This window comes from Cnephaeus nilssonii, assembly GCF_951640355.1.
Source record: "Cnephaeus nilssonii genome assembly, chromosome: 8".
Taxonomy (NCBI): domain Eukaryota; kingdom Metazoa; phylum Chordata; class Mammalia; order Chiroptera; family Vespertilionidae; genus Cnephaeus; species Cnephaeus nilssonii.
In genome coordinates this window covers 29,588,117-29,732,295 of record NC_137079.1, presented here as the reverse complement: position 1 = coordinate 29,732,295, position 144,179 = coordinate 29,588,117, and the positions used below count along the sequence as shown (strand labels likewise).

At 41.4% G+C, this 144,179-nt stretch overlaps 1 protein-coding gene across 1 annotated transcript; it reads right to left on the bottom strand.

Moving 5' to 3' along the window:
* Positions 1 to 48,093: 48,093 nt before the first annotated feature.
* TUBGCP3 (tubulin gamma complex component 3) lies at positions 48,094 to 142,993 on the bottom strand. The gene is made up of 22 exons (XM_079778615.1): positions 142,708 to 142,993; positions 129,813 to 129,920; positions 125,026 to 125,093; positions 121,075 to 121,152; positions 119,945 to 120,159; positions 117,662 to 117,834; positions 115,497 to 115,615; positions 114,295 to 114,420; positions 110,752 to 110,820; positions 110,250 to 110,382; positions 108,595 to 108,761; positions 90,204 to 90,314; positions 89,480 to 89,588; positions 83,941 to 84,130; positions 81,515 to 81,650; positions 80,378 to 80,446; positions 76,194 to 76,329; positions 67,544 to 67,632; positions 67,283 to 67,414; positions 64,010 to 64,150; positions 59,983 to 60,099; positions 48,094 to 53,157 (listed from the first exon to the last, which is right to left on the bottom strand). Exons 1-22 carry the CDS (start codon positions 142,781 to 142,783, stop codon positions 52,999 to 53,001), a joined length of 2,721 nt encoding a protein of 906 aa, XP_079634741.1. The 5' UTR covers positions 142,784 to 142,993; the 3' UTR covers positions 48,094 to 52,998.
* Between the last annotated feature and the right edge of the window lie 1,186 nt (positions 142,994 to 144,179).

Genomic DNA, 144,179 nt, shown 5'->3' with positions numbered 1-144,179 from the left:
GCTGAGGAAGGCAGAAAGAAGAGAGGGAACCAGAGACAGCACAGACTTTGAAGGTGGAGGAGGAGACCAGAGTCTAAGGAATGTGGTAGGCTCTGGAAGCTGATGAGCAAGGAAACAGATTCCATAGAACCCCCTGAAGGCACTCAACACTGTCACACCATGATTTTGGCCCAATGAGACCTAATTTGGACTGGTGGCTTCCAGAACAGGTAAGATAATAAATGTATGCTGTTTTACATGGCTATTTAAGACACATCTGCCCAGGGTCAGTCTCTCTGGCTTTGCTTCCTATACCCTTCCACTTGCACCCCAGCTTTCTGTGGTTAGTCCTAAGTTGAAATTGGAGGTAAAAATTAGAAAAGTTGTCAGTGATTGGACAGGTTTGGACCATTTGGGGCCAATTGTTGCAGGGGTTGTAGTTTAACTACCTGGATGGTTACTGCAGATAGTTGTACTTCTTGGTCTAAATACTATAGATAGAACTTTCACTTCCTGGATGGTTTCTGTATATGCTAGTTTTATTTCCTGGACTGGTTACTGTGGATATGAAAGGGTTCAGAACAGGTTCACCAAGATGTGCTCTTTTAACATGGAGTTTATCAACACAATTTACAATAGCTAAGATTTGGAAACAGCCTAAGTGCCCATCAAGCAGATGAGTGCCCACAGCAGATTCCACTGTGGTACATCTGCACAATGCTGTAAAAAATAAGGAACTCTTATCATTGCAACAGCATGGATGGACCTAGAGAGCATTATGCTAAGTGAAATACGCCAGTCGGTGAAAGATAAATATCACATAATCTCACTCATTTGTGGAATATAATGAATAATACCAGAGGTCTTGATCCAGCATCTAGAAGGGTTTAGAAATCTGGAGAAGGCTGTGTGTAAATTAATTAAAGAGTCCAGAGACAAGACATAATTTTGAAAGGCATTATGGGGAGTCAGAAAAGTCTTAGCTAAAGGAACTAAGTTCTTGCTTGTCTCAGGACCCCTTGCTTTTTATTAACACAAATTGTCCTAAGGCAAGGTAGATATACACTTCAAAGGATAGGGTTGGGTATACAAAATCCATTGTCAGATTGGAAAAATTACCTCCAGCTGTTCAGGTGTTTGGCCAGTAGGAGGCAATAACATGTAGATTAAGATGCCCTTAGCTGTCTGGCAGCAAGCAATCATTTTATGCATCCTTTTCAGGTTTGGGGAAATGCCCTTAGCCACTATCTTGGTACAGTTTTGGTAATATTATTGTATTTAAAATCTTTTTTTCTTGAAATATTAATGTTTATTGCATGTAAATGGTTATTTTGTATCTACAATCTGGTAATAGATTTATTTTGTATATTGTAAATAAATAAATAAATAAATAAATAAATAAATAAAAAACATGGGGCTTATTTTAAGTAAGACATTGCATGTTCAAGGAAACACTTTTATCTCTCCCTTCAAGAATTTAAAAGGGGTCTTGCCCATAATTAGAGTTATTACCAGAAATAGCTTTTTATGACCTAGATAAATGGCAGGGCAAACAGCTAACTATTGAACATCTCTTCTTATCATCCTATGAATTACCCTCCTCCCCTCTGAAGAAGACTCAGGTAACTTACCTCACTCCTTAGTGCTGGAGGCTAATTCCAGCATGTCATAATAAAATGCAAGAAGTCCTCAAAAGGTTGATGGGCTTCTATATTCAGCAGGGCTGAATACATGTTATTGCCTCCTGCTGGAATAGCCAAAAGCATTTCCCCAGACCTAAAGATTTGCATATATTATTGCCTGCCACTGGAACAGCCAATGCCTACTCTATACCAAACCTTAACCTTTGGTAAGTATATCTGTTTTGCTTTAGGGCAATTTGTGTTAATAAAAATCTAGGGGTCTAGAGATTCAGGGAACTTGGTTACTGAAGCTAGGTCTCCTCTGGCTCCCCAAAATGCCTTCCAAATTTATATTTCATGTCTGGTCTCTTTATTAATTTACACGCAGCCCTTCTCCATATTCCTGAACCCTTCTAGATGCTGGAAAACACCCTGGCACTTAGCTTAGAACACCATATATGCCTCACTTTACCTTTCTGTCCCTGAACCTCTATGTATGTGGGGTCTCTGACTCTCTCCTATATGTAGGATTCCTGTACGTACATATGTAATTAAATTTGGTTATTTTTCTCTTGTCAATTTCATGTATATTTAATTATTAGACCAGTTGAAAGACCCTAGAGGAGTAGAGGAAAATTCTTCCTCCCCCACAGATGGTAGTTTCACTTCCTGGACTGGTTATTGTAGATGATAGTTTCATTTCCTGGACTGGTTACCAAGGAATATAAGTTCACTACCTGGACTGCTTACTGTGGATGGTAGTTTCATTTACTGAGTGGTCACTGAAGTGGGATCAGAGTTCTACTTTCATTCATGGTGCCATTGTTCATGTGTATTTTCACTGTCTAGAGCTAAAACTGCTGGTCCAAGCATCACACTTGAATAGTTGGTCTGTATGTCATCACACCATTAACTCAAGTGGGACATGGAACCCATCATGCTTAATATGCCAAGTGGACACTAAAAACATTTGTATTGTGCTACATGATAATCCCCTGAGGTAAATTGGATTCTACTACATCTATTAGGAAGAAACTTAAATAAAAATCTGCAGTAGTTCCCCACATCAGCAATAAAAAAATAAATTAAAAAGCCAAAAGATCCCTGGTGGGTCAGTTGTCTTTAGGGTCCTTACCTGGTTTTGCACTCCCTGTGATCTGATGGCTGTCCACCTGAGACCCCACCCCTGCCCACAGAAGAGCCTTGACCTGGGTGGACCAGCTGCGCCACTGTGAGCCCCAGACATAGAAATTGGTGCTGGGGTTGGGTGTGATCCAGGTGAGCTAACCATAATGCTTTCTTTGGGGCTTTTTCACTGTGCTTTTGAAGAAAACTCTAGAATCATTAGGGAATGGAGCAGTATGATATCGTGAGACATGCAGTCATGTTCATTTCTTGTGATGAAAGTCTACCACCAGGGAGAGATTGGGGCTGATGCTGAGAAAAAGTGGGGAGAGAGTATGGGAAGCCATCGCATGCCAACACTGTCATGAGCATGCACCAAAGAACGCAGGAGGCCGATGGACCTTGAGCGTTAGCAGGGATTATGCTAGGCACCTATTGTTCGTGTTAAGGTAGCGGTAGCTCGAAGTAATCTCCTGACCTAATAGCCTCCAAGTAAATGTTTACTGGACCTTACTGATCTTTATTGACCTTTGAGACTATCTGTCTGCTACTTGTTTGCCGTGCTTTACACAGGGCAAGATGTGTATCTAAAGCTGAATAAAAAGCAGACAAGGCCAGGACTCGATGTGTCTCTTCAAGAAAGAGGCTCCACCTGGCCCCACCCCTTAATAATTCATATTTTTGTCTAGCATTTTCATTTGTGTGTCAGCCCGTCCTTCAGATCCTGAACCTCGCCATGCAGGTCGTGGCAAGAGAGTAGCCTGAGAATGGGAAGGCCTAGGACAGTGGTCGGCAAACTCATTAGTCAACAGAGCCAAATATCAACAGTACAACGATTGAAATTTCTTTTGAAAGCCAAATTTTTTAAACTTAAACTTCTTCTAACGCCACTTCTTCAAATTAGACTCGCCGAGGCCATGGTATTTTGTGGAAGAGCCACACTCAAGGGGCCAAAGAGCCGCATGTGGCTCGCGAGCCGCAGTTTGCCGACCACGGGCCTAGGGTATCAGCCACTGCTCTTCAAGGACACCCTGGAACTAATGCTTCCAGCATTTGTCTTGTAACTCAATTAGCTCTTCACCCTCCTCTGATACATCTCTTTTCACTTCAGCAGACTTGGTTTTGTTGAGCCACTTGCACTTAAGAGTCCTGGTTAATATCCTACCCCTTCAGTCCTCAGGGTCTGCATAACTGAGGAAGGCACCAGACTAGGCAACTGAAACAAGCAGAGGAGATCTTCATTACCCTAGGGCCCCCACCACACTCGCCACTTCTTCCCAAAGACCCTGGGCACAACCCTCCCCACACACAGCACAAGGCCCGGCTCATTTCCTGCTGTGATGTCACAGGTTCCTAAACATTCCACAGTATCCTGGAGACTAAGGCGAGGGGAGCTGAGGGGCCTTCAAGAGGAGGTCCTCCTCCTTCAGCTGAGGGAACATGGCAGCGAATAGAGGAGTGACCCTCTTTGTCCTGCTGCTGTACTGCTGTCACAGAGCTGAGCAGCCGGTTAACACGTCTTCAGGTATAGTCGCAGTGGATCGTGTGGCAGGTAGAAACATGCTCTTTCCTCCCTGGGTTCTGAATCAGGCAGGTGGTGGCTTTCTCCCACAGGTTCCTTCTTCCCCATCTCCCCAAATTTACCACTTATTCCCAGGGGAATGGAGTAAGTTGAAGCCCTTTTTAAAATCTGGAACTCCATGGGGAGAGTAGCATAGCATACGTTATGTATGCTAATTTTTTATTATAAAAATGTGTGTGTGTGTGTGCGTGTGTGTGTGTTTAAAAGATATTTTTATTGATTTCAGAGAGGAAGGAAGAGGGAGAGAGAGACAGGAACATCAATGATGAGAGAGAATCATTGATTGGCTGCCTCCTGCATGCCCCGCACTGGGGATCAAGCTTGTAACCCAGGCATGTGCCCTGACCAGGAATCGAACCGTGGCCTTCTGGTTCATAGGTCAATGCTCAACCACTGAGCCATGCCAGCTGGGCTATTATGGAAATTTTGTAACTTACCCAAAAGTAGAGAAACAGTATAAATAACCTCCATTACCCAGTTTCAAGTTATATACATTTTGCCATCTTATTTTTTTCTACACACACACACACATACACACACACATACATTTGTTGTTACTGGTAATATTTTAGCCTGTCCAAGATGTCTTAAGATTTCATGAAAATGTTTTCTTGCTAAGATAAGGGCCTTTTTCTTTTACATATCTACAATGTCTTTAAACACTGATAAGAGTAACAAAAGATTATATAAAGGACTGAATATGGGCTCATACCTGACCCATACTCAAATCTCTCCCATGGTCTCAGAATGTCTTTTTGCAGGTGGTTGGTTCCAATCACACCCAAGCAGTACCCATATGCCTTTGGCTTTGACCCTTTTGTCCTGATCACTTAACGTATTGAGAAATGGGACAGTGAAACAGTGGATGGGGGATGGCCTCCTGGGAATATGACTCAATGGTAGAGATGTCAGAAGGCAGCAGAAAGGGGGAACTTCCATGACCCCCCTTTCTGCCCAAGAAATTACATGCTCAGACCACCTACTCCCTTTCCCCCCTTCCACCTCCCACAGAGGTCACCAAAGATGGGACCTCAAGAAAAGAGGCCTGAGAGGATCCCCCAGCCCCAGGTCCCAAGGTTGGGTGTGCAACACTGAAGAGTCATCCTGAGCAGCTCTCCTGAAAGCAGGACACGTGTGTCCTGGCCCTGAGCCCAGTGGTGCATGCTCCCTCCCACCCACACCGGCCTGGGGGGCAGTCCAGCCTGGCCTTGGTCTGGGTGAAAAGGCGGGGGGTCACCTGGGCCTGACTATGTCATGAAAGAAGCTAACATTTCCAGCTTTCTTTTCATAAAGACACTTCGTTTTGAGGCACTTACCAAGAACAGTGTCCTTTGAGGTGCTGGGGTGATGAAGGGTCTAACAGGTGAGGGATGTGTGGTCACTCCAAGCTGTTGTCATCCCTCCAGCCAGTTCAGTCCTATTTATGCCTTTCTGGCTCCCAGTTCCACACCCAGGGATTAAATGGACGCTCCTGCTGCAGCCCTAAGCCAGCCTCTCCCCTCCCCAGATCTGGTCTCCTTGTCAGATACGGAAAACCTTAGGTTCCCTCCAAGGTCTGGCCCCGCTTGAAAGACCAATTAGGGGAGGTTTCTAAACATTTTCTCAAAAGAACATTGGTTGTCCTTACTCTGCTGCTGAGATCTTTCTGCCTCGGTGGACACTGTGGCCACTGGCCACGCGGTTGGCCTGACCACGAGGAGAGGAAGGGGAGCAGAAGCCATGGGCCTCGTGATGGAGGAAGTTACAGCCTTGTTTTCTTCAAATTACCTGGACCACGACCACAGAACTCAACAGTGAGCCCTTCCCCGTGGCCAGGATGGGCGTCATGCAAATATGGAGAAAGAATAACCAATTATCATGATAACGTGGGTGCTGGGCCGGTTCAAAACCGAGAGACTGTCAGTAAGAGGTGACAAGCAAAATCCGATACAGCAGCTACCCTTGACAATACACTTTAGAAACCGTGCAGATATTACAAAACATAAATATTTTTCTGCATACGCTTACTGGCTGACTTGCACAATACTTCCATTATAATTACGGGACAGACACAAAATGAAAAGAATATTTTTAACAAAGTGCTTGCGCGATGCAGCTGTACCCATTCTTAATGACGCATTAATGTCTTCTCCAAAGAGAACTGTACTTTTGTTTGCTTCATTTACCGAAGGTCAGCACACTGGGAAGCGATTGTCATCGCAGCACAGACCTTTTTACATCGTTTTCCTGTATTGTTCTAAGCCCTCCGTGCGCAGATGAGTCAATTGGTATGCAGATTGTCCATCATTAAACCCATTTGAAAATCAGCCTTGTCATTGGTTTAGTGTTGGAACTTCAGCGTCTGCAGACGCCACTTAAATGCTCTGAGCTGCAGCAAGGGGAAGGTGGCCCTGCCTCGCCAGTCCTTGGGGGCTGTCTCCTCTCTCATCGGCCTGCCACTGTTGGCGGTGGTAGGAACAGTATCAGGTATGAGACCCATGGGGTCAGACAGGACCTGGGTTCAACCATCTTGGTACTTGAGTTCTGGCTAGGAAATTATTCAGAGCCAAGACTCAAACTATAAGAGAACATCTATAATAATAAAAGTGTAATATGCTCATTAGATCGGGCATCCTCGCGGATGTCCTTCCTTCCAGACAAAGCCACAGTGAGCAGGGGCTGAGGCAGAGGTGGCAGGCGGGGGCCAGGGCCAGGGCCCTTGCATGAATTTCGTGCATCGGGCCTCTAGTTTATTTAGAAAATCACAGAGGTGGAAGTATTAATTTGTAAAAGAAATGAGCTTAGAAAAGAAGTTATAGAGGCAAAGGAAAGGCCCCTGGAGCTTAGAAGTGAGGAAAGTAAAGGGACATGCATGGGAGAATAGGGAGGGGGAAGGGAAAAGGTAGGGGTGCTCCCAGCAGAGAGAACACACTGGGTCCTCCCTTCTAAGGGTTTTAAGGGTAGAGATTTTAGGGGAGATTCTAGGGGAAGATTTCAATAGAATATTCTACAGCTTTCCAGGTATATCCTTTTAGGGTCAGGGTCTCCTCTGATTGATTGGTCATTGCCAGGGCAGGAGGTCATTATTCATGTAGCTAGCTGGTCCTGAGGTCAGCATGGTGTCACTTGTCTGGTTTTGCTGCTTTTCAGGGCCTGGAGCTGAAATACAACTGAGGCCTAGATATTATCTCTAGGAAGGAAAGATCTGGGGTCTAAACCACATCCAGGGATATGGAAGGTTGAGACCAAACCACATGAACAGCTATATGCTAGGGGAGGGAAGGTTACTCTAGGGGTGAGGTCCCAGGCTACAACTGTCCATTGTAGGTACCCAGGGCTTTGTGCCCTGGTGACCTGTATCAGGCCCATCATCCTTGCTCTGCTCATGTCTGTCTACCTGCCTACTACAAAAGGAAGTGCATGTCCCTTTCATCTGCTCTCCTCAGAGCACAAGCACAGTCATCCTTGGAGCAAGGACAGTTTTTACTCTTCTAGAGGGATGGTGCCAGTGGTCACTGCATGTGAGCACAGGTGTCAGCTCAGAGCACACGGGCAAAAGTGTCATTCCATCCTCAAAGCTACCTTGCCCTCCACTTTCCAGAAGAGAACTCAGACCCAGGAACTCTGTTCAGGGCTCTGCAAAGCAGAATCTATTTAGAAAGAAGGCAGTGCAAATTCAATGATCATTGTTAAACTATTAGGGTTTTTTATTACCCCACTAGGTCTAGTTATTGAAATGTCACCCAGATCAAAATCTCAGGAGCATATGCCCGGATTAGTTGGTAAGGAGCCTCCTATTATCAAACATCTGGTCCATATATGGATGGGGTTGGGTGATTGTCAATGTATGTTTAACCTGAGGCAAATTGCACAAGGGAGCGGTGATTTGGTTTGAGGCTAGAATCATATCCCCATGTCCCATAGCTTGAGTACTTACATCAAGAGTCAAACTCCCAAGAAAGATGTAGAATTTTAGGCCATTAGACCTAAGGAAGGTCTTGTAGCCTCACTTTTCAAAGTGAGGTCCATGGACCAGCTGTGCCAGCATACCTAGGGAACTTATTGAAAATCCCTGGTATCCAGCCCTACCTGGAAGCATGGACAGGTTGGGAATCATTGATCTCACCCAGGGCTGTCAAAAAGAAATACAATGCAAGCCACAGATGTCTTTTAAATTTCCTTCTAGACATAGTTTTCCAAAAACTAAAAACAAGTGATATTAATTTAATAACACTTTATTTCATGACATTTCAACATGTAACCAATATAAAATTATTAGAGATATTCTAAGTCTTTATCTCACTGAGTCATCAAAACCCAGGAGTCCTTCACACTTAAAGGACATCTCAGTTGGACTAGCTATATTCCATGTGTGTTTGTGCGGCCAGAGTGACAAGCCCCACAGTTCTGGTCCAACCAACTATTTTATATTTAAAGAAACTGAGGCTAGAGCAGTCTTCGGAGAAGAGAGCTGAGACTCAGAGCATGGAGTCCAGACCTCCAGCTAATGTCAGGAAATGTATGCCCACTGCTGCCTATTCATGGAATCTGGAGTAAGGATTTTGGGTCACCCAAGGTCTGAGAGATAGCCCAGGGGAAGTGTGACACTGACACGGCTCCTGAGGCTTAGAAGTCCCAGGACACACACAACTCACATCATTAGGGTGCAAGAGGGAGAAGAAAGAGAGCAAGGGATTGTGTACCTATTTAAAGAAATAATGACAAAATCCTCCTTAACCTGGTGAAAAAAGAAGGCATACAAGTCTGAGACCTGCAGAGAGTTCCAAACTAGATGAACTCAAAATGGCCCACACCAAGACACATCATAATTAAAATAGTAAAGATTAAAGATCTAAAAGCAGGAAGAGAAAGATAGTTACCTACAAGGGACCTCCCAAAGACTATCAGCTTATTTCTCAACAGAAACTTTTCAGGACAGAAGGGGTTGGCATGAAATATTTAAAGTGATGAAAAGCAAGGACCTACAGCCAAAACGACTTACTCTACCAAGCAAGGCTATCATTTAAAATGAAAGGAGAGATAGTGCTTCCTAGACAAGAAAAAGTTAAAGAAGTTCATTACCATTAAACCAGTATTACAAGAAATGTTAAAGAGACTTCTTTAAGAAGAAGTAGAAAGGTAAAGGAACATAAATATGAATAATAAAATGGCAATAACTATGTACCTATCAGAATCACTTTAAATGTAAGTGAATTAAATGCTCCAATCAAAAGACATGGGGTAGCTGAATGGATATGAAAACAAGACCCATATATATGCTGTCTATAAGAGACCTACCTCAGAGCAAGTGATACACACAGACTGAAAATAAAGGGATGGAAAAAGATATTTCATGCAAATGGAATGAAAAAAAAAAAAGCTGGGTTAGCAATACTTAAACAAAATAAACTTTAAAACAAAGGCTATAATAATAGACAAAGAAAGACATTGCATAATGATAAAGAGATCAATAAACAAAAGAATATAACCCTTGTAAACATTTATGTACTCAACATAGGAGAACCTAAATATATAAAGCAAATATTGATAGACATTAGGGGAGAGAACACCCTCATTGACATCAATGGATAGATCTTCCAGGCAGAAAATCAACAAGGAAACAGCAGCCTTAAATTACAATTAGACCAGATTTAATTTATATTTTTAGGGCATTTCACCCCAAAGCAATAGAATATTCTTTTTCTTTTTTCAAGTGCACATGAAAAATTTTCCAGGATAAGACAAAAGACAAGTCTTAATTAATTTAAGAAGATTGAAATCATAGCAAGAATTCTCTCTATCATAATGGTATGAAACTAGAAATTAATTATAAGAAAAAAATATAAAACACAAACATATAAGGGTGAAATAACATGTTACTAAACAATGGATGTGTTAACAATGAGATCAAGGAAGAAATCAAGATACCTTGAGACAAATGAAAATAAAAACACAACTATGGGACATAGCAAAAGCAGTTTTAAGAGGGGAATTCATAGTAATACAAGCCTATCTGAAGAAACAAGAAAAATCTTAAATAAACAATTTAAGCTTACACCTGAAGGAACTAGAAAAAGAACAATAAACAAAGCTCAAAGTGAGTAGAAGGAAAGAAATAATAAAGATCAGAGTGGAAATAAATGAAATAGAGTCTAAAAAGGAACCACAATATATAAGATCAATTAAACCAAGAGCTGGTTCTTTGAAAAGATAAACTAAATTAATAAACCTTTAACCAAAAAGAAATAAAGAGAGAGGATCCAATTAAATAAAATCAGAAATGAAAGAGAAGTGACAACTCACATTAGAGAAATTCAAAGATTATAAGAAAATACTATGAACCATTTTATGCCAACAAATTGGACAATCTGGAAGAAATTTATAAATTCCTAGAAATATGTGATCTTTCAAGACTAAAACAAGAAGAAACAGAAAATCTCAACTGACAATTTACTACCAATGAAAGAAAATTAATAATAAAAAAAACTTGCAACAAACAAAAGTTCTAGACTGGAATGCCTCACAGGTGAACTTGAGCAAACACCCAATGAAGAATTAACATCTATCCTTCTCAAACTATTCCACAAAACTCAAGAGGAGGGAGGGCTCCCAAGCTCATTTTAAGAGGCCACTACTTTCCTCATTTCAAAACCAGACAAAGACATTACAATAAAATTCTAAGCCAATATCCCTGATGAACATCAATGCAAAAATCCTCAACAAAATATTAGCAAACCAAATTCAGCAATATGTTAAAAAGATCAAGTGGAGCCCAGCTGGTGTGGCTCAATGGTTGAGCATTGACCTACGAACCAGGAGGTCACGGTTTAATTCCTGGTCAGGGCACATGCCTGGGTTGCAGGCTCAATCGCCAGGAGGGGCCATGCAGGAGGCAGCCGATCAATGATTCTCATCATTGACGTTTCTATCTCTCTCTCCCTCTCCCTTCCTCTCTGCAATCAGTAAAAAGATATTTTTTAAAAAGATCAAGTGGCATTTATTCCAGGGATGCAAGGTTAGTTAAATATCCGCAAATCAATTAAAGCGCTACACCACATAAATAAAATGAAGGATAAAAATTATGTGATCATATCAATAGATACAGAAAAAGCATTTGATAAAATCCAGCATTCATTTATGATTTTTAAAAAAAATCTCAGGAAAGTGGGAATAGAGGCAACATACCTCAAGATAATAAAGACCACTATTATGACACCATAACCATTGCTAACATCATACTGAACAGGGTAAAGCTAAATATGTGACCATTTTGTTGCAGAGATTAGGGGGACTCACACCTGCCGTTTATTTATTTAGCCTCCACCACAGTTCAGGAGCATATTTCCTACATTCACTGCTTTATTCGAACCTCATAAAAAGCCCAATGAAATACAGACCCCATTTTACAGAAGAGAAAACTGAAGATGGGAGAGACACATGTCTAAGATCACATTCCTATAAGAGTAGAACCAGAATGTGGTTCAGCTCTGTTTGGCACAAAGCCCTGGACTCTTACGTTATACTAGGAATCTCCTAGGAGGAGTCAGAAGGATGTAAAGGAGAAAACAATGCCGCATGATGTAGAAATCAGGAACGCCGTTCGTGCCTACATGAGGACAACTTGGGGAAAGACTTGGAGGGAACAGAATGACAGCAGGGTCGGAAAGAAGTATGACTACCTGCGGGGCCAGGTTTCCAGCCTCGTATCTTTGGGAGTCAATGTTTATTGTCCAAGGAATCTGGATGGTTTCAGGTTTTCAGAAATTACTTAGACATTGGTCTCCCCACCCCAGACAAGGTTCTTTAGGAAGCCAACTCCCGTGTCCATGGAGTCCCTGGCTTCCTGTTGCCAGTCACTATATTCAGAGACTGCCTTAGGTCTGGTTAGAGCAAAAGGGTGTGGGTTCTGCACCACTGGCTTTAACGTGTCCTGTGTGCTTTTCCCAAGATGAAATTCTAGTCCAAGAGATATTGAATCCAAATAAATCATCCAGGGCAGGAACACCCAGGACAGCAACAACACCACCACCAGCAATGTTCAAGGGAAAAAGCAAGTATACGTTTTTTTAACCCTATAATTACAAGTATTCCTAGGGGCCTTTGGTATGAAATGCACAATCCCATCATTTTCACGTTCTTAAGGCCAGCTTCATCTGGGGCAAAAGCAAATGGAGATGTGAAAGGGGCAGTTGTCCCAAACCATTTCTATAACCTTCCCGAGACTGGGGACGTCAAAGCTAGACAGGCAGAGACAAGTTCCCTTCATTTTGAGGTGGTCTCTGGGGTGCATGAGCACAAGTGGGGTTCAGCCACTGTAGGAACAGGGGGCACAAGAAAATACGAACTTTCCATAAGCCAGCATGTGTGATGCTCACCTAAGCTTCTTAGAGAGCAGGGCAGGGACCATGACCCCATTTGACGGGATCAAACTAAGGTCTAAAACAGGACGTGCCCAAGGCCACACTGCTGGTAGAGAATAAAAGCAAAGAACATACTTTTCCAAAAATACGGCTTCATGTTGTTCAAAATGAACATAAATAATAAAGTAGCACACTGAGGACCAAGACAGAATATTTGGTTGACATCTGCTAAGGAGAAAGCCGGGCACCAGAAATCTATGTGCAGTGCATGAAAATTCATAAAGCAGCAGGGAAGTCCAGCATTTTCTTGAAAGTTTTCAACCAGATAGAAATTCTAAGTCCTTGCATTAGCTCACCCAACATCTGCCCAGACCCAAACTGCTGGATTCAAGGCACTCAGATGATGCCTGACTCTCTGGTTACACATTAACTTTCCAACACACATTTCCAATGGGAACTCTATTAGCATTCCACCCTAATGTTTTAAAATAAATTATGGACCAAAATGTTTATAAGTGTCTAATCAGAAAACATTTCTTCATTTTCTCCATGTTCTTCTTCAAAGATGCCGACACTGATGAGGATGAGCAAGTTGATGCTGAACCGCCAGATAATGCACAATCCTCTCCTAGCAATGAGGACAAAATTCTCAGTAATGGTAAATCCGATAACTCCCGTGCCTGAGTTCAGAGCTTAGTGGGGAGCACAGAGGGGCCCAACAGAGGCAGATGGAGATGGCTCCTTTTTGGAGGGTGAAAAGCGAGGTTGCAGAGCATGGCCATTTCACCAGGTCAGACAGATTTTCCAGTCTCTGTCAAGGCCCAGAGACCACCAGCCTCCCATCCCTGTACAAGGGTCTGACCCTGGAAAACTAGGGCCTAGAGGAGCTGGCAGGAATGTCGTCCCTGCAGGCAGGTGGATGCCAGAGGGCAAGGAAGGCACTGTCACACTGCCCATCCCCTCCCAAAGTTTCAGTTAAGTCACTGCTCCTCCCCTGGGGTAGGGGAATGCAGAGTGCCCTCCCAGGTGCGCCCCCCCCCCCCCGCCCCATTCCCCCCAGAAGTGGAGGAAATGCATCCCTTCAGCAGACAATTTGCTGAAATGAAAACCAGTGTCATTGTTTTCTTGTCCAAATTATCCCAGATTTTCCTTGGGTGTCCCTTGCATTTTGTTCCTCTGTCCTTTTAACATGCCCCATCCTTCCTGAGCACATCCCTACTTTCTGGCACCATGAGGTGTTCTAGGGCCTGTTGTATCGCCCCTGTCTCAGCCCTGGAATCTGGTTTCTTTTATTGAAGAACTGCACTTAAAAACCAAGAACTGGGTGCTGAGTAAATTCAGTAGAAGGACATTGCTTCCAGGCTCTCCCAGCAGACGAAACTGGAAATATATGAACACACAGAGATACACGCACAGACACAGAGGCACACACAGGCACACACAGGCATTCACAGATGCATGCACACACAAACCACACAGATGCACACACAGATACATCATATTGAATTCTATGCCTCTCTCCTTCCTTCCTTCCTTTCTCTGAAACCACTTGATACCTCTGATCTCACCCCAGCAGCGCAGGGTTCTCTCAGGGTTCCTTCTGTTCCTTCTTTGTTAGAAACCTGGCTTCCATTTTCCACAATATATTTAATCATTTGCTTAGTCCTAGAGCTCTAGGATTATTATCCCACCCTCCCAAGAAAATCAGATTTACCAACAGGAGAACAATATTTGTGGGTAGTTTTCCGTCTCTAGTCTCACAGTCTATAGTAACATAATGGTTTCCGAAGTTACCTACAGTAGTTCTTTCCTTCCTTGCCTGTTCATTGTGTGTTACTCACCTCTGATAAAGTCAGGGTCATTTGTTACTGTTTCATCTCTTTTTGGTTCCCACATCCTGTTGATTTTTATTGGAATACATGAAGCATTACCATGGTTTTTAAATCATAATTATAGAAAAAAAAAAGTATCCTATATAATGAAAGGGTAATATGCAAATTGACCCTAACAGTGGAACAACTAGCACAACTGCTCGACCAGTCATTATGAGGCGCACTGACCACCTCTCGGTCTCTTTCCCCGGCCGGCAGGCTCCCATCGCCTGATGGCAAATGGGGAACTGGGGGTAGGTGGCAGGGGACACGGGTGGCACCAGGCCAAGGCCCCCGCCCCATCATTCGCCCCACACACAGAGGGCAACCTGCTGCGGGGGCAGGGCCAGTGAGCAGGTGGGAACAGCTGACCTCACGGTCCCTTCCCCCAGCCATCAGGCTTCGATTGCCCGATGGCGAACAGGGAACAGGGGTGGGTGGCAGTGGAGGGCAGGGGCCGGCTGCAGGCAGCCAGGGAAGATGGCCCTGATCACAGGCCAGGCCTAGGGACCATACCCACGCACAAATTTCGTGCACTGGGCCTCTAGTATATATATAAAATTACCACTCGCCCATCACCCAATCAATTCCATAGGTGACCTATCTCATTCATTCTGTTCTACCCTTCTTGTATTTCCTTTTGCACAGATGAGGAGATACATGCATATTCATATACCCCTACTTTGTTACATGAGGGGTATACACCCTTCACTCTTTTGATTTAACACTGTAAAGTGGAAATCACTCAATATCACCTGATAGAGATCTTCCTCTATTTTTTACAACTGCAAAGTACACCACCGTGTATATGAACCATAGTGTGTGATCTTTTCACATGTTTTAATCTTCTGCAATGACAAACAGTGCTGCAATAACTAGTCTGGCGCAGAGCCCAGAGCTGAGATAGAAGAGCAGTGAGAGATGAAGTTAAATGAGAGCAGGGGCAGGTCTGACCCGTGGACCATACTGAGTACTTTGGACTCTATTCTAAAGGCAACTAGAAGTCTGCATAGGCTTTTAAACAAAGAAAAGATCAGATTAGATCAGATAAGATCAGAATTGAGCAACCTGTACCCTGCCTGTTGCGCAATTGCTGAATGGGGAATAAATGAGACCGAAGATGATCTTCCAAGTAAATTCTATATAATAAAAGCCTAATATGCAAATAGACCGAACAGCGGAATGACCAGTCACTATGATGCACACTGACCACCAGGGTGCAGACGCTCAACGCTGGCGAGCACAGCAGTGGTGGCAGGAGCCTCTCCCGCCTCCACGCAGTGGTAAGGATGTCCGACTGATGGCTTAGGCCAGGCTGAGGTACCACCCCTCCCCCTGAGTGCATGAATTTCGTGCACCGGACCTCTAGCCATAAATAAAGCAAAAAACTAGTGTAACCAATAAGTAAACTCCCAAGAGTCATGAAACAGCATTTGTAAATTCCCTATTCTTAGGCAATAAGGTTTAAGAATGTTCATTCAGGCCATTTCAGAGAGTTGTCCTTTGGAATGCCAAATCTGCTGGTTTTCTCCATGTTGGGTTATGGTGTGCCATCTGCCTGTCACTTAATCATTTCCCAGGAGCATGCAAGCAGCATTCTAATCAATGGCCTATACTGACTCATCTTGGCTCTTCTAAGGATCTCTCAGCAGTGTCTCTGCTCATTCAAGGGAATGTGACTGCATCATCATAATAGTGCTTTGTACTTACCCAGCACATTGCCCAGGAGTGTCTCAAAGCATTTTGCACACAGTTAATTAATTTAGTCTAGTAAGTGCAGGGGAGTCTCCAACCTCTCAGCACCAAGAGGTCTGGATGGGAGGGAGTGATGGGAGTGAAGTGTAAGGCCTACCACCAGCCGGGCTCTGGGACACAGGGGCTCCTGAGGAGATGTGCAGGAGAGTGAGGCCTCTGTGTCAATAGGGGAAAGCATTCACATATGCAAATAAAGAAATAAGAAATATGTATTTTCTTATTGTTGGAGATGACCTCCAGGGTAAATTCTTAGAATTGGAATAGCTCAGTCAAAAAATGAATGACTAATAGTCATAGGGTACCTAACTCCATATTTACATAACTTTACAAAACATATTTTCTAATAAATCGTAAAAAACGATATTAACTTTCCACTTAACCTTTTATTTTATTTTATTTATTTATTTTAAATTATCTTTGTTGTCGAAAGTATTACATATGTCCCCCTTTCTTTCCCCAGTGACGTCCTCCTCCCTGCTCCTGCACCCTTCCCAGGTCTTCACTGCACTATTGTCTGTGTCCATGGGTTATGCATATATGCCTATAAATTATTTGGTTAATCTCTTCCCGCCTCCCCCTTTATTAACCTTTTAAAATGAAGTGTGGGCCAAAATGTTCATAAATGTGTAATCAAGAATATGTCTCTCCTTTCCCCCCCATGTTTTCCTTCAAAGAATCCAGTGCTAATGATAGTTACCAAGTCGGTGGTCCTGAGGATCATGGTGAGTCACATCTCTCTTCCAGCAGAGAGGTCAGAATTTTCAATAGTAGTAAATGCAAACTGGTGATTACTCCTGCCTGCACTCTGTAGGACGTGGGAGAGACAGAGGATAGGAGATTCTTCCCCCCAGCCTTCCCAATGGTGTGTTCTCATACTGCCAAACTTTCAGCAGACTTATGAGTGAAGAGTGATATTTAACTGTTCTTTTAATCTGAAATTCTATAATTATGAGTTTGCCTAACATATATTTAGTGGCTTTTTATACCATGTTTGTTCATTTTTTTATGTTCATTTTTATATAATTTCTGTGAATGATCTGTTTATTATGTTTACTTTTCCCACTAGGTTTTTGGTCTTTTATCCTCAATGTCGAATTCTTTTTATGTTAAGAATGCTACACCTTTGTCTAAGCTATATGTGACAAATATTTTTTGAGTTTGTTAGTTGTCTTTTAACTGTTTCTGAATTTTTCATACAAAAAATATTTCCATTTTTGTGTAGTTAGAATTTTCCATCTTTAATTACCTTTAGCTTTTGAGCAGTAGTAGAGTTAGTGGGCATCACTGCCTTGCTCATGATTTTGGCAGAAATGCCTCTAGTATTTACCCAATAAGCAAAATTCTGGCTACAAGAGAGAGAGATATGTATATTCACATGTAAAGAAAGTATCCTTAAATTCTTTTACATTTTGTCAAAGTCTTTTTCATCATCTTTGGAGATAATCATTTTTTTAGCTCTATTAATATGATGTATCAAGATTTTCTAATATTGAATCAACCTTGCATGTCACCACTGGGTCATGTTGATTATTTTCTTTAAATTGTATTGCATTCTACTTGTTAATACTTTATTTAGTATTACTGCACCCAAATACACAAGTCACATTAGTCTGTAGTTTTATTGTACAATCTTTATCAGGTTGAAGTATCAGTGTTATACCTGCTTTATATTATAGAATTAAATTTTGTTCCTTCCTTTTAGATTCTCTTAGACAATTTCTAGAGCATTGGAACCATATGGTCTTTTCAGATTTGTTAGAAATGCCCTGTGAATCCATCTTATCCTGTTATTTTTCCCCTAGGGTACTTACTTAGAATGTTTTATATTTTTTCCTAGGATAAGTGATTAATTTCAGCTTTCTTAATCAAATGGAATCAATTTTAGCAATCAATATATTAAACTAGAAAATTATCTATTTCTTATATTTTTCAAATGTATTTTTGCATAGAGATCTTCAGATTGTCTTGTGAATTTTAAAATGCCATTTGTTTCCATTGCTATTTCCTTCTTGTTATTTCTTATTTTGTAAATTTATGCTTTTTTCCCCCCATGATAAGTTAAACTAGTAGTTGTTTTAGTTTATAAATTTTTCCAAAATCCAGGGTTTTAATAAATTAACTCCACTACCTTTACCTTCTGTACCTCTTTAATTTCTGTCTTTATCATTAATTTTTCCTTCTTTATGCTCTTACAGATCACTTTGTTGCCCTCTTTCTAGGTTTTAGAGCTGAGTAATTTTTTATTTTACCAATAAGTGTTTGGTGCTCTGCTCCTTTAAACATATTCCATAGATTTTTATACATAGTATTTTAATTAGCATTATTTTTTTTTTTCAGAAATTCTATAGGTTTAGTTTGTACTTCCTTTTTACCCAAAAGTTGTCTAATAAAAATGTTTTCTAATTTCCTAGGGCCTTTTCTCTTGTTTCTATTAATAATTTCTACTTTTATTGTACTGTGATCAGAGAATATTGTTTTTACTAGCTCTACTTTGAAATTGGCTTACATTTTCTTTTGACCTAATATATAATCAATTATGTGAATATTCCATGAGCATCTGAGAAGATGTATTCTCTACTATTGAGAGGTAAAGGGTACTTAGTATACATTTATAATATCTATCTTATTGATTCTGTTAAGTGTCCTCTCTCCTTATACTTATCACCTTAATCTTTTATTGAGAACAGCATATAAAAGTTTCCTATTATAAAGGTGTTTCTGTATATGTATTCTTGCATTTTCTGCAGCTTTTGCTTTATAAGTGTGATTCTTGTGTGATTTTCTGCATAGATTTTCATGATTGTTATATTTTCATTGTGAACTCTAGCTTTTAGTATTAAAAAGAGCACTTCTTTGTCATGTTTAGTGCTTTAGGCTTGATTTTACTGTCTGATAAAAGGAGTACTGCTATTTGCTTTCTTATTGTTTCAATTTACTAACATATCTTTGTCTATTTCTTTACTATTTTTCATTTTTAAAAAAATCTTTATTGTTGAAAGTATTGTGTATGTCCCCTTTTTTTCCTCATTGACCCCTTCTAGCCCACCCCTGCCCCTCCACCCCTGCCCCAGGCCTTCACCACACTATTGTCTGTGTCCAGGGGTTATGCATATATGCATACAAGTTCTTTGGTTGATCTCTTCCCATCCACCCACCGTCCCCGCCTTTAATCATTCAGAATCACTTTAAGTATACAGACTATTCTTGGATCTTGTTCTCTAAAAAGAATTGCCAAAAAAAAATTATGTATAAGTTAAGCCCATTTACATTACTGATGTGACTGACATTTGGTAGAAAATGTGAGAGTTACACATTGATAGGATTTTATTAAAATTTCATCAAGGATTTAATACGGGAGGACTGGAGAAGTAAAATGTAAGAAGCAATAGTGAACCAAAAATGTCCTGTTAACTATGAGGGTAAATCCAAGGATTTCCTGAGTAAAACAATAATAGTGAAGCAATTTCTACCTCATTGCAATTTATTCGACATACCATGAGTGCTGGTTTTCCCATAATTTCAAACAGGTGTTTCTGCATGCTGGCCAAATAGACTGGGCAAGTTTAAGTGTGTCTGCACGGTGAGGAGTTGGTGGAAAGTTCTCCCCTCATATCCACTGCCACCATTTTCATATTAGTATAATGGTATTTTTCATTACACTAATATAATGTTTCCTACTTCCTAGTCAGGCATTGATTCCCTCTCCTTTTGCTCTGCAACAGTCTATTTTGGATTTGTGATGCACTTCGGATGACAGAATACCAGAGCCAGGAGAGCTCTAGATGATCCCCCAGAACAAGTTAGATGTCAGAGGTGAATGGAACACATAGCCCACGGACAGCTAGTGACATTGTGTTACAGGCTCATCCCTTTCAATGAAAAGCAAACTGCAACATGAAGTCCAACCCTCCCAACAGGGGGAAGGTTCACACAAATAGAGTCTGAGCCTTGGCAAAAGGCATCCCTGGGAGCCTTATCTGCAATTAGTGCTTTGCTTCCTCTTATTTCCTCCTACACCCTGAGTCAGACCTTTTAATTTTTAGAAAAAGCTAAATGGATGTGTTAAGACAGCTCCCAATTTAGCTTGGTTCCTAAAAATTAAGGGAAAGATGTAAGGTGTAGCTCGTGGGACCTTGGTTTCCTGAGAGAACAGCACCTTCATGCTTGGTATCACTGCCTACCACATTGGGTTGCAAGAGTCCCTTTGCATGTCCACTGCCACCCCCAGTAGAATGTGGCCTCCTGGGGGAATACTGTGTCCTCCATGCCACCCAGCATTTTATAGAGAGCAGGTGTCTGTTGATTGAATGAATGAATGAATGAATGGGTGAATGAATAAATGAATGAATGAATGAATGAATGAATGAATGGGTGAATGAATAAACGAATGAATGAAGTGTCACAACCTTGGGATTGGCAAAGATGTTTCTATGGAAATGTGTGGCAATAACTTAGATTCAATAACACAGAGAAAAGGCTAAATTCCATAATATTCTACTAACTATAGTATATACAAACAATCCAAACACAATTTGACAGTGTTGCTCTGCTTTGCAAAAAGTGATGAGTTCTGAGGTCCTCACCCCCAGGTGCTTAGAATTTGGTCTGGGAAATGGGCCAGGGAAATATACTAGAAAGAGATGATTATGGAGAAATTGAACTGGAAAAGCAGTTGAAGAAAATATAAGGACATGTTTTCTCCACGTCCACTGAAGGCAAATGACAAAGATAAACTTTGGCAGAAACAGAGAAGAGATCAGACCAAGAAATGGCTACAACTAGAGAGAAATCTATCCTCTTCCTGGGAAATAGGACACCAGCTGGCTTCCCCTCAGCCTGACCTGGTTAGTTAGACCCCTTTTCAAAGAAAGGAGGGGCATCTTCAAGCCAGTGGCTTTCAAACTGGGGTGGTTACCTGTGAGTGGATTATGAAATCAATGTGTTGGGTTGGCACCAACCTTTAAAACAGAAGAAGAGTAAAAATAGAGTGCATGTGTTGATGAAACTTTTGTTGAGAGAGAAAGAAACTTGGTCATGATATAATGCAGCTTCCTTCCCGTGGGTGAAGAGCTAACGGACATGCAGCTGCTGCTTCAGGTGATTCCCTCATCTCTGAAAGTCCTGAGATCTGGAGATTAAGTTTCCTGCACGTTGCTCGGGGGTCTCCTCATTGTGCTGGAACTGGAGCTGGGCCGACTTCTTGGAGGGCACACTCAGCGGTGTTCTACCTACGCAGAGGGCTTTCTTCATTGCCAGATGATCAGGCTCCCAGGGAACTGCTAGCTTTCAGTAAAAATGAGACCCATCACCCGAACTGGAAACCAGATCATCCATCTGTGTTTGTTTCCTGGGGCTGCCATAACAAAGAACCTCAGCCTGGGTGGTTTGAACAATAGGAATCAATTGTTTCTCAGTTCTGGAGGCACAAGTCTGAGATCAAGGGCAGGTTGGTTCCTTCAAGGCTGTGAGGGAGAATCTGTTCCAGGTTGTCCTTGGCTTCTGAGGCTTTCCCACAGTCTTTGATGTTCCGTGGTTTGTACTAGTAGATGCATCATCTGATGTCTGCCCCTGTCATCATGCGGTGTTCTCCCTGTGTATATCTGTCTCTATGTCTAAATTCCCCCTCTAATAAGTACACCAGTCATATTGGATTACGACTACCCTACTCCAGTATGATCTCATCTTAACTAGTCACATCTGCAATTACCTTATTTCCAAATTAGGTGGCATTCTGAGGTAGCGGGAGGCAGGACTTCAACGTGAACTTTAGGGTGACCCATAACACCATTTGCCTGCAAAGATCTTCAAACCAGCAGTACCTGGGAAATAGTTGGGTGCTTCCCTGCTGAATGTTGGCTACATTTTTTAAAATCCTCATCTGAGGATATGTTTAGAGAGAAGAAGGGAGAGAGAGAAAGTGAGTGAGGGAGTGAGAGAAACATCAATCTGTGCCTCCCATACACACCCCCACTTGCGATTGAACCCCAAACCTAGGTATGTGCCCTGACTGGGAATCAAATCAGTAATCTTCATTGTACAGGACAATGATCTAACCAACTAAGCCACCAGGCCAGGGCTTGACTGCCTTAAAAAAATAAAAGTAAGTACTTTGCCATTTTATTTTAATTAAGAAATAGAGTGAGGATACCAACAACAACCAAGGCTTAACTACAACAAGACTGTGCACACAGCCCACAAAGGGGTGCACCAAGAGTGTCCACCTCAGGAAACTGGAGAGGCTGAGCCACTGGGCCCTATAGGACACCTAGCACACAAAGCCACTCTATCAACACAGGAAAGTAGCCAAAATGCGGAGACAAAGAAACAAGTCACAAATGGAAGAAATGGAGGAAAGCAAATGACTGGATATAGAGTTCAAAACCACGGTTATAAGGTTTTTCAAGAATTTTCTAGAAAAGGCTGATAAATTTAGTGAGACCCTCGAGGATATGAAAAAGGACCAACTAGAAATTAAGCATACACTGACTGAAATAAAAAATATTATACAGAGATCTAACAATAGACTAGAGGATTGCAAGAATCAAGTCAAAGATTTGAAATACAAAGAAGCAAAAAACACCCAACAGGAAAAGCAAAAAGCAAAAAGAATCCAAAAATATGAAGATAGTGTAAGGAGCCTCTGGGACAACTTCAAGCGTACCAACACCAGAAGAAGAGAGAGAGCAAGATATTGAAAACCTATTTGAAAAATAATGGCAGAAAACTTCCCCCACCTGGTGAAAGAAATAGACTTACAAGTCCAGGAAGTGCACAGAACCCCATCAAAAGGAATCCAAAGAGGACCACACCAAGACACATCATAATTAAAATGCTAAGAGCAAAAGACAAAGAGAGAATATTAAAAGCAGCAAGAGAAAAACAGTTAGTTACCTACAAGGGAGCACCCATACGATTGTCAGCTGATTTCTCAACAGAAACTATGCAGGCCAGACGGGAATGGCAAGAAATATTCAAAGTGATGAATAGCAAGAACCTACAATCAAGATTACTCTACCCAGCAAAGCTATCATTCAGAATTGAAGGGCAGATAAAGAGCTTCACAGATAAGAAAAAGCTAAACGAGTTCATCACTGCCAAACCAGTATTATATGAAATGCTGAAAGGTATTCTTTAAGAAGAGGAAGAAGAAGAAAAAGGTAAAGAAAAAATTATGAACAACAAATACATATCTATCAACAAGTGAATCTAAAAATCTGATGAACTGAATAAACTGGTGAATATAATGGAATCAGGGGCATAGAAGGGGAGTGGACTGACAATCCTCGGTGGGGAAAGGGGTGTGGGGGTGCAGGAAGAGACTGGACAAAAATCGTACACCTATGGATGAGGACAGTGGGGGGGCGGTAAGGGCAGAGGGTGGGGTGGGAACTGGGTGGAGGGGAGCTATGGCGGGGGGGGGGGGGAGGAACAACTGTAGTAATTTGAACAATAAAGATTTATTTTAAAAAAAAAGAAAGAAAAAGAAATAGAGTGAGGCTCAGGACAGCCTTATTTTTCCTGTGTTGTTTCTTCTTGTGGTCAGATGTGGCCCCTGAACCCCAGGCCCTGGATAGTGAGGGTGGTACCCATGTTTTTGAGGAGACTAAAAACATGGTTCTCATGGTGGTGGTGGAGGCAGCTGCTGCCACAGGAAGGACCCACCTTATTGGTCAAAAGGTTGTTTTTGAGTGATCAGTATCCAGAACCCATTAGAATATCAAATCCATCATTTGAGCCTATCTCTGAAGAGGCTGTGGTCTGGGAGATAAAATGACATTTCAGACTCTTCTCACTTGTGGCCAAGATTGATGCCTGTTCAATTTTGTCAGGTTGCCTCTATGCTGTAACACCGGAGCACTCCGTTTTCTCATTCGTGGGCTGAAAGTGGGGTTTTTTGCCTTGAATCTAACTGTTCTAGACAGAAAAATGTATATAGGAATTCAAGTAGCACATAGTTGCAAGTAATAGTAGTAATAATAATAATGATAATAATGCTGTCTCAATGCACCTTTCAGTGCTTTGTATTAAGAGAAGCAAATCCATGGATCTGTGACTACCCTTGGGCGACATGTGGCTGTATACCGTGATGACAATGATAATAATGAACTTATTTAATATACATTAGTCAGCAACTACTGTGTGCCAGATAAAAGCTTCTAGGTCCTAGGGGGGAACATTAAGTTAATTCTTCCTGGTTCCTGTCCTGGAGAGGCTTGTGGTCCAGTGATTACGTCACAGATTTTAAGTGTTGCTATTTGTTTTATGTCCACTTCTACTTGGACATAAGGAGGATTAGGGGCAAATATAGAGTGGAAAATAATGGACAACCTAAGCACGAGGATGCTCTGATGGCCAAAACAGCCAACTTCCCCTGTGTGATTCCCAGCATATCTGAGAAGTCCTCATGGTCCATAACACCATTCCTGAAATCCTGACTGTACCTAAACTTTAGTTTAAGACTTTGGGCTTGCCCTATCTGATTTGGCTCAGTGGATAGAGTGTCGGGCTGTGAACCAAAGGTTCCCGGGTTTGATTTGGGTCAAGGGCAGGTACCTCGGTTGCAGGCTCCTCCCCGGCCCAAGACCTGGTCAGGGCGCATGCAGGAGGCAACCAATCGATGTGTTTCTCTCACATTGATGTTTCTCTCTGTCTTTCTCTCTCTCTTCCACTCTCTTTAAAAATCAATGGACAAATATCCTCAAGTGAGGATTAAAAAAAAAGACTTTGGGCTCTGTTAAAATTTAAGTGTCCCATGAAGCATATGCAATTTTATGCCATAATCATTAATTTCCTATTAACATTAGCTTTAACAAAAGATTCACTCACTCAATAGTGAGTGAGCATCTCAGTGCTGATAGATAAACAAGGGATTGTTCTATTCCAAGAACCCACAGGCCAATGGAAGACCCAACTAGTTGTTATTCATGTGTCCAACAAATATAAATGTGCTAAACTTAGAAGTTTTTCTTAAATGTTCCAAGTTGTACTCACACGGATTTTTGGGGAAAACTAAAGGGAGGTGGATCTTCTTGATACGCTTTGAGAGTAGAAGGGTAGGGAAGGAGAAGTATGAGCATGCGCTGCAGGGCACAGTGAAGGTTGTGCCCAGAAAGGGAGTGACTCTGACTCTAAAGTGAGCCTACCTCCACCCTGACTCTGTCAGGCTGGAGTCAGCCCTGGGACCAGGCACATGCAGAGTCCCTCCCAGCCCTGTGCAACCCCACACTGTTCCTCTTCCCTAGCAACAGGACCAGTCCCACACAATTATTGGTAGAAAGGGCTTGACAGAAGGAAGGACGGGAAATTACCCATTTGTGAACTGTGTCCAGGTCCAAGGCAGGTCCAATCACTCAGGAGCATTAGCTCCATAGGAGGAACTGGTCCTCACCACTGGGAACGAGGGCCCTTCCTACACCCGAGTGACAACGTAGTTTTGTGCTACTGAGTGTAGAGAGAAAATATGAAGGTGTACATTTCCACCCAGGCTTGAGCACAAGCCACACATTCTTGGTTCTGGGCTCATGGAAGGAAAGGCTGTTTTGAGGGCCTCACCTGAGGCTATGCAACCATCACGACTCTGTGAACAGGATGCTGCTTGCTCAGAAGTTTTAAAGAAAAGACTTTTGGAATTATGCCTTACTTATTTACCAAAGCTTAATCATTGTATTTTATTTTTTTCCCCACAGACAAAAAGAACTCAAAAAATGATCCCTATGAAAGTTTATCAGTTCTGGACAAAATCCTCAAAAAAATTGGAAAATTTTCAGGTAAACTGGAATAATAGATAAGTGGATCCCAGTTCTGGGATTATTATCTTAGTATGAAGAGAAGTAAAACATCTACTCAACAGATGCACATGCCTTGTGAACAGCTCTCTGAAAGAGCAGGTGACGCAGTTCCTGGGTAGACCAGCTGTGAGCCCCACAGGAGTTTCCTGGTGGCTGTCAATGCAGGGACACCTGGTCCATCAAGTCCAGATTTGAGGAGTCATGGGCCACATATGGGTATTTCCTCTCCTTCTCAACCTAACTGAGCAAGAGGCTGTCCCTCTTTCTCAGGAATAACTGGGGCAGGTGAAGCTGCTATCAAACATATACATTGCAGCTGTTGCTGTCCCTTGTGACCAGACCCAAGAAGGTCCAAACCACCGGTCACATCATCCCCTCACTGCAGGCAGCCTCCCGCTTGGGGCTGAGTCTCATATTTCTGAGGGTCCCTTATCTCCTCCTCTTCCCACTGCCTTTTCTGATATGACTTCCTAACTGCTAAGTTGGTCCACACATATTCCCCATGGCTTTTCTTGGCCCCATGCTCTCCCTGGAACTTTCCAGATCATCTCTAAGCCTTTTATCCAGGCCAGTCCTCCTCCTGTCCTCCCAGCATCTCTGAGTTAGACTTTGTAGTCACATCGATGATTCATTATCTCCAGCATTCTACATCCACACATCTGTCCACACACCCTAAGACTGCCCCCAACTGGCCTCATTCCCCCACCCAGGACTCCTCCTTCTCACCATCTCCTTCCAGTTCACACTGCACCAGGGATGCTTGAAGCTGGTTTCAGGCTTCCTTAGTGTCTGCAGCTGGGGGACCTCCATGAGAGGCTCTGAACTGCATGCTCATGGAAATGAGTGGAACACCTCAAATTTCTCAAGGAAAACTCATTTCTCCAAACAGGAAATCTTTCCAGTAAATTGAAGAGGACAAGTAAAGCTCAAAGAGCAGAGAGTGGTCAGCGTGGCCATCAGCTCCGAGAGATCTCCGTGAAGAATGAAATCCTGACTGAATGAGAACACATCCATCCACCCCATTCTTAGGAATAAAGAACATATGTGTACACATATGTATGTATGGTTAACCATTTGGTAGAAGGAAAGTTCTTTTATTCATGTACTAGAGGCCCAGTGCCTTCTTTGCAGGTGTCAGGATGTAGCTCGCAGCTCTGTCTCTCAGATTGGTGGCTCTCAAAATAAGGTTCCTGGATGAGTAGCATCCACAACTCCAGAGAAATTGTTAGGAGCAAAATTACCAGGGCCCTGCTCTGCGACATTACTCCAAGCAATTCTGGCGCCTGCATAACTTGAGAGCTACTGTCTCTGGCTGTTATATTCTAAACCAAGCATGTCAAACTCAAAGGCTAACACGGGCCCAATAAACGAGGCACGCGGCCTGCAGGCTGCCAGTTTGACATGCTTGTTCTAAATCGTAAAACAAGCTGAAATGTTGATGGACAGTCATACATTCGAACTTTCCCCCAACATCTCCCCTACTTTTCACTTTAATTCCAAATGAAGTTACCTCCATCAATAAGTCAGCATCACAGGCCAATGGTGGTGCTTAAAAGAACTGATTTCAATCCTGCATCTTCTGAGGCCAAGGGACCCAAAGCATCTTCTCACCTGTAGTGATACTACCGAGAAACTTTAAACGCCAGATGAAAAATAAGATAAAATTAAAAACTAGAAAAGGTAAGTAGTTCAAGTAGTCATTTAAAGAATCTAGATAATATGCTTACATGTAGTTGACTCCAGAGCCTCTGTCTTCACTGGTATTTTAACTGAATACCCATCAGCACACCCCTTTAATGTAGTCACCAGAGCATATGCTCTGCAGCTAAACCCGCTGCAGGAATTTCACTCATCTTTCCAAAAGATGCTGCTTTTGTGTAATTCCCACACCAGAGCCTTGCAGGACCCAGTTGCTGCTTGTGAACTCCTCGGCATACCCCTCATGAAGGCTTTCCTGCAGGGAGAAGGATTGCATGCGATGGTCCACCGAGTCTCTCAATGGCCTGGCAGCTTCTCTCTTCAGTCCAGCCTCCAAGTGACTAACACAAGCCCTTCACAGCCCCGTGTTGGCCCGAAACCCAGCATGTCGCCGCGTGTGTCCATTGGTCTGGAGGACTTTGCTATCAGTGTTGGGCACCATCATCATCACTTTGATTCTAAGGGTCAGCTTTCTCTTCTTCAGAGAACATGCTGCTACAAGGAACTGCATTTTCTAGAAACGGCCCTGCAGAGAGAAATATGTCTCCTGGTGTGATCAGGAATAAAGCGCTTCTTTCCCCGGGGGAGCGGGAAGGAGAGTGAGCCAGCAGACCTATTATTCCCACAGTCTCTCTGAAAAATAATCTGGTGGCCTTTTCCTTATTTTAAAAAAACGGGGGGGGGGGGGGGGGGAGTAGTTGCTGCTCTGTGTGGTCCTATCTCTCGTTCTGCCTTGGATATGGAAACAGTGTCAGGCAGCCCCAGGGCCATCACCCACAGAAGCTTACAATCTGGCTGGATGCATCCCCCATAACACGCACACACGTGCACTCATGCAAACACATTCACCTGCACATCACATGTGTGCACATATGTGAACACACCATACATGTGAACATGCATGCATGCACATGTTCATGCACACATGAGGCATGTGTCCTCACACCTACCACTCAGCACATTCTGTGTCATGTGCTAGAGCTGCCGTGCACAGAAACCATCATGTTCCTGCCTGGCACGTCTTGGATGTGTCCACTCAGTTGTACCACAGGCGAGGCCAGTGCTCATGAGCTCCACGTGGCCAGCGTAAGGCAGGCCAGCACGCCACCCTCACAGCTGTGCCCCGCTGGACCTCAAATCTGTGGTCTAGAGCAGAGTCAGCAATCACTTTCTATAAAGGGCCAGAGAGAAAATACTTCAGGCTTTGCAGGTCATATGGTCTCTGCTGCAACTCAACTCAGAAAAAGTAGTGCAAAAGCAGCCAGACGGTCCATACAAATGGGTGTGGCTGTGTCCCAATAAAACTTTATTCACAAAAACAGACAGGGAGCAGGATTTGGCCCCCAGGCACAGCTGGCCTGCTCAGAGCAGCACCGTCCAGTAGAATTTCTCAGTGAAGAAAATACTCTCTGTGGGCACTACCCAGTGCAGGAACCACCAGCTGCTTGGGGCCCAGGAGCACTCAAAATGTAGCCAGTGTGACGGAAGAGCTGCATTTTAAAGTGTATTTAATGTGAAGTAATTTAAATGTAAATGGCCAATGTGGCTGCTGGCTCCCCGCTTGCACAGCCCAGCTCCGAGTGAGGCTCTGAGATTCCCGGGACTGAAATCTGCTGTGGGAGTTCAGAGCTCTTCTGCGACTTCCATTAGAACCCTTTCTGTGTGTGCACGGGGACTCTTTTGCCAGCATTACCCCTTCTATCCTTAATCATTCCTTTAAGACCCAAAAATGTTTGCTTCTTGTGGAAGACTAAATTGCTGCATAGTTTTATGTGAAAAAGAAAAAATTTCATTTGAACCTTTAAGAGGCTAAAAGTGTCAAGCCCAAACACTCTTGAAGAAATACATTACTTTCTAAGTGGCCAAATCGACTTTAGAAATATTTGTTAGAAAATGTTTTTCAGCTAAAGATCCCACATGATGTTTTTCAACTGAGAACGCACTTTACCTGCTTGATGCTAAATCGCTGATAATAGAGCTTCATAAAGGCAGTCTGACAGCCCTGCACAGCAGAGGCCTGGCAGGCAGCACCCGGCAGGGAAGCCTGTCACCGCGTCGGGCCAGTGGACAGACCGTGCCCAGGGGGACGAACAGCTGGATGAACCTAACTCCGCCTGGACCACCCCATGTCCTTAGCAACACCACATCCCCAGGGTTGATATCAAGTGGGTTTTTTTAAAAAATATGTTTTTATTGATTTTTGGAGAGAGTAGGGAGAGGGATAGAGAAATAGAAATACTGATGAGCGAGGAACATCAACGATCAGCTGCCTCTTGCATGCCCCCGACTGGGGATCAAGCCCACAATCAGGGTATGTGCCTTAGCTCAGAATCGAACCATGACCTCTTGGTTTCTGGGTCTATGCTCAACCATTGAACCACACCAGCTGGGCTGATTCCAGGTTTTTTTTTAACTAAAAATAGGAAATAATGGCACGCAGCTCATGGGTGGTTCTAAGAATTAATTTAGGCACTATGAAAAATTAAAAAAAAACAAGTTTGAGAAAATATCGGTAACAGTCTTCATTAACAAGACAAGTGACCCTCCCCTGGTCACCATCAAGAACTAGCTACGTGCCAGGCCCTGTCCAAAGGGTTTTTATTTAGATTAGCACATTCCATCCAACAGACTTCCCAGCACACACTCCAATCAGCTACTATCATCACCTTCTGCCATCACCCACTGTCATTGCCCCCCTGCCATCACCCATTCTTCTCTGTAGCCCTGAAAGGGACACACACTATCACACTCTCATTAACTGATTTAGTCGGGATTCGCCAGAGAAAAAGAGCCAATAGGATATGTGTGTGTTTGAGAGAGGAAGATTTATTTTAAGAAATTGTCTCACCCAATTGAGGGGCTGGTGAGTTTGGTGAAACCCAGGAAGAGTGTGAAACATTCAATTCTGAAACCCATCTGGAGGCAGAATCCTATGCAGGACATTCGGTGTCTTTCTTAAGGGTTCAATGAAAGGCTGCAGCCCACCCACATCATGGAGAGCGACCTGCTTTACTCATATCCTATTGAGCTAAGTGTTACTCTCATGTGAGAAAATCCCTTCACAGTGACATCCCAAGTAGTGTTTGACCAAGCATGTGGGCCCATGGCCTGGCTGAGATGACATGTAAAATCAACTGCCCCACGCCTCACTGGCTCACCCCCATGATCAACGGGGGTCTGGAGGTGCAGAGGCACAGGCTGAGGAAGGATGGGGCCAGAGGCAGAGCCTGGGCTTGGCTCCTGGGTCCAGAGCCTCCAGCACTGTCATACTCTGCCTCTCCATGGCTCATTCAAGAATAACCACCATGCTTGGCCCTTAGAAAAATTCAGGCTAGGTTATTAGGTGTCACCTCTAGCTTCCAACTTGGTCACATAGTGGATAATGGTGGTCAAAGGCTCATCCCAGACATGCATCTTCCACTTGAAAGCCCGCGCCCCCAGCAATCCCTCACCTCCGCTGGAAAATGAGACTGCTCAGACCACTGCGACCTCCCCCCTGAGGGTGGGACCAAGGAGGAGACCTCTTTATACATGGGTGTGTGGGTCCTGGACAATCAGCCCTCCAGGCACCAAGACACTAGGTTGCACCAGAGTGGCAGGTACACCAGGCAGAGCTCACCCTGAGGGGTCTGGGGAGACTGGCAGTGGTTTTATGCAGTGACAAAGCCCCTGGATTTGGAGTCAGATAGACTAGGCCAGTGATCGGCAAACTCATTAGTCAACAGAGCCAAATATCAACAGTACAACGATTGAAATTTCTTTTGAGAGCCAAAAACCGACTTCTGCGCATGGGCCACGAAGTTTCAATCACACTGTACGTGTGTGCCCGCACATGGTATTTTGTGGAAGAGCCACACTCAAGAGGCCAAAGAGCCGCATGTGGCTCGCGAGCCACAGTTTGCCAACCACTGGACGAGGCTGTGAGACCCTGCCCCAACCCTTGGGATCCAAGTGACCATACACAAGGTGATTTTCCCACCGAAGCCTTGTGCTCCTCACCTGCAAAATGGGCAAGCAATAGGATTGTTGGGAAAGTTGAAAGAGTCAATGAATTTAAAGCATGTGCATGTGATTGGAGCACAGAAAACATGCTCAGCAAATGAGAACTATTATTGTTCATGATTCTGGACTCTGCTGCTGTCAGTCAAGATATAACAGTCGTAAGGCAGAGCATTAGGAACTCTGAAAAAGACCCCACATGTGCCCTCACCACTACTTATGCCCTCCCCTCTCTCCAGCCACGCCAGTCCTATCCTTCCAAACCCAGTCTGATCCAGTCTCCCCTGCACCTAGTAAACCTCACTCCTCTGAAGCTCTATTTCATTTTGTGTCACTTGGCTGTTATCATCTACTCCTCCTTATTATAATTATTGCACACGCTTGCCATCTCTTCAATTAGATTGAAGTCCCGCCCATCTGGGACTAGGTCTAAGTCATCCTTGTACCCCCAACAAGCCCAGGATAGAGAACTGGATTTGAATTTTGGATAGTTTTGTGATTTTGGGGCTGTTATTAAATGTCTGCAAGCTTTGGTTTCTTTGTATGCAAAATGAAATTCTGAAAATGAACATTTGTAGTTATAACCATAGGTACTGTCGATGTGTTGGTTAAAGGTGGTGGGCTTTCTCAAATGCAATTCTGTGCTAGTAACTCGGAAAAGGCCACCCATCCCAAAGCCCCTTCAAGCTTCCTATTGTTTCTGATCACTGCCCTTAGTCATGTTTAGCCAATCCCATCTTCACTGACTTCTACCTTGTCTCCAGATATGGAGTAATTCAGCAAGCATGAGCTCATCACAGTGTTTTAGGGAAGCCATCTGGTTTTTTTCTCTCTCCTCAGGTGTCTTAGCTTCCATGGACAGGTACATCATCCTGGCCAAGATGTGTCCAATAGGCTCCATCCTTGAACTCTGCCTGAAGCCTCACTACATAAATAAGTATTTCTGTTTCCTTTCACAGATGTGAAAAAACAACAACACAATAATAGCAAATTTCAGCTTTTCAATAAAGAAAAGGGTAACTATTTTACCATCTTATTTCCTTTGCTATTCTATCCCTCCCAATGCAGACTCCTCCTGTCAGGAGCCTTTCTGTAGGTTTTTATGAGAAATGAATTGAAATACAGGGACATATTAAGGAGGTTAAATTGAGTTCTACCAGCAATGCCAGGCAGTCTGATCTACGTTTTGCTGCCATTTAATACTCGACTAATATACTGACACACTAAGCGTTTGCGATCCTCATTCTATTTTTAAACCCTTGATTTGTGCCTTTCAGTTGGATCTTATTCAACTAAAAATGTACTGTGTGTTCAGCTGAAAGAGAGTAAACATTTTTTCCACGGCGATGGCAATATGTTTGCATAGACCTCAATTACAAAATTAACAGGGCAGATTTTGTTGTCTTTGTTGAGCCGAAGAGAAGACAATAAAAACCTCTAATGAAGGGAGATATGAGTAATAAGACCTAAAGACAATACTAAAAGAGAATGGTTGATTTATTTGCTAAGTTTGATTTACCAACCAGCTGCGTGGCTTCGGGTTTAGCATTCAACAAGCAAGAACATCCCATTTAAATTGCAGCAAACTTCCTAAAACCTGGATGAAAGCAAAGTATGTGCAGGTCGGGGAGGAGGTGAAAATAAAAATAAGAGCAGCAGCCATCAGACCACGCCTGCCCTGGGCCTGTCATAATACGGCAACCCAAACTGAAGGAGGGAGGTGGGGAATAGCCACCTCAGGCAGAAAGGTCCACAAGGCCTGGACTGGGAGGGTGACCACAGGATGCTCAATTATTCCAACAGAGCCCCAGAGTGGCTTGACGCACCCCTTGAAATGGCACAGATGCCCAGAGAGAAGGCAGATGAAGACCAGGCCCCATTTTTCTCCCTATTCCCATATGGGAGCCTCTCGAGAAGACTGGCCAACGGAAGAAGCAATGGGGGGCCCTCCGGTGGAATGGTTGGGTGGGCGTGCTGATGTGGAGACAAGAAAGGGAGAGTACAGCTAAGAGTCAGAGGAGCAGGAGGAATGTGGCCATTGGGGCTGCCTCTATTGTCAGGTCACCACCTCCCTGAGCCTCCCTAGCCTCATAGCCCTAGCCACCCTAGACCACCCTCAGGCCCCAACCTGCTCTGTGAAGAGAACAGAGGTGCTAATGCCTCACATGGCTATTCTCATTGGTCAGTGTGAGGGCTCAGGCGTAGAGCAGCCACCAAATCCAAAAGGCACAGAAGTCATGTGCTGTAATCGCAGCTGGAAACTATGCAGCTCTTCCTGCTCTCCACCCTTGGGCACACGCACCCTTGGGGGCAGGCAGACGGGCAGCTCCCCTCACACCACTCAGAACCTGGAGTCTACTCGACATTGTGCCCAGCTCGTCTACAAATGGACAGACGTGTACAACGAGGGCTGGAGTGCCCACTCCCCACCCACAAACACCTCTGGCTGGGGCACTGCGGGATTTAGATGCCACTAGGGAAGCGGCTTTGCTGTCCCTTCCAGTACAAGGACTGCCCCTCTCTCCTCCGAGGCAGGGAGAGTTCAAAGGGTAGAAAAGACAGAGAGACTTTCAAAGCAAGTTGCTCTGCACCGCTAGCATCTTTACAGGTGCTCGCAGCCTCACGTGGTTCTGAAGAATTGTCTGACCACCCTCATCACCAGAGAGCTCCAACACCACCAAGGAAGCCAGGCAGAGTGAACGGGCAGCCACGGCTCACGCCAGCCTTCCCACAGGATTAGGACAAATCAAAGACTTGCATCAGTCATGCATCAGTTAATGCTGTGCCAGTTTTTATTCACCACCTAAAATCATCCTGTATAATAAAAGCCTAATATGCAAATTGACTGAACGGCAGAACAATCAGTGGAATGACCGGTCACTATGATGATGCGCACTGACCACCAAGGGGCAGACGCTCAATGCAGGAGCTGCCCCCAATTGCCCCACCGGTGGCCTCCAGCAGAGGGAGGTGACCGGCAGTGGCAGTGGGGGGCGGGACCGGTGAGCGGGCGGCACCAGGCTGGTCAGGCGGGTGCCAGCGGGGGCCCCCCGACCACCCCACAGGTCGCCCCACAGATAGGCCCTGATCGCCGGCCAGGCCTAGGGACCCTACCCATGCACAAATTTCATGCATTGGGCCTCTAGTATTAAAATATTTCTTCTAATTATTTTCCTTTCAGTGTGCACGAATCCGTGCACAGGGCCACTAGTGGTTAAAATAAAAGAAAGGAAAAAAAGAAGATGAAACTGAGTCTAGAATTACATTCAGTGTGTCCAAAAGTCTAGGTGCCATTGAATCTTGAGCGGTCAAGATAGTTGAACCTGTCAGGATTGCATCAGGAAATAGAAAGTGGGAATCCAATGTGGGTACCCGAGAGTGAGATTTCAGGGGGCTGCAGAGGCCAGATCGGAAAGCAACAGGGATGGAGAAGCACCCTTCAGTGAGGGACAGGAACCCAGGGCAGGACCCAGATGGCTCCAGATGCCAGTGAAGCCACCTGGGAGAAGGTGTGGTCTTGGTGAAGGAACAACCATCCACAGGGAGACACTCGGTAGGAAGCAGGAGGTACAGGAGTCTGTTAATGTGATAGATTCATCGAGGTTAGTGTTCCTGGGCCAGGACTGGGGGACAAGGATGGACAGCGTGTCTGGAGAGGCAAACAGAAGATATTCAGTAGAGTCCGTTTCTTCTGTCTCTCAGATTCACTCAGTCCTTTAATAGACAAGAACTGTGTGTCTCTATGTCAGGGTTCTGGGACTGCCATAATAAATGATCACAGCGGAGCAATTTACTCTCTCACTGTTCTGGAGACCAGAAGTTTGAAATCCAGGTGTCTCAGGGTATGCTCCCTCTGGAGGCTCTTGGAGATGATCCTTACTGCCCCTTCCGGCTTCTGGTGGCCCCAGGCATTCCTTGGCTTGTGGCTGCATCACCACAATTTCTGCCTCTGTGTTCACATGGCCTCCACCTCCTCCATCTGTGGGTCTGTCAGGAGGACACTACTAGATTCAGGCCGCACCCTGATAATCCAGAATGATCTCCTCATCTCAGGACCTCAACTTAATGACATCTTCAGAGACCTTTTTTCCAAATAAGGTAATACTGGCAGGTTCCAGGGATTTGCTGCAGATATATCTTTTGGGGTGCTACCGTTCAACCCACCACAATCCCCAACATAAAAGACACACAAATTCCCATCAGTTAGGGCACCATTGCCAGGTGATGTCAACTCGATCCTACTCCCACCTGCAACATTGAACTACAAGCAGTAGCCACCTCTGAGCTCAGTGTGCAAGGAGGAGCAGACAAGGAGACCACCATCCTCCCGAAGAACCAGCCTGGACTGCAGAGGAGGCAGGGCTGTGGGAGGAGCATGTGGGACCCAACAGCCCACGGTGGGTGCCCCTAGAGCAGTTGGAATGGACAAGCACAGCAGCTTGAGAAGGATGTGGTTAGCTGGGCCTCAGCCCCTCAGGAATGTGGGTTTGCATCACACCACCAGGTAAGCTGCCAAACCCAGCAAAGGCGATGCTGAGAGGGGGGGGGTTAGGAAGGATGCTGTAGGGCAGAGATGAGGACCAGTGTGGTGCCAGGACTACCTGCTTGGACAGGCCTGGTACCTCCCACTCCCCCTGCTGTGTAGTCCCCCCAGGTGTTCCTTGCACTATATGGGATAGAGCACTCCGAAGCAGCCATGGCTTCAGCTCTCAGTGCCTTCATATCAGCCTTAGCTGTTAGGATGACCTGTCACTGACCAAGCAAGGTCATGGCACAGAGCCTGGCCATTTCTTCCTGATGCCAGATTCACCAATGAGCAGGTTTGGCCAGTGCTCTCCACGAGGCTGCTCCTGATCCAGCCCTGCACCTGCCCAGTTCTCTTCCAGCCTCACCCCTCAATGCAATGTTTGCCCTCCTGAGTCAACATGTTTTCCAGAGAATCCAGCTCATGGCCATCGAAGACAAGCACAGAGGCCTCGAATAATGAGCCCACAGCAGCAAGCAAGAAAGAGTAGGAGCCAGCAACCCCACGGCTTGGTGCTGACCTCCCTTCTTGGCCAGGTGGCTGGTTACAAGCAGGTCACTTAACCAATGTCTCCGATTGTCAACATCTATAAACTGCTGAGTAGTAACAACATCAACAATGAGTTTCCGGGGACATAATGAATGGATATTTCAGAGCTGCCTGGATCCTGGCACAAAAGGCCACAGAGTGACATGAAATATTAAGCAAGGACATGCAGACAAAGCAGGCAAGCTAATGACATGGTTGATAACACATCAGCTTGGGCAAGGCAGGAGCTATATCCTTCCTTGGAAGTGAGGCAAGGTTTCCCTTCCTTCTTCAGAGGAAATTAATAAAAATATTTACAGATTATTATAAAAATATATATTAGCTCCTGGAGTGATGATTTAAAATGTTATTTGTGAGAACTCAGTTGACACAGCACATCCAGATGGAGCTGCCCTGATGCTGATGGGGACCTGGGCTGGGGGGAGGGCAGGGGTCGGGGAGCCCTGAAGAGACAGTCAGCACATGTCACAGTTCTACATTCATCCCAAATGGTGATGCAAAGGGGCAGGCTACGGGGAGCTTAACTTGAGGACTAAACTTGCCTTATCCTGTTAACCTAATCTTTAAATTAAAAAAAAAAAAAAAACTAAAACAAAAATGGGCTCTTGTGGGTGAGTATGTTAGTCTAATGTTATGTGTCTACGCTGTTGGGCCCCAACTTGTGCTCATGACCATCACCAGATCCTGCAGAGCTGGATGGAGCTCTGGGTGCCACTCTGAGAACCCCAAGGAGCAGCTGAGCCTCAGCTGTGACATTCTGTCATCACGTGGCCCCAGACACAGCCCAGGCAGCAGCGCCTGCCGACCCCAGTCCACAATGCAATTTGATACTAGGTTTTAATGACTATCGTGTCTGAAAAAAGATTCCTCACTAGGACACACAGATCCAATGAGAAGTGTGTCACTGGTGACCAAGACACGTTGTTGTTCTGTGGTCTTTCCTCCAGGTCTTGAATCCCAGAAATAAAATTATACAAAAGTTGATAGAGGCACAAAGAAGGATCTGAGAATCTTTTCTCGTACATTGAGGGAAAGAAATCAGTACTATGTGCTAGTCACTCCTGCACCCTATAACAGCCTCTGCACGAACAGAATGGCCCCTCTCCCCTAGAATCTGCAGGGTGCAAAATAAAGCAGCCTGCACTGAACAGGGACCATTAGAAAAATGAAGGCTGTGTGGAGACAACAAAGAAGAACATGTAATGGAGCTGTGGTGGCCTCATGGAAGTGGGTCCATAGCCATGCTACTCGGACTTCTAGCTTTTCTAACAGCAATAGGACGAATGCTGTCCTCCCCCCCCTCCTCCTCTTTCTCTCCACCCAAGGAACTTCTGAGATGCAAGCCAATGAAATTCGGCCATGGGGATAACTTTGAATGTGTTCTTTCTTTATTAAGAAAACTAGGGGCCCAGTGCATGAAATTCATGCATGGGGGAGGGTCCCCCTCAGCCCAGCCTGCACCCTCTCCAATCTGGGACCCCTTGGGGGATGTCCGACTGCCAGATTGGAGAGGGTGCAGGCTGGGCTGAGGGGGACCCCCCCCCCATGCATGAATTTGGACATCCCTCTCACAATCTGGGACTGCTGGCTCCTAACTGCTCATGCCTGCCTGCCTGATTGCCCCTAACTGCCCCCCCCTGCCGGCCTGGTTGCCCCCAACTCCCCTCATCTGTTCAGTCGTTTGGTCGTCCCTCACTAACCCCTGCCAGCCTGGTCACCCCACGCAGCCTGCTGTTCAGTTGTTTGGTCGTCCCTCACTAACCCCCCTGCCAGCATTGTCACCCCACGCAGCCTGCTGTTCGGTCGTTACTGTTACTGTGACGGCATCCCAGACAATTTGCATATTCCTCTATTATTAGTATAGATGAGTCACATGCTACCTTTGGCACTTTGTTACTAAGAAATTATCTGTGCCTGGCCAGTATGGCTCAGAGTTTGAGCGTCGACCTATGAACCAGGAGATCATGGTTTGATTCCCAGTGAGGGCATATGCCTGGGTTGTGGGCATAAATAAAATATTTTTATTGATTCCAGAGAGTAAGGGAGAGGGAGAGAGAGATAGAAACATCAATGATGAGAGAATCATTGATTGGTTGCCTCCTGCACGCCCCCTACTGAGAGTTGAGCCCACAACTCAGGAATCAAACCATGACCTCCTGGTTCATAGGCTGACGCTCAAACTCTGAGCCACTGCAGCTGGACTAAAAGTATACACTGAGTGGCCAGGTTATTATGATCTCTGAACGCATAATAATCTGGCCACTCAGTGTGTGTGTGTGTGTGTGTGTGTGTGTGTGTGTGTGTGTGTGTGTGTGTTAGAGGCCTGGTGCATGACTTTGTGCATGGGTGGGGTCCAGCCAGTCTGGCCAGGGGGAGGGAGAGGACATGGGCAGTTGTTCGGCCTGCCTGCTGGTCGAACTCCTGGTCGAGGGGACAATTTGCATATTAGCCTTTTATTATATAGGATATACACTGAGTGGCCAGATTATTACGCGTTCAGAGATCATAATCTGGCCACTCAGTGTATATTTTTTAAGAAATTATCTGCAACATCTCCCCAAATTCTAACTACACCAGTGCTCTTTGAGAGTACACTAAAATAGTAACCTGACTTTTTAAAATGAGATCTAGGATATAAAAATTCAAGCATGAATTCCCACAAGCCAGTACAGTTATTTACACATTATATATATATATATATATATATATATATATATATATATATACACACACACACAAGAAGTATTAGTACATTATTCATGTAATAAAACAAAAATTTGATATAGACATAGAACTTTTAGAAGTATGATATAAAATGAAATAAAATATTTTTAAATAATTTTAAATTTATCAGTCATCTTCTTTGCTTCTGCTAAAATACGTTATCTATACATATAAAAGGCTAGTATGCGAAGTGTCCCCTCGGGAGTTCGACCGAGAGACCGGGAGTTCGATTGATCACTATGATGTGCGCTGACCATCAGGGAGCGGTGTGGAATGAAGAAAAGCCCTGGCCAGGCTGCCAGGGAAGGAAGGCCCCGGGCAGTAGCCGGAAGGCGCTGATCAACCCTGATCGCTGGCCAGCCCTAGGGACCCTACCCGTGCACGAATTTTGTGCACCGGGCCTCTAGTAAATAATAATGGTTTCAGGGACTCCTATGTTTAAACATACTTCTTGGGTTATAAAATATTGTGCTTAGCACTTTGCTGTACAACCATTTGACATATTATTTCAATTTAGTTTCAATGACTACATGTCTGACAAAAGGATCCTCATGAGGATACACAGATCCCAATGGAGAAGTGCCTCACTGGCTGCACTTCTAATCTGTGTTGCACATTATTCAACCCCATTGACCAAGTCTGCGTTCTGTTTCAATGGAGGCAGCAAATTTCTATACTCATGAGAACAATCAGTTGTTGCTCCAGACTCATTAAAATGTGTTGAATTTGAAGAATTTTAACAAATGGTCTAACCAATTGAAACCCTTTGTGTGGAGTAAATTTTTTTTTACATATTTTTATTAATTTCAGAGAGGAAGGCAGAGGGAGAGAGATAGAATATCAATGATGGGAATCATTGATCGGCTGCCTCCTGCACACCCCACACTGGGGATCGAGCGTACAACTGGGGCATGTGTCCTGACCGGGAATTGAACAGTAACTTCCTGGTTCATAGGTCGACACTCATCCACTGAGCCATGCCAGCTAGGCTGCATGGAGTATTTTAAAACTATGTTTCCAAGTTAAGTTTTAAGTCAAACTTCTTTTTAAAAAAATAAATGACACATCATTCTTAGCAACAAAACTGCATAATAATAGAATAACATTTCTGAACATTCATTTTCGAAATGTTTTTTCTTTAGACACATTCCTTTGGAAAGGTAGCTGCTTCCTCACTCAATGTCAAAATATCATTAGTGAATAAAAAAATAAATTTAAAAATTATTAGTGAGGTTTTACCTTGCAAGGGGCTGCCTTAATATTGTTGAAAAGATCTGCTCAGTAGCATACTATTGAAGGCCATTTTTTCTCACAGAGAAGATCCACACATTTTCTAAAACTGAATGCCTAACTCTTATAAAACCTTGGCATCTCTTTAAGTGCTTGACCCTGAGGTACTGGCAAATCTGTGTGTTAACAAAAAGAGTTTCAGGGTCACTTCCCATCTCCTTACAAAGTGTAAATATTTCACGAGTTACAATACTATATCAACACCTCTGCTTTCACTCAGGCTGCGGAAGGCCACACAGAAATGTTACTACCACCCTGGAAGTGAGAACAACCCAGATCCTCTACACAATCATAGGCAAGGGGTGCCCACGCTGCTGCCCTCGGTGGAGCAGTGGGGTGGAAACCTCCAAGCAAAATAAGGAAGGAGACAACGCGTAAAGGCTGTGCAGGGGTGGGACGAGAGTCCATAGCACCTGTGCGTCCAGGACGCAAGAAGAACCTGCTGCCCCTGCCCCAGCAATCTTTGATGGGAGGAAGATTAGGAAAGCACAGGACAGCAAGCTGAGAGGCTGCCCCCAGACAGGGGAACAATGGCCTGCTGTTGAGAGTGTAGCAGCAGAGGCAATAAAAACGTGAGGACTCCCGTGCCTTCTTTAGGGGCAGGAGAGTTGAGGGATCCTTAGCCCTCAGGTGCAGCCATGTGGGGCCTGCTGTAGTCTGAGGGCAGGGAGCAAACACCCAGCCCTGAGTACAAAGTAGAGGCATTTTCTATGGCGGGGGGGGGGGGGGGGGGGGAGGGGAGACTGGCAGCTCCCCCCGGTGCAGGGGCAGGTGAAGGTGCAGGTACAGGAACAAGACAAAATCTGAGGATAAGGCAGCAGAACTGAGATTAACCCCACAGCCACTTTGATGAAGGGGAAAGCTCTGATCCAGCCCTCAGACAATTGTAAGCCTCTGTGGACTGAATCTAACTAAATTAACCATGAAGCCCAAATCCAGCTCAATCAACTACAGAGTAGGTTGACTCAACCCACTGCAACACAGACTGAGAGAGGAAAAGGCCCTGTACATGGTGCGAATATCATTTACTCTGGTTTCTACAATTATTTTATTGTTTTATTTTTTCAGCTTTATTGAGGTATAATTGACAAATGAAAGTATAAGATATTTAAAGCTTACATTGTGATCGCTTGATACATATAAGCATTGTGAAAGAATTCCCCCATCTAGTTAACTTACACATCCATCACCTCACATATTTATCATTTTGAATTTCTAACCTTCTTTTACACAGAAAAATTGACTGTGGAAGTCAATAAAAGTGTACAAGACAAATCAAAAAGCAAGAATATTACCCCACAAATAGGAGAAAAAATAGTCCATAGAACCAAACATGAAAATGAATGGGATATTGGAATTTCAGAGAGAAACTTTAACTATGACAATTATGTTTGTTTTTTTAAAAAACAAACTAGAAAAACAGGAGGATATTATCCATGAACAGAACAAAATGGAAATGCTAGAAATAAAAAATATTATATCAGATAAGAACCCTCTTTATGGGCTTATTTGCAGACTAGAAGCAACAGAGCAAACAATCAGTGAACTTGAAGACATGTGAATAGAAACTATCCAAGCAGAAACGTAAGGAAAAAATAGAATGGGGAAAAAGGATGGAGATTCTAAGAATTCTGGGTAAATATTAACAGCCCAACATACATGTAATGTAACTGGAATTCCAGTAAGAGGAAAGAGAGAAATTGGAGCATAATAAAAATGTCTGAAGAAATAATGACAAAATAATAGAGAACCCAAATCCAAGAAGCTTGTAAACCCAAAGTAGGAAAAATACAAAAAAAACCCTCCAAGGCACACCAATCAAACTGTTAAAAATGAAAGATAAAGAGTAAATCTGGAAACACCCCTGCCAAAAAAAAAAAACAACCATATATATAGAAGAACAAAGATAAAAATAACCACTGACTTCTTATCTGAAATAAAGGAGGACAGAAGATGAGGAAACACAATGTTCAGTGATGAAAGTGTCAACCTAAATTTCCATACTTAGCAAAAATATTCTTCAAAAAATGAAAGCACATCAAAGAGTGGCCACTGTCCCTCCAAGAGTCATGGAACCCTCCCTTCCCCCCACACCTCTTTTCTCTTGGGACAACTCATGACAGTGTATGAGTTGTGTCCTAACACACAGACTGCGTCCTATCACCAGCATCCCTCTGTATTTTAAATAATAATAAAGTGAGCCTTCCATTTTGTGTTTTTTTTTTTAGTTGAAAAATAATACAAGTTCCAGACTAGGAGGATCAGGGTGTTCTGTTGGGTCCTGCATCACCTGCTGGGGACAAATGCAGGCTTTTGGTCTCTCCAGTGTCCCTCAGGGTGACAGGGTCAGATTAGCAATGGAAAGCTCACATGAGACAAGACAGTCTGAAGCTTTTGTCAGCAATATTAATCTCTGCCCCAGGCAAGTTGCTATGCGATATTCCCTTGCAGCATTTCTATTAAAATCTTAAGCCCATAATAAAGGTAGAGAAATACAAATTTATTTCTCTACTTGAAGAGACACCTGGCAACATGTCTGCAGAACAATATCCATAATCACTGAGCCAAATTTCCATACCATTTGACTCAATTTTCTGGAAAGCAGGTATTTCCGGAGTGCAGAGACATGTGTAATTTATGCTGCTCTTCCTCTCCTTCTAGAGCCTGCACCCTCCTCACTGAGCTTTGAGATGTGCTTCTGAACAGGGCAGAGGCTAGGCTGGGCAGCCCAGGGTGCTGAACCCATACCCCCTTCCCCAGCAAAGAAGGAGGCTGCTGGAGTGGCAGTGCCTTCCTGACACCTCCTCCAGGCAGCCTGCCGGAATGGTGGGAGGAGCTGGGCTGGATCTCGGTCCTGCTTGTCTCCAACTGGGTGCTGGTGCAGGTCACAGCCCCGTTGAGGCTGGCCTCTAATGGCTGGTGTAGGACTAACCAGGCTTTGGTGGCCTGCTCTCGCCGGCCACTTTTCCTCCTGAACCTGGGTCTCCTCAAATTTCACAGGCCCAGAAACACCCTGTTGGGCAGCTGTGCAGGGAAAGGTAAACTGTGGGAGGTGCCTGGTGAGCGTCAGGTGCTGTGACTATTATAAAAACTGTCCCTCCTGCCCAGAGGCCACTACAACCAAACAAGGATGAGGCAAGCAAGCTGGGAAACCATGGGGCAAAGGTTTCAGGTGAGGCTGTGACCCCACGGGACACACCTGCCAGGTGACCCTAGAGGTCTTCAGACCCGCAGTTATCTGGCCATTGATCCAACAGGTTCTTAGACCCCAGACTCAGGGGGCCGGGCTCCCAGTGAAGCTGTCATAGCCCAGATGGGCCACACTCAGGCCTCACTGACTTACTTACAAAGAAGCTCACAGAACAGTCTCCCCAGACTTCAGATATGTCTTCTTAAAAAATATAAATATATACATATTCATATATATATATATATATATATACATATATATATATATATATATATATATACACACACACACACACACACACACACACACATATATCTGACCCTGTCACCCTGAGGGACACTGGAGAGACCAATATATATTGTTGGGGTTCCTCAGCCTGGCCTGCAGGAATGTGGCCAAAACCGCCTTTCCAACATTCCTTGAACGGTCCCAGGTTGTGAGAGGGCAGTTCTCAGGTGACGCACCCCAGAATAGGGCTCCCTCCTCTCTGATTCTGGGTGCATCATCTGAGAACCGCAGCTGCCAAATCACCACAGCTCGGCAGCTCCTGTGTTGAGAGTCTGCCCCCTGGTGATCAGTGCACATCATAGCTACCAGTTGGAGCATCTGCCCCCTGGTGGTCATTGAGCATCATAGCTACTGGCTGGTCAGCCGGTCGGCCAGTCAGCCGGTTGCTTAGGCTTTTATATATATAGGAGCAAAGGTAAACAACTAAACTGCCGCCTCGCACAACAATTGCAAAACTACAACTAAAAAACAAAACATCTACCACCCAGAACCACGGGAAAGCTGGCTGAGTGAATGATTTACAACTAAGAAGGAAAGAGAAAGGAGCACAAACGCTGAAAAGCTGAGGTACGGAGGCGCACGAATCGGGCTGGTGGCGGGCGACTGGGCGCGTGGCTTTTTTTTCAACCCGAAGGGAGACAAGCTCCCAATCACTCTGAAATCCAGTTTCTGGGGACATGCGGGGGACCCAGACGCCTACGGGGAGAAACTGGACTCTTGGCCATCGGGTCGGAAAATGAGAGTGACTTTTTTGCAGAGGTGCGCCCAGCAATCATTGTTTACTGCGCTGGAGCACGGGACGCAGGAACTTGGAAATGCAGAAAGGCAGAGACTGCTGACGGCAGCCATCACCATTTGCCATGCCCTAGCCTAGTGATGCCCTGAGACCCCTCCCCGCCCCGCACATTCTACAAACCCGCCCAGGCTCCACACAGTGGCTTTTGCATATAAATGGCCTGTTATGTGGAAGCTTAACCAAATAAACTGCAACTCCAGTCAGACTGCTCCAAAACCACCAAAGCCCAACCAAAGAGGAGAAAACTGTAGTTCTTGCTATAGCTCCTGCTGGGTGGCCTCAGACAGTAGCTGACCTGCACCCCATTGGAGATCCAGAAGCTAGTGTATCTAATGGTCTGTGTGAGATGACACCAGATTTCAACTACTCTCATAAGGGACACATTCAAGAGGCAGACTCAGTAAGCACCAAAGCCCCACTGGAACAAGTCCTGCCCCATAAACGTGTCTCCAGCACAGCAATTCTTCCGTTATAGACACAGCGGGTCCTCACAGCCAATTGGTCTGGAGGTCAATTCCTCCCAGTGACACCAACAACAATCAAGACTTAACTACAACAAGGCTGTACACACAGTCCACAAAGGGGTGCACCAAGAGTGTCCACCTCAGGTAACTGGGAGGCTGACCCATTGAACCAATAGGACACCTAGTACACAAAGCTACCCTACCAACTCAGGGAAGCAGCAAAAATTAGGAGGCAAGGAAACAGATCACAAACGAGAGAAATGGAGAACAAACAAATGGACATAGAGTTCAAAACCACGGTTATAAGGTTTTTCAAGAATTTCATGGAAAAGGCCGATAAATTTAATGAGACCCTCGAGGATATGAAAAAGGACCAACTAGAAATTAAACATACACTGACTGAAATAAAAAATATTATACAGAGACCCAACAGCAGACTAGAGGAACGCAAGAATCAAGTCAAAGATTTGGAATACAAAGAGGCAAAGGACACTCCTCCAGAGAAGCAAGAAGAGAAGAGAATTCAGAAAGTTGAAGATAGTGTAAGAAGCCTCTGGGACAACTTCAAGCGTACCAACATCAGAATTATGGGGGTGCCAGAAGAGAGAAAGCAAGACGCTGAAAACCTATTTGAAGAAATAATGACTGAAAACTTCCCCCACCTGGTGAAAGAAATAGACTTACAAGTCCAGGAAGCGCACAGAATCCCAAACAAAAGGAATCCAAAGAGGACCACACCAAGACACATCATAATTAAAATGCCAAGGGCAAAAGACAGAGAGAGAATCTTACAAGCAGCAAGAGAAAAACAGTTAGTTACCTACAAGGGAGCACCCATACGATTGTCAGCTGATTTCTTTTTTTTTTTTTAATTTCTTTATTGATTAAGGTGTCACATATTTGTCCTCATCCCCCCATTCCCATCCCACACCCCTCCCCATGGATGCCCCAACCCCCTGTTGAACTTAACCATTGGTTAGGCTCATATGCATGCACACAAGACCTTTGGTTGATCTCTCCCCCGTCCCCCCACCCTCACCTATCCTCCCTCTGAGGCCCGATAGTCCGATCGATGCCTCCTTGTTTCTGGTTCTGTTCTTGTTCATCAGTCTATGTTGTTCATCATTTCCCCTAGATGAGCGAAATCATGTGTCACTAGAGATATACTTATAAGAATTGAATGTGCGACGAGCAATAATAGTTATGCTGACAGGCAAATGAATCAGTCTGTGGTGAGTTTCTTTCTGGACCAACAGTTCTTTTGAGACCCAATATCAATGTCCACCAGTTCCTTATGAGTACATGTCGGCACTGACCCCTCAGCTCTGGATGGTGGACAAATGGTGGTAATGCAGGTCCGACTCCCTCTGGTTTGGTCTCAGCCGGACCCAGGGGCACGGCTTCACCCGGATCCAGGGGCCCACGGCCTCACCCGGACCCAGGACCCAGCCTCACCCGGATCCAGGGGCACACGGCCTCGCCCAGACCAAGGATTCAGCTTCACCCGGACCCAGGGGCGCATGGCCTCACCCGGACCCAGGGGCGCGTGGCCTCTCCTGGGCCCGGGATCCAGCCTCACCCGGATCCAGGGGCACACGGCCTCACCCGGACCCGGGATCTAGCTTCCCCCGGACCCAGGGGCACTTGGCCTCACCCGGACCCAGGGGCGCGTGGCCTCTCCCAGACCCAGGGTCGCGTGGCCTCACCCGGATCCAGGGGCCCACGGCCTCACCCGGACCCGGGGCCCAGGCTCCCCCGGATCCAGGGGCCCACGGCCTCACCCGGACCCGGGACCCAGGCTCACCCGGATCCAGAGGCCCACGGTCTCACCCGGACCCGGGACCCAGCCTCACCCGGATCCAGGGGCACACGGCCTCGCCCAGACCCAGGATTCAGCTTCACCCGGACCCAGGGGCGCATGGCCTCACCCGGACCCAGGGGCGCGTGGCCTCTCCCGGGCCTGGGACCCAGCCTCACCCGGATCCAGGGGCACATGGCCTCGCCCGGACCCGGGATCTAGCTTCCCCCGGACCCAGGGGCACGTGGCCTCACCCGGACCCAGGGGCGCGTGGCCTCTCCCAGACCCAGGGTCGCGTGGCCTCACCCGGATCCAGGGGCCCACGGCCTCACCCAGACCCGGGACCCAGGCTCACCCGGGTCCAGGGGCCCACGGCCTCACCTGGACCCGGGACCCATCAGCTGATTTCTCAACAGAAACTATGCAGGCCAGACGGGAGTGGCAAGAAATATTCAAAGTGATGAATAGCAAGAAACTACAACCAAGACTACTCTACCCAGCAAAGTTATCATTCAGAATTGAAGGGCAGATAAAGAGCTTCACAGATAAGAAAAAGCTAAAGGAGTTCATCACCACCAAACCAGTATTATATGAAATGCTGAAAGGTATTCTTTAAGAAGAAAAAGAAGAAAAAAAAATAAAGATAAAAATTATGAACAACAAATACATATCTATCAACAAGTGAATCTAAAAGTCAAGTGAATTAAAAATCTGAGGAACAGAATAAACTGGTGAATATAATAGAAACAGGGGCATAGAATGGGAATGGATTGATAATTCTCAGGGGGAAAGGGGTGTCTGTGTGGGAGGTATGGGAAGAGACTGGACAAAAATCGTACACCTATGGATGAGGACAGTGGGGGAGAGGTAAGGGCAGAGGGTGGGGTGGGAACTGGGTGGAGGGGAGCTATGGGGGGAAAAAAGGAGAAACAATTGTAATAATCTGAACAATAAAGATTTATTAAATTTAAAAAATATATATTTAACAAATATAAATTAAAGCCACAACATACCATCATATAGCAAACAGATTTGGCAAAACTTTGGCAATGCCAAGTGTTCCAGGATACTGAGCAAGAACTTTCAAACACTAGGGGTAGGAATGAAATTTGGCACATTTTGTGAAGTAGTTTGGCACTATGTAGTAAAGTTGAAGTTATCCTATGACTTAGCAATTCCACTCCTGGCATTTACTCTAAAAAAACTCCTGCATATGAGCCCAAAGAAACATATTCAAGAATGTTCACATCAGCATTGTTTGTAGTAACTAAAAACTGCAAGTAATCCAAACATCCATTAACAATAGAATGGCTGAATAAATTGTGGTATGATCAAAACACTGGGATACAGGCATACCTCAGAGATATTGCAGGTTCATTTCCAGACCACCACAATTAAGCAAACAGTGTAATAAAACAAGTCACATGAATTTTTTTTTATTTCCTACTGCATGTAAAAGTTGTTTATACTGTAGTCTATGAAGTGTGCAATGGCCTTATGTCTAATAAAACAATGTACATACCTTAATTAAAAAATACTTCGCTAAAAACTGCTAACCTGCAACTGAGCCTTCAGCAAGTCATAATCTTTTTTGCCGGTGAAGGCCTTACCTTCAATTTGTGAAAAGCGCAGTATCCGCTGAGTGCAATAAAGCAAAGCACAATAAAGGAGGTGTGCTTGTAGTAACAGCAATGAGTGAACTTCAGTTACAGCTGGAGCTATCAGTTAGTTATTAACACGACACTTAAATTATAAGTATCAATAGGATCCCCATATAAAATGTTGAAATAAATATTTCACTAACAATCTATTGTTAGGAGTGCATACATAGGTGATAATTTTTATTTTTTTTAAAGCAAGGGAGTGACGCCACAAAAGCCAGGTGACTTACCTGCATCGAGGGAGCAGGAAATAGAATCAGGAGAGTCAAAAGGGAGCTACAGGTCACTGGACATGTTGTACATTTCACACTAGCAGGTAGAACATTGGGTGGCTTCTGGCTTTGTAAATAATCTTTAAACTCTACATGTCTTAAATACATTCAAAATTTAATTATGTAGAAAATATCCATGAAACCCAAAGCTGTTTCTTTTTTTAAAAAAACAAACAAAACCCACAATAAAACCAACCAACTAGCACTCCAATGAAATAGCTCTTGTCAAAATCATCTTCTCACCAAATGCAATGATCAGTTCTCTTATCATAATCGAACTCAGGCTTTCAGCAATCTAAAGAGTTGACCATTGATTTCTTGCAACAGTGTTCTCTTGGTCACCTGTGACACCCCAACACTCCTACTCAGCCTCTAAATGTTGGGAGAACTTCAAACCTGGTCCTGAATCCTCGTCTCTGTAGTTTCTTCACGGGCAGTCTCATTGACTCCCATGCCTTCAAATACTGCCTATGCTGATGATTCCCAAACGAGTATCTCTAGCCCTAGCCTCTCCCCTAAATCCTAGACTCATAAATTTGTTCCTCTTGCTCACCTGGGCAGCCAGCCACCCTCAGGTCTACAGCACTCTTCTGGGAAGTCTGGGATAGGAGGCTTGTCACTGCTACGTGTAGCTACAGCCACGACCAGCCCGTGGCCCACAGCCCAGTCCACAGCTTCAGCTGTCCACACGACCCACAGGTGGGACAGTTTCTGGCAACACCTGACCTTTTACATAGACTTTATGCCTCCTGATTCGGTTGGAATGTGACTGTGGCTATTTGATGAAAATACTCTTTTCTTAATAAGTGGCATTTTCAAGTTGGCTGTACCCTTCTGTCTGTATGTTCAAGTCTGGAGGACACATTCTCGTCGGAACAGGGAAATCATAATGCCATAAATTCTCCTGGTGTGGGTACTCAGAAGAAAAGGCAAGCCTACTCCCCTCTTTAGCCACACCTATTAACGCAGCAGGACACGAGGGAGGCAAGTCCCTCCACCCTGAGGATAACTGTGCCTTCAGCCACGGTAACTGAACTTCCTGGGCAAGAGGCATCCTCCATGACAGAAAAGCTAGGCTGAAGCTTACCTGAGCTGCCCAGGACAAGAGCCTTCTCTCTACCAGACCATAAGAGCACCATTTATCCAGTTAACTGCCACGTGTCCAAAACGGAAACCATCCCCAGACGTCACAATATTTTGAATTTAATTAAAAAATCAATTTGCAATGAATATTATAAAAATAAATATATTACTCACAATTCAGGTGTTCTTGAATATTTTCAGCTGAAAATTCTCAACAAAAATTATTTTAAAGTTGATCAGGGCTGCCACTTAGGAAAAACATTTCTTTTTTAATAGACAAGTGTGGCGTGTGGGGAAGGTCCGCCGCTTGTGTCTACATGGTGTACAATGGGTTATTATGAGCCAGACCCTATGCATGCATTAGCTCTAATCTTTACAACCCTAAAAGGTAAGAATGATTACCATTCTTTGGATGAAGTGACCCTCCCAGGGCCATGCCTCCAACCACTCAGTGTCGCGCACTCATTAAACCTTTTGCTGATTCTGGTTGATGGGACCCTGCTCTGTGACAGGCCTGCCTGTCCATTAGTGACTTCTCCAGTGAGTCGGCAATGAATTCTTCCAAAGCCTCATGTAACCATCATCCCTGGACTGCCCTGACCTCTGTGGTCCACATCTCCATTCCCCAGACCCACAGTTCTGTTCTGAGTGAGACCTGCATCCTGACCCTGCCAGGACTATCCTGGTTCCACTCAGGATGTCTCCTTCTCAGAAGCTCCTTCATAACCCACAAATCTGGCCTAATTGCTTGATGGGCCCCTAAGTTCAGATGGAGGTTTAATCCCAAAACAGAATTGTCTAGAATGCTTTCTACTGAGAATTAATCTCTGAAGAAAACTTCAAATACAAGCTCCAAGGTCAAAACACTTTGGGCAATTTCTCTTGGAGATTGCAGTACACATTCATTTCTGAGAAGCTTTGCATAGGGAAAGCTGCTTCAAGTTTCTGCTTTTGTGAATTTTTTAACTAAATAAAATGTATACCCTAAGAAGTTCTGACCTTTACCATGGATGCCTTTCTGCATAGCCAGGACTCCACAGGAATCAGATGTGGATATCAGATAACTAAAAGGGTATATTATAGTCATCCCCAATATCTGTGGGAGATTGGTTCCAGACCCCACACTCATACCCAAATCCAAGGACGCTTAAGTTGCATATATAAATTGCATAATATTTGCATATAACTACGCACATCCCCTGGACACTTTAAATCAGCTCTAGATTACTTAGAATACCTAACATAAATGTTATGTAAATAATTTATACTGTATTGTGTAGGGAATGACAAGAAAAGTCTGTACGTGTTCAGAACAAACACAACCATGGAGGCCTAACTACACATCAGTAACAGCATGACTTTTTTTATTTTCGATGTTTTTGATCTGTGATTTGTTGAACCTGCAGATGCAGAACTCACAGATATGAAAGGTCACCTGTATCATGTGAATACTGGGTGGGTAATATTCCCTTTGGATCTACAATGAAACTAACACACTGTCTAATTTATTAGTTTTGCTGATGAAATAATTCATATACTGAAGCACATTAAATCTAACTCTGTCAATCCCTGCCCCCAAAACTTGGCAAGTGGACTGTCTCTCCACAGACTCCTCAAGAAAGAACCAATACGTGTGAAAGATAATTGCTTTTAATTTTCTAAGTTTTCACTTATGCAACATAATAAAGGCAGATTTATGTGACTTGATATGACATTTTTACAAAAACATTTCCCTCCAACATCTGGTCAGTAGTATATAAATATTTACAATGAAAAAATAGGCAAGGAAAAAGGAAACTTTCATTATTCAAGTCAATTTCTTCCCAATGCTTATCAGAATTTTGAAAATAAAATACTTCATTAACCTTCTAGTCATACATATTTACACTTCAGCCAGTGGTTTCAAAAAATCTAGGTTTAAGGATGTTTTTGTTGCACATCACTCTTACTTTGTTCTACACTATTTTAGCAGTCATCTGAAAGAGTAAATTAAATATAAAAAATGTAAACTTTGAAGAGAAAAGAATAAACATGTGTAAATGCACTAAGATATAAAGGTTCATACATAGGTTAATATTTTACAACACTAAGAAACAAAATAAAATGCTCTATATATTTTCTTAGTAGGGACATTTTGTTTAGATTTAATTTGATTATATTAACAAAAATTGCCTCTAAAGAGGATATTAAAAAAATACCAATGACATTACCATCTTAACTGATTAATATCCATTGCCCTAATTTTCTCTAAAAGAAACTGTGACTTTTTAAAAAAAGTGATAAATATAAATTATATCATGGAGAGCTTAAGAAGCCTCAACAAAGTGTGGTATCTTTGAAATATGAAGACTTTAAAAAATAAATGTGAATAGTGCAAACCAGCCTATTTAATTTAGTGCTATTACAAACATCTTCAACTCCAATGTATAAAAACATGACTTTGATTCTACCAGACGCCATGCCTTTGAAACACTGAAGGATTTGTGGGCAGGAATGGTGGGTGCCCGCAGCATGCCAGTTGCCTTGAGAATTTAAATATGGAAGTTAATGTCAAATAATGCAGTTAATAGCATTTGCAGCTCCCTAAGCCAGTAGGAAAGTCAGGTGTGGGAACTGCGCCGCCCCCTGGTGCCCAGGGACACGCGGAGTCTTGGCTCTCTGGCTTTATAATGCTCATTAAAGTCCAACCTGAAGCTAAGAAACCGCAGACTTTCATCAGAACTGGTCATCAGCAACACCAAAAACTGCTGCACAATCCCCTAAAAAGAAACAAAAAGAGCAAAATATTCATTTCAGAAAGGAACTACACAAAACATGCCCCCTCCAATGTAATCCCACATGGGGTTATTTTTTCCTTCCAAACATAAACACCACTATGGCAAGTGTCCTGAGTGATGGGAACTGCTCCAGAACCTTGCAGTTTAGCCACCTAATGGAACCCACATTAGGAAGAGATGCCATTTTACAAATACAAATTAGCAACCAATAAATTTTATCTAAAAGAACCAATAGATTTTTCCATTTTGCCCCAAGTTCTCCCAGAACAATCAAAAGAGCAAAGCAACTGATGTTAACCCTTTGCACTCGCTTGCTTTTTTCTCGATTCCTTTATTCTAATGCTAACCATGTCGAGTTACACTCGACATCCGAGTGCAAAAGGTTAAAACATCTTATTCTTTTTACGTTAAAAACTTAGCATTATACTTTTCATCTTTCATACTATCTAATAAAGGGGGAATATGCAAATTGACCATCACGCCATGCCAAATCTAGCGGCGCCCATAGCCACAAGATGGCTGTGCCCAGTCCTTTCAGCCCCGCCAGAGTCCCCAGTCCTTTCAGCCCCTCCGGGGGGAGGAGGGGGTGGCAGGCGCGCAGTGCAGGCGGATCCGTCCTCAGGCCCCCAACCGCCCAGGGCCGGCCCAAGGCTCAGGCAAGCCTCAGACGACGGCTGCCCAGCCACCCAGGGCCGCCCGAGGCTCAGGTAACCAGGGCCAGCCGAGGCTTGCGCTGCTGGCAGTGGCAGCAGCAGAGGTGTGATGGGGGCGTCACCTTCCCCTGATCACCGGGTCACCTCCCGCCCCTGAGGGCTCCCGGGCTATGAGAGGGGGCAGGCCTGGCTGAGGGACCCCCCTTCCAGTGCATGAATTTTCATGCACTGGGCCTCTAGTATGAGTTATAAGAGCATTTAATCACAAAGCCCTGCTGAGAAAACAAATTGAGAATATAAAAAATGGATACATGCTCTCAACCATATTTTTAGGGTTCCATCCTAAAAGAGTGGGGCAGAATGTGGCTGTATCACCTCCTTTCCAAGGTGGCTCCGTAAAGACGATGTATGTCAGAGTTTACTCAGACTTCAATACAACAAACTGATCCACTGTTTCTACTAGGGTTGAAGGAGTTACTTAATAAGTACAAACTCTACTCATCAAGTTGCACAACCTGTGGCACAGCTAGCAGACATTTATTTATCTGTTCAAGGTATGTGATGTTTTATCTCCATACTTTCAGAAAGTACTTGTCTGCAGAGAAAAAGTCACTGAAACACCCCCATACTTGTCAATCCTCCCTAAACTCTAACAGCTGCCACTTTCCCTCTCCTTGCTTCTGGAGAGCTGCTATGTCTGTAGACTCATATATATTATGCAAAGTAATTTTGTATTTGAACAAGCATATAATGTGCACATGTGTGAATATCACCTTGTCTTTTTAGATGACTGAAGATTTACAAGAAAGTTCTTAAGGGACTATACTGTTAAAAATATAAACATCTGTCCAGCTGGTGTGGCTTAGTGGTTGAGTGTCAACCTATGAACCAGGAGATCATGGTTTGATTCCCTGTACATGCCCAGGTTGTGGCTCGATTGCCAGTAGGGAGCGTGTAGGAGGCAGCCAATCACTAATTCTCTCTCATCATTGATGTTTCCCTTTCTCCTTCTCCCTTCCTGCCTCCTTTTTTTAAAAAGTATTTTAAAAAATATATAATTATTAAAAAACTAGAGGCCTGGTGCACAAATTCATGCACCGGGGTGGGGGGGGGGTCCCCTTGGCCTGGCCCACAGGATGGGGCCAAAACCGGCTCTCGGACATCCCGAGGCATCCCAGGTTGCAAGAGGGTGCAGGCCAGGCCAAGGGACCCCACCGGTGCACTATCAGGGAGGGATGTGCTAGGTTGGCCAGCTTTTATTATATAGGATAATAATAAATGTCTAATCACTATGTTGTACACCTGAAATTAACATAATATTGTATGTTCACTGTAAGTGAAAAATAAAAATCTTAACAATATACAGTGATTTCTTGTTGAGTGATGAATTATGATGATGTGTGAAGGTCACTAGAGGGATCATGTGGAATATTTCTTTCTACAGGTTTGAGGCTCTGCATGTTTATTCATAAGCAGTTAATGACGAGGGACAGTTAATGCTCTACCATTTCATACCTATACAAAGAGAAAAGGACTTTTTTCTGATAAAGAAAAGGAATCATGTGAATGGTAATGATTTACAGAGATTAAGTCTGTAATAGGGATAAACTAGGGATTATACTGCTTAAGATTACTTTTTTTAAAATGTACCAACTCTATCAGGAAAATGTGCAACCATCACTGTCCATTTTAGAAATGACCACGTGGACACATTTTTAAGTTATATTACTATTCCTTTGCAGCTGTACAACTCTCTTAATTAATAGTATGGAACTAATAATTAGGAATCCATTTTTAAGAACCATGAATACATACTACATGTACAACCGACTGGTCAAGAAAGCATTTAATTATCAAAACACCTATCCCACAAAAATATGTCTGTATGGGCAAGTCTCCCCAAATTCAAGAAGATTGAAATCATATCAAGCATCTTCTCAGACCACAATGGCATAATATTAGAAAGAAACTACAATAAAAACAATCAAAAAAGTTCAAACACATGGAAGCTGACTAGCATGCTATTAAACAATGATTGGATTACCAAAGAGATCAAAGAAGAAATTAAAAATATCCTGGAAACTAATGACAATAAAAACACAACAATCCAAAATCTATGGAACACATGAGAGCAGTCCTGAGAGGGAAGTTTATAGCTCTACAGGCCTACCTCAAAAAACAAGAAAAAATGGTAGTAAATCTTCTAACTCTACAACTTAAAGAATTAGAAAGAGAGCAACCAACAAGAAAAGCCCAGAGTGAGCAGAAGGAAGGAGATAATAAAGATCAGAGCAGAAATAAATGACATAGAACCAAAAAAATAATACAAAAAATCAATGAAACCAAGAGCTGGTTCTTTGAAAGAATAAACAAGATTGATGAACCTCTAGCCAGGCTCACCAAAAAGCAAAGAGCATTTGACAAAATCCAACACCCTTTCTTGATAAAAAATCAGAACTGAAAGAGGCGATATAAAAACAGACCCCACAGATATACAAAGGATAGTTAAAAAATACTATGAACAACTCTATTCCAACAAACTAGACAACATGGAGGAAATAGAAATATTCCTAGAAAAATACAACCTTCCAAAATGCAAACAGGAAGAATCTAAAAATCTCAACAGGCCAATAACTATGGAAGAAATTGAAGCAGTCATCAAAAAGCTTCCAGCAAACAAAAGCCCAGGGCCAGACAGCTTCACAGGGGAGTTTTACTAATCATTCAAGGAAGAACTAAAACCTATCCTCCTCAGACTATTCCAAAATATTCAAGAGGAAGGAACACTTCCAAGCTCATTCTATGAAGCCAGCATTACCCTAATACCAAAACCAGATAAAGACAACACAATGAAAGAGAATAACAGGCCAATATCCCTCATGAACATAGATGCCAAAGTCCTCAACAAAGTTCTAGCAAATCGGCTCCAGCAGTACATCAGAAAGATCATACACCATGACCAAGTAGGATTTACCCCGGGGATGCAAGGATGGTACAATATCCGCAAATCAATAAACATGATACATCACATAAACAAATTGAGAGATAAAAATTACCGTCATATCAATTGATGCAGAAAAAGCATTTGACAAAATCCAACACCCTTTCTTGATAAAAATTCTCAGCAAGGTGGGAATAGAAGGATCATACCTCAACATAATAAAAGCCATATATGACAAACCCACAGCCAACATCATACTCAATGGGCAAAAACTAAAACCATTTCCCCTAAGAACAGGAACAAGACAGGGATGCCCAATCTCACCACTCCTGTTCAACATAGTATTGGAAGTACTAGCCATTGCGATTAGACCAGAAGAAGAAATAAAAGGCATCCAAATTGAAAAAGAAGTAAAATTGTCCTTATTCGCAGATGACATGATACTGTACATAGAACACCCTAAAGACTTCTTCAAAAAATTATTAGACTTAATAAATGAATTCGGCAATGCAGCAGGATACAAAATTAACGCCAAGAAACCTATGGGATTTCTATATACCAATAGTGAACTTACAGAAAGAGAGACTAAAAAAGCAATCCCATTTACCATTGTGCCAAAGAAATTAAGATACCAGTAATAAACTTAACTAAGGAGGTAAAAGACCTATACGCGGAAAACTACAGGACACTGAAAAAAGAGATAGAGGAAGACATAAACAGATGGAAGAACATACCGTGTTCATGGATTGGTAGAATCAACATCATTAAAATGTCTATACTACCCAAAGCAATCTATAGATTCAATGCACTCCCCATTAAAATACCAACGGCATATTTCATAGACCTAGAACGAACTCTCCAAAAATTCATCTGGAATAAAAAAAGACCCCAAATAGCTGCAGAAATCCTGAGAAAGAAGAACAAAGTAGGTGGGATCTCAATACCAGATATCAAACTGTATTACAAAGCCACTGTTCTCAAAACAGTCTGGTACTGGCACAAGAACAGACATATAGATCAATGGAATAGAATAGAGAACCCATAAATGGACCCAAACCACTATGCTCAATTAATATTTGACAAAGGAGGCATGAACATACATGGAGTCAAGACAGTCTCTTCAATAAATGGTGTTGGGAAAATTGGACAGATACATGCAAAAAAATAAAACTAGACCACCAACTTATACCATACACAAAAATAAACTCAAAATGGATGAAGGACTTAAACATAAGACGGGAAACCATAAAAATACTAGAGGAATCCAAAGGCAGCAAAATCTCTGACATATGCTGAAGCAATTTCTTCACCGATATCGCTCCTAGGGCAATGGAAACTAAAGAGAAAATAAACAAATGGGACTACATCAAAATAAAAAGCTTCTGCACAGCAAAAGAAACCATCAACAAAACAACAAGAAAGCCCACTGCATGGGAGAATGTATTTGCCAATGTTATCACCGATAAGGGTTCAATCTCCAACATTTACAGGGAACTCACACAACTTAACAAAAGGAAGATAAACAGCCCAATCAAAAAATGGGCAACGGACCTAAATGGATACTTTTCAAAAGAAGACAGAAGGAAGGCCAAGAGACATATGAAAAAATGCTCAAAGTCACTAATTATCCGAGAGATGCAAATCAAAACGACAATGAGGTACCATCTCACACCTGTCAGAATGGCTATCATCAACAAATCAACAAATGACAAGTGCTGGCGAGGATGCAGAGAAAAAGGAACCCTCGTGCACTGCTGGTGGGAATGCAGACTGGTGCAGCCACAGTGGAGTTACCTCAAAAAACTAAAAATGGAACTCGCATTTGACCCAGTGATCCCACTTCTAGGAATATATCCCAAGAAACTAGAAACACCAATCAGAAAGGATATATGCACCCCTATGTTCATAGCGGCACAATTCACCATAGCTAAGATTTGGAAACAGCCTAAATGCTCATCAGCAGATGAGTGGATTAAAAAACTCTGGCACATCTACACAATTGAATACTACGCTGCAGTAAAAAAGAAGGAATTCTTACCATTTGTAACAGCATGGATGGAACTGGAGAGCATTATACTAAGTAAAATAAGCCAGTCAGAGAAAGATAAATATCACATGATCTCACTAATTTATGGAATATAATGAACAACATAAACTGACGAACAAAAACAAATCCAGAGACAGAGAAGCATCGATCAGACCGTCAAACCTCAGAGGGAAGGTAGGGGAGGATGGGGGTAAGGGGAAGAGACCAACCAAAGGACTTGTATACATGCATATAAGCCTAACCAATGGACACAGACACCAGGGGGGTGAGGGCATGAGTGGGGGGTGGGGGGGGCAATGGGGGGGATTAAGGACACATATGTAATACCTTAATCAATAAAAGAAATTACAAAAATAAAGTAAAAAAATGTCTGTATGAACATAAACCAGTCATTACTACCACTTATGAAACATGTTTCCAACAAAATGCAATAGTAGGTTAAGTTAGAGTAAGAGCACTTGCAAAAGGGACACATTTCCCCCTTAGATATACTCAAGAAAAATATAAAATTCAAAGCTATGAGGATCGCAGGAAGCACACTATAAGCCTATGGTACAATGTGGTGATGCTTCATTTTAAGTTTTGAACCACATGACTATCAAAGCACACAAAAACGTTAATTTTTAAAAGTTTGATTTGCCTTCCTAATTAGTTATTAGCAACCAAATGGAAAAATTCTTCATGGAAATCTTTTCATCTGTATTTTCAACATGAAAATCAAATCACACTGAGAAACAGATGAAATCGGAAACCAAACCCACAAAATAGAAATATGGACTCTGTGGACTAGCTTCCCTCATCAGCAACTTCAGACCTGTTCTCCCTGAGCTCAGCCCCTTGGCTGCCTGACAGCTCCTTGCACTTACCATCCTGATGTACCTCCATGTGCACTTCTCTCCAGGTCTGTGCTGAAGAGATGCACGCTGGTCTTCCCAGAGCAGCCACCCCCTCCCGCCCCCCAACAATGATAACATTAGAACCACCCCAGGCAGGGGTTCTCAGACCTGGCTGCACCACAGGTCACAGCCAAGGTTGGGAACCACTGTAGGTGCTACTCACCACTACACTGATTGAATAATTCCTTTCTAATCATTTTGACAGCCAACAGTCAAGTATAGAAAATGAGCAATGTGATTTGGACAGCATTTTGTTACTCTAATATGTACCTGGTAGAAATGCGTCAATATTCGCAACTGGGAACACATTTTTGGTATAGACTCTTGAAATTCTTGAATCCTCTTGTTCTCCTCCTCTTCCTCTGCTGCTGTCACTCCCCACTGGCCCTGAAGAGTCAGAAGTACCAAATTAAATTGAAATCTGGATGGAAGAAATTGTTAATGTAGGGCTGAGAAGAAATGTCAGGAGTTGGGGGGGAGGGGGTGCTTTCTACGTCCCTCTGTACTACTAAGAACTTCTATGATAATTTTCTAATGCCAAACTATTCTCTAGCTTACTTTATCCCCAATTAATAATGTACCTTGGAAATACATCAATACATATGAGTAAATACAGAATTCCCTCAGTGTTTTAAATAACTACAGTATTATACTTTAGAACATGTAACAATTTTGATAATTTGTCACAAACAAGTCTTTTGCTATTACTAACAATCCTATCTAATAAAGAGGGAATATGCTAATTGACCATCACACCCTCACAAAGATGGCGGCACCCACAGCCACAAGATGGCGGCGCCCAGTCCCCTCAGCCCCACCAGGGCAGCAGGCACGCAGCACGCTGGGCCCGCTCCCAGGCAGGTCCAGCCGCTCTGCGCGCCTGCCTCCAGAGTCCCCCAGTCCCCTCAGCCCCCCAGCCGCCCAGGGCCAGCCCGAGGCACAGGCAAGCCTCAGATGTTGGCTGCCCCGCCACCCAGGGCCGGCCCAAGGGATGACCAAACGACTGAACAAGCAGGCTGTGTAGGGTGACCAGGTCGGCAAGGGGGTTAGTGAGGGACGACCAAACGACTGAACAGCAGACTGCATGGGGCGACCAGGCTGGCGAGGGGGCCAGGAGGGGTGACCAGGCTGGCAGGGGAGCAGCTGGGGGCAACCAGGCCAGCAGGGGGGACTGTTGGGGGCAATCAGGCTGGCAGGGGGGGGCAGTTGAGAGCGACCAGGCTGGCAGGGGGTGGCAGTAAGAGGCGACCAGGCCAGTTGCGGGGGGGGGGGGGGGGTAGTTGAGGGCAACCAGGCCGGCAGGGTGGGCAGTTGGGGGCAATAAGGCTGGTGGTCGGGGGAGGGCAGTTAGGGCGACCAGGCAGGCGGGGAGGGCAATTAGGAGTGACCAGTCTGGCAGGGAGGGGGCAGTTGGGGGCAACCTGGCTGGCAGCGGGGGGCAGTTAAGGGCAACCAGGCCAGTGGGGGAGGGGGGGCAGTTAGGGGCGACCAGGCCGGCAGGGCAGGGGGGGGCAGTTAGGGGCGACCAGGCACGCAAGGCAGGTGAGCGATTAGGAGCCAGTGGTGCAGGATTGTGAGAGGGATGTCCAACTGCCAGTCTAGACCAGCAGTCAGACATACTCTGAGGGGTCCCAGACTGGAGAGGGTGCAGGCTGGGCTGAGGTGACCCCCCCCCACCCCTGTGCACGAATTTCGTGCACTGGGCCTCTAGTACTGTAATAAACAGCCTTGTGTCTTTCCATCACTTTGCATATATTTTTAATGCAGATGGTATACATAAAAGTGGAACCAGATGGGTCAAAGACTGGCACCCCTTAAACCTTGCTGAGAGTGAAGCAGGCAGAACCAGCTTCCATCAGAATCTCAGCAATCTGAGGATTCTGAGATCTCGTTATGAGTCTTCTTGCATAATCTCTTTAAAATGCCAGTGGACCTTAGGTCTAAATGATTGCTTCATAAATTACTTTGCCTGATGAATTTAAATAATTTCTCAGCTTTTAGATCTTCTCCTGTATCCATCCCTAAGCATCCTATCTAATAAAACAGTAATATGCAAATTAACCATCACTCTGCTATACCCACAGGCCACGCCCACCAGTCACGCCCACCAGCCAATCAAGAGCGATATGCAAATTAACACAACCAAGATGGCAGTTAACTTGCATATCCTGGCACAGAGCGAAGACTGAAGACAGTGGAGAAGGAAGCCAAGCACTGCAGAAGGGAGCAAAGCTGCAGAGAAGTAAGCAAGCGGGGCAGTTGGAGAAAAGAGGGAAGCAGGCGGGGCAGGGGAGAAGGGAGTGAGCGAGGCAGCAGAGAAGGGAGGGAGCAAGGCAGCGGAGACGGGTGGGAGCGAGGCAGCGGAGGCGGGAGTGAGGGAGGCAGAAGAGGCGGGAGGGAGCGAGGCAGAGGAGAAGGGAGGGAGCAAGGCAGCAGAGAAGGGAGGGAGCGAGGCAGCGGAGGCGGGAGTGAGGGAGGCAGAGTAGGCGGGAGGGAGCGAGGCAGAGGAGACGGGTGGGAGGGAGCGGAGATGGGAGGGAGTGAGGCAGCGGAGAAGGGAGGGAGCGAGGCAGAGTAGGCGGGAGGGAGCGAGGCAGCAGAGATGGGTGGGAGGGAGCGAGGCAGAGTAGACGGGAGGTAGCGAGGCAGCGGAGACGGATGGGAGCGAGGCAGAGGAGACTGGAGGGAGCGAGGGAGAGAAGAATGGAGGGAGCGAGGCAGCAGAGATGGGTGGGAGGGAGGGAGGCAGCGGAGACGGGAGGAAGCGAGGCAGCGGAGACGGGAGGGAGCGAGGCAGAGGAGACGGGTGGGAGGGAGGGAGCGAGGCAGCGGAGACGGGTGGGAGGGAGGCAGCGGAGACGGGTGGGAGGGAGGCAGCGGAGACAGGTGGGAGGGAGGCAGCGGAGACGGGTGGGAGCAAGGCAGCGGAGACAGGTGGGAGCGAGGCAGCGGAGACGGGTGGGAGGGAGGCAGCGGAGACGGGTGGGAGGGAGAGAGGCAGCGGAGACGGGAGGGAGCGAGGCAGAGGAGACGGGTGGGAGCGAGGCAGCGGAGATGGGTTGGAGCTTTGCTCAGGCTGCAGGAAGCCCTATTCTTGCAGGAGTATTCCTGCAATGGGCGGCTAGTATCTGAATAAAATCCACTGAATAAATCTGACTTATTATGTAGATCTTGTTCTACTCCAGCACTGATGGTTAACAGTCTGGAGAGAGAATCATCGCCCCCCACACAACTGGCAGCCATCCTATTATCAGAGTATGAAAATCCTAAAGACTGATTTTTGTAGATTTTCATAGTTTAGTAATTTTTCAGAAGAGCAAATTCTCTGGAGCATCTGGGCAGTTTTAAACATCACAGAGGTGGCTAGCATTTACTGAATAACTATTAAATACTAAATAATTGACATATTATTACCACATGTAAATAAGTAACTCACTCCTATTTACAAAAAGGAAGCTATGTCTTAGAGAAGTCAGTCAAGTCACCACAAAGCACAAAGCCCGTGAGTTGGGGTTGGGGTTGAACTTCAGTCTGTCTCGTGGCTAGGCGTGCCTCTCTGTGCATACAAACTCTGATATTTCATAATCACAGACAACCACACCTGGCAAAAAACAATGAAATAACTACTCCTGTTTCTAAAATATCCAGAAGAAATAATTTGTGCTCTAAGTTGTAAAATTTTCAAGGTAAACATAATCCTCTATCACTAATTTTAAGGCAAAAAATACTCAAAAATAAAACTTATCAAGACATATTAACCAAAATAATTCTGTCACTAACCCAAAAATAAGCATCTTAAAAAAGTAAAAGATTATACAAATTATATCAAATACAAAAAATCTCATAAACAGCCAAACTTGCTCAATAAATCTTCATAATTCAAGATCACGGAGAACACAAAATACTTTAGTGAGGTTGCTGAAAATAGCCATATTGTGTAGAAATTTGGTTCCCATAAGTATATATGAATCCACAGCTCCAAACAGAAAGCAATGCAGAGTCAGGTACCACTCTGATAACGGCAGCAATACATAGGTATCAGCATCTCGACACTTAATAATGAAAAGTGCAAGAGATTTGTGATTCTTGTGAAACTGTCACCTTTATTTTTGAAAGCATGATGGTAGTGATGGTGACCACTTCCTTTAAAACAGCTCTTCCTCAGGACTCCAAATGTGGATGTGAGCACAGTCTCAGTTTTAGGAACATTTCAGCATGAAAACTATTTGTTGTATTTATTATAATGGCAATTAGTTCATTATTTAAACTGATAAATCCACTAGCATAAAAACCATACCTCAGCTTCACGCTGCTTCTTTTTCTCTTCAAACTGTAACCGTCTCTGCAGCTCTTCCAGGGCAGCTCTGTATATCGCATCCTGAGTATTCTGAAGTTCAATGATTTGATCAAACACGGCTCTAAGCTGGTTTAAAAGTGCCTAAAGAGATGACATTTTTTTTATGAATACAGCCCCAACATACTAAGTTTTCCAAAGAAAATATTGATAATTAGTAATAAGATACTATAAAACAAGATACCAACTCACATTCTCAAAATTCTCATTAGTTGTTCATTCATTCATTTTCAAACATTTACTGAACATCTACAATGCAGCAACACTATACCAGGTCCTGGCAAAATCCCATAGTAATTCTGTATCACCATAGCAACACCAGTATGACATACCCCAAGCTCTCTATGCAAATTACCTCCATTCCTCACAAAAACCTTACAAACTTGAAGCGCTACCCCAAGTGTCAAAACTACTAGTAAGTGGTTGAGTCAGGAGCTGGACTATCCTACAGTTCAGAAAGGAAAGGAAGGGAAAGTACTTCAAGGGGTTTTGTTTTTTTGGTTTGGTGATTCATAGCAAAACCACACACCGAGACTATAAGAAAGGAAATTCTTAATAAAATATATATTTTTAATTCAGCAAGGTTTTTATAAAAAATGGTATCATATTTTATACCAGGAATGAAAAGGTGGTTGCCCACTGGCAAGGGGAGGGGGGACTCTAAATGTGTTGAAACATATCAATGCCACAGTACATTTCTCTAGCTCACTGCCTGTGTTGTAGTGGTCTTCAGTATACAGCTACCATACTTTAGTTATTCTTTCTCCTAGGGCAGCACAGGAAGAAGTAAACAGAATGAGACCTACAGCACAAAATCATTTTTGTAAATAAACACTATATCCATGCAAAATTATATATACACTAGTGGCCCGGTGCATGAAATTCATGCATGGTGGGGGGGAAGAAGGTGTCCCTCAGCCCAGCCTGCACCCTCTCCAATCTGGGACCTCTCAGGGGATGTCCGACTGCCTGGGATATCCCACAGGGATCGGACCTAAACCGACAGTCGGACATCCCTATCACAATCTGGGACCACTGGCTCCAACTTGCTCACCTGCCTGCCTGCCTGCCTGATCGGCCCTAACCACTCTGCCTGATGGCCTGCTCGCCCCCATTGCCCCACCCCATCCCCCCGCCGGCCTGCTCACCCCAACTGCCCCCCCGCCAGCCTGATTGCCCCCAACTGACCCCCCCTGCCAGCATGCTTACCCCCAACTGCCCCCCCTGCTGTCCTACACGCCCCTAACTGCCCACCCCCGCCAGCCTGCTCCCAACTGGCCCCAACTGGCCCCCCCGCCAGCATGCTTACCCCCAACTGCCCACCCCCGCCAGCCTAACCGTCTCTCCTCATCCCTGCCACCATGGCTTTGTCCAGAAGGTCTCCTGATCTAATTAGCATAGTACCCTTTTATTAGTATCCTATATAATAAAAGGGTAATATGCAAACCAATCGAACAGCAGAACGACCGCTATGACATGCACTGACCACCAGGGGGCAGACGCTCAATACAGGAGCTGCCCCCTGGGGTCATTGCACTCCTACAGGGGGAGCACCGCTCAGCCAGAAGCCCTGAGCTGGGCTCATGGCTGGCGAGTGCAGTGATGGTGGCAGGAGCCTCTTCCGCCTCCAAGGCAGTGCTAAGGATATCTGACTGACGGCTTAGGCCCACTGGACTAAGCCGTTAGTCGGACAGAGGGACCCCCCCCCACCACTAAGTGCATAAATTTTCATGCACTGGGCCTCTAGTAGATATGTATGTGCGCAAAGTTATACAGAAAACATACTGACATGGGCGCCAATGGTGCAAAAGGGTCAGGGGGAACCAAACATGAGAGCTCTTTCCTGGACTGACGACACCATGTGCCACAACTAAAGAGAAACAACTTTATCCTTGGCCATCTCAGATTTTTTTAAAAACCATTAGTAATAATTTGAGGAGGAAAAAGATAATTTCAATTGTCAGTGAGAAAAAATTGTGCGTTAAAATTTAACAACCACTTGCCCTAGCTGGTTTGGCTCAGTGGATAGAATGCTGGACTGTGGACTGAAGGGTCCCAGGTTCGATTCCGGTCAAGGGCACATGCTCAGGCTGTGGGCTCAATCCCAAGGAGGGGTCATGCAGGAGGCAGCCAGTTAATGATTCTCTCATCATTGATGTTTCTATCTCTCCTCCCCTCTCCTTTCCTCTCTGAAATCAATAAAAATATATATATTTTTAAATTTAACAACCACTGATTTATATAAAGCATTGAAACAAACTGGGACCTTGATTTGATAAAGGTCCTATCAGATGTCTTGGCAAACTTCACTGTCAATAGTGAATCGATAAAACATCTCTTTAATGTTGGCAATAAGACAAGGAGTCCCACTGGTGCTCCTAGCAACCTAAGCTAATGCCCTAAGGCAAGAAAGAACAGCAGGAGGCACACCCTGTGGAAAGGAACAAAACTTTTTTGTTGAATAAAATAAGACTTAAGAGGATCTAGAAAATAATGGGGAAAAATGGATAAAAGATCAAAGTAAAGAATGGCATTCTGCCTGGCCAGTGTGGCTCAATGGTTGAGCATCAACCCATGAACCAGAAGGTCACACTTCAATTCCCAGTAAGGGTACATGCCCAGGTTGCGGGCTCAAACCCTAGTGTAAGGCATGCAGGAGGCAGCCAATCAATGATTCTCTCTCATCATTGCTATTTCTCTCTCTCTCTCTCTCTCTCTCTCTCTCTCTCCCTCTCCCTTCCTATCTGAAATCAATAAAAATATTTTAAAACAAGAAAATGAGCATGGAGCCTGGAGGGCCCTGCGCTTTCTCACACCATTCTTCTGGACTTTCAGGCAGGTTACTGTTTGTTTTGTTTTCGCATGCATTACTGGGTTTACTTTGTTCAGATAGTAACCCTCCACACATCAAAGCCATCACTCATGATTAGTTTTTCTCTTTTGAACAACTACAAGAGGATATTATTACACCTAGGAAATGAATGGACATTATTACATTCTTTGCCATCTTCACATCCTCTTTAGAGCGCATTCTTGTTTCAGCACTATTGTTCCAATTGTATTTACAAACAGTGCACCATGAACATTTAACTATTAATAAGATTGTCTTAATCACTACTGTGGGCATCAGGCAACTTCTAAGATTCTCCATTAACTCAAGAAAAGGAGACTATGATCTTTTCTGTTTCTTGTTTCTAAACCACACATCAGCCTTACTCTAGAGTCAGTGTCCAGCAGACACCGGGAGATGATGGTATCCAAGAACACCTCATGGGCTGCAATGATGTGGTCCAAATCTTGGGCCTGCTGCACTTTGTTCCAAAGTTCATCCCAAGAACATTCAAGCACCTAGGAAATGATATGAAACTTAGGGTAAGATTGTGTTCTTCCTAGTATAGTATCTTCCATAAATAACACCATGCAAAGTCATAAGATATGACCTATTTAAACTAAAATCAACGAATGACTCAAATGTACCTCAAATGTAATGTAATACTGCATCTGATGAATGAAATGGACCATCTCAGATGCCAGAATGTGACAGTGATGCAGCACGCCAGAGAACTCTGCAAGAGTCAAGAGAACTGATATTAGACACCACAGGGAAAAGCACTGAAAATCAACCCATGCTCTCCCTCCTGTGTATCTACAATATATCTAAAAAAAAAATCACTAGCTTTAACTCCTCACCCATTAAAAAAGAAACAACCCTTTCATAATCAATTTCTGTGCCATTCAAGCTAAAAAAAGGATTTAGCTATCTATTCAAGTAGCACTATATTATTTTACAGAATATAAGTAGCTAATAAAGTATGACATAAAACAAAATAATTGTATTTGAAAATTGAATAAATAATTTTTATCTTATAATAATGCAATATCTTGAATAAATGCAGGCTCAATTTTATGGCTTCTTTACAATTAGTCTCCCTATTGTGCATGAAACATTTACTATTCCCTAGCTATTTGGAGACAAAAGTGACATTTCCTTAAGGACCCGAATGTGACCTTGTCACCTGAGAGAAACATGAACCTTGGAGGGAGCCGACTCTGCTTCTATTCTTTATGAGATTATAAAACCATCAAAAGGCTTGAAGGTCACCATGGAGCAGCCGTTCTCTGCTTGCACTTTTAATTTTTGCTCAAAAACTACCCAAGTATGATGGGACACTATTGTAAATGAGGATTCAATCAGAGATGGGGCCCTCAGAGGACGGACTACATAGAGATTTAAATAGGGTCAGACTTGACATATTCTTGTTACAACTCCAAATGCCTTTAATCAGCTACCTGGATAAATAATTTGTTGCTGTATGCAGTTATTTGAAAAATCATTCTTGTCCCTTCTTCAGACAGTAATGTGGAAGTAAAATATATAAATAGGTGTGAAAAAATAACAGTCACAATATATACTTTTACAAAATACTCCAGAATTAAGTGGCACTGGGGATTTTGCTGGCCTGGTCTAACATGTACTATTTGGCCAATGAAGAAACAGCACAGCAACCTCAGAAGATCATCACGTGCTCCAAATACACCTGATCTCTTCCAAACCATTAGGAATCCGTACTCTTTGAATATGGCAAATATTCTTCTAAAGAACAGAGTATAAGTTTCACATTTCATTTGTAAGCCTAGAATGAAGAATGTACTTTATTTTTCACTGAAACTATCAAGTGGGGCTAAGATTTCTAGTCTAATACTCATAGCCTATTTAACCAAAATTACTTTTCAATATAAAGAGCATAATAAAATGCTGTTTTAAGTGGTATTCATCCGTATTACGGTTTAAATAAGCTTCTCAGGGAAGTAACTACCATTTACTGCCATTTCAATGGTGACTACCATTTCTATTTTGGGTTTTAACCCTGAGCTGGGATGACAGACTGGATCTTCCCCCCTGGAGCCAGGCAGCCTTACCTGGAACACTGTCTGTTATATGTAAACATTCAACATGCGTGCAGGTGTGCATAACACATACTGGTCCGCAAGACCTTTCTAGGGTGATTTCTTTTTAGTGACACAAAGTTATATAAATCTAGGTATCATTTATGGAAGTTTTTTTTTTTTAATGCTCTTCACTTTATCACAGAATTCTGGTGGACTTTTTCAGAGGCAAACAAATTGAGTAATGTCTTCATAAATCAAACATAATGACACTCAGGTCTCACTGTGATAGCCAATGTCTCTGAATCTACCCTCTAGTGCACCCTAAATATTTCCTAAAATGCATTGCTTTGCACATATTCACTGTGAACACCGTCAACTTGTTTTCCAGCCTTCTGAATACTGTAGTTTATGCTTATCCGCCTTGACATTTTTCTCCCAGAGAAAATTTAACATCACCGACAAAGCTGTAATTTCTTCATATACTCTTGTAGATTTCTTATGAAAGTATTAACTAGACTACTCTCATTGCTAGCTCTGGGGACCCTTTATTTACTACAGAAGCATAAAATATTTTTTTCATGGCTACTTTTCACCATCTAGCTCCAAATGAATTTTCTATGCATAATAAAAGGAGCTCAATTCCAGGAATATTCAAGTTTTTATTGTTTCTTTTAGTCTGTATTTCTTGGGGTCTCCTCTGGAGTTTTTTCACTGGAGTCACACCGACAATCAAACCTGCAGTACTTAGATATTTAATGCATTGGTTTTTAGTAGCAGGTTGTACATTTTTGCTAACATTTTTCACATTTCATTTTTGAGCTCCTTTGCAAACCAGAAATATTTTTTTCTGGCATTAAGACAGTTTGATAAGTAGACATGTAGTGATTAACTCATTAATTCTGTTGATAATCTCTGATTTACTTGAGTGTACAATTTCTCCACTACTGATTAATCTTCTAGAATCTTTAAAGTCACCCACATTTGGAAATGAAAATGCAACTGAATGACCATAAAACAAAAATATTTACAAAAACAATCACCATGTAATGTTGGTGTCAACCTAAAATTCATGGCATCTGATCTCAGGTAATCCTCCATGATGTGGAGAAATCCATTATTTTCCCTTACTCTAAAGCAGCTGTTTAGCCCTCAGTATCCTGAACGCTTTGATCCACCTCCTTCTCTCCACTCCCCCTCCTAGTCATGTAGAAAAGCAGCCACCAGGTGGGAACCCCCCTCCCCCACCTCTGGCCATGGAGCCCACACACTCACTTCGGCAGCAGCACAGCTCCAAAGCTAACCCAGACCCACCTGTGCCCTAAATGCCCTCTTCCTTTCACTCTAGGATTCATCAACCTCTATTTCCTTCTTCCCATCAACACTTAAAACTGCCCTTTAAACAAACAAAACTCTTCAGCAACCAGTTTTTGTGTGCCAGTGTCTTTTTGTATTCCTACAGCATCTGGTCTTTCCATGTCAAACAACTTATCACAGTGTATTGTAAGCTCTTGTTTAAGTGTGCATCTTGCCCTAAGGGCAATAAACCTGTTGACCACAGGCACCTTGTGTTTGTCATATCCATCACTGGGTACCAAGGAGAGGGGCACAAAGTAGGCCCTTAATGTTACTTACTGAGTGAGGGACTTAGATCCTCAAAATTAAAGCAGATAGCCTGCATTCTTCTATTTAAATAGATGACTATTTAAATTCATATCCTTTCAAAAGGTTTCCATGACCAAGGCAAATTTAACAACAATGTTAAAATATGTGTTCTTTTCTTTTATAGTCTTAAAATACTACCAAATAATATGTTTTCTTTCTTGAAAAATCATCTTTTCTTGTGTCTAAAATGCATCTTGATGGCACTCTCTTAAAAGAAAACCTCTGAGAATGAGTAGACCTATGGCTGCTGCTCTCAGGATACTGCCTGTTGAAAAGAAATCTGATAAAATAGTCCACATAATAAAAATCTAAAATCCCTGTAGCACTACAATTCTTTCCCTTCCTCATGTGAGTAATCAATCAAACACTATATACGCTGTATTTCAAAATTTCTCACTGACTCTGAACCCTATTCATAAGATTAAATTCACAAAGTATAATTTGGTCCCTTAATTCCTAACAATTACAACTTAACAACTCATACCTGAAACACACCTTGAATCTCTTTGCCCAGCATCTTGAAAATACATTTAAAACAAAGTTAAACTATAAGTACTTGTGTTTTTATAGTTGACTCACAAAGAACTATATAATTCTAAGACTCCCAAAAACAAAGCAACATATGCACTGAGTCCAATAAATACAGTACATAAATACAATATATCTCCCACTAGGCTAACTTAACAGTAGACAGTTGTATATACAAAATCCAGAATGATCATTCTCTAGTTTATTTAAGAGGTATTGGATTCATTTGTAATTCTTTACTGCCCTCTAAAGGTTGTTGAAAGAACTTCAACTTTGATTTAAAAACAAAAATGGCTCTTCAAGGACTTGACCATGTGGTTTTGGCATCTTCAGTGAGAAGCACCTGCTCATGTGGAGATGCACCATAAACAGAGTTGAGTGTTGTTAAAAACTATAAATGTTTCTTGTTTTAAAATACCCTAATCATTTTCTTCACAATTTTATAATCACCTCCTTCAAAATATACTTATAACTGATACTACCATATTTTAAAAAGTGACTTCATCAAATTACCAATCTGATTTATTTCTCAAGGCTAAGGATTCAAAGGACTTGGTAAGACCCAGGATTCTCCACAGCTCTTGTGTTCACTATCTCTAATCCTGGTTAAGGTCCTCCTGCAGACATCATCAGTCCACTGTATCATCAGGCACGTTTCAACGACTGAACACAGGGTGCTCGCCCGAGGCAGCACTGGCCTAAGTACTTTACACAGATTTAATCCTTATAACCCAAATGAGGAAAGTGAGGCAGAAGATGAGAAAATCAGCCTGAGGTCACAGACTGAGATCACAGCCTGATGCTGGTGTTGTGGGGACTGAGCCGGACAATGCAGCCCAGCATCTGTGCTGACAAACCAAGCACTCAGCTTAATGTACAGCAGAGAGAACTTCTTATAAATGTATCATTAGTCAGGACTACTTGCTCATCCACACATACAAAAATAAATTTTTAAAGAGAAAAATGTCTGTTCATCTTTAAGCTATTTCACTAAGTCTGGAACACTGTCAAGTGTAAAATACGTCATTATTATATTAACTACCAAGAAAGGAAAATAGCTGTCAATTAAACTAACAAAATGCCATAACACTCCCATGGCAACACGTCACCTATAAGGGAGTTGACCATCTCTCTTGCCCCTACCATGTGCAATTTTATTTCTAACAAGGACCACAAAAAGAGATTATTTTAATACCACTCTTTTGGAAAAGGGATCCTCCATTTACTCCCTCCCGATATAGAAGATTGAGAAAGAATATAAACTCACTCACCTACATTCGTCTACTTCATTTTGTTGTTATTTGAAATACAAGTTTAGTTGCCATTAATAGAGATACTTTTTAGATTAACTGAATCTAGCCAAAAAGAAAATTCCATACCACTGGAAAAAAATCTTTAAACTATTTTAGTATCAACAATTTTTTTTTGTTCAGTTGAATGGCAAATATATAAAAACTAGAAGCCTAGTTCACGAATTTGTGCATGAGTACCTGCAGTCCAATGCCACCTGCAGCTCCTACCTGCCGCTCCTGCTCATCCCAGCCCCACTGCACCTGCCGTGGGCTCACGCCCAATCAGTCCCAATTGATTGGGAGAAGCTCACACTGCTGCTGCAGCATTCGCCAGCTATGAGCCCTGCATCTGGCACCTTCCCGAGGGGAGTGGCCTGCGGGATCAGGCTGAAACTGGCTCTCTGACATCCCCTGAGGGGTTCTGGATTGTGAAAGGGCGCAGGCCAGGCCGTGGGAACCCACCGATGCACGATCGGGCCAGGGAGGGACCAGGGGAGGACTTCAGGGCGTGTCCAGCCCTGTCTCACCCAGTCCTGATCGGGGCCGGCTGGGGAGGGACGTGGGAGGTTGGCCAGTCGGGGAGGTAGGGCTCCAGGGTGTGTCCAGCCCATCACGCTCAGTCCTGATCACCCGGACCCCAGCAGCAAGCTAACCTACCAGACAGAGCGTCTGTCTCCTGGTGGTCAGTGCACGTCATAGCGACTGGTCAACCAGGCGACTGTCTGCCCCACGGTGGTCAGTGCATGGCATAGTGAGCGGTTGAGCAGCCTTAGCATATCGTTAGCATATTACGCTTTGATTGGTTGAACAGTCACCGGACGACCGGACACTTAGCATATTAGGCTTTTATTATATAGAAGGATGGGTATAAACATCTGGGTAGACTATTATCAAAAACTCCTGTCCTAAGCACATCATTTTCAAGGTTAACTATTTACTCCAACCCATTTATGTTGATGAACATTATTAAAATGATTCCTAGGGTGATGATTACTGATACTGTACATATGATCAAACCACCTACACACACTGTGCATACGTGTAGAATTCCAAAAAATGTTTACAGAAGCACTTTACAGAATCTTTTTATATTTTTGCCTCAGATTTATGGTTGGCGGGACATTCCTAAATTTACTGCATTAACAAGCCTAACTACCTGGCTGATTTCCGTGCATTAACTTGCCTGGCCACTAACAACTTTAAGACACTTCCTTATAAACTAAAGGTAAGAACATTATACCCCAACAGAAACAAGGACAAAAAAACACACAATTTTCCTCAAGAAACACAAATGACAAGAGAAAGAGGAGAAGGGGAACGGGAAAGGGAGGGGAGGGGAGGAGAAAGAGAAGTATTTACACTGATCAATAATTTTAAAGGCATTTTAAAAATTAAAATGAACTTCCATTTTCACCTATCAAAGTGATAATTTGTTTGAATATAATAATCCAATGTTAGTCACAAAAATAGCTATGCAGACAACTTTCAAGCAAGGAGAGCTGTGCTTATGGGGAAGTAAATTCAATTGTTATAACTTTCCTGAATGTAAACAGACAATACGTACCAATAAAGTTAAAATAGAAACACTAAGTATTAGCAGATATAAAGTAAAACTAAAATTCATACTGTTAACCCTGCAATTCCATTTCCAATTTATTTATTCTAAAGAAATATTCAGAGGCTTATATAAATATACACTTACAAAAAAAAAAAGCTAATGGCATTATTTATATTAGTGGGGAAAAAGTTTAAATAAAAGGACTACACATTCAACCCAAAAGAAAATATTATACTATTAAAAACATTTTAGAAGTTGTTTTTTACTGATTTTTAGATAGGAGGAAGGGGAGTTGGGGTGGGGGTTGGGGGAGAGGGAGAGAAACATCACATACGAGAGAAACATGAATCTGTTGCCTTCCGTACACTCCCCGACTGGAGATAAAACCCACAACCCAGGTGTGTGCCCTAACCAGGAATTGAACCAGCAACCTTTTGGTGCACAGGACAATGCTCAAACAAACTGAGTCACCCTGGCCAGTCTAGAAGTTTTATTAAGGAAAAAGGATTAGTGAAAGAAGCTGAAACTAAACTCTATATAATAGTATCAAGTAAAATTAAAGTTATGAATTTTATAAAAGATAAAATATATTTTCCCATACATAGAAAATTGATCAAATGTATTAGTTATCTTTGAAAGAAAACAAAACTCATAGCTGATTACTCAATACAAGAGAAAAGCAAATTTATATAGATGTTGCTAAGCTGATATTCAAATCAGAAAAATGTATCAGAACCAGCTAATATTTAAAATTGTTATAGAGCTTAGATTTCCCAGGGCTAAACATAATACAAATGCTTATTTTGAAGGAGAAGAGTGATGCAATGACAAAGTATTTGCTTCATATGGGATTGATCTAAATCAGACAAGAAGAAAGATGCTGGCACAGAGAAGTGACAGCTAAGAACCGCTCTACTCAACAGTATTAAAAAGAAGGCAGAGAAGGAGCACTGCAGGTAAACTGAGTAACTGGCGTGTGCACACCCAGGGAATACGTGGGTAATCCTGTGACACATCACGAGAGAGGCTCCTGAGATGCAGAGCCAGGAGACAGTGCGAGGTTCTCTCCTCAACTGATTCCTCCTCTGCCTCCTTTCAAGAGGCACCCACGTGCCAGTCACTCCACATTTACTAGAAAGTGGCTGCTGAAGGCAATATTTACTGTGCACAACCATTACAGCATTTAAAAGAAAATGTTCCCCTCACTTCCTTCTCAGCTATTTCAGAGGATCCCTATGATTAATTTTCTATAAAATGAGTCCAGAGGAAGCTAGGCCAAGAGCATGAGTATCATGATCCACTGGAAAAGACCTGCTGGGAACAGAGAAAACACAGACACTCGGTAAAAACTGTCGATTCCATGTGTCAGCACATGGACAGGTGCCCTCTAGACCCCAGGCTTCTGGGGTGCCATTATCCTGGAGCTTTGGAGCTGCTCCAGGACCAGCCTTGACCTAGGAAGCAAGCAGAGGTCACATCTGCCTTCCTTCAAACAACTGCTTCTTTTTAAATAATTACTTTCACCAACTAAAAGATTAAGAATATAACAGTTTGGTTCTTCTTTAAAGACATACTTGTTGAAATATTTTTTTCAACGGCTTTGACCAAATTCAAATTCAATATAAAGATTTCAAAATTATTCATAATTGAAATCATTCAATATTTATAACATTAAAATCAACTTTGACTATCTGAGATGAGAATTTTTACTATAGCTTTTAACTGCAAAATAATATTATAAAATATGTCCATCTTCTGATTTATGAATCAAAACAAAACATTACACAAATAGACTTAATTAAAACACTAAGTGAGTGTTAAATGAGCCAGTAATTTATTAAACAACCTTCTTTCCTTAAAAGTAATTATTCTTAAATCAAAGTACACATATGAATACTACAGTGAAAAACAAATGGGATTCTAAAATAAATTTCATGGTCTAAAAATAATCTAACTTGACTCAATGTTGTTGTTTTTCTGATTTGCACTGAGGTCAAGATAAGCAAAATTACAAATGAACCTTATCACAAAAGCCCAATCCAAAAGCACAATAATAAATCACTTTTCAGTTCAATTACTTTTAAGACAACTTTCATTTTTGCTAAACTGCTGGACACAACACAGAGGGTGAAGTTGCTGGTATGCATGCACCAGGTGGGACACACAGTTCACCTGACTGCCTTCAGATGGGGGTTACCTGGCATATTTCTCAGGAGCTTCGCATTACACATATGCCCCTTCCGTATGTCAGTGAGGATATATTCCATTCGCTTAGCCCGCCAAAGGAAGTTAAACACTCTTAGATAGTGGCTCATGCATTCTCGAGTAAATACCTAAAAATAACAGCAGAAGACAGGCTGATAGTATTCTGTGACATAAGGATTCTCCCAGTACAGGTCTCAATAATTTTTTCTTTTTTAACAAAATAGCCAGAGCAGAGAACACATAATCAACTCTAACAGATGCTAAGTAGTATGTAAGCAACTAATATGGTACATTTTAAGAAAGTATCATTATATAACAACAACATTGATTATTTACATGCTAAGCAGCATGCCAAGTAAACTCACAATAATAGACAGTACATTATTTTATGCCAATTTTACAGATGGGGAAACAGAGACCTAAGCAAGGTCACATAGCTAGTAAATGGTCTAGTGAGATTTTTAAGCCTAGCCTAACCCTCGTCTAAAATGTGGAATCTTCATAGCAAGTCCAAATGCACAGCAGTGTTTTCTACACCCACCCACCTGAAGGATAGGTGAGGGTGGTGAATCTCATGGAAAGAGGACCAAGAAGAATCTTCTCATCTGAAAAGAGGCCTCCAGGTTATTTGAACACATGTACTTATTGCTTTTGAAGACAGTAGTTTCACAACCAGGGAGAATAAGCTCTGTGGGTAGGGATAGGGACAGGTCTGCTTTCTATGCTGACCTCCCTCCTATAGTGGCCAGATTTAGCAAATAAAAACACAGAACACCCTATTAATTTTGAATGTCAGATAAACCATAATTAATTTTCTAGTGTATGTATGTCTCATGCATAAAGGCAACAGGGTTTTCTGCAGATTTCAGTCAAACACTTTTCTGACACAAATATGTGTGCAGCACCGACATGGGGACATTTTCATCCCTTTCTAATACCTCCAGCACATTTAACATGACCTGATTTACAGAGAACCCATTTACATGTGTTACTGAAAGTGACTGGTCTGAGCAAGGCCTGACACTCAGTAGCAGGTCAAGGCTGGGCATTCAGGAGTGCACGCTCTGCTCCTAAAGTCTGCTTCTCAGTCTTGCGCCCAGCTTTGTATGTTCACGCCCTTAGGCGTTGACTCACATTACTGCCCTATGACCTAGAGCCCATCATTCTCTTCTGCCCAAATCCCACCTGTGCCTCAACTCAAGGACAAAGGCCATACCTTTTCCTGGTCTCACCATTTCCCCTCTTTAGACACCCAGAACATTTACTGCTTGACTCTTACAATTTTAGCACTTAATTGTAGAATGTTTTACCTTGTCTTATTTTGTATATTCTTGGCACTTTTCACCTGTTACAAGGACTATCTGTTCATTCTTCTGTATGCCTTTCTGTGCCAGTATTTGGTAGGTGCTCAATACTGATGATTACATGTCTAAATAGGAGTGATTAGGAGCTGCTTTTGAGAGATTCCAATACCAACTATGAATATTTTAGAGATTAGACATTTGGATGTGCTGCTTACACTATTAATATTCTTGCAATTATTTAAATGAAAGGTGACCAAATTAAACAATTTTACAAATAAATTAAAAGATTCCTTGCTATACAAAAAGTATCTTACAGGGCTCCCTTAAGTGCCAAACTCCCCGAGCACATTTAACATGACCTGATTTACAAAAATTCTGTTTAATAATAATTCATGTTCCACTGCATTTACACAGGGGAAAACATCCTTCACATTTTGGTTTTGCTAGGTATATATTCTTTCAGTTCATTACCTATTTGTAAAATAAAGTTCAGATAAAAGTAAACAAATACGCTTCTGATACTTTGTCTAACACCCTGGAGACCAATGACAGAAGTAACTGGATTTTATCCAGCCCATTATCAAAAAGATTAAAGATAATCTTTCTACATCCCTTTTCAGAGTTAATAAGAAGCTAAAATTATATGTTATATAAGATATAATTATATAGCTAATATAAGATATGTACCTATTATAACTAACTGTACAAAAATGACAATCTCAATTAATGAGAATAAAAAGGGGAAAGATAATATGGTAAATTAAATTTAACAGGGAAAAAGCAGAAAACCCATTCTCTCTCAAAATTTGACTCTAAAAGTATACTTTTAAATGCAATTGCAATCGTCCTCTCTTACCTTTCTTGTAATTTCTGCATACCACTGCATAAAATTTAATCTGATAGTTAAAAATTATTTCAATTTCTAATATTAGTCTGAATACCTGCAGTTGTACAATATGAGTATAAGTAAAGCTATTTAGCTGAAAATATACTAACCCAGGACATAAACTAACCCTAAGACTGGAACGGCAAAGACCAGACATTCCAGAGATCATTTCCCATAAGATGTCTCTGGAAGACCTTGCTAATCAATTATGAGACTCTTTTCTCCTTCCCAATTCAGCCCACTAGAGTTGGTACCTATTGGCCATAGATAGGAATATATCCTTAATTTGTTTCTTAAAATAAGTATTATTATATAAACTTCCTTTGACTCTACTAGAGTTTTCAAAACTCTAAAATTTTTTTAAATATTGCACGATTGATAGTATACACACGGTTTGCAACACATGAACTTTGATACTCACTAGTAAGAGCTGCAATATTATGAAATAACCATTTCAGTTTTATAGACCATTTTCAGTTTATCTATCACTCAAGGCACTTACATTTTGTGAAATAACTGATAACAACTGTTTTTACTATGGTATCTTTTATACTATGAAAAAATATGTAATGTATACAACATTAACAAATTAGATAATATGAAAATTTCTAATTTAAATAATTTGTTAAAATATCCTGTTTTGGATATTAAAATTATTTAAAACTGTTTAGGATATAAGTCAAAGGTGAAAACATTTTATTCCTATCCTTGGCCTGTTCCATGCCTCTCTAAAAAAATAAGTGTGTTTAAAATATGGAGTTTGAGATTTATGATCAAGGTATTTATCTTTTAAATATTTTAGTAACTTAGCTTATTGTTTACTCTGCTAAGACAAGTTTGAATTCTTAAAATATGAAAATTGACTTTCAAAATGACCAAATTAGCATTTGCTAGGTAAAGGTATCATTTTTAAAAATGTATGTGTTGATAAACTAGAAAAATTGTTGTATGAGGTTGATAACAAAAAAAATATAAAAACTAATTTGAATATGACCAAAAATTAAATTTGCGAGCAGTTACACATTTAAAATCTGGTAGATTTGATCTGGTAAAGTTTAAACATTAGTAACTTATTTGTAAAAAGAACTGCACCAGTAGCTACCATTCACAGTAGACACAACAGAGCCATTTGCCAGTGACAAATCTGTTAACTTGCAAGTAAAAAGAGGGAGGGTATGGCTTTGATGAAAGTATTTTAGCAGCATGTGTGGCTTATCCCTTGAGAGGCAGAACAGCCATGGAGTCAGAACTCTGCTAGAACCACTAAGGAGAAATTTTAGACCCAAAATATATTACTTCTAAACAGAATACTTTTCCTAATAATTAAAAAAAAATTAATGTCCTTTCTCAATATTTCAGATATAAAAATGGCTGAAATAAGTTCAAAGAGGTATCTCGGCCAAGGAGATTCCATGCCAGTCTGAATAAAGAAAGAATGAGCACTTAAGAAGGGGCATTTAAATTGCAGGCCCCAAAAAGGCAACTCTGCTGGTCAATCTTTCATGACCTGGTAACTGTTAAAAGAAACGGTACTTTGCTTTAAGCATGGTAAAAGCACTATGAACAGTGCTGCTATTTCCTCATCCGTTGAAATGAATACTAAATATCAAATTTTATCTAAGTAAAACTACAATTTCCCTAAAATACATTTTATAGTTCCTTTCGAGTTATCCTAAATTAGTTACTACAGTCTAAGAATAATGGAACAAAATTAATATCCATTTATTAAATACTTGCTGAAACCTGTGATGGAACAACTGATATTTTTAAGAATTCTTAAAATAACACACCATTTCAGCACTCATTAATGATTATTTAAAACACACACAATTTGGGCTTAAATATTCATTCACTTGAGTATATCGTAAATGTCAAGTGATCAGTTTAGTTAGAAGTTCTTACAGAAGAAAGCCAATTCTAAAACAGCAAAATGCTTAGCAATCTAAATAGCTGTGACAATTATAAAAATACTCAGAATGATCTTACAGTTGCAATCGGTCCATCAACATGGTAGTCCAGGCTGAAGACATCCCACCCAGTGTCACCTGGAGACACCTAAGAGCAAAAACAAACAACGGCAGGACTTACCACCACCAGTGTTAAGCTTAATGCCAAAGAACTAGTCAAATCCTCAAAGTAAAGGCAATAAAATAAAACCCAATTTTTAAAAACTGCTCAAGAGTTTTGAGTGTTAGCTGCATGACAGCGGAGAACTGCATTTCTTTGTCACCTCCTGGATCCTCAACATTTAGACAATGACAGGTGCACAGCAGGTGCTCTACAAATATTTTTGGAATGAATGGAATATTTTTAAATGAATATTAGAAAAGTATTTAAAATTCATCACCATTCCTTTATGACAAAACCTACTACATTATATGTTCCAAGTCCTTAAAAACCCAACAGGTTCTGCTAATGGTCCTTTATCATAGCTAAGCAAACAGTATCTGATGTTTATGATACTCATTTCCCTAAGAAACGTTATCTTCTATCAAACTAAAACTAAAAACATCTTTTTTTTTTTTAAGTATATATTTATTGATTTTAGAGAGGAAGAGAGAGGGAGAGAGACAGAAACATCCATGATGAGAATCATTGATCGGCTGCCTCCTGCATGTCCCCCACTGGTATTGAGCCCGCAACCTGGGCATGTGCCCTGACCAGGAATCGAACCATGACCTCCTGGTTCATAGGTTGATGCTCAACCACTGAGCCATGCCGGCGGAGCTAAAAACATCTATTTTTGATAAATATTATTATTATCATTCTACCTCATCTCTGTGCCTCCTATCAACATTACCATTAACAGTACCTCAATTTACTGGGCATCCATGATGGCCGCCAAGCACTGTGATAAGTGTTGCATGTTCTCTGCCCAAGAGCCCTTTGTAAGGTGAGAACTGAAACCTAGTGTGGTGTAGTCAGGCAGTGACTTGTCTAAGATGATGCCATAACAGACGACATAGCGGGGATTCAAACTCAGGTTGCCCAGTCTTTCAGTAATGGCTCTTCCCTACTAGACTAGCCGTGCCTTAAACAACATGAACAACATCAGGGGAAAGGTGCTGGTCGGGGAGAGCTCACTGCTTTGTGCAGATTGTACAGAACCTGGAGCGACAGTACCTCCAGCAGCCTCACGTCCAGTCTTTTGAGGATCTCAGGACTGTCAAACTGGGCATTGGTGGCTCTGACAGCAGTTTCAAGAATTCCAGTCAAATTGTGTTGATACAAAGTCGTAGCTGGACGGACAAGTTCTGGTCTTAACAGAGTTTTTAAAAGAAAAAGAAAATGTTACTTGAATTCTTAATGAACTGTGTAGAAACTTAAAATTATAAAAAGTTCAAGTTGTAAAAACTAAAGACAAATGGAACCAATATGACATGGTAACAAAACCTTCCCATAATTAACTGTAAATAGGATTTCACCAAGAATTTGAGGAAATAAAGTATTTCCTTAAAATTTCAAAAAAAAATTAATTTTTATTTAGCTTAAATGAAAAATATTTAAAAGTGCCATCCATGTTAACAAATAACGTTTTATAACTAGAGGCTGGCCAATAGTAGCATGAACTAGTATAATTTCCTACATGGGTCCAATGGAAGAAAGGGTCTTCATTAAATCAAAGCAATCAGATAGAGGTGGGTGTCATGATTCTAAAGGCTAAAAACTACTGCATTATCAGTAAACATTCCTGAAGGGTTACTAATATCTCAGTTTCCAAATATGAAACTGTGACTAAGAGCTGACCAAGTTAAGAACGCAGCCAATCATCCCCACATGTGCATATATCCACTGCAGGCCTTCACAGCACTAAAAGATCAGGCAGGACAGGTGAAAAGGGGCCTTAGCTTCACTCAAATAAATCTGAGGCAAGTGAGACACTGATGGCATTCCCCTTTAAAACTAGACTTAAAACATGCCGTTGAGAAGAAATAAATTTTTCATTTAATACCAAAAATTAGATGCTCTAAATCAAGGGTGGGGAATCTTTTTTCTGCCAACGGCCATTTGGATATTCATAACATCATTCGTGGGCCACACAAAATTATCAACTTAAAAATTAGCCTGCTATATTTGGTCAAGCATTTAATTAACTCTTCCCTAACGCCTTGGCAGGGCCAGACCAAATGATTTTGCAGGCCTTATACATACCTCGAGCCAGATGTTCCCCACCCGTTCTAAATATTAAAACCTACCATAGTTTTAACATGTTAGTCAGCTAAATGATCTGATCTGTATTACTGCCATCCTCTAAATGTTGCTTTAACTTTAAACTGTAAGAAACCCCTTGCTAATCTCTACCTCTTTGTCAACCTGAACATCTACACCTATGGGTCTGCTCATCACACATCCTCACACGTACTCCCATTTTAGCCTTCTGGCATTTAAAGAACATTTCCCCTTAAAAACTCATCACCCTCACCCTTCCAACAGGCAGTGGCCTCGTGACCAGTATTTAACTAACTAGCAACCCCTTCTCTACTTACAGTGCAGACATGCTATTTGAGTAAGTTTAATCACAGAGTTTATGTTTAGCAGGTAATAATCAACTCTTTCGTGAGCTAATCAATCAAATAACATTACCCATGAGCATGAGGTCAGTTATTGTCATATATGCCCCCAAATCTAGATTATTTTTCATAACTAGCCTGATTTCTATTAAGAGGTGGGGCTACAGGAGCTTATGGGACTGAAATAAGGGTTCTCACATAGCAACATCACCCTCAGCTGGGCTCTTGTTAGAAATGCACATTCTTGGGCTCTTCCCCAGATCTACAGAACCAGACTCTATAAGTGGGTCCAGCGATCCATTTCAACAAGCCCCTTTAGGGACTCCGAAACAACTGCTTGATTAGCACAGATATGATTGAAAAGTAACATACTTTTTTTTAAGTGTCCTAAAGGGAACACCAAAAAAATAATAATAATAATTTCCATTCTTATATGCCTGGGAAAATCACTAGTCCCGTGCTGTGGCCCACATGCGCATGCTCACTCTCACCATGCTGCCTGGGAGCACCAGCTTGCATCCAGAGGGTCTAATTGTCTACTCTAGAGCCAGGAGCATGATGGGCTCTGGTACAGAGCTGTCTGCATCTCGATGAACGGAGGGGAAGGGCACATTTAATTAATGTAACAAAACAAAAAGAGTAGTAATAGTTGTTTTTCTGCGTTATTTTTAGAACAAGAAACAATTTAAACTAAAAAGTTCAGTCTTAAAATGCATTTTCTTTTAACGACTACCTTCAAAGTTAAGCTAAGCAAATTGTGACTATGGTGTGTGCTCCTCGTACACTAGACTGCCAGGGCCACAGTGTTTGTGAAGTGCACAGGCTTCTCCGGAGAACAAAGCACAGAACAAACAAAAATAAAGACACTTTAACACAACAATGTGACAATTTTCTTTTCCCGGTTTTATCTTACCATATGTTGTATAGAAATTCAACAAATTTCCCTCTAATGTCATTTATTCTTTAAACAAAAATTGTAAGACTCTTATCATGTCGAGATCTACTGTATATTTATAAAAATCAAAATGGTTTTCATACTTGAGCAAATCCATTAAGTGCCTTATGAAGTCTCCCTGACCGAGAAGCAAGTACCGCCTCATGGCCTGCATGTGGTCCAGCAAGCTATACTTTTTATTGAGAACATCCAATAGGTATTTGCTGGTCTCAAAATAAGCCGCGTCGATTTTCCCCTGAAATGCATTTTCCAAATCTGTGAATAAGTCTGCAGCTGTAAAGAACAAAAGGAAAAAGTACACATACATACGTAATTTGTATTTTAACAAAAGAAAAACTGAAGGCACACACACACAAAAGTCATTGCCAATGCCTGCAAATGGCATTGGTGGCAGCCCAAACAGGTCATGTGTATGGTCAGGGAGGCAAACTAGAGTCCCGAGCCCAAGAAACTGAAAATACTGATGTCTGGCTAGATTTACAGCAGACATCTGCACTGTGACCTACGGGAGGACCCCTAACAGCACCGTTCATCACAGATTTTTTTAAAAGTTCAAATTACCTTCTACAATGTAACTAACTCAAAAATCTCACTTTGTTGAAAAGTGCAAAGAGAATAGGGCGGGTCAAAGTTGAATCACCTACACATGCCTTGACATTTCAAAACTAGTTTGAAGAATAAACAAAATGACACATGTAATGAGCTTTGTGGATTGTGAAACTCATGTAAAGGTTAGGTGCTGTTGTCATGCAGCCATATCAGAGGATCAGAGAGTAAACTCTAAGGAAAGATCTGAAGACTTTCCAGGGACATGTAATAAGAGAAGATTGTCACCAACAAAGAAGCCTAACTGTAAGCAGTAATGTAAAAAAGAACAAAACAAACAAAACACCCATCATTTCCACAGTTTTAAATTGAAAAGAAATCACAGGTAAAGATTAACAATGCTTTTTAATGCTAACTTATATCACAAAACCACTTATATCTAAATACTTACTTTTATATAAAAACCATAATAACACTTGAGCTAGCAAGTAATCCCAATGTCAAGAAACAATCTAAGATTCAAAAAAGGTAGAACACTACTTTTCAAAGTTAAACAAGAAGAGGCAAGGTCTGCAGAGTCTAGGTTAAGTCTTCCCCACTACCTGTTATCAATTTGAAAATATCAGAAGACTTTAGAATTGTTTTTATTTGTTCTTCAAAATAATAGACCCGTTAAGAAGAACCTATATTAGGAAGCATGGAACAGAGTGTAAAACTTCGGAGGGAAGGCGGGGGAGGGTGGGTGGGAGGCAATCAACCAAAGACCTTGTATGCATATATGCATAACCCATGGACACAGATAATAGGGTGGTGAAAGCCTGGTGTGTATGTGGCGGGGAGGGCTTAAGGGGGCTAATAGGGGGAAAAGGAGGACATATGTAATACTTTCAACAAGAATTACTAAAAACAAAAGAGAGAAAACAAAAGAAAAATACAAACATACAATGGACTATAACACATCCATTAATAAGAGTAGGATAGATTTTTATGTGCAGATGTGGAACAAACTACAAGCTATACAATTCAATGAGAAAATTCAAAGTACATTAGGCTTCCATGTGTGCATTTATGTACATATGTATAAGTATGTGCTAGAAATAGGGAACTATAAACATAAAAAAATGTATAGGCAAATATTTCTAAATCAATGCATAATAAATTGGAAAGAGAAAGAGAGAGAAAAAGAAGGACCTATTTTAGCATTGCCACTATTCCAATTACACATTAATATGGGAAAAGCAGGGTGCCCACATTGAGGAAAATATACCCTATTTTCTGTAGAAGGGGAAGTATGATGATGCAATAACATGAGGACACTACTCAGTGAGCTGTGTATCTAGTTTAAGGAGGAGAAAGTGTATATTTCTGTTGATCTATGTAGTTTTAAAAATCCAAATGTTTTCTCCCAGAAATGTTTTTACTATACTATTGTTTGAGTCATTAAGGATTTTCATTCCAAAGAAAAAGTTTTAAAAGTTTTAGCCCAAAGTGGCCTAGCACAGTGGTCGGCAAACTCATTAGTCAACAGAGCCAAATATCAACAGTAAAACGATTGAAATTTCTTTTGAGAGACACATTTTTTAAACTAGACTCTCCCAGGCCATGGTATTTTGTGGAAGAGCCACACTCAAGGGGCCAAAGAGCCGCATGTGGCTCGCGAGCCGCAGTTTGCCAACCACGGGCCTAGCGGAAGACATACCATCCAGAGCTTCCCTGTACATTCTTATTCCTTAACTAGGGGCCCAGTGCATGAAATTCATGCACTTGGGAGTGGGGGGTGAGGGTCCCTCAGATCGGCCTGCACCCTCTCACAGTCCGGGAGCCCTCGGGGGATGTCTGACTGCTGCGGAGGCGGGAGAGGCTCCCGCCACCGCTGCTGCGCTAGCCAGTCGTGAGCCCAGCTTCTGGCTGAGCAGCACTCCCACCACAAAGAGGCAGCTCCTGCATTGAGCAGGATCAGGCTGAAACCCAAGGGGCTCCGGATTGCGAGAGGGTGCAGGGCAGGCCGAGGGACCCCACTGGTGCACCATCGGGGCCAGGGAGGGACATGGAGGTTGGCCAGCCAGGGAGGGACCGCAGGAGGGCTCCAGGGTGTGTCCGGCCCGTCTCGCTCAGTCTCGATTGGCCAGACTACTACAGTAAGCTAATCTACCAGTCAGAGTGTCTGCCCCCTGGTGGTCAGTGCACATTATAGCGACTGGTCAACTGGTCAACTGTCTGCCTCCTGGTGGTCAGTGCACGTCATAGCGAGCAGTTGAGTGGCCTTAGCATATCATTAGCATATTATACTTTGATTGGTTGAATGGAAGACCAGACAACCAGACACTTAGTATATTAGGCTTTTATTATATAGAATGATTCAGGCATATCTTATGCTTCCATTTGTAAAAATTTACATTTTTAATACATTCTGAAAGTCTGCCCTAGTGAGTTCTCTAAGATACTGAAAATCACACTGGACTAACAAGTACATGAATTGATGTTCAACATAACTAATCATCAAGAAAAGGCAAATTTCCTGGCCGGTTTGGCTCAGTGGATAGAGCATCAGCCTGTGGACCAAAGGGTCCCTGGTTCGATTCCGATCAAGGGCACATGCCTGGGTCGCATGCTTGATCCCCATTAGGGGGTGTGCAGGAGGCGGCTGATCCATGATTCTCTCCCATTGATGATGTTTCTATCTCCCTCCCTCTCTGAAATCAATAAAAATATATTAAAAAAAAAAAAGAAAAGAAAAGGCAAATTAAACCACAATGAGATACCACTTCACACCTGTTAGAATGGCTGTTATCAGAAAGACAAGAAGTAACAAATGTTGGTGAAGATGTGGAGAAAAGGGAATCCTTGTACACTATTGGTGGAAATGTAAGTTGATTCAGTCACTATGGAAAACAGTATGGAGGTTCCTTAAAAAATAAAAAACAGAACTACCATATGATCTAGTAATTCCATGTCTGGATATTTATCCAAAAGAATTGAAATCAGAATCTCAAAGATTCTGAACCTACACTCCCATGTTCACTGCAACCTTATTTACAATAGCCAAGATATTTACAATTACAACTTAAATGTCCATGACAGATGAATGGGTAAAGAAAATGTAGTATATAGATACAATGGAATATTATTTAGCCTTACAAAAGGCAATTGGCATTTGTGACATGGATGGACCTGAAGGACATTATGCTAAGTGAAATAAGCCAAACACAGAAAGACAAATATTGTACAATATCACTTATATGTAAAATGTAAAATAGTTAAACTCAGAGAAGCAAACCGTAGAACGGTGGTTATCTATACAGTGATCTATATGGTGTCTACAACTAAGAATATTCCTCTCTACTGTATTACATACTTAAAACACTTTATCTGTACATATCAATTCATTTATCACTTTCTTCCTTTTATTATTTTATTCTACTGCAAATCACTTTTTTTAATTTCTGAACTTTTTAATGGCCTCCTACTCCCTCCCCACCAAGGAGTACTCCACTTCTGCTGCCTTTAGTGCCTCAGAACTTTGGTGTTATTGACCTCAGACACCATTTTGCCATCTACAATCCTGCAGGTAATGGTCTTTTGGATTGATTGTATAGAGTTGCTGTTGTCTAGGGTGTCACCCAGATGCAAGCCTTGTCCACAGAACGTGCAAAGATCTGAGCCCTCAGGTCCTCCATGGTCTTGAAATAATGCTCCAGTCTCTGACCTGGGTCCCTCATTCTCAAGGTGTTCCTGGATTTTGCTCTGCAGTCTCCGACTATCAGCCTCCAGGCCTCTCACCTTCTCCAGGTAGGAGGCCAGGTGGTCATTCAGGCATTTCATAACCTCCTTCTTGCTCTGGATGCCCCTGATGCCTGCCAGACCCCCAGCTAACCTGCAGCCAGGCCCTACGACCCCAAATTGCCCCACACGCTGGTGGAATGAGACACAGAGATCTGGGAGCTCAAGTCCCCAGCACCTGCATAGTTGCTGACCCCTCTGCTGGCTGGCTGGGCCCAGTGGCTGAGCAACTGCACGGAGCCCAGGGTCCAGCAGTTTGTAGAGAAGCTGGAACAGGTGCTGAAGCTCATGTTGTTAAGGGAGGAAGGCAAGAAAACAAGACTCAGGTTCAAGCAGCCTCTATTACACATTTAGACTATAAGCTAATGAAAGGCACAGCCATGGAGAATTCATATTATTTCCCCTATAGCTACCACAATGTCATATGAAAAGTAAACTTGAATGAACCAAGATGATAATCTAAATAGCAAATATAGCCAAGACACAAAATACCATGAAATTGTTGAGGCTGAAGCAGGCAGCAATTGGAAAAAATAAAAAACAGCAGTGAATGAGGAATAACCATAAGTCATTTAATGCAGGCAGAAAGATACGTAACATTTTCAATACAATAAACACTTGTAAATCCTTGCTGATTTCTGGATAAGCCTCTGAGTTTCAAAGTGTGGCTAGCATTTTTTCCTTTATATTATTTTGGCATACAGTCACTACATAAAAAAAGTAATGCATGCCTGGCCAGAGTGGCTCAGTTGATTGAATGTCCTGTGCACCAAAAGGGTGCTGGTTCAGCTGTCGAACATGGCACATTTCTGGGATGAAGGGCCGATCCCCGGTTAAAGGCAACTAATGAGTGTTTCTCAATATTTCTTTCTCAAATCAGTGGTTTTTTCTTCTCTCTCTCTCTCTCTCTCTCTCTCTCTCTCTCTCTCTCTCTCTTTCTCTCTCTCTCTCTCTCCATCTCTCCATCCCTCCCTCCCTCTTTTCTTCCCTCGCTACCTTCCCCTCTCTAAGCATGCCCTCTGGTGAGGATTAAAAAATAGTAAGAGTAAAACAGTTTATACCTATTCCACCACTTTTGTTTAGCTGTATAAAAAGGGGAGCAACATTTAAATAGTAATAAACATTTTATACGCATTATATGTGTATTAAGGTATTTTTAGATAATAATTTGGAAAATGTGTTAGTCCTATTGAACAAAAAATATTTCAAGCAATATATATTATCATTATCATCATCACCACCACCGCCATCATCACAATCCCACCACCATCACCACAACCACCACCATCATCCTACCATCTTGGGGTGATTCTGCAGACTTGGTCACAGCTATCATCTTTGTAGTGGGTGTCTGGTCATGACAAACCTGGTGCAGGAAATTTATTGATTTTCCTATCAAAAGAACCTAAAAAAGGAAAATATCCTAGAGTCACCTTTATATAAAATTAAAATGGTCAATCATCCAACTATAACAAATATTCTTAAGAAATAAATTAACTACTGATTAAAAATTAAATAACAAGAACATGTGGGATGGTATGAAGTGAATTCTAGGAACTGAAAAGACGTTATTAACAAACACATATTATGTTGATGTATCCAATTAATATATACTTTCAAGAATGCTAATCCTAATCTAATGAACAAAATAACTGATGAACAAAATAGATCCAGAGACATAGAAACATGAAACAGACCGATGAATCTCAGAGGGAAGGCTGGGGTGGGTGAGTGGGGAGAGATTAACCCAAGAACTTATATGCATATATGCATAATCTATGGACCCAGATAATAGTGTGATGAAGTCGTGGGGGATGGGGGGTTCCAGGTGGAAAGGGTTAATGAGGGGGAAAAAGGGAGGGTACATCTGTAATGTTTTCAACAATAAAGATAAATTTTTTTTTAAAGAATGCTAATCCTAAAATGCAACAAAATTTTAACTGAAGATTAATTTTGTCACACGATCCAGGTAGAAATAGCATTAAAATATCAAAATCCCAAAAATCTCTTCTAATCCTACCTTCCTAGATTGATCCATCGTAATAAATGAAGGAATCATTGACTTCCTTAAAGTGTACTTGTCATGCCACAGTCGATCTGTTTTAACTGTAGGATCTGATGCTACAAAAAACTGAAAACAAAGAGGCATTGAAACATTAAAAAGCAATATGCATGGCAAAATATTATCAAACAACAATATCAAAGAATGTCATTCTAGAAAGCAAAGTTCTCCAGATGCAGGGAAACTTAGCATTTATATACTAAAATTTGTTTTAAAAAGCATTTTGGATAGATGTCCCCAAATGTAATCACATATTTTCCAGACTTTTAAAACCAAAGTATAACAAGAACAAGTTAAGCTCTTTCTTGAAGACTCATGATTTTCATTATTTTCATCAATTATGGCCTCTATTGTGCAACATCGAAGATCTACTAGTAAGTATGAGGACTACTGAATCCGTTTCGGACCTTAGTAAAAACATACCGACTACTAGAGCTGTTTGAATATTCAATTCATGCCTGCTTCATGGTTTTTCCGTCTGTTACTTCCATCTACTCAGCTGTTTCTCCTTCTACCAGTGAGCCAGCCCTCTGTGGCTCTCTCTTGCAGAGCCCCGGAGTCTAGGCTAACATACTCTGCTCAGACTGCTCAGAGGTGCCTAGGCTAACATACTCTGCTCAGACTGTCGGCTACAGGCCAACCATGACATAGGGAAATGGCCAGCACCAGTGTACCTAATGACACAACAGGAAGTGACTTTCCCCTGTAGCTCTGCCCAAGAACCACCCATGCTGAGAAGCTTGTCCCGTCTACTACGCTTCTTACATTTGCTTCCCCAACAAACCAGCCTGATAGTTGACATCAGAAAAAAACAAGGAATGGTAAGGAGAAAACTAAATTGCTATCATTTCCAGTTCGTTTGCTATTCCAATGAGGCCATTCTCATTTTTAGTCATATATCCTAATAGACTTGTGCTTTTATTTCTATAAACTCAATTTTTTAAATATATTTTATAGATTTTTTACAGAGAGGAAGGGAGAGGGATAGATTTAGAAACATCGATGAGAGAGAAACATCGATCAGCTGCCTCCTGCACACTCCCTACTGGGTATGTGGCCGCAACCAAGGTACATGCCCTTGATCGGAATCGAACCTGGAGCCCTTGAGTCCACAGGCCGATGCTCTATCCACTGAGCCAAACAGGTCAGGGCTAAACTCAATTTCTAATAGCAGAACTGGTGAGTCAAATATTTATTTTTTATAGATGCCAATTTCCTTTCCAAATAGCTGTCGATTAATATTCTTACCAGCAGGATACTCGATATCCTGCATCCTTGCTCATTTAGATTTTGCCAATCAGTTAAGCAAAATCATGGTTGCTTATACTGCAATTTTACTGACAACAAAAGGAGTTGGGAATGTTTTCACAATGCTGATTGCCAGTTGCTTTTCTTCTCTTGTGAATTCTTTTTAGATCCTTGACCTATTGTCTTTTTCTTAGCAACAGACTGTTATATTAGGTACTAGAGGCCCAGTGCATGAAATTCCTACACTGCAAGGGCTCCCCTCTCACAGTCCGGGAGCCCTCGGGGGATGTCCAATTGATGGCTTAGCGCTGCCACCACCGCTGCGCTCACTAGCCATGAGCCTGGCTTAGGGCTTCTGGCTGAGTGGCGCTCCCCGTGAGAGCGCATTGATCACCAGGGGCAGCTCCTGGGTTGAGCGTCTGCCCTCTGGTGGTCAGTGCACCTCATAGCGACCGGTTGTTCCACCGTTCAGTCGATTTGCATATTAGCCTTTATTATAGAGGATGGTGACCGTTTGTGAATCATTAAGTATTACAAATTTAATTTTTCTAAGTTAATTATTTGCCATTGTTTATGTTTTGTTCTACTTTTGTGTTTTGTAGGTAAATGTCTTCCTTTATAGCTTCTGAGTTTCCTGTCTTCCTAAAATCTTCCCATTCCCAGATTACAGAATATTCTCCCTTATTTTCTTTTAGTATTCCAATTGTGTTTTTATTATTTAGATCTTTCTTTCCTTCAAACTTTATCTTAGATAAAATGTGATAAAGGGATCTGTGTTTCCTTCTAGACCAGTGATGGCGAACCTATGACAGGCGTGTCAGCACTGACACGCGTAGCCGTTTCTGATGACATGTGGCCGCAATGAAACATTTGCTGCTCCTGACTGAGGATGAAACATTTGCGAAATAATGTTTTTTCCTCAAAGTGACACACTGACCTGAGTTATGCTCAGTTTTTTGGCGAAGTTTGACACACCAAGCTCAAAAGGTTGCCCATCACTGTACTAGACAGAATTTTCTCTTTAATGGCTAGGTCAGCAACTTTTACTTAATACACCATCCTTTTCTCTGAGCTAGGAATGTCTCATCAGAAATTATCATTATATCAATATGTCTCATCAGAAATTATCATTATATCAATGTCTCATCAGAAATTATCATTATATCAATAAATTAAAAGGGGGAAATTTGACTATATCAAGAGATCAAGAGGAGAAATTTGATAATGTTTTTATTTACCATCCTCCAGTGGTGACCAATTAGCTTTTTGTTTTATCATCATGAACATGAATTTACATATATCTGGAGTTTCAATCCATTAGTTATTATCCTGATTGGGATGATGGGAGCATCTTCAAGCTGGTTCCTGAGTTCTTCAGACTTCACCTGAGTTGTCTTCCTTGCTTCTGGTTTAGAAGGTGCTCTTGGCTCATCTTGTTTGTTTCTACACCAGACCTAGATTCAGTCAATTTTCCAAAGAGCTCTAGTTCCTTTTAAGAAGAAATGGCATTTGGACCACAACCTGTTGCAGTTGGAAGCTGGAGAATTTGAGGCTCAGCACTGGCTATGCTATACATGGCGGTTTGATTCCCCAAGCAGACTATAAATCCATTTAAGTCATAACATATCCAAAGTGCCTTTTTGGTGATACTTAATAAATTCCAAATCACAAACACGTAAACACACAAACCTGACTAGGAAGGTGTGTCCACAGATACTAAGTGGATTTAAATAATTTTTAAATGTTTTTATTATTTTCATAGCAATAAAAAATTAATGGTTTCCTTGCAAAATTTAAATAACCAAAGTTAACCCAAGAAAAAGGAGAAGGGAGACTCTAAAAAGAGCAATATGTTTAGATGTTATCACTAAGGCATTTAAAACCCAGACTTTTAAAACTGAAGTATAATAAAAACAAATTAGAGCCTACTTTTTAAGTTATCATTCTTATGTTATTTAAAGTATTCCAAATCACAGAAAAATGTACAGAATGCTACAGTTTATGAATCCAATATAACACTAGCAAAATCTGATAAAATACCCAAAATGGAACTATAGGTCAGTTTCATTTGCGAATATAGATGAAATTCTGAATAAATTATCATCCTTGCACTACTGGGATAATATTTTTGGTCAGGGCACAAGCAAGGAAATATATAATGAATTATAAAATATTACTATGTAGTCATTTAAAATTAAGTTTGTTCTTTTTTAAAATATATTTTTATTGATTTCAGAGAGGAAGGGAGAGAAAGATAGAAACATCAATGGTGAGAGAGAATCATTGATCGGCTGCCTCCTGTGCACCCCCTACTGGGGATCAAGCCTGCAACCCGGACATGTGTCCTGACCTCCTGGTTCATAGGTCAATGCTCAACCACTGAGCCATGCCAGCCGGACTAAAATTTGTTCTTAACTATCATAAACACTACTGAGAACCAGATAACAAGTACAGATCTTTTTCCCAGAAAAAAATGCATATATCCACAAAAACATATAATCCTATGTACTACTCAGGAGTTTCAGAGATTACATTTGAAGACTTGGTATAAAAGAATAATACTTAATGGCATGAAATTAATTCCATTATTTACTTCATGTAAAAAAGTTTACAAAATGCTATACATGGTATGATACACACAGAAATATATAAGTAAAACTAGAAAAAGGAATATATACAAATATTAACAGAGGTTATCTGTTTATCATGAGATTACTAATAAATTTTAATTTTCTACTGTTTAGATGCTCAAAAATTTTGTAACTGCACAAATACTTTTAAATTATAAAAAAATATTGTTTAAAAAAATGGAGTAATTCAAGCCAACAAGTAAACATATGATACCAGTAGGAATTTTTTTAGTAACTACAATTTCCCAGGGTAACCAACTAAAAAAGATGTTTCTTCTGTTGACACAAATCGAATACAAAAGGGTAAATATTTAAGGAAACAGAATTTTTAATGATGTCAAAGTCTTATATTTGATCCTTGTAAGTTAGGGCTAGATGGTATAACTTTTGTACAGTCTCTATTATAAGTAGGCATTTGAATAAATGCCAACATTTTTATGACCACAATTAGATCGCTACATTTATTTTCAATTCAAATTTCTTATCATTAGGCACTAATTTAAATTACTAAAGTATTTATTGATCTTTATCTTTTAATTTATATCCCCTTTCTAATTTTAAACACATAATGATGTTTTTGCAGGATAAACAATACTACTATAATGGGATTATCATCACTTTAACATACTTAAATTATCCATATACTTAAATATAAACATGTTATAATCCCACTAGGAGTACTAATCTAAAAGGTTACTCAATCACCATGCAATGACAGCTCTGCAGCTTGCCATTCAACAGATTAATTACATATAAAGTGTATTTACCTGTTATTCAGTTAGACAGAAGAGCTAGTTTCTACAGACAACACACCAATTTATCCTGAGAGTTGGAGTGCAGCAGGATTTTTATCAGTATGAACAATAAGAAAATTTAATTTAAAAGATAAAAACCTCAGACAATTCTGTCTTCTTTAGAAGTTATGAAAGCATCACTTCATCTGAGGGCAAAGTAGCATGCAATTACTCTACTAGCAAACATCTAGTAGCAAACACTGAGAGGAATAGGTACATCTTAGAATTTAATTAATCCTGTGAAAAATATATAGTTATAGAGGAAAAATCAAGGTCAGAATATAATTGCAATATGCTTTTATTTTATTGATGCATTTTCCACTCAAGGTTCTTTAATTTTCAGCATTATGTCAAACACAGAAAGAACTGAGGGGAAAAATAAAACATAATTGTACCACGATTTCTCATTAACTGTTGGACAAATGCCAAGGCCTCCCTACTAAAAACAGAAGTGAAGAGGGTAATTTTCTTAGCAAGCAACTTAGTTTCTAAGAACCAGATCCATTAATACAGACCACAAAAGACCCAACTTCAATCTGTCAATCCTGCAGGCAAATACCAAGAGATCCACACCTAGAGAAGCTAAAATGGCTCTGAACCAGAGGAAGCCTGAAAAGGAAATTGACAAGGTAAACTGATAAATTACACTAGTTCAGTGGTGGAGCACAAAAGGACCAAAACAATAAAATATGTATATGGGAAACCTTTAAATTTCAATAATTATCAGCAAAAGTATAAAAGGAACAAAATAATGAGAGCTGAATGGGTTCACAGAGATAGATAATCCCAAAAGCAGTCCTTACATTATGTATAGTTCACTGACCTTCTAATTCAAGGATGGAGATTAGAGCATTTAAGTAAACATTTGAAGCAATATAGAAATTTTTCAAATTTTGAAAGCAAGAGATCATACTTTTAATTTTTCTCTTCTTTTCCTGCTCCTGATAGAGGCCCCTGTCCTATACAGCTCTGCCAAGTTTATTCAAAAGGCAATAATCTATCTATATAAAACGCTAATATGCAAATCGACCGAACATCAGAATGACCGGCAGAACGACCGGTTGCTATGACATGGACTGACCATTAGGGGGCAGACACTCAACACAGGAGCTGCCCCCAGGCCGCAGGCCCCGACCAGCACCAGTCACCCTGCAGAGGAAGGCAACTGGCGGCAGCGGCAGGGGGCAGGGCCGGCGAGCAGGCGGAGCCAGGCCAGCCAAGGCAGATGCAATTGGGAGCCCCGATCACCCCGCCATCACCCCACAGATCGGCCCTGATTACTGGCCATGCCTAGGGACCCTACCTGTGCACAAATTTCATGCACCGGGCCTCTAGTAATAGTAATAATAATAATAATAAAAAATTAACACTGAGCTATCTTGTTTTTGCCTTGAACATATTGGCATATTTATTTACCTCACTCTTATTATCAGGGAGAGAACCAAGATAAGCTACTAAAAAGCCTAACAAAAACAAAAGAAAATTGGTTTTCTTCTACAGTGTTACCCTTAAAAAGCCAAAAATAATAGAAACCTCTCCCCAAATGCTGAAAGTATTTTCTACACTAATCATTCAGGAGATCTGTAAATTCTTAAGCCTTCTATTTTTGCCTGCCTTTGCATTTTATACAAGAAAAATAAAAGTTGGACACCAGTCACTGTACCACTGGGCGAGGGAATCATATATTTTTAACAATTAAAAGTAAAATCCTAACTAGTGGACCGAGAGGCCAATTTTAATGATGCCAAACCAGAAAGAGCAATGCTCACAGGCCCCCTGGAAGTTTTTATTTCAGGTAAAAGAGCAAAAACTCATCCTTGGGTTGCAAATCAGCCAAACCCGGGAGCAGTTAAGGCAGGACAATGAGCATCACTCAGAAGCAGGAAGGGAAGAGAAAGCCTCTCCTGGAAACAGGTAACCTTGGGCATTTGAAAGAGCTTCCCAGGGCAACAGCAACAAAGCTACTTACACCTCAAGTGAACTCTGAATAGCCATCATAGAGAGCCTAATGCAGGAAAGTTACTGAGGAATGCACAGCTGGGCCACAGAGAAAGAAGGTCCAAGAAGCCTGACAAAAACAGACAAGGGCAGAGATGGTTCCCAGTCCCACATGTGACTGGCACCAGTTCCAAGGCAGGAAACCTAGAGATGGATGTTGACATTCACACCTGTGATAATTCTGCAGAAAACTAGCTCCATTCACCCTAGCTGATTTGGCTCAGTAGATAAAGTGTTAGCCTGCAGACTGAAGGGTCTCAGGTTCAATTCTGGTCAAGGGTATGATCCCCGGTAGAGGGTGTGCAGGAGGCAGCCGATTAATGATTCTCTCTCATCATGGATGTTTCTATCTCTCCCTTTCCCTTTCTCTCTGAAATGAATAAAAAATATACATTAAGAAAAAAGAAAAAAAAAAACTAGCTCCATTCCATGGTGTCAGGGCCAGTTCGAGACATTTATTTACATTTTTTTCTAACTGAGGGTTTCTGGACTTGTAGCCCACAAACACAGAATGCAGAGAGGTCTGTGACTAGGAAGTTCATTACACCTTATTTGCACTATCATCTATCTGAAATTTGGCTTTTCCTTCAAATAACAAGCCACAGTTCCTGTGACTCTGTCACCAACAGAAAAAATGTATTTCTACATCGCATGTTAAGTAGTTGCACATACCTTAAAATAGCCACTAAGCATTCTCATTGAATGTTAATAAAAACACACATCCAGCCCTAGCTGCTTTGGCTCAATGGATAGAGCGTAGGCCTGCGGACTTGGGGGCATGCAGGAAGCAGCCGGTCAATGATTCTCTCTCATCATTGGTGTTTCCATCTCTCCCTCTCCCTTCCTCTCTGAAATCAACAAAAATATATTTTAAAAAACACACACATCCATTACTATATTACTAATTTAATATTAAGTTTAGAAACACTAGGTAAAAGAAGTTCTTTACTATAGAATTTCTCTAGTATGCACTGTTTCCTATAATTGACACTTTTTTTCTCTCACAGAAAAACTCCCAAGAAAAGTTTCTATAAATGATTGCTGCTGTGGAATGAGGCGGCACTCTGAATTCCTCTCCCTTTTGTAACCCTCAATCTCTGGGGAAAATTCTGCAGATGTCCCACTCAAGTCTGCCTGGTGCTGCAAGATCAGAAGGTGGGCGTACCAGGTCAAGCATTGCCACATATCACAAACACCATGGAGACTTGGAAATTCTTAAACTCCCTACGAGGCTCCCAAGTGTGGATCAAAGGGACATGCAGATTCAGAACCACTGAGCTCTACTTAGGCACAGATACTACATGGTGGATAACAAGGAACTCCTTTAACCAGCAATGAGGCAGAAGACTAAGCAAATGAACCAGAAAGTTCAATCTTAGGAGCCAGATGGAGCTAGCACCCCTTCACATAATATAAAGGTCACCATTTTAACATGTGTAATTCAATATAGTTTTTAATATTATTCACAATGTGCTTGTGCAACCATCAGCACTAATTCCAGAACATTTTCACCACCCAAAGAGAAACTCCATACTCATTAAGCTGTGATTTCCCCTACCCCTTTCCCCTACAACCCTGACAACACTAATCTACTTTGTCTCTAACAATTCTCCTGTTCTGCACATTTCCTATCAATGAAATTATACAATGTGACCTGGCTTATTTCACTTAGCCTAATATTTTCAGGATCCATCCATGTAGCAGAACATGTTGAAATTTCATTCCTTTTTGAGGCTGAATAATATTCCACTGTATAGATATACATTTTGCTTACCCATTTATCAATTGACGAGTACTAGCGTTGTTTGTACTTCCTATTATAAATAATACTGTGAATATTCATGCATATGTTTTTATATGAATACTAGAGACCCAGTGCACAAATTCATGCATGGTGGGGTCCCTCAGTCTGGCCAGCGGTTGGGGCCAATCGGAGCCATCTTGCCCAGTCCAGGGGGAGGGACCGTGGGAGGTTGGCCGGCCAGGAGGAGGGACTGCTGCCCCCTGGTGGTAGTGTGCATCATAGCTACCGGCCAGTTGTCTGGTCATAACGATTGCTTAGGCTTTTATATATAGAGAGATAGATGTTTTCATTTGTTTACCTTTTTGAAGAACTGCCAAACTCTTTTCTTCAGTGACTATACCATTTTATATTCCCACCAGCAATGTATGAGGGTTCCAAATTCTCCAAATCCTAATGGACAATTGTTTTGCTTTGTATTTTTAATACCATCCCAGTGAGTGTGATGTGGTATCTAACTGAAGTTTTGAGTTACATTTCCTTGAGGACTAATAATGATCAGAATTTTTTCCTGTGTTTACTGGTCACTTGTATATCTTCTTTGGAAAAATATCTGCAAGTGCTTTGCTTATTTTTTAATTGGGTTATCTTTTTGTTGTCAAGTAATAATAGTTCTTTACATATTCTGGATACTAGGCCCTTACCATTCGAGATTTGTAAATATTTCCTCCTATTCTGTGGGTTCTTTGTACTTTCTCAATCATGTACTCTGATGTACATACGTTTTTAAATATGATAAACTTTATTATTTTCTATTGTTGCTCATGTTTTTGGTGATATATTTTAAAACTATTGCCTAATCCACAGTCACAAAGATTTATATGTATATTTACTTCTTAAAGTTTTATAGCTTTAGATGTATGATCTATTTTGAGTTAATTTTTAATACGTGGAATGCAACTGAGGTCCTAAGTCATTCTTTTAATGTGGATATCCAGTTGTCCCAGCACCATTTGTTGAAAAGACAATTCTTTCTCCATTGAGTGATCTTGGACATTTATTGAAAACCAAGTCCACAAAAATGAATGAGTTTATTTCTCATTAGACTCTCAATTCTACTCGATCTACCAGTCTATAGTTATGCCAGTACCATACTGTTTTGATTAGTTTGCATTTTAATATATTTGAAACCAGAAAGTGTGAGTCCTTCAACTTTGTTCTTTTTGTTCCAGAGTATGTTGGCTATTTGGGGCTCTGTGACCTTCCATACCAATTTGAGAATCAGATTTTCCATTTCTGCAATAAAGGCCATTGGAATTTTGACATTACATTAAATCAAAAGTAATGAAGTAAAAAAGTTTTTCCATTTCTTAGGTCTTCTTTCCTTTCGATGATGTTTTGTAGTGTTCAGCATACAAATCTTATACTTCCTTGGTTATATTTTTGCTTAGTATTTTATTGGCTTTTATTTCTATTCTGAGGAAGAGTTTGAGAAGGATTAATGTTAGGTCTTGAGATATTTAGTAGAATTCACTAGAGAAGCCATCTGATTCTGGGCTCTTCTTTATTGCAAAATTTTTTTAGATTATTGGTTCAATCTCTTTACTTGTTATATAGATCTATTCACAATTTCTATTTCTTCATTAGTCACTTTTGAGAGCTAATTTCTAGAAATTCTCTCAGGTTTTATTTATCTGGAAATATCTTCATATCTCCTTTACCATTTTGAAAGACAGTTTTTGTAGACTACAAAATTCCTAAATAACAGCCTTTTTCTCTCAGCATTTTGAATATATCATACTACTGCCTTCTAGCCTCTGTGGATTCTTTGAGAAATCAGCTGTTAAATATAATAGAGGATCATTTCTATATGAGTTTTCCTCACTTGAGGTTTTTCAAGATTTTCTCTTTGTTTTTGTCTTTCTAGTTTGCCTATAAGGTGTCTTACTGTGGATCTTTTTTAGTTTATCCTACTTTGAGTTTGTTCAGGTTAAGGTCTTTCATCAAATTTCAGTACCACAGGAGTTCTGATAGGCTCTTTTCATCTCCCCACCCTTTTTTTCTGTTCCACAGACTGGATAGTCTTAATCTATTTTCAAATTGCTTATTTTCTTCTTTCTGTTTGAATCCCACGAATCCTGCTGTTGAGCCCCATGAACAATTTTTTTCATTTCAGTTATTGTACTTTTCAACTCTAAAATTTCTATTTGGTTCCTTTTTTACTATCTGCTTATTCATATTTTATGTTTTCTTTGTTCTAGAAAGGAGCAATTTTTATGCAAATACTAAATAAACTACTATTAAATCGGTGGTTATAAAGCTCATGTATACCATTTTCGAGTTAACTATACATATACTTGAAGAAAACTGATTTTACAACCAAGTTATACTCATTGTGCAGATTAAGAAAAAGTTAATCCATGTAGAAACTGAAGAAAAAATAATTCCCAAATTTTAATTACATAAGGATCAAACACAGAATGCAATTGTCTAAACTACCAAATTATTATGGTAAACATATGATTTAAAATAAATTAAAGAGAACCCAAAATAAATTAAAGAGACTTAAATGAATATTTATAAATTTAGTGTTCAACAGAAAACACACAAGTCAGAGAACAATGAAAATAAAAGAAAGGCCACTGACATCTTAGGGCCACTGGATATTCAAATTATATGCAATGTTTTTCTTATATTATGAGCAGATAACACATTGCATGAATACTATTTGCCTGACTGAATACACACACACACAAAAATCCCATGAAATAGGCACTACTATTCTGCACATATGAAAAATGCAGAAGGTAAAGCCAAGAGAAGCTAAATTACTCATTCAGAATACAGAGCCATTAGAAACTAAAGGTGAAAGTCAAACCCAAGTCATATGATTCCAGAACCTGAGCTCTTAAGCTCTACCCCACAGAAATAAAGCAGATGAGTTACAAGACACTGTTAAGTGGTAAAGCCCAATGGCATAGCAGAACTAAACAATACAAGCCCATCACAAAGAACATAAAATATATTGTCAAGAAGGATTAACTTTAGCTCTATCAATCACAATGAATTTTTTAAAATCCTACAAGCAAAACTAGTAAACAGTAACATCTGAGGTATAACACTAGCAAATTAAAAATTTACAAATCTTTCGCCCTAGCTTTTAGGTTTGGCTCATTGGATAGAGCATCAGCCTGTGGACTGAGGGGTCCCAGGTTCGATTCCAGTCAAGGGCAAATGCCCAGGCTGTGAGCTCGAGCCCCAGTGGAGGGTGTGCAGGAAGCAGCTGATCAATTATTCTCTGTCATCATTGATGCTTCTATCTCTCTCTCCCTCTCCCTTCCCCCTGAAATCAATAAAAACATATTTTAAAAAATAAAAATTTACAAATCTCTAATTTCCTAAAGTCCCATTTAAACTCAAACCCCAAGTATGAATACCACTAAACATAGAATCTTTAAAAAAAGATAAATTTATTGTAGTAAAATATTAGCATTCAGGTAATCTGAGGAAAGCGTACCTGGGAATGTTTTTTATAATTCTTCCAACATTTCCAGAAGTCTATAAATAAAAACATCTAAAAATAAATAACTTTATCAATGAGGAAAGCTCTGAGATAAGTTTGTTACATGATCATTTGAGCTACTAATGCTAATATTGCATTCAACAGTCATAAATACTTATTTTGTATTTTATATTTAATAAAACCTGAAACTTTGCCTTATACATGTTCTATGAAACAAGACTTCTTAAAAAAAAAAAGTACACCAAATTTAAGCTATACTAGTCTTAAAAAGAGTCTGTTTTACCTCAGTGAACTAATGTTCAGAAATAGTACAGAAAAAGTCCAGAAGAAAATCAATTTTGGAAGTTTGTGTCCAATTTTCTACATTTTCCATCAACTTGAGTCCCATAATTACTATCAACAAAATAAATAAATAAATAAGGCTGAATAACACACAAGGCAGATAATCAATAAAAAACTGGTGGTACTTTTAAAACTCTTTTAAAAACACAGATGTTTCTAATGAATTAGTAATATAATTAAGGACTACTTTAAAAATCTGGTTGCTAGAAAATACAAATTAAATTATTCTCAAGAAGAAAGACAAAAGTAGAAATTAGGCACTGAACTTTAAAAAGATAATAAGCCAGTTGTGGCTTTAATTTTTGTTTTAATTGGTAGCACTATATATCTCAGACAATTCCCAAGCCAACCTCTGAGGAAAACCAGGTTCATCAAGTTAACTGATCAGCAGCTATTTAAAAAGTTCATAGCACCCCAAATTCATATTATAAAGTAACATATTAATTATTGGATGAGGGAGGGATTAGAATATATTTTTTATTAAATAAAAGGTACAATTTTTCATCCTTTAACAATTTTAGAAGGCTGACTGAAAAGATTATTTATTTTAATTATATAGGTATAATTTTAATGGGTGATAAACAGATAAGCCTCACAACTGAAACTAGTAATGTACAGTATTTCCTTTATGGTTTTTAAGTTGGTCAAGTTATTTCTCACAAACTTACATAGTAAGCATAGCTCATCATATACAAATCTATATAGATAAACGGCTAATATACAAAGTGTCCCCTCAAGAGTTCCACCAGGAGACTGGGAGTTCGATCGCTCGCTATGACGTGTGCTCACCACCAGGGGGGCAGCGAGGAACGAAGGAAGGCCCCAGCCGGTGGTCAGCAGCTGGGGAAGGGAGGCCCCAGCCGGCAGCCAGAAGGCCCCGATCGTCCCTGATTGCCGGCCAGGCCTAGGGACCCTACCCATGCACGAATTTCGCATACCAGGCTTCTAGTCTATCTAATAATCTAATAATAGAGTAATATGCAAATCATCACTCCGCTACACTCACAAGCCACGCCCACCAGCCACGCCCCAGCCACGCCCACCATTCAATCTGAGTGAGTATGCAATTAAACTGAAAACATGGCCGCAGCCCCGCCCCCCAGCCTCTCCAGGTCTCTGGGAGTTGGAGAAGTCAGGCGCCAGCGCCTGAGGCTGGCTGCAGCCACAGAGACCAAGAAGCCGCCTGCCCCATGATCCCAGGCTGCAGCCAGCCTCAGAAGCCTCAGGTCCGCCTGCCCAACGTCCTGGGGAGACGGAGAAACTGGGCCCCAGCGCCTGAGGCTGGCTGCAGCCACGGAGACCAAGAAGCCACCTGCCCCATGATCCCAGGCCTCAGCCAGCCTCAGAAACCTTAGGTACGCCTGCCTCACATCCACCTGCCCCACGTCCTGGGAAGACGGAGAAACCGGGCCCTGCGCCTGAGGCTGGGTGCGGCCGGGAGACTAAGAAGCTGCCCGTCCCATGATCCCAGGCTGCAGCCAGCCTCAGAAGCCTCAGGTCCGCCCGCCCCATGTCCTGGGGAGACGGAGAAACCGGGCCCCAGCACCTGAGGCTGGCTGCAGCCACGGAGACCAAGAAGCTGCCTGCCCCGTGATCTCAGGCCTCAGCCAGCTGGAGAAGCGGTTCACCCCACGTCCTGGGGGAGACAAGAAACCAGGTGCCAGTGCCTGAGCCTGGCTGCAGCACGGGAGATGAAGAAGCTGCCTGCCCTGTGATCCCAGGCTGCAGCCAGCAGCAGAAACCTCAGGTCCGCCTGCCCCACCTCCTGGGGGAGACTGAGTAACCCGGCCTCAGCGCCTGAGGCTGGCTGCGACCTGGGAGATGAAGAAGCCGCCTGCCCCGTGATCCCAAGCCACAGCCAGCTGGAGAAGCCACCCTCCCCACGTCCTGGGGGAGACAAGAAACCGGGTGCCAGTACCTGAGGGTGGATGCGATCTGGGAGATGAAGAAGCCACTTGCCCTATGATCCCAGGCTACAGCCAGCTGGAGAAGCTGCCCACCCCATGTCCACCCGCCCCACGTCCTGGGAGAGATGGAGAAACCGGGCACCAGTACCTGAGGCTGGCTGCAGCCCGGGAGATGGAGAAGCCGCCCACCCTGCGGTCCTGGGCACCAGTACCTGTGGCTGGCTGCAGCCCGGGAGATGGAGAAGCCGCCCACCCTGCGGTCCTGGGCACCAGTACCTGAGGCTGGCTACAGCCCGGGAGATGGAGAAGCCGCCCACCCTGCGGTCCTGGGCACCAGTACCTGAGGCTGGCTACAGCCCGGGAGATGGAGAAGCCGCCCACCCTGCGGTCCTGGGCACCAGTACCTGAGGCTGGCTACAGCCCGGGAGATGGAGAAGCCGCCCACCCTGCGGTCCTGGGCACCAGTACCTGAGGCTGGCTGCAGCCCGGGAGATGGAGAAGGCCGCCCACCCTGCAGTCCTGGGCACCAGCACCTGTGGCTGGCTGTGGCCTGGGAGACAAAGAAGCCGCCCACCCTGCAGTCCTGGGCGCCAGCACTTGCAGCTGCAGCACAGGCAAAGCCCCCTGTCCACCATCCCCTGAGGCTGCAGCCAGCCTGGGCGCCTATGGCTGACCAGAGGGAGGGAAGCCCGGATCCTGGGTGCCTGTGGTCAGCTGGAGGAGGGAATCCTGGGTACCAGGTGTGGGCCGAGGCAGAGGTAGTTAGGGGCAATCAAGCCAGCAGGGGAGCAGTTAGGGACAATCAGGCTGGTAGGCAGAAGCAGTTAGGGGCAATCAGGCAGGCAGGTGAGCGGTTAGGAGCCAGCAGTTCTGAATTGTGAGAGGGATGTCCAACTGCTGGTTATCCCATGAGGGGTCCCAGATTGGAGAGGGTGCAGGCCAGGCTGAGGGACACACTCCCCGCTGCCCCCCCCCCCTGCACGAATTTCGTGCACCGGGCCTCTAGTTATAATATAAAAAGGATATTTATTTTTTTCATTTTCTTAACCATAACATCACTTAGATTCTCTTAAGTTCATAAATGACAAATTCCTAAAACTTAGATCAATTTACTTATTGTGATAATGGTCAGGAGATTTAATATGCATTGTAAAAACAGTTTCCAAAATTCACCTCATCCTGTAATTACAGAATAACAGACCTCAAATTAATAAAAAATGATGTTTCACTCTTATCAAAGTGAAAGAATTACCTAAAAGTTTCCTTATCACAAAAGTGATAAAAACTGAACTGCACAAGAATTAAAGTCTCCATTTAATCTTGAATATTTAAGTCTGATTTAAAGTTCTAATTAAATAAACAACTATATAGCACTTTCCAGAAATTTAAACTTCAAGATTCATACTTAACTATGATGAATACCAAGGATGCTTTCCTACAGATGGCATGTAAAATGTATTTTAGCATATACAAAATCTTACTCCACTTATGTAAAATTTAACATAAGACAAAACTATGCTATTAGAAGTGAGGAAAGTGTTTACCTTTAGGAATAAGGAAGGGGGCAGTGAGTGGGTGGTGGTGGGAAGGGGAGACATACAATGAGGGTGCTGATAAGATGCTATCCTGATCTGGATGGTAGCTCATTTTGTAGTAAGATACCAAGCTTTACTCTTATGATTTGTGTACTCCTCTGTATGTAGATCTCAATAACAGAAATTCTAATTGAGCTTAATGGTAAGGAATAATACCAGTTAAACATAAAACATTTAAGTTTAAATAAGTGATACAAATCTAAAGACAAAGTAAAATAAACTAAATCTTTAAAAGAGCAGGAAATTTTTACAAATTGAATATAAAAATTTTGAAAATAATACAATAACACAGCAAAAGCTATAGAGATTAATTGCATGGCAGAAAATAATCTAAGGCAGCACAAAATTCCCTATCTTAAAAGTAGGAACAGATTTTTATTCTTGATGTTAGCATTTAGAAAAATATAGGTTAAAGAAAGTTCTGAAAAACTGAAAGGTAACCATTAGTCAAATGAAAACATATATCAGACCTTTCAAAGCTTTCAATTCATAGTTTAAAAATATAGCTCATTTAACAAATAGAACACAGAAAGCATGAAAATATTTCTTATTAATTTATAAATCAATGTGTAATCCCTATAAATATATTTTTTAATTTGGCAGAATTGATAAGCTTATTCTAATTTCATATCTAAGTAGAAATGTGCAAAAACAGCCAGGAAAACTATAAAAAGAACAAACTGTTCCTATCAGATATAAAACCATAAAACTATAGTTATTTAAATAATACTGACAAATAGCCAACAATATAAAAACAGTCCAGAAGCCGATTCAGGTGTATATGGGAATTTACTATTTGATAAAATGTGGCAAAACTAACATTCAGGGAGTTTTGATCAAGACTATGATTCTTTGTACTATCTGACAACTCTTCTCTCAGTCTGAATAATGTGAAAATAAAGTTAAAAGAAAAAAAATTAAAGGAAAAAAGTACCACTACGATACAAGTTATCCAAACGTATAGAATTATCCCATGACTCAACTCTAAAAAGACAGACAAATTCACAGGAAAACTGGGCAAGAATATAAATAACCATTAGTAGAGGAAATAAAAATAATGAATAAACATGATAAGCTGGTCAATCTCACTAATAATCAGTAAAATGCAAATAAATACCATTGGAGATGCCACATCTCATACTTTAGGTTAAAAACACTTTCATTAAAGTTAGGTAATACAAAATGCTGATGAGGATGGAGGAACAAGAACCATAACAGAAAACTGATGTCTGTTGGGAAAATTGGTAGAGCCACTCCAGAGCTCAAATGGCAGAATCAAAATTTAAAGTATGCATTCCCCACACCCAGCAATCCCACCTCCTAATACTTACCTTAGAGAAACTCACAAATATGCACAGAGAGGCACATGTAAGGAGGTTGATTTTAATAATATTCATAAGGTTTAAAACTACAAAGAACACGATCTCCATCAAAAGGAGAGCTGCTAAATAAAATATAAGTCCATACAGTGAAATATCATGCAGTAATGAAGTACAACTATAATACTGCCATGGAAGGAGCCACAAGACATACTGAGTGACTTACACAATACATATGCACATAGAGAACACCCTTTATGTGTTCCAAAAGCACCCACAAAACAATACCACATACGGTTGGTTCTGCTATTGTGCGTGTTTTTAAAACTTATTACGGCATAATTGATAATTAGGAAACTTTGAGTGACTCATGATTGCTTTAAGTGCAATTTCATCCATGAGAAACTAGGTGAAAATAGTAACCCAGCCACACAGGAATCCACAAATTGCACAAAGAGACACATCTCATACCACCAGCTACCCTAATCCATCATCATGCGTGTCAGCAACCACAACTTTCTGTTCCACTTCAGACAAGCCTCCTTTGGCCCATGTCCACAAGTCAACATTAGGGCTTTTTCAAGATAAATGCCACATTTATTCTAGAATTTACATATTATTTAACAATTTAATATGTGTTTAAAACTGTGCTACAACTTCAATGAAGTTCTTACACACTTTTTTATTTAACATCACTGATAAGATTTTTTAGGGTGACGCCCCCTTCATTCTATCTTTTGTCAAAAGTTCTATGGTTTTTTACTCTGTGATTTTAGCATGGTGATTGTTTTAGGAACACACATTGCATTATAGCAGAACTAACTGTACCATGGGTGCATATACAAGTAACTTATTTCATTAAAATTGTTAGCATCATAGTTTAGTTTCACGTAATCATGCAAAGCAACAGAACATATAATACTGTTTTGCAAGGAAAACTGGACTAAGACTTAGGAGACCTAGTCCCAACTTTGCCGTAAACTTGATATTGCTAGTAAGTTTGGCTAAGTGATTTGACCTTGCTGAGTTTCCCACTATTAAAAATGGGATAACAATTTTCCATTAACCAAATACAATTCTGCCAAAAAATGAGATAACTGGCTTTCAAAGCACTGTACAAAATATGCACAGCATTCAAATAAAGCGTGGTAGCATTACTGTTAAGGGAAAACAGTAACCACAAGGGGAAAAACAGTAATCGGGTGCTCATGCTTCGTAAATCCAAGTGTGACAATGGAGTAGCATTCCTTACTTCATGGTAGGTGTCCTCGAGCTCCCCGTCGTATATCCAACGGTAAAGGAAGCTCAGGACAGGATGAGACACTAAGCTGAGAATGTGCTGCACCAGGGACCTCATGTACGGATCTCCCGTTTTCGTGTAAGCATGGACAGCTGAGGCCAGCTCACCACCTTTCCTTCCTGAGAGGGAACACAGGAAAAACACCCAAATTTAGACTCACAGTAGAAACCAGTAACTTAACACTAACCAAAATGGTCAAGTAATGAAGATAAAGTATGTTTGTTTTCTTGATACCACTTTGGACATAGAAGCAGCAATAAACATGTCATGAATCAGGAGCCAAGAGAGCAAGAGTCTCCCCCTGGCTTTACATGGGTCAGAGTGAATACTCACCTCTCCATGATCCCTACAGAGTTTTTTTAGTAGTAAAAACTTGACTTGTTATATGATTCAGAACATGATTTTTCAACTTTTTTGACTGAGAAACACATTAAGATTCACACTTTATGCTGCAATCCAGTATACACATGATATATATATATACACACACACATATACACACACACACACACACACACACACATATATATACACACATATATATGTATGTTTACAAAACAGTACTTACACTTTAATATTTTCTATTTTCTTCCTTTTCTCTTGTGATATAATATGCTAATCTCAACTTCCTAAAAACACTACACTACAATGAGATTACAGTCTCCTATATCCTGGGGGCATAATGGTATAATGAATTGAGAGTGGCAAAAATCAAGTCCAAAAATATAAGCACATGAAGAACTTAGGTTAAGAATTCAGGAATTTATTAGACTGCTAAAAGATTTTAAGAGAAGGACTAAGGTGATCTGATTTTAATAGATTCTTCATGCATGCACAAACATGGAGGTGGGTGAGACAGAGTCAGTGAGCAGGTTATTACAATAGCTCAGAGAGAGGATAGAGAGCAGGATTCAAACAGAATCCTGTCTGAGGACACTGATTTGGGAGAGGCAGTGATTTGAGACCTATGAAGGAGTTAGAGGTATCAGAATTATAGTGGCTAAACTGGATATTGAAACAGATGGGGGATGAGGGGCCTGGGAGGAATATAAAGATGGAGGAGGCAGGGCACAGATGGTATGATGAACTTGGATTTAGACATGCTGAAGTTATGGTCTTTATGAATCATCCAATAGGAGAACAGCATTGAACACTGAGCCATGAACTATGAGCAGATGACTGGCATCTCACATCTCATAGTCGTAACAATCTTGAGAGGTATTAGTGCCCCAATGTTACAGGTGAGAAAAAAAAAAAAGAAAGATTTTTGGCCATGGTAGTACAAACAATAAGAAAAAAGGCTCAGAAGGCAGTACAAACAATAAGAAAAAAGGTTCAGAAGGCAACTAGAAATACAGACCGAGAGTCCAGCAGAGAACTAAGCCAGACATGCAAACATGGGAACTTGTAACATATAGCTAAACATGGACCATAATCTGAGGAGGAATGAAACTCTAGAAAAGCCTTCTGGTTAAGAGTCAAGTAAAAGAGGAATATAGATAAACAGCTAAAATATGGATACAAAAGAACAGGCACAAAAATAAACCCAGATGACATTCCCTAAATCCTGCTTTGAAATGAAGCAGGTTGATCAGATGCAAAACAACCTTGGCAATGGTCCACCAGGGCCGCAAGAGTCTTCAGTCTTATCTTGGGATCATATGTCCAAACCAGGAGGCGACGGAGTGTCAAGCTACTTTCAAGGCCCAAATTGACACCCTGATCATCCTCTAACTGTAGCTAAAAAACAATAAAGATATAATGTGTAAGTATAGGTCACTAAATATGTCAACCTTTTCTTAATCCAGGTAAAGTAAATATGGAGAGAGGATTATTCTCATAAAAATTAAGCAAAAGTTTCCCTCTGAAAGAAAAATTGTTCCTTCAAACTACAAGTGATTTGTTTAAATGGTAGACAGGACCCTAAAATTAGCAATTAACTGCCTCTAGGAAACAGTGAAACTTTATAGATATCCACACCTTACAAACAGTATTAACAAACAGATTTTTATCTCATAAAATATGTGAAAAAACTTTAAAGTTCTATGTAGCTGCCATTTTGTAACACTTCAAATCATGAAGAAATTCAAGTAAAAATAAGGTATTTACCTGGGAGTGTAAAACTGAGAGTAATCGGTAGTATTCTTTGAGTTCTTGGTGCAAGGCAGCACAAAAGCTCTGTGTAGAAAGGGGTAAGTATAATTAAAGCACGACACAGTCTTTACACACAACACAGTCATTATACATCAACTCATTTGAACTGCACAAGCACAATGCTTTAAGACAAAGTTCAGGTGTTCTGCGTGCCTTATATTCTCATTCTACCAAAGGTCTTCTGGAAGGTTTAACCACCACAATATATAGTGTACTTAAATATTTAATAATGGTAAGGAAGTGTTGTCCCTTACCATGAACTTCTCAGAACAGAAATGAACAAATGAAAAAAAACAAAGTATGTTTTTCATAAAGCTAAAAGAATATTCACTTTAGACAATGTTTCTTTATTTTTAAATTATGCCCCTTCTAAATTTATAGCATTAAAATGTAATTTTTTTAATGCTCTTAATTGGAAAAATTTTTAATTGCCAACTTTATGCCAATTCTCAACTTTATGCCAGTCTCACTTCAAAGCCAGTGTTTTTTTATTTACACTGCTCATTTTTCTCATCCATATTATTAAAAATGGTTTTGTATCTCTCCAATCTTAAATGCTAAAAAGGTTTCAAATCAGAAGCTGTAAGGAGGACCTTCACATAGCCCTATGACAAGAACTTTCTGGAATGAATTCTGGGATGTAAACCCAGGGATACTCAATGGGAAGCTTTGGTTTCCGAGACAGCCTAGAACAGAACTTGCAAAGGATAAAACCTGTTTTCTCTAAGTATCACTCTCTATACTTTTCTGCTTATTTTAAGGCAATACATAATCAGTCATCTATTAAGTTTATTTTTACCGTATTTTTTGTGGATTTTTATCTAATATAAACATTTCCTTCCTTATAAACTATAAAAATTTTACAAAATTTTATATACAAATTTTGCAGACTCAAAGGAATACTTCAATAGTAAGCTAAGTAATATTCACAGATAAAACAACATGGCATCTTTTTAGGCATAACCTCACTTTCTCCAAAAACCCCATCCCAGTGTCTAAGACAGAAAGACATGTGCACAAACACATATAAGTAAAAAACCAAACTGCTGATCAGTAGAAATAAATCATAATACACCATGTAGAAGATAAATATACAGAGGAGTATACAAGTCAGCCTATAAGTACTCTTCCACCAAAATAACAGAATTACAACCTGAGTATTTCAGAACCCTGTGTATTCAACATGAAAGGTTTTTATTTAACTTAAGTTGTTCTCATCTTGGTTTATTATAGAGCAAATATAAGATTTATACTTAGGAAGCAATATCTTCCTTTAAAAATAAAACTTGTTCTATTTAGTATGTCTAGAGCCAGGACACTTCTGAGAGTAAAAGGAGACTAATAATAATTACTCTGGATCAACAGGCACAAATTAGTACTACCCATGCTAACTGCAACAAATGACCACTCCAACAAGAGTACTCAATGATTCTTCTAGTAAGCTAAACCATTACTTCTTCAGTACCTAGATAGTACAGAGCAATGATTTTAAAAAGCAAAAAATGAGAGTGGAATGCAAAGAACTACAGAGTAGAAATTACATGTCATATTCTGATCCCATATCTGCCTCTACTAGTCAAGACAACATGGACAAATCAATTAAACTTTCTGAAATTCAACTTTTATATCTGCAAAATGGGAACAATTACATTTGCCCTGCTAATTTTAGAGGGCTGTTATTAGAAGTAAATATGAGAGAAAAAGCTTTTAAATCCAGCAATATAAAATACTATATTTTAGTGATTAGCAATTTACTTAATAGAACACCTATGTAATCGTTTATTTAACTTTCCTGTATTTATTCTGGGTTTGTTTTACTTCATATCTAATAAATTGACTAGGATATATCAGTCAATTTATTAGATATGAAGTAAAATTTATTAGGGCATTCATGAGAGAATGATACAAAGACATGATAAAATGGTCCCTTTTGAAAAGGGTGCAACAACTCACAGAAATCAAAGCATGCAGCTGGGAGGGATGGCCAATGAGCTCAACTGGCTTGCAAATTCCATTTATCATTAAAACCTTCATGTGGAGTCCTGAAGGCCTTGCTACTTCCTATCTGCGTTACAATGAGAGGGAAGGGTCCCTGACCATCTAGCCAATTCTCTACACTGGTGAATGGTATTAACAGCAGTGCTAGGCTCGGGAAAACAGCTTTCTAGGCACTGTCTCCTAATGCTAACCACCTTGGAGATTATCATCATTTTACATATTATCATCACCTCCCTTCTACATACACAAAAATTAAGGCCAAGAGGAGGTAACCTGTGCCAAATGACATAACTATTAAAAGGTGAATCCACTGTGACCCCTGGGCAGTCTCACTTCAAAGCCACACTCCTAATCACCAGCCACATTGCTGTGTTGTGCTGTGCTGTATTGCAGTTTACTTCAGCTTTCTCTCTCCCTCAGTAATTTTTTGAAGACTTCATTAGAAATAATTACTGCTTAACCATTAAAGGAGTTGGCTGCCTCCTGTCAGGATGCAGAGGACCAGTTAGACACTGCCCCAGCTGTGACCACTCAGGTCAGCAGCAGCAGCTGGTTTCCGCCTCTAGCTTCTGGAGCATTCCCAAATCCAGTCTCACTGTGCTGCCTGGGGCACACACAGCAGCTGGGAGTGTCTCAGTTCACAGGCCTGTGTCCCAGCAGGGCCCTCTTCGGAGGGCTGTGTCCGCTGGGAGCCCCTCTTCCGACCTGCTGTATTCTGATAACCCTAACACCTTCTCTCTGCTCCCATTTTACCTCTGTTTTAACTAGTGTTTACATTCTTTTGCTTTTATAGTCCTCCAATAGCTATGTAAGCAATGTGCTATATTTGATTATCTTTGTCAATACCTGCTGTGGTTTCTATTTTCTTGAATGGATCATGACTGATACAGTAGACATTACCAAAGCTTCTTTAGTTAAAAAGAACCCTCTTAAGAATCCTTTCTAATAAAAGAGTAATATGCAAATTGACCATCACTCCAACACACAAGATGGCCACCCCCATGTGGTCAAAGATGGCTGCCCCATGTGGACACAAGATGGCCAGCAGAGGAGGAAAGTTGGGGGTGACCAGGCCAGCAGAGGAGGGCAGTTGGGGGGGATCAGGCCAGCAGGGGAGGGCAGTTGGGGGTGACCAGGCCTGCAGGGGAGGGCAGTTAGGGGCAATCAGGCTGGCAGGGGAGCAGTTAGGCATCAATCAGGCTGTCAGGGGAGTGGTTAGGGGTGATCAGGCTGGCAGGCAGAAGTGGTTAGGGGCAATCAGGAAGGCAGGCCGGCTAGCAGTTGGGAGCCAGCAGTCTGGTAGGATCAGACCTAAACGGGCAGTTGGACATCCCTCGAGGGGTCCCAGATTGGAGATGGTGCAGGCTGGGCTGAGGGATACACACCCCCATGCATGAATTTCGTGCACCAGGCCTCCAGTTATTTTCATAAGATTTTAAGTGGATTAAGCATTTCCCAAAGTGAATGGCATCCCAAATGTTCTAGTAATAATGAACATACCTGACCTACAAGTCCAAATGAACGGTCTAGACTCCTCTGGTCCGTGTACTTTCTGATTTTATTGTGTAACCATCCCAGCTCAGCAAGTCTGGCTGTCGTATCCCTCAAAGATTTATTCAGGTTTGCCTAAAAAGTAAATATCAAGAGTTAAAAATTAACAATAAAATTTTATTTATTTTTCTCAACCATTTGTACTTTTAATAAAATTCTTGGGCTTTGACATATTTAATTTAAAAATAACTAATATACCATCATTAAAGTAAAAACAATGAGATTCTGAAAAACAAAAGCATCAAGTAACAGGCAGAGAAGTAAAACACCTCTGAGTAAATGTTAAGCTCGAGTAGCATCACCCCAAGGAGTGACTGGTCAGGGTCCCCTAGCATGGCAGGGATAGTCTGTGATGTCAGTCACCTTGTGAAATAGCTGAGAATCAAGAACACACCATCAACAAGAAGGGGCTGTGGAAAAGACAGATTCTAGAATGTGAAAGGAAAAGCAAGCCAAGGCACCTTATCTGGAAGCCAATATCCAGCAGCAAAGATGCCAAGCCATATCCTGTCCCTCAGGTACCTCTGACATCACCATCACGGGATACAGAAATCAGCTAAGTTGGGGGACTGCATCAGTGAAAACAAGGAAAGGAAGAAATTCAAGGGAAAGGATGCAAAAGGATAGGAAAGACTGACAAAGGGCCTTGTAAGACTACACAAGTCACAAACTGCACAGGGAAATATAAATAAGAATTTAATAGTGCAACTTGATTGGTACATACAATTTTGGTTTTGTTGTTGTTGTTGTTGTTGTTTGTTTGTTTGTTTGTTTTGTTGTTAATTCTGACCCAAGGATATTTTTCCTTTGATTTTTAGGGAGAATGGAAGAGAGTGGGAAAGACAGAGAGAAAGATCAATGTGAGAGAAACATATCAATTGGTTGCCTCCTGCACGTGCCCCAACAAGGACCTGGCGGGGGAGGAACCTGCAACCAAGGTATGTGCCCTTGACCGGAATCAAACCCAGGAACCTTTGGTCTAGGGGCCGATGCTCTATCCACTGATCCAAACCGGCTAGGGCGGTACACACAATTCTGTAAGTCCAGCCATTACCCCAATAACACCTCATAAATTAATAGTTCCTATCTGGTCTTAATAACATTTATCTTTTTTTTGTTCAATATTTTAGAACGGGTTTTAGTTACTGTACCTTTCCCTCTGCTTTGTAACAATTCTCAGTATTGTTCATCTTGATGATTTTGCCATCTATGCCCTGGAATACGTACAAAATGTCTCTGACAAGGGCTGACTCAGTAACTTCCGAAGTACCTGTAAAATGGTTTTTATAAGAACACATTTACTGAAGAACACATTTTTAAGATGAAATTAATTTTATGACACAATTAGTTCCAGATTATATATTTGCATTCAGGACAAAAATTTAAAACTAAGTAAACAAGCTTAAAATGGAAAAGAGAGCATGAAGTTATTAGAAACAGGAATTTTCTGAAAAAAATATGGAGATCACAGAAGTCCTCATACAGAAGTCTTTTAAAAGGACAATGCAATATGTGGAAACTTAATATATAATCAAAGAGCAGCACAAATCAATCACAAAGGGATGAATAATTATTTCATAGATGGTGTTTGGAAAAACTGGCTTACTATACAGCAAGTGTACATTCCCAATACATCAGAAAAGTTATTTATAATTTCCAGAAACCTTGGAACAAAAGCTAAGTCAGAATTTAGGTGTTACTCAAAAGTAATGCCCTCATATCTACTATATCAGTGACAGGAGAAACTTAATCAGAGTAGACAGAGATCAGCACTCTCAGAACCCAGAGAGCACAGTCAGAACAAGTTTGTATTTCAGTCGTGGGGAAAATATTCTATAAACATCAATTGCATCAATTTGCTAGTATTATTGCTCAACCCTTACCAATCATTACTGACCATATTTATCTACTTTTTCCATCAATTACGAGAGAGAAGTTGAATTTTCCAACTGTAATTATGGATTTGTCTGTTTTCCTTGCAGTTCTTTCCATTGTTCTTTGTGCATCTGAAGCTCTGTCAGTAGGTGAATATATATATTTAGGAGCATTATTTCTTCCCAAACAACTGATTCTTTTGTTGTTATGAAATGTCCTTCTGTCCTTTCTAACACTCCTGCCACTATCGACTTTAATAATACTAGTATAGCCACCCATCTTTCTCATGGTTAGTGTTTATAAGAGGTATTCTTTTCATCCCTTTACTTTTAACCTATTTGTGTCCCTATATTTAAAATGTCTTTTTTCTTTAAATATTTTGAACAAAGTATCTATCCCCATGAATTTAATGTATGCTTGCCACCAATATGCTTGCATTTAAATGTACCTTAATTCAGGTATGTTTTTTATTTATCCCACTGTTTTCTTCCTTTGTACTTCTCCTGCTCTTTTGGATTAATCAAGTACATTTTTAAGTCCTTTCATCTCTTAGCTTTGTATAGAACACAGATTTGAAGACACTGGTTAGGGATCAGGAGTCATAGCAAACAAAAAGAAAGAAGCAGAGAAGGGCACTCTGACTCCATCTAGGCACTAGCTTCTGTACCCAAGAGCACACACCTGTCACATGTCACAGAACAGCTAGAGGCTGGTAAGTGCAGCCACATGGGGACAGGCTCAGCTGTGTATGAATGTCCTCACAAGTCTAAAAGGCACAGCTCCCATCCTACACAAGGACAGAAAATAGCTAGAGGAATTTCAAAATCAGTAGATTATGAACCAACAATAAAACCCATTCTTCTATTTTTTAGGATAATAATGTTCCAAATATCGCTATTTGTAGTGTTCTCATGTAAGAAATTCAAACTTTCTTTGGAATCTAACAGAACTTTAAAAATCAATGAGGCATTCAATTAACTCACCAAATAAATCTTCAACTAGTTTTTCAACATTCTAGGCACTATGCTAGTTACTTGCACAGTGAACAAGACAGAAATGCCCCTCCTTCATGGAATCTGGACTTGTGTTGGAAGATGGTCACTTTTACTAGGGGGCCTAATCCAGCCTGGATACACTTTCTCAGGAAGAAAATCAGAATAAAAAGAGAAGGGGACTGTGACAAGAAAGGGAAGAGAGGTCCAGATGGAGAAAAAACACTAAGACAATGACCAAAAAGTGGATGGCGCAGGTGAATACAAGTAGGGTAACATGGGGTGACAAACCCAAACTTCCCAAGGCATCACAGACAATATTTATGATTCTGAATTTCATCATGAGAACAAAAAACCACTCAAAAGTTATGATCAGTATTTTAAAACAAGTAAAGCATAAATTCTAAATGTTAAAAAAAAAAAGCTCCATAAAATATATCCTTACTCACCACCTGCATCCCAATCTCTCCTTGGCCTTGTCACATTGCGAGAAACAGTGTTGGGTATACCTTTTGAGGTAGTGGTTTGTAAAGAAGGCTGGTTTCCAGTTAAAGCCCATGCTAGGCGCGACCCCAACTGCTGTCGAAAACAGTCTCCTACTCCTGGAGCTTGATGAGACTGTCTAAAAAAAGAAAAAAGCATTTTATATCTTCAAATACCAGGCTAGTCAATGAAGACACAAAAACACTTTCAAAAATTGTTCTTATATAACTACAGTGAATTATATAATCTTATAAATCTGAGACAGGTGAATGACTTAACCATATCCAAATATAACAACAATGATCAGTCCAAAGTCTCCAAGCTCTTACTGCCACCTCCACACATATTTCCCACCATAAAAAACAAAATCTATTTGACTTTTCTTTACAAACATACAACATACACTACTCATCTAAAACCACTTTGAAATGCATTACTAATGTTAACTTCAATATTTTTTTTAAATATACTTTTATTGATTTCAGAGAGGAAACAAGAGGGAGAGAGATAGAAACATCAATGATGAGAGAATCATTTATCGGCTACCTCCTGCACACCCCACACTGGAGACCCAGCCTGCAACCTGGGATGTGCCCTGACCAGGAATCGAACCATGACCTCCTGGTTCATAGGTCGATGTTCAACTACTGAGCCACACCGGCTGGGCTTAACTTCAATATTAACACCATTTCATTCACTCAACATTTATTGAGCACAGGAGTGAAAAAACCTATACTATGTCTCACTTCCCTGACCTCACTTGTCTCCCAGCCTTCATGGTGCTCGATAGGAAAAGAAAAACCTAATTTATAATTAATTTTTTAAATGTACAAACAAAATCTAAGGAAAAAGCACATCCAAGGTCTAAAACTTAACTTTTAATAATTGAGAGACTATGTCAAAGATGCTCTTTGAAGATCTAAGAATATGACAGCTGATTTCCAATGACATATGTTTTGAAAACTGTAACAAATTTATCACTTCCTGAGAGTAAAAATGCAAAAACAAAAATTTCAACAATGCCACTGCTTCTTCCAAGTAGCAGAGCTCTGATTTAATTACTGGTAAAATACTGGTGGGTCCATCTATAATCCACTGATGAAGTAAGAGAGGAAAGCAAAAACCAGAAACAGCTCTTACATTTTTCTATTTTCAATGGGGAAAATAACTACCAAAACTATGTCTTTGAATACAGTTCTAAATTTAAGAGAAAAATTCTAAAAAACCACTTCAGTTCAAAGTTCTCTACAAAGTCGTTTTTCATATCATGACAATAATTATTTCAAATTTTAAGGTGAAAATGAGAAAGTGTCTACTCCTTTAGTCAGAATAAAAGTTTGAGATTAAACTTATAGAATGTATAATGCTGTCTTTCTAGAACTCTAGACTCCATTTATAATCCATCTGTATGGTACATTCTATTTTCTAATAACTTGAACATAATTTTATTAAGTCAACAATAATTTATAATTATATTATGCTCATGTGGAAAACATCATTTGATGGTGAATCCTTGGTCACTATTCTTCTGAGATTTTATAATAGTCTACTTTAATATGATTTTCAGGAATGAACCGTGCATTGAAATATGTATGTAAAAATAAACAACCAAAGTTCTAAGTCCATTAATGCACTGGTATCTGCTGTATTCTCAACCATAAATTCTATATTTCTGCAAAATGTAATTAGATGTGACAGCAGGTTAAGCTGCAAAGTATTGTGTGTTCCATAGTTTCTCATCTTAATTCACTTGTACTTTAAGATGCCATAATTCTTAGTTTGAAGATCTCGCATGTGAGGAGACAGCTTTATTTTAATTTACATTTATTCAAAATAATTCAATGAAGAGAATCGCATACATCAATTAAGGGGACAACATTCACTGAGAGATAAATATGAGAACGTAGCAAGAGAAATGTCAATCAGTTACCTCAAAGTGGAAGGCTCTGCACATCATGCTTGTGAACTAGGTCCTTTACTAATATGCATTTGCATTAATAGCTTGAGTTAGCCAAAAATCTGTAGTCAACTAAGATTAGAAATGGAAAGAATTCCCATCTGAAACTGAGTATTTAGGGAGAGTGAAATCCAAAGACCAAACAGACCAGACACAGTACCTACAACATTCCTGACACATACTAGTACAAGCTTCTAAAGGTAGTTTCAGTGACCACAAAATGCCTGATTAAAAGCCTGAGGACTTTCCTATTTCTACTATTTCAGGAATCAATCATGTAGAATTGATTTACCCTGGAACAGATTGTGGTGTAGGGGTCGGGCCATTTAGGGCATACATGCTTATACTGCTGATGCCGCTGCTTCCCATACTGCCAGAGCTCTGTGCTGACTGGGTGCTACGATCCTGGTAGTTCAATGGGAGAGTCTGAGGCCGGGCATAGTAGTAGGGAGTTGAGTGAGCATCTCTTGGTAATGCTTGGGCAAATAACGTGGCATAGCTAGAAACCTGAAAATAAATTAAAATGTATTAAGTATATGGAGATATAAAATTACAGAACACTTTTCCCAATTGAACAAAGATAATGTGTGTTTAGATTTTAGATCTATTCTGTAACTGAATTTTGCACTTATCAGACAATAAATTAGTTGTTATACGTTTGAAATATGCCAGAAGTGATACAGTTTTAGAAGTTTTCTGAACAATAAAACTCCCATGTGATGTGAGAACTAAACACTTTATTCAGAATCCATGCAAACTAAAACTCTAATTACTAAAATTTTTTAAGTTTGGCAATCTTATATAATGAAAGAATGCACATTACTCAGAATAAGACTTTAGATATAAATATGACTCTTTTACCCACACTCTTCAACTTTTAAGCACTCCAATTTCTGTAGTAGAGCATTTTATTATAAAAACATACTGGCACATGGAGCAGCCAAATTGCTTTTTCAAACACTGCACAGGTCAAAAATTGAACGTGTATGACAACAAAGTTTTCACTGGAATAACTAATTAACGTTCATAGTGATATCTAAAAACACAAAAAAATTATAAAAGGACACCTAACTCAAAAAATTACGCAGCTATGCTAATATTAATAACTTCACACAGTAAAAAATTTGAAAACTGCTAGTTTATGCTCTATTTAATTGAACATTGTTATATTTGAATAACAATCTTGAAAAACATCTTAAGAAAACACAGAACAATGATTAAAATTATCCTTTAAAAAAAAGGGGGGGTGAGAATATCTTAGCCTTCCATGACTGCCCAAAAAACAAGACCGGCTTGTTTTACTCATACTATTTTCTTAAGTATAACAGCCCAATTTCTATAAAAATTTGGCATAACTGTCCCAACAAAAAATGGAAAGTGTCCTTTATAAAGGTATTGAGCTGGTAAAATATAGCTTCTCACCTTGTTTGGCTGCTTGCGTGGATCTTCACTAAGGCTTAGCAAGAGGTAGAGAATTGACCATTTATTTTTCAAAACTCCCTGTTTAGAAAGAAAACATTAAAAGGACAATGTTGTACTACGCCCAGTTTTACCCTCATCTCTTCTAAATTATCCTTATTTCCAAAATAGAATTACATATTAAAATTCACATAGTAACATCAAATCTAAATGTTTATTTTCCAAGTACTGCAAATAGCACTATCCATCAGAAGGCTAGAGATAATGTTCTCAAGAGGTAGTATCTTTGGAACCTTTAATCCCGTGAAAACCAAAGTCCCTAATAAGAACATGTTTTTTAAATTACCCTATTCCTAAATAACAATATTTTCTCTTTGAAATAATTCTTATAATAACCAACTTTCCAAATATAGTGATTATAAGAAAAATGCCATCATAAAATTCGTGCTGCTCCTACCCCTACCAATGTCCCATTTAGGCCACAAAATAGAGTATTAGAAAAAATTATTTTAGCCCTGGCTGGTGTGGCTCAGTTGGTTGAAGTGTCATCCTGTACATGGAAAAGATGCAGGCTCGATTCCCAGTCAGGGCATATTCCTAGATTGCAGATCCAATCCCCATTTGGGATGCATATGGGAGGCAACCGATGGATGTTTCTCTCTCACATCAATTTTTTCTCTCTCTCCCCCTTCCGCTCTAAAATCAATAAACATATCCTCAGGCGAGGATTAAAAAAATAGTAAGTTGAAAAAAATTCTTTTAAAGAATTCAAAAGTGCAAGATATAAGTCTCGGCATCACACATAACCAAACTCAAGATCTTAGTTGTCAGGATAACTAACTCCTAGGTTTCTATGTAAGGTTATTCAACAGATTTCATTAATTTTCCATTACCTATCCCTCTGCCCTGATTCACAACCATTAACAGCAGCCCACCCTCAATACGTTTCATCCAAATTTCTAGAGCATTCTACTTTATTCATATAGCCTTACCTTTTGTATGCACAGGCTAGAATATATCAATATATTTATTTACAAAACAAATTATGGGATGGTTACTTACATTATACAAGTTCTTCATTATATAAAATGTTCTTTGAAAGTTACTCTAAAGAATAAGCTCATCCTGGGTATTTAAATTATTCCCTAATTTTAAAAATTGGTTTACACAGAACTTTGCAGAAACAACAAAGTATCCAGCTGGGACAGCACAGGAAGAAAGAGGCTCAGTTCTGACAGAGTCCTCAGTCCAGTGGTAAGCAGACAAATGGGCAAATTATTTCAGTATGATAAATTTAATTTCAGACATAGGAGGATCATTCAAGTGCTCCAGGCTCAGGAAAGGAGTCCCAGAGGAAACGTGAGTCTCTTAGAAAGATGGGTGATGCAGCCCTAGCCAAAATGGCTCAGTGGATAGAGCAAATTGGCCTGCGGACTGAAGAGTCCCAGGTTCAATTCTGGTCAAGGGCACATGCCCGGTTTGCGGGCTTGATCCAAGTAGTAGGGGGCATGCAGAAGGGAGCCAATCAATGATTCTCTCTCATCATTGATGTTTCTCTCTCTCTCTCCCTCTCCCTTCCTCTCTGAAATCAACAAAAATATATTTAATAAAAAAAGAAAGAAAAATGGGTGATGCAAAGGCATAAAAGGGGGATAGGCATGGCTTCTTCAAGGAACTGAAAGAAAGAAATTTCGCTGAAGCCAGACATGAGAATAGAAACTGAAAATTAATGAAGGATCAGATCAAAGGGTGCCTTGTATGCTGTAACAAGAAATTTGGATTTTTAAGGTGAAGACAATAGGCAGCCTTTGAAGGATTCCATGAAGGGGAATGGATCCACTTACTGACAATCCCACGGAGAATGGACTACAGGGGAGATAAAGCCAAGACAAAGAGGCCCTCCTTAGTAAATGGCAGTTATCTGGAGGGGAAATGACCAGAGGATGAGCTGGGATTCTCTGACTATCTGCTAAGGTAACTGTGACAAACCCTATAAGCTGAGCCTCTGGGGCTTAAATGACTCCTTTGGGGCACAGGACCAAGGGGCCAAACCTTGTCTGTTTATCTCCAAAGAGCTGCTCTCTACCAATCCCGTTTCCTTTAAGAGTTAGAAGGCAGTTAGTCATCAGCAGCTGTCATTTAAAGGAGGCCTGCTGGGACAAGTCCTTACAGACATCATATCCCATAATCATTACAACCACACTGAGACACAGCTTTATTCTCTTCATTCCATAAATAAATGAAGCGGAGGTGTAAGTTAAATAACTTAACCACAAAGCTTTAGGTCAGGATTCAAACCCAGGTCTGCCTGACTCCATAGGAACAGATAAGAGGCATACTAAGAGAAACAATCAATAAAACTTGGGAACAGATCAAATTTGAAGAGAGCGGTAGAGTCAAAATAACATCCAGATTTCTAGTCTTCGGCAATCGATGAATGGTGTTATCATTCATCAACAGGGAGAACATGGAAAGAGAAGCAGGTTTGATGTGGGTGGATGTGCATGGACTCCTAGAGGTATGAAGTCTTTAAAGTATGATCCTTCCAGTTCCCAGGATGCCGTTGCAAACCCCTGTGAGTGTTTCCTAAGGAGTGCCTACATAAAAATGCCCAGTAGGCATCAAGAACACGGCAGACATTCTACCTGTGTTAGATCCTCAGCTGTTTCAGAAAAACAAAGATGTATACGGGGTGGAGAGTGGAGAAAGTACCAAAAAAAAACAACCCAAAACTGTGCACATAAAAATTAGTAAGCAACATATTTAAAGGTGGTGTCAACTTTTTTTTAACATAGAATAATAGGTAATTCAACAGTCAGGATCAGTCTGCTGAAGAGCGTTTGATAGGAGGACTGCACACTGAGATGCAACTGCACAGGGACAGGGAAACAAGAGGTGGTGAAGGAAGTAAGAACTACTACCAGCAAAGTAAATATTATCAAAGATGAAAAAGCATAATTAAAACAGTGAATCTAGGTAAATCAAGTTGAATTAAAGAATCAAAGTGGTCAGCAAAAAAAAATTAAACTTATTTTTACAAATAAACAAAAAGATCTGAAAAATAATGAGTTAATTACAAGCAGCCTTAGGTGCAATTCAGTGATTTTTACTGCTGTAATATTTGTTAAGCAAAGTATTAAACTTCTCTGGATTTAACTTTCTTCTCCATAAAGAGTAGAGACAGCCGAAACCGGTTTGGCTCAGTGGATAGAGCGTTGGTCTGTGGACTGGAGGGTCCCAGGTTTGATTCCGGTCAAGGGCATGTACATTGGTTGCGGGCACATCCCCGGTGGGGGGTGTGCAGGAGGCAGCTGGTCGATGTCTCTCTCTCATCGATGTTTCTAGCTCTCTATCCTTCTCCCTTCCTCTCTGTGAAAAATCAATAAAATATATTTTTTTTAAAAAAAAAAGAGTAGAGACAGCTAGATGAACTAGGATCACAAAAATCTCACCCTATTATTCAATTAATTTATTGGTGTATAGGCTGGCAGTCTTTTATAAAAATAGCAGGTTAGAAAAACCACTGTGTGCAAGTATCAACATCCAATCACAAAATATTCAAAATCAATTTTTAAATTATTCACTGTACCAGTACAAATTATGATCTGATAAACAATGAAGTTTATCAACAAGATAAGCTTTTGCTGCTATACCAATGTGCTTCCTCCCAGTAACAGATTTAAGGTTTCTGTAAAACATACTTATTGTGTATGTAAGTCTGATTACTTTCCCAATGTAGCTTTTTTTCATCTCTATAAGCAATGTATCACTAAATCCAGCTAAAACTTACTTCTAACATTAAAAATCTTTTAAAAAGCAAACTCCATCCACAATTAAAAGCCATCACTCAATACAGAAAAGTTTAATGATATCACAGAAAAATGTTCAGATGTTTGCAGATCACTCTCACAGCCTCACCATTACTGGAATGGCTTTCAGAATATTTGTGAATACCTGTGAATGAAGTTTTCGGTGGAGTTCTGAAAACAGTGCAGCATCTGCTTCTCTTCTTTGTCGAATAACTGTAAAGTTAGAAAAGAAAATAAGCATATTAATCACATACAGCAAAATTCATTTTTATGATACTACTTCACCTTTAGTAAAAGACAACTCGAGTATGAAAAGAATCCTGAACTTAAGAACCAAAAAAACTAGACAATGAGTGACATTTCAGCTCTGTGAATTTGGTCAATTCATATAATCTCTCTGACATTTGGAAAATATGGACAACTTTAGACTGGAATCAAATAGTTTATGTAAAAATTAGCTCAAGTAAAGAAATGATGAGATCTTTTAGTTTCTATCTACAAATATTAATAAACAGTACAATGTAGTTTTTCTTACCATCAGTTTAACTACCATAGTTAATAATTGCTATCTGGAGGGAGGGATGTGAAGTGAAAATATCTTTGGAACCCTAAATTCAAAGGGTAGTAACAAAAAAATATACTGTTCATAATAGTCTGACTGAAAACTATACATTCAAAGCATTTTTGTTAACACATACGGCTAAATAGCCAATTAGTATTTCAAAATAAAAATCAAAACAGCTTACTAGCTAATTTTCACCCACTAATTATTCTATTAGTAAGCGTTTCAGATGCTTGCCACTACACTTACAAATTTTCTGAAAGCCCCGATTACAAATGAGAAGTCCATGCTCTACTCCGTTCCATGAAGAAGACTACACAAAGGATTTGGATCCCTGAGGAAGGAGACCCCACTCACCCACATCTATGATACTGCATGCACCATCTATGCACAAGTGCCTCTTTAAGAAACCGTTACACCCACGAGAAAAGGCACCATTTTTTAAAGCTAGCTTAGAGCTTCTCCAAGTAACCTTTGTGCTTATTTATTCCAACTTAGTGGGACTGCTTTCTTAAAATTTCATCAGCTAAACTCACTGAGCTTTGAATGTTCAAATTCATATTTAGAAAGACAATGACTGACTTTACATTCAATACTCTCTCATATTTATTAGCTAGGAAATGGTGCTGGTATCATGTACTGATTATATGAACCACATACCAGAGGTTACATCCTCTGCACTTTCAAGTCTTCCTATGCCAAAAGGTAAAACTATCTTTAAAATGTATTCTTACAAAATGCATTTAACAAAACTAATGCAATTAAAATTTAATATACTTTACTATCTTTTAAAGCTTACATAAAAAATACTCCAAATAAACACTACCATGAAATTAAGTAAGTAATGTTCTTTCTATAGAATGAGACTGACACTAATGCCTGATATAAAATCAGTCACAGGACAACAAAACCAATACAAATAAAAATGAACACAGAATATTTACCAAAAAAGAAAAGTTCCATCTAATAGATTGCTAAACATAGCAAAACACACCTTGAGTTAGAATGTACTCCACTCACCAATGTGAAAAATTAAGAAACTAATAGGTGTTAAATTTTATCACACATGAGTTTTGCAATTTGTTTCAATATAAAACATACTTGAGGCCCGGTGCATGAAATTCGTGCACTGGGGGGGGGGGGTGCATCCCTCAGCCCGGCCTGTGCCCTCTCACAGTCCAGGACCCCTCAGGGGATGCTTGCTCCTTACCGCCCGCCCGCTTGCTGCTCCTATCCGCTCAGCTCACTCACCAGCCGTGAGCCTGGCTTCAGGCTGAACAGCGCTCCCCATGGGAGCGCACTGAGCACCAGGGGGCAGCTCTTGTGTTGAGCATCTGCCCTCTGGTGGTCAGTACCCATCATAGCAACCAGTTGTTTTGGTCGCTTAGGCTTTTATTATATAGACTAGAGGCCTGGTGCATGAAATTTGTGCACGGGGGGGGGGGGGGGGGCGTGTCCCTCAGCCCAGCCTACACCCTCTCCAATCCAGGACATCCCTCTCGCAATCTGGGAACCTCTGGTTCCTAACTGCTTGCCTGCCTGATCACCCCTAACTGTCTCAGCTTGCCGGCCTGATCGTCCCCTAACTGGTCCCCTGCTGGCCTGGTCCCCACCTAACTGCCCCCCTGCTGGCCTGGTCCCCCCACAAACTACCCGCCTGCTGGCCCTGTCACCCCCTAACTGCCCCCTGCCAGACTGGTCGCCCGCTAATTGTCCGGAAGGAAGTCGGACGTCCAGAAGATGTCCGGTTGACGCGGTCTAATTAGCATATTACCCATTAATTAGTATAGATTAGCATTTCATACTTCAAGTGAGCCACATAAAATGGAAAATTTAACTTTTTTGTATTATTCCAGAGAACAGCACTACCATAACTCAACTAATCTATCAAAAACTAACCAAATTTCAGCCTGACTGGTGTAGCCCAGTGGTTGAGTGTTGACCCATGCACCCAGAGTTCACCAGTCTGATTCCCAGTCAAAGCACTTGCCCGGGTTTCGGGCTCCATCCCCAGAGCAGGGGTTGTGCAGGAGGCAGCCAATCGATGTTTCTCTCTCAACAATGTTTCTATCTCTCTCTCCCTTTCCCTTCCTCTTTCTCTAAAATCAATAAAAACATATATTTTTAAAAAACTAATCAAATTTCAAAAACATTAAACTATAAAAACTATGTGTAAGAATTATTGAAAAATGATAAATCAATGATGACCATTACACTACAGAGCCATCAATAACACTATGAACTATAGCTGGGCTACATCAGTGCTGGGGATTCTGGGAGGATAATGGCAGGGGTACCTAACAGAAGCTGTGGATACCTGGTGGGAATGGGCAGAGAGGCAAACTGTGTCAATATACAATATTTCAAAAACACAGAAGATACACAGGAAAAAGACTGTACATGGTTAGTGTTTTCTTCTTAAAAAAAGGAAATTCCCAACACTTCCTTGCCATATTCACTGCAACAACGTAGCTGCCAGTTCTCTAACTCTGAATTTCAAACTTTTTTTTAGCTACTACACTTATGTGTAGCATGCTCACCAGGAGACCTGGAATGTAAATTTGTAAAGGGATTGGTCTGTTAATATAGTATCCAATAAATAGATGGAGTTCTCACTAATAATCTAAAATACAAAATAACCTGCCCTAACTGGTTTGGCTCAATGGATAGAGTGTCGGCCTGTAAACTGAAGGGTCCCAGGTTCGATTCCGGTCAAGGGCATATACCTTGGTTGCGGGCACATCCCCAGTAGGGGGTGTGCAGGAAGCAGCTGACTGATGTTTCTCTCTCATCGATGTTTCTAACTCTCTATCCCTCTCCCTTCCTCTCTGTAAAGGCACTATTTATCCATATGTTTTATTAATAAATTTATTAATTTTCAAAAAATAAATAAAGTAAAATAAAATATAAAATAACCTAAAATGTAAAAATAATCTAGAATGTAATAATCATCAGGGTTTAAGAAAAGAATACAGTGTTATTATATATCAGCTTTATAATAAGAAAGGAAAATAAGTTCTTATAAGTTAATAGCAGGATAAATACTGCATTTTTAACCCTCTACCTTAAATAAGACATACACACTAAGTGACTCACATTAGCAGAATCATCATTTCAGACTTGCATTGCTCATCAACCTCTAAACATGGCCAGATCCAGTTACTCACATGCCCCAGCCTCAACTCTACCACCTGCTACCTCACTATCCAGCTCAGTTACACAGTTCTGAAAAAGGACATCCACACAGATCACTGGCCAAATACAGTTAATAATGCAACAGCTAAGGTGGGAAACTGTGCCAAGAACAGATCTCCTAGAAGATGTCATTACCTGTTTGCCAGCACACTTAGAAATAAGGCCAAAGCCCTTTTCATTTGGGCAGTTTAACAGCAAGGCCCCAGTAGGAAAACCACTGACTTTCAAGGTAGCTGCTTTTCAAGCAACTGGAGCTGGACTCAGACTGCCCAGAAAACTGAGGAGTGGGGAACTGGCTACCAGAGAAAAACAACTCTCCAGCCCGGACAAGAGCAATTTTCAATAATGGGTCCCAATTCTCAAAGCCTCCCTCCTTTAGATACTCCATGGTACAGAGAGAGAGCAGAGCCCCACCTTACAAAGAATGCATTAGTAACCAACTGCTAATAAATGGAAAGCTTTTTTCTCTAAGGTAACAACGTTCAAGAAAGCTTTCAGTATCACCTCAGAATTAAAATGTTCACATAATAAATTCTAAAGTACTATAAGTTTGAATATTGACAATTAATAGAAGCAATATTTGACTCACTAAGAGCTGTTTATTGCCAAGATACTGTTCTATGTTATCTGGTCAAAAGGTACATTACATTAAATACTGCAAATCACAAGATAGCAGGAAGTTATATTAAATCCTTTTATCTCCTCACACTCTTAAACCAAATTATGTTGTTATAATAGTATTTAAACAATCCTCTTGCACTATGTTCTAAAAAAGACAGAATTGTCTTTATTTTTAACATACATACACACACACACACACACACACATATATATATATATATATATATATATATATATACACACACACACATACACACATACATACATAGAAACATATGGATAAATAGATAATAGTGCCTTAGGAACTACATACAGGGTGGGGCAAAGTAGGTTATCAGTTGTGAGTTTATTATTGTATTATTTTTTATTAATGTATTATTTTCCATACCAACAACTGTAAACCCACTTTTGCCCCACCGTGTGTGTGTGTGTGTGTGTGTGTGTGTGTGTGTGTATGTATGTGTGTGTGTATGTATGTGTGTGTGTGTGTGTGTGTGTTAAGGTTTGACAAGTTTACGAATCCAACACATGAAACATTTAGGAAGAATACGTACGTTCTTTCTTTATTTTTTCAGCAACTAGAAATTCATCTCTTTCAACAGTTGGGGCAAAGTTGCTTCCAATAACTCGCACAGCATACTGGAACTGTTGAGCTACATCAGCTGAAAGGTAAATAAAAGAATGCAAATTATTGCCAATCACCTTTTTTGTCTTGAAGGGTTTTTTTTAATTTTTAAAAATTTATCTTTGTTGTTGGAAGTATTACAGATGTATCCTTTTTCCCCCCCATTGTTCCCCTCCACCACACTCCCGACCCCTCTCCAGGTCTTCACTGCACTACTGTCTGTCCATGGTTATGCATAATGCATATAAATTCTTTAGTTAATCTTCCCACCCCCTTCCCTCAGAAATTCTTTGGTCTGTTGCATGCCAATCACTTTGATCACCTGAAGCTTCCAGTTCAAGACAGTGGACTGGGCACATGTACTTACCTTCCACCTTCCCAAGATTTTAAAATGAGAGGGTGGAAAAGCTTTTAAAAAATCAAAACAAAATGAATAAATAAACTAAATAACAGTTCTATAAAATAAGAAAGGGAGACAGCAGCAGGCCAGATAATCTGAAATAATTCTAAGAGATAGAAAACAAATTGAACTGATAATCATTTTTTTTAAAAGGAACAGGAAAAGTCACAATATGCGCCCCTACCAGGGACTGAACCCAAAACCTAGGTATGTGCCCTAATCCACGAATTGAACCAACAACCTTTCGTGTGCACAGGACAATGCTCCAACCGAGAGACACAAGCCAGGGTTAAAGTTTGTTTGTGTTATTTAAGTCTTAAATCAATAAGGGCAAAGAAAACAAGGCAGAAACAACACAAAAGAGAAGTCAACAAAATGTGAGAAGCTGGAAAGCAAATGGGTTGGTGGGAACTGATTCAGGAGGACAGTGAGACCTGAAGCTCCATGCCTGCTGGGGTAAGGGGGTTAGGGGAGACAAAGGCCAAGAAACAAAGAAGCCCAGGGAGGCTCCAGAAAGGGAACTCAGTACCTCAGAAGATGTAGATGAAGTAGGGTAGAAGGAGGACTGGCTGAAAGTCTGGATAGAAAACTGACTCCTGGATCCTCTACCCCATTCCACACAACCAGACAACTGCTGATTGCCCTACCCAAGCAAACCAAACAGGGTCTGGATGGAATACCAAGAGAGCAAAGAATATGAAGTAAAAGTAGAGGACTAAACATTAAGGATCCAGCCCCCTCCCCACCCCACCTCCACATTGGGAGTGAAAATCCCTACACCCAGCTCCACCTTCCCACTAAACCGCCCTGCAGTGTGCTGCCAAATCCTACACCAAACAAAAACCAGTAACAAAACTTAAACCCCAGCCCACATACTCCACTGTGAGAAGTGCCGTTCTTGGTAGTCAGAAAAATAAGTGATGGGAGAGTGAGCCAGCATATAGACTTCAACAACAACACCCAACTATATCTAAGTTACAGAAAACTCCATCCATCAACAAAGGTCAAGGTCATTCTCTTCATATGCACATGGAACACTCCTCAAGGCAAACTACATTTGGGGGGGAGGGGGGTCACAAAATAAGCCGTATTAAATGTAAAATAACTGAAACTATCCAAAATATGTTCTCTATCAATAATAGAATTAACTTAAAAATCTGTAACAGAATGTTATCTAAAAAATCCTCAAATATTTGGAAGTCAATTAATCCACTACTACTTCATACATTGGCCAGAGAAAGTCTCAAGGGAAATTGAAAAATATCATGAAGTGAATGAAAATACAACACATTAAAATGTGTGGGATACAGCTAAAGCAGTGTTTAGAGGAAACTTTATAATATACAATGCTTTTATTAAAATGGAAGATGGGTCTCAAATCAATAATATAAACTTATACAATAAAGTCTAAAAAAAGAAAAGCAAATTAAGTTTAAAGTAAGCATCAGGAAATAATAAAAATAAGAGCAAAAAATCAATAAAATTTAAAACAAAAATATGAAAAAAATCAGTGAAACAAAAAATAATTAATAGAATTGAGAAACATAAATTGGTAACCAAGAAAAATAAGAAAAGAAACAAACTTAGGAATGAAAGAAGGATGTTACCACTGATACCACATAAATTTTAAAATAAAGGCTAAAAAATTTTTGTACATACTAGCCCCTCATGGAGGTATATAAAACATTAACACCCCCTCCTTAATTATTGGCTGCACAGTAGCTTCCTTCCCAAGAGTAGAGTATAAAAAGGGGAGTGTCGCGCAGTAGAGTAACCTGAAAAATACCACCTCAACCAAGTGATCAAGATCCATGGCAATGAGCCGCCTTGATAGTGTGTACTCCAGATACAATACGATGAGAAGGGCACTTTACCTCTGGGATCTTCCTCCCAAACACACATAAACCCAGTCTAATCACGAGAAAAACATCAGACAAATCCCAATTGAGACATTATACAAAATATTTGACTTTCAATCTTCAAAACTGTCAAGGTCATAAAAAAAATTGTTAATGTCTGAGAAACTGTCAGAGCCACAGGAGCCCAATGAGACATAAAATCTAAAGGTAATATAACACCCTGAATGGAACCCTAGGATAGTAAAGGGACATTATGTAATAATTGAGGAAATATAAGTAAAGTATAAAGTTAATATAAATAGATCATTATTATAACAATTATACCATACTAATGTAAGATGTTTATAATGGGGGAAAAGGTTGTGAGGTATATGGGAACTCTTTATTATTGTTGCAATTTTTCTGTAAATCTGAAGTTCTAAAATTAAAAGTTCATTAAAAATATACTGATTCTAAAACCCATTTTTCACAAATCATGATTTTATTGGTCTGGAGTGGAGCCAAGGTATCAATATTTTTAAAGCTCCGATTTAAAAACCTTTAGTCTAAAAGGTAAAAACTACATAAATGTTAAAAAACAAAAATGCTTTCTTTGGTAAACTCAAAAAAGAATCTCATCCTATAACACACACATATACAAAATAAACTCAGATGATAGTAAATGTAAAACATTAAGACTACAACACTCTTAGGGAGGGGGTGTGGGAAGGGGGAATGAAAGAAATCTTTGCGACTTTGTCAGACAAAGAGTCTTACATAAGACACCAAAACTGTGATCCATTAAAATTTTGATAAATTGGACTTCATCTGAAATTTAAAACTTTTGCTCTGCAAAGGACACTGATAAGAGATGAAAATACCAAGGAAAAAAGAAAATATATATCCAACAAAGGAATTGAATCCAGATATACATAAGGAACTCTGAAAACTCAGTAAGGAGGAAAAATCCAGTAAGACACACACAAAAGTTTTGAACAGACAATTAACCAAGAAGATAAGTGGCAAAGAAATACATGGAAGGATACTCAATGTCATTATTCATTAAGGAAATACAAATTAAAAATAAAGTGAGATACCATTACTCACCTATTATAATGGCTGAAGCAAAAAATTCTACTACCACCCAGTGCTGGTGAGGATTCATGCAGAGCCCCTGAAGCTCTATTACACTGAAATAAAACTGTACAGCCACTCTGAAACAGTTTGGCAGTTTCTTTCAAAGTTAAACATACACAGACTATAGGACCTGACGATCACACTTGTAGGTATCCTCTCTAATAAAATGGTAATATGCAAATTAACCATCACTCCGCTACATAAGCCACGTCCACCAGCCAAGCCACGCCCACCAGCCAATCAGGGCGAGTATGCAAATTAACCCCAATCCAAGATGGCTACAGCCACAGAGAGCAAGGTTTCCCAGGTAACAGAGGAAGCCAAGCTTTCCATAGCCGTTGCAGGCCTAAGCCTCCACTCAAGCTACAAAGTTTCAATTATAGAAGGTAAACAAATTCAAACAAATGGCGGCAGAATGGAGCTTGAGAGAGCAGGCCAGGGTTGCCGGCGGCAACAGGGGAAGCAAAGCTTTCCGCACACCCTGGCCGGGCTCACCCGCTTAAGGCTACAAAGTTTCAATTGTAGAAGGTGAATTAACTGCCCCAGAAATGGCTGCCGCCCCAGGCTACAAAGTTTCAATTGTAGAAGGAAAATAAATTCCAGATACCAGGGCCTCCCCTTGGGTTGCCAGGGGGCATGGCTGGCCTGCAAACCACCACAGGCCCCTCGCTCAGGCCGCCCCACACCCCAAGGGAACCCCCACCCTTATCTGTGACACCCTTCAGGGCAAACAAGCTGGCCCCCACCTGTGCACCAGGCCTCTATCCTATCTAATAAAAGAGTAATATACAGATTGATCATCACTGCAACACACAATATAGCTGCCCCCATGTGGTCAAAGATCCTGCCCCCATGTGGACACAAGATGGCCACTACAAGATGGCCAGCAGGAGAGGGCAGTTGGGAGGCACCCAGCCTGCAAGGGAGGGCAGTTGTGAGGGACCAGGCTTGCAAGGGAGGGCAGTTGGAGGTGATCAACCCTGCAGGAGAGGGCAGTTAGGGGTGACCAGGCTGGCAGAGGAGGGAAGTTGGGGGCAAACAGGCTGGCAGGGGAGCAGTTAAGCATCAACCAGGCTGGCAGCAGAGTGGTTAGGGGGTGATCAGGCTGGCAGGCAGAAGCGGTTAGGGGCAATCAGGAAGGCAGGCAGGCAAGCAGTTGGGAGCCAGTGGTCCTGGATTGTGAGAGGGATGTCCGACTGCCCGTTTAGGGCCGATCCCACCAGGATCAGGCCTAAACGGGCAGTCGGACATCCCTCCAGGAGTCCCAGATTGGAGAGGGCACAGGCTGGGCTGAGGGACAACCCCCTGCCGTGCACGAATTTCGTGCACCGGGCTTCTAGTTTAGAAATAAAAACTTATGGTGACATACAAATCTGTACATATATGTTTATAGCAGCATTATTCACAACTGCCAAAAGCTGGAAGCAATCCAAATGTCCTTCAATGATTGAATGAATAAATAAACTCTAGTACATTCATACAATGAAACACCACTCTGCAATGAAAAGGAATGAACTACTGATACACACAACACCATGAATGAATATCAAATAGGCTAAGTGAAAAAAAGCCAATCTCAAAAGATTGCATACTATATGACTGCATTTACATGATACTCTGAAAAAAGCAAAATACCGGGACAGAACAGATAGTGGCTGCCAGAAGCAAAGTGGCAGTACAGAGGAAATAATTGTAAAGTTTTTAAAAAACTAATACAGCTCAGCGGTTGAGCGTCGACCCAGGAACCAAGAGGTCACTGGTTCGATTCCCGGTTAGGGCATATGCCCAGGTTGTGGACTTGATCCCAGTGTGGGGCGTGCAGGAGGCAGCCAATCAATGATTCTCTTTCATCACTGATGTTTCTATCTCTCTCTCCCTCTCCCTTCCTCTCTGAAATCAATAAAAATATTTTTTTAAAAAACTAATACAAAGTTAAAAATAGGCTGATAACAGAATGAGGTTACTAAAGGGAAATTAAATGCAAGCTGGTAAATCAAACACAACAAAAGACAACAGTTAGAATTCATGAAAAAGAATTCATAGCAAAATTTCCCATAATTAGACAGTCCTCAAATTGATGGATCACCAAGTATTAATCCAGATAAACTTTTAAATCCCAAACTTAGACAAAATTTCAGAATAGCAAAATTTATATATAGCAAAATTTCATAATATAAAAGATAAAAAGAAAATCCTAAAAGATGCCAGATATAACTGCAAAGCAGTAAGAATCAGATTAACATCAGACTTCTCATCAATAATGAAGGAATACCTTCAGAGTGGACAGAGGAAGACAATGTCAAACCAAAATTTATATATCTGATTGATAGTTCAAGAGCATGTGGATTAGGGAGAAAAAGAAAATAAAGACATTTCACACTCTTAAACAATTATTCATATCAGTAAATCCTCTTGACTTTACTTCTAAAAGTATATCCCAAATACGATCATTCCATAGCTACTTTCCAACTGCAGTAAGTCTCCTAAGTAGCTGATTCTACATTTACCCCCTCTTAGAGTAAATTATCCACATAACAGAGTAATCTTTTTAAGACATAATTAGTCAATACTATCATACTTCTACTCAAACCCTCCCTTCACACTTATAATACAATCCAAACTCCTGAGGACAGCCTACATCAAACATGTCAAACTCAAAGGCTAACACGGGCCAAATAAACAAGGTTTACATTCATGCAGGCCACAAAAAAGCAAAAGCTTCAATTTTCGTAGAAACGTAGGTTTATTCCGATAGAGACATGCTGAATACAAAGGGCTGAAATAAATAAGTAATCATTAACATAAAATAACAGAACATTTTAATAAAAATTATTATTTTTCTTGAACATTAACTTACCAGACACTGAATAACTGCACAAATTAATAAGCGTAACACAAATAAACCTATTTTTCTTGTTCTCCGAAAGCAAAATATTTCCTGTTGTGCACACCAAACAAGTCAGTCCAAGAATAATGACGTGGCAAGCGGCTGCTGAAATATTCGCTGCTAGTATTAGTGGAGAGAAATGGTGCGCCAGCGCATAAGGCACATAATGGAAATGAATGCAACACGATTATAATAATCAGTCATTAGTGAACATTGTAGTTCGTTATTATTATGTATAACAGGATACTGTAAAAATTAAGTCATGCAATTTTTATTAAAATGTTTCTTACAGCCCTAACCAGTTTGGCTCAGTGGATAGAGCATCAGCCTGCGGACTGAAAGGTCCCAGGTTCGATTCCGGTCAAGGGCATGTACCTTTTTTGCGGGCACATCCCCAGTAGGAGGTGTGCAGGAGGCAGCTGATCGATGTTTCTCTCTCATCAATGTTTCTACCACTCTATCCCTCTCCCTTCCTCTCTGTAAAAAATCAATGAAATAGATTTTTAAAAAGATAAAAATAAATGTTTCTTACATACCATTATATTGGCTGGGCTGCAAAAATATGTGAGTTTGACATGCTTGGCCTACATAATCTGGCCCCTTGCTACTTCACCAATATCATCTCCTGCCTCTCCCAGCCATGCCACACTTTGTGGTCTTGTCATTCCTTGAGCACACCACATTCACTTCCAGCTCAGAACCTTGACACACTGTTCTACATCTTCCCAGGATTTATTCCATTGCTTAATTTGGTTCTCTATTTAAATGTCACCTTCTCAAAATGCCTTCCTAGCTCCAGCAGACACAATCGCACACAAGAATGCACACATACACACAGAATCTTTCTTAAACACCACTGTATCAACAGACTGTGTCCAATATGTACTTGGTGAATGCATACATGGGGGGGAGCAAAAAGAAATAATCTAAAATGCTTTTGTGGAGTCATAGGATTAGGGGTAGTTTTTATTTTCTTTCTTATACTTTCCATACTGAGTATATGCTTCTACACTGAGTATATATTAATTTTATAAATATTAAAAGTGTCATTGAAAATGGCTCATTTAAAAGGGCTGCTTGTATAATTATTCTAGTTAAAAATATTTTTAAATTAACATGGCCCTGAGTTCTACAAAAATATAGTCCATTAACAACATACTCAAGTATCCTATCCTATATAATAAAAGCCTAATATGCTAAGTGTCCAATCATCTGGTCGGCTGTTCAGCCAATCAAAGTATAATATGCTAATGATATGCCAAGGCCTCTCAACCGCTCACTATGACGTGCACTGACCACCAGGGGGCAGTGGACCAGTCGACCAGTCACTATGATGTGCACTGACCACTAGGGGACAGACGCTCCGACCAGTAGGTTAGCTTGCTGCTGGGGTCCGACCCATCGGGACTGAGCAAGAGGCCAGACATGCCCTGGAGCCCTCCCATGGTCCCTCCCCAGCTGGCCAACCTCTCACATCCCTTCCCAGCCCCGCTCATGCACTGGTGGGGTCCCTCGGCCTGGCCTGTGCCCTCTAGCAATCCGGGATGCCTCAGGGGATGTCAGAGAGCTGGTTTTGGCCCGATCCCGCAGGTGAGACCAAGGGACCCCAGTGGTGCATGAATTCGTGCACCAGGCCTCTAGTATAAAATAAAAATCCTCACTCCAAAAGTTTCATAAACCTATGAATTTTCTTTTACCAAAAATTCAAAACTCCTCAATAACAGAAATTCTCTCCTCTTCCTTGGTCTCTACATTTCCTCTACACCTTTGGTATGCATATTATTTCATGTCCACCTCTTCAGCCACACTTCAATTTCCCTACCTGCCTGCCAACCAAATTTCCAGTCTCTCTTTCCTGCTGATTAGAAAATATATGAAAAATCCACCTGCTATTTCTTAAACCAAATTTATCTATCCTGTGTTTCAAAAGTAGACACACAAAATCCAGACTATTAAAAAAATTAGCAGAGGCGATTGTTCTTTGTTTAGTGAACCTACCATCAGAGATTAAAGTGTGAAATATCAAACAATGTCAACTACAAATTTCTAGTTTCATACTACCAAAATATTGTTCAGCTTTTAAGTATAACTAAACTCAATCTGTAATTCAATGAATAATTTCTAAGCACCTACAATATGCCAAACACCACAGGCCCCAAGAATAGAAGAGAAATAGTGGTCAACAAGGCAGCCTTAATGAGAATACCAAAAAAGGGGGGTGGGGGAGGAGAGGAGGCAAAAAATACAGAAGGTAATTAGATTGTGATAAGAGCTACTAAGGAAATAAGCAGGACACCATGGTGGCAAATTACAGGGAAGACTTCATGAAATAGGTTGGTTGGGGAGGCCTCTCTAAGGAAGTGAATTTTAAGAGAGGTAGAGCCTGCCTTGTGAAAAGCGAAAGAAACCGGTGAAAAGGACACAATATTAGGATTCACAGAGCTACTTGGTACACTGTTCCTCAAAGGAGGCCAATGCCATTGGATTCTAAAATCCAAACCATAAAAGCCGAAGTCATTTCAACAAGAGCTCCAAATGAGGAGACTTTGATGATCTGGCTTAATCCAAGCTAAAAATTAAAGTATTCAATGTTTTGACCACAAAGTAACAAAGGAATGTATTATAGTTTCACCTCCATTCTGCTCTTGGAATGTGTGAGGGGTGGGTGATTATCAGGAGCCTGGGAAGGGAAACAGGTAATACTCCTGTCAAGCCTCTGAAAACATTTCTTGAAGAACTGGACACCAGTGAATTCAAGGATACACTGTGTGACAAGTACCAGAGAGGCCATTTATGTTGAAATACTTAATAATTCCTTTATTTCTCCTTTTTCTCCCAGCTAGAATGAGAATTACAAAGTATGAAAAGGAGTATTGCCTCTGACAGAGTTGAAACACTATAACATCAAGCAAATTGTTTCCAAAGATATAATGAGTTAAATGTGCTCTGGGGAAGGGGCAGGGATGTGGAGAGAGAATTTTCCTATCACTGGTTGGCAAAATGTGTTTCAAACAAAGTGACAGCTATTATAAGCTGGAAAAGGTAGGAAATAATGGTTATACAACTTTATAAAAATGTCAAGCACTATTTAAGGTAGGTGCTTTGTTTCTGAATCTCTTGAAACCAACTGTAAAAAAAAGTTGTAATTATCTATACAAAAAATTGACTCATAAAATTCACATTAAAAGTAACAAGTGTCTATTATGCCCCAATTTCATAGTATTAAAAAAGCAATATATTACAAAAGCATAAGGCAAATTGTAACGTCATTAAAAAATGAAGAAATTAATCCAATATTCTACTTAGTTAGCAGATAAAATACACATTAATGAAAAGAAAAAATGTTAATGTCAAAATTATAAAGGCAGCAATTAATATTGCTCCTTTGCTAAGGTAGGACAAATTAAAATAGGACAAGGCAAGCTATTAAATACTTGTAAATTCTTTATTAATAGCAGTATTTGGAATCCTATCTAATAAAAGAGTAATATGCAAATTGACCATACCTCCACTATACCCACAAGCCACGCCCACCAGCCAATCAGGAGCAAATATGCAAATAAACCCAACCAAGATGGCTGCGGCCACAAAGAGCAGGAGGGAGGCTTGGGTTTCCCAGGCAATGGAGGAAGCCAAGCTTTCCACCTACCCTTGCCAGCCTAGGCCTCCACTCAATGCTACAAAGTTTCAATTATAGATCCAAACAGAAATGGCAGCAGTCACAGAGCTGGAAGAGCAGGAGGCTAGGGTTGCCCCCAGCGATGGAGGAAGCCAAGCTTCTGCAGCCCTGGCGGGCCTAGGCCTCCACTCCAGGCTACAAAGTTTCAATTATAGAAGATACATAAATCCCAACAGAAATGGCTGTCACCACGGAGCAAGCAGAAGACTTGGCTCCGCTCCAGGCTACAAAGTTTCAATTGTAGAAGATAAATAAACCCCAGATACCAGGGCCTCTGCTTGGGTCACCGGGGGGCGTGGCCAGCCTGCAAACCACCACAGGCCCCTCGCCCAGGCCGCCCCATGCCCCAAGGGAACCCCCACCCTGATCTGAGACATCCTTCAGGGCAAACCAGCTGGCCCCCACCCATGCACCAGGCCTCTATCCTATCTAATAAAAGAGTAATATGCAGATTGACCATCACTCCAACACACAGGTGGCTGCCCCCATGTGGTCAAAGATCCTGCCCCCATGTGGACACAAGATGGCCACCACAAGATGGCCAGCAGGGGAGGGCAGTTGGGAGGGACCAGGCCTGCAAGGGAGGGCAGTTGTGGGCGATCAGGCCAGCAGGGGAGGGCAGTTGGGAGGGACCAGGCCTGCAAGGGAGGGCAGTTGGGGGCGATCAAGCCTGCAGGGGAGGGCAGTTAGGGGTGACCAGGCTGGCAGAGGAGGGAAGTTGGGGTGACCAGGCCTGCAGGGAAGGGCAGTTGTGGGGGACCCAGGCCTGCAGGGGAGAGCAATTGTGGGGGACCAGGCTTGCAGGGGAGGGCAGTTATGGGTGACCAGGCCTGAAGGGGAGGGCAGTTAGGGACAAACAGGCTGGCAGGGGAGCATTTAGGCATTAATCAGGCTGGCAGGGGAGTGGTTAGGGGGTGATCAGGCTGGCAGGCAGAAGCGGTTAGGGGCAATCAGAAAGGCAGGCAGGCGAGCAGTTGGGAGCCAGCAGTCCTGGATTGTGAGAGGGATGTCCGACTGCCCGGTGGGATCGGGCCTAAACGGGCAGTCAGGCATCCCTCGAGGGGTCTCAGATTGGATAGGGTGCAGGCTGGGCTGAGGGACATCCCCTCCCCCCGTGCACAAATTTCGTGCACCAGGCCTCTAGTTATAAATATAATGATCAACAACCCTAGCTGTCCAGAGCATCATCTTGAATGGATTTTATATTTTATTCAGAGAGGATCCCCTCAGAATATCTTAGAAAGCCTATTTATTCTTAAGACACAATTCTAAATGGAGATGCAGCACTCTGCTAAAGATAAAGTGTTTCAACCTCCTTGAAGAGAAGAAACTAAGTCAACCAAAAGAAGGCTCAAATTTAACTTCTTTTAAAATTCAGAAACATCATGCTACCTTGTGAGTGCCTCCTAAGTCCAGCTGTGACAACACGAATGTGTGGTTTATCCTTGGAGAACAATTTAAGATCCACCGGTATAATGCAAACACTGGTGTTAAAGTGAGTGAGTCATAACCAACAATCTTAGCTCAAGTCAGATAGGTAACTCAGAGGACACACAGAAGACCACACCACACATTCACACCCATCACACGGCCACTGCACCCTCTACCCAGAACCCTCCCCAGATGTTCACAGGGCCCACCCTCACTCCATTCAGGTCTGTGTTTAATTATCTCCTCAGAGGCTTTCCCTCAACATCCCTTTGCACTACTTTAGTTTTATCACAGCACTTACACTGCTTAACATTATACATTTACCTAGTACTTTACCAGGTCTCCACTAGCGTGCAAGAGGAAAGACTTGTCTGTGTAGCTCTGCCTCACCAGCACCTAGCAGAGTGCCTGGGGGTTGGGATGCCCGAAGATTTCTTGACTGAGTGAAACTTCACATAAGTAGCAAGATATATGTGAAGTCAGTGCCATTTAACAGACTGACCAAAGAAAGTCATCTTTTGCCCATAACATGATCACAGAACATCAAATAAAGTATGTACACTGCCATAAATCATGAAAGGTCAAAATACTGTCCCACTATTTTAAACGTAATTTTGCTTAAAGTCGTCTCGCAAACACTGCACGATTTCTTTTCCACATTATGGTGCTTAAGGAATAAGTAACCCAGTTGCTACGATTACCCAGAAAATTCCTTCATGGTGCATCCCCACTCCCTCCCGCCAAAAAAAAAAATATATATATATCAAGAAACGACATACAGTGCCTTTTTTTTTTTAACAGTACCACGACCACAGAATGGCTTTACATACTGTACAGTCTTCGTTCGCTATATGAACTCTCCAGAAATAGCTTTATATTAAATCCAACCCTCAGCCCTTTATCGAAAAACATGGCAGGTAAAGGTCGTAAGCACCCACTTCGCATCACACGCATTATCTGCTAGACTTTCCTAAGGGAAGGGGAAACTGACGTGGCCACCCCCACCTGACATCCCCTCCGCGGCGGCACTCCGCGCGGTCACAGATGCGTGACTGGGACCAGCCCACCGCTCTGCCACCCAAATAGTCGCGGAAGCGCCCTGCCCCGGCCTGGGACTTTAGAGAAGGTGGACGCGGTTCGCGAGCTGACGTCTTCCCAGGCTTCACTCTCGGAATCAGAGCGCGAGGGAAGCGGTGACTCAGGCCACGCCAGGCCCTGCCCTCCTTCCCTCTGCCCCGGGGGACCCCGGCCCTCGGATCTCCCCTCCCTCTGCCGGGAGGCGGCAGCACCGGCCGGCCGCGCCCCTCGCGGCTCCGCTACTGCCGGCCTGTGGAGCCTACGGCCGCCCTGCCATGGCCCCGCCAGCCCCTTGGATGCCGCCGAACTGCACTCGCAGGGAGCGGCCTCCAAGACCCGCCTCGGACCCCGAGCCGCCCGGCCCAGCCCCGCTACCTTCGCTCTTGCCCAGAATCCGGCAGCACAGGTTCTGCAGCAAGACGTTCGGCGACTTCTGGTCGGGGGTCGCCATCCTCGCCGGAGACTGCCCACGGGGGCCCCGCGGAGCCGCCGGCCCGAGCCCGCCAGCCTCGAGGCCGGCGCGCCCAGGAGGCCCCGCCGTGCCCCGCAGCCTGTGCCCGCCACGTGCCCCACAGGCTCCCGGTGTCCCCAAAAACCTAAGGCCCCGCGGGAACCGCCGGCGACAAGGGCGCCATTTTAACGGAACCCGCCGAAACTGCGGGCGCTTCCCACAATGCCCCACTTCTTCCGGGCGCGCGGGGCCGCCCGTGCGCTGGCTAAAGGTTCCCCGCGCTGTCGCCGCGCGTTCCTCCGACCACCGCCGCCTGGCCCGCAAAGTTCCGGTACCAACCGCCCCAGCTGCTCCCTGCACGGGTTGCTCCAGGTGCTCAGACCCCAAAAGTGCGGTCACTGACTTGCTGTGAAACTGGTTGGTGCCCAGTAGCGCTTTTATAGTCCATAATTTAAAAAAAAAAAAAAAGTCATTGTTTTGAGTCACACGTTTGGTGTAAGAAGTCTGTTTAAAGATATACAGGATCTTATAATTTTAACATTTGGTTGGGCACTGACATTATCCAGCGTTTCACAAGAGCAGTGTGTGGTTTCTTACCATTCCCTATCCCCATTCCTCACTCTCCTAATCCCAAGTAACTATAGTCATTGGAGGCAGTCAGATGAAGAGAAAGGAAAGGCCCAAAGAGAAAAGGATAAACAGGCAATTGCAAGTCATTTTAAAGACAATTCTAGACCCTTAAACGTGAGTGGGAGAAAACCCACAGGTACTGAGAACTGCCTAATTCAGAACAAATGACGCAATACACACATTAACTGATCAAGGTGTGGGATCCTGGAAGCTACAATACATTATCCCACTTTGGACCAACCTAAATTTCTTTCCAGGGATTTGGGGATTAAGATAAAAAGAACTTAAATCTCTAGATGACCTGAACTATATAAAAAAAAAATCACCTTTCAACAACTAAGTGAGCTGAGTAGGAAAAAAATATCTACATCTCACTTTCCAGGGTGAGAGGAGAATGCCCAATCTTACAAACAGGACCACCCCTCCTGAGGCATCCTGCTGGAACTCAGCGATGTCAGATGGTACTTTAAAGGGGGCCTTTTGAGGTGTAGTGGAAGAGCTGTTCTAGTTCCAAGCCTCAGCCTTCAGAAGATGTGGGAGTTTATCAGTACCCAACTCAAGTTATTGTAAAGATGTTCTGATTGATTGACTAAAACTAAAACGAAATTCGTGCACTCCAAATTTCGGGGGAGGCGGGGTCCTCAGCCTGCCCTGCATCCTCTGGCAGTCTGGGAGCCTTCATGGGATGTCTGACTGATGGCTTAGGCCCGCTCCCTGCTGCTGCCACTGTGCTCACCAGCCGTGAGCCCGCCTTCTGGCTGAGCAG

Bases quoted from the DNA above. Each gene is read 5' to 3' on its own strand.
- TUBGCP3 (XM_079778615.1), bottom strand. From the start codon at position 142,783: ATGGCGACCCCCGACCAGAAGTCGCCGAACGTCTTGCTGCAGAACCTG. The intron at 129,921-142,707 runs GTAGCGGGGCTG...TTTACCTTTCAG, and splicing joins GATTCTGGGCAAGAGCGAAG to CTGATGTAGCTCAACAGTTC. The intron at 115,616-117,661 runs GTGAGTAAGGAT...ACCATTTTACAG, and splicing joins GAGAGATTGGGATGCAGGTG to GTACTTCGGAAGTTACTGAG.